The sequence below is a fragment of the Erythrolamprus reginae genome, chromosome 1 (genome assembly GCF_031021105.1).
Source record: "Erythrolamprus reginae isolate rEryReg1 chromosome 1, rEryReg1.hap1, whole genome shotgun sequence".
Classification (NCBI taxonomy): Eukaryota; Metazoa; Chordata; class Lepidosauria; order Squamata; family Dipsadidae; genus Erythrolamprus; species Erythrolamprus reginae.
The window spans coordinates 110,535,394-110,679,572 of record NC_091950.1 but is presented as its reverse complement, the minus strand read 5'-3'; the positions used below and the strand labels follow the sequence as shown (position 1 = coordinate 110,679,572).

The 144,179-nt window shown below is 39.3% G+C and overlaps 1 protein-coding gene across 1 annotated transcript; it reads right to left on the bottom strand.

Moving 5' to 3' along the window:
* Positions 1-75,813: 75,813 nt before the first annotated feature.
* On the bottom strand, positions 75,814-143,658 carry SLC17A6 (solute carrier family 17 member 6). The gene is made up of 12 exons (XM_070735214.1): positions 143,564-143,658; positions 140,243-140,495; positions 137,831-137,949; positions 97,050-97,164; positions 92,683-92,770; positions 91,407-91,493; positions 88,705-88,847; positions 87,794-87,943; positions 82,936-83,068; positions 78,584-78,694; positions 76,613-76,740; positions 75,814-76,149 (listed from the first exon to the last, which is right to left on the bottom strand). The coding sequence occupies exons 1-12, from the start codon at positions 143,647-143,649 to the stop codon at positions 75,814-75,816; spliced, it is 1,749 nt and encodes a 582-aa protein (XP_070591315.1). The 5' UTR covers positions 143,650-143,658.
* Positions 143,659-144,179: the final 521 nt, after the last annotated feature.

Sequence of the window (144,179 nt, the reverse complement as noted above, 5' to 3'; positions counted from 1 at the left end):
AAAACTTTGCAGTGCACTGTGACTGATTTGTTGAACATTTGCCAATAAAAACCATTTACATCTGCTTTAGTTTGAATTCCACATTTAAAACAGTTTCCCTGTTCTCTCTCTTTTGCTCCTGTCTTCGCCCATGACTGGAGAGGCAGGTAAATAATAAATGACACAGGAGAGAGTCATTGAGTGATCGTGGAACTTGGCATCAGAATTTCTGCAGGAGTTCAGATCTGGTCTTTATAGAAGCTGAGTGATGCTATCCTTGGATGAGAACATGTCTTTCTTGGAAGGGGCCAGGTTGTATGTCTGTTCATGTCTGCTTCCAGGGGTGAAATCCAACAGGTTCTGGAGAACCTGTAGTGGAAATTTTAAATAGTTCAGAGAACTGGCAAATGCCACCTCTTACTGGCCCCGGAGTGGGGTGGGAATGGAGATTTTGCAATATCCTACACTGGATTGGGGTAGGAATTGAGACTTTGCAATATATTTCTCATTCCACGTCCACCAAGCTACAACCACTAAGCCATAACCACCAAGCCACATCCCACTACACTGCATTCACCAAGCCATGACCACAGAACCAGTAGTAAAAATATTTGGATTTCACCAATGTCTACTTCCATTTTTTTTTTACAGGGTGTTCTGTCGGGCTCTCTGGTACACTCCTCCCAAAAATTCACAGGTACAAATTTCAGACACACACACACGTTTGAAAATTCAAAACAATGTTTTTTATAATGAAAATTCACTTAAACTAAGCCCTCTTTTGGTATAGCAAAGAGTACTTGTCTCCAAACAAACTGGTAATTTGTACAAGTCCCTTATCAGTTCTGTGATATTTAGCTTGCAGCTGTGAGGCAATTCACAGTCCTTCTTCTTTCACAAAGTGAACAACACTTTGCTCTGGTTTAGTTTCAAAGCGGGGGAAAATAAGCACACAAAAGGTCAAAGTCAGTAAAGCAGTCATGAAACACAACGATCAGATAATCCTCCACAATGGCCAAACCCACAGGCTGCTATTTATAGCAGCCTCACTAATTACCACAGCCCCACCCAACCACAGGTGGCCTCATTTTCTTTGATAATAATCTCTCAGTTGTTGTTGTCTATGCATCGCTCTCCGCATGCATTAACTCTTGTTCTGAATCCAAGGAGGAGCTAGATAATTGATCTCCTTCTGAGCTGTCTGCTACATTCTCCTCCTCCGTCACTCATGTCTTCTTGGTCAGAGGAGCCTTCATCAGCAGATTCCACTGGGAGGGGGCAAAGCAGGCCTGCAGCATGTGGATGTCTCCCCCACATCCACAGTCCTTGGGGCAGGAGCTGGGCCAGAGCTAACCACAACACAGGGGGACAGAGAAAAAATATTCTGTCCTTAAGCTTATTTAGCAATCTTATTAAGTTACTCTCCAGAACCAAGCAGAAGCTAAGGTTTACCAGCGGGGACCAGTTTCACATTAACCTACAGAATAATAAAAGTTTACTAATTTAGAAGAACTTTGTGAGAAATCTAAACACCTAGAGCAGGGGTGTCAAACTGGTAGTCTGCGGGTTGAATGTGTCACTTGAAGGCCATGCCCACCACAGATCCGCAAAGGGAAAAACTCTTACGATACATCACATGATGACAATGTGATATCCCAAGTTTTACACACGTGACCTAGAGAAACAATTGGACTGTGGAAAGAAGAGTTTGGCACTTCAGAAGTTTTGGACTACAATTCCCATCTGTCCTAGCCAGTAGTAGAAAGAATTTGTTTGCCTATTTCTGGTTTTGGTGATTCTGAAATCAAATTAGTCTTCGGAGAGGGGCGGTATACAAGTCCAACTAATAAATAAAATAAATAAATAAATAAATTAGAGCAATGACTGGGGTGGGGGGCAAGGAAGAATGATGGTGTTTCAGGATCTTGAACAGTGTGGATTTTAAACATGTAACAATAAACTAACATTTCTGCCTCTCTGACCTAAGCATGTCTTAATTGTTTTTATAGAATTTAGTGTGCCAGCCAAGAATACATATGAATTATTTTCTCAAAGCAATTATGTCACTCTAATGGGTTAAATTAAACAGGCAGCATAAATGTAAGATGAACATATGGTCCAGCTCCTTGGAGGATTTTATAAAGCAAATGGCTGGTGAAACATTAATTCATGGAGTGTTTTGTCAATGTGCAAAAACACCCTTCTTCTACATCTATTTCCCCCCTTTAAAACATACACACATCACAAAGAAAAAGATCAGGTTATCCCAATTATTTCACTTCTCTGCAATATCACAATGACATGGAGGAGAGAAAAAATTGTTTACAGGAAAAATGCAATAAGTGGCTAACCCTCCTGGGTTACTGGCATAAAACTGGAGAATATGAGAAAACTGATATAGTTTTCTAATGCAAATGGAAATGAGAATATGAGAAACAAAGCCCCATAGGTTTTTCAAAAATGCAATTTCTGTGAATTTGCTCCTTTCTCTTTCTCTCTCTGCCCATCTCCCTTTCTCCCTCTCTCCCTCCATTCTGTCTGAATATGGAGCTTTAGTTATACTAGTACAGTGTTCCCTCACTTTTCGCGGGGGATGCGTTCCGAGGCCGCCCGCGAAAGTCGAATTTCCGCGAAGTAGAAATGCGGAAGTAAATACACTATTTTTGGCTATAAACAGTATCACAAGCGTTCCCTTAACACTTTAAGCCCCTAAATTGTGATTTCCCATTCCCTTAGCAACCACTTAGATTATTACTCACCATGTTTATCTATTAAAGTTTATTTTAAAAAATTATTAAAGGCGGACGAATGTTTGGCAGTGACATATGACGTCATCAGGCGGGAAAAACCGTGGAATAGGGGGGGAAACCGCGAACTATTTTTTAATTAATATTTTTGAAAAACTGTGGTATAGACGTTTCGCGAAGTTCGAACCCGCGAAAATCGAGGGAACACTGTACATATTTAATAATAAAGTCCATATAGTAAACATAACAAATTTGATGGTCCATCATTGCAGGCCTTCCATCAGTTGTTTGCTGTTTTAAGTTCAGAACTAATCTCATCATTTAGGAACCATTTAAGATAAGGCCACAATTAAAGCAAGAAGAATAAAATGTTCCTCTTCTTCCAGAAGAACTCCTTCAAAGAAGTCAGGTTCATTATAGGAGGTGGGTTCCTCATGGTTCAGACCGGTTATATAGAACCAGTAGTAACTTGGAAGCCTGGGTCTCTGGAACTAGCAGTGACCCAGGCCTGCCATGCCCCCAAGCTGTTTTTCTTGGTAATATCATAGGTGCTGCCATCTTCTTTTTTACTTCTGCACATGCCAAAAAACTTTTCTTTTTAGTATAGTTCTGTCACAATGCGAACCAGAAGGGAAGGGAAGTAGAACCCACCCCTATTCAGTAGCCATGGGTGAAAAGCAAGGCTTTGTGTTTTGCAAAATGGTGTGTGTTTTTCACATGAAGGTTTATCGAGAAATCTTAAATAGAGAGCTGTAGCAGCAAATAAAAGAACCTACCCCCATCAACAGATGGTGTCAAGTAAAGAAATATTACCTTGCAGCTCAGTTTATTTAAAGCTTTGGATTCAAGGGATGGCAAACCAGTTTAGGAGTCATTTCTTTACCTTTTCCACGCCTTGTTCTTGAGAAAGCAACCCAGCTACTAGGAGCCTATAAATCTTTTATTTTCTCACCCCTAAACTTAATCCTGACATTTTAGAACTGATTTAAATGCTGACAGGAGAGAAATGTCCTCTACTAGATTGTCAATCTTAGTAATGGAACTGTTTCATTTAAAAATGCATTCAGACATGATATGTCAGTGAAGGTTCTCAGTCATCCAAGTACAAAATAGTTTGGAAGTTGAGTCATGGCAACTGAACTTATTTTGTTGTTGGTTTGAGACTATGTGTGTATGCACGTGTATGTGTGTGTGTTTGTGTGCGTGTGTGAAAACCTCTGGGCCTGTGATCACTCAGATTGAATCCTGAAACAAGTTGGTTAGAGGAATCTGAGAAGGCAGAGAGCCATTGAAATGTGCCAGTTTCTAAAATTCTTATGGATATTCAGAGGTAATGCCTATGGGATGTCTCATGTACACTCCCAAGTCCCAGCACCCCTTAAATCCAAACCAGTGATTTTGAAATAGACTGACAAAACACAAAAGCAATTAACACAATTAGCATTCCATTCAGTGCAATGAAAGCCTTTCATTCTTCACTGCATACATCAGTTACTAGAATATACTCATAAAAGTACACCACGGAATTTTGGAGTTTTAAGTGCGTACAAACAGATAAAGATCTTACCCTCTTCAACATGGCTAAATCATGCACACACATATACCTTTATCCTTTCTTTCTTTCTGTGGGAATCAGAGCTGGAAACATCTGGAAAAGAGAGAAGTAATCTAATGTAAGCCAAATAATGCTTTAAAATACTACAAACTGTTTGGTTGCATCCAACCCTTCATGCTGGACAAAACTGATAATCTTGAATAAGGGGGTTTCATTCTCTTAATTTCAGTGACTGAACCTTAAAAGACATTAGCACCAATCAGGACCAAACTTCTGCTTTTGCGTGTTTTAGAGTAGCAGTGACAATCCATTTATAAAACAGTGTATTATGGTTAGCCTATTGCATCAGGTTTTGGATGCTGCTAAATTTCCCTGAGAGAGAAATAATAGTAAAATAAATTCTCTCCCAGAAATGGGGATGGGAATATAGTTATATATTACAATAAAAAGAATCATGGCCTAATAAGCAACATTTGAAGGAGCTTTACAGTTTTATCAGACTATGGATCTACATGAGAAGTATTTTTAATACCCAAAAGAGATATTGGGACCAATCCAGCAGCTCAGAATTTTGGGGGTCGCTGGCTCTGGGTTTATTTATCTGATTGTTTCCATTTGTTAAAACTTGTAAAAGAAAGAAAGACATTTCATCCCTGAGCTTTCTCCCTTAGGGCATGAAAAATCAGTGAATTAGAAATGTGAGTGGGACCATAGTACAAGTAGTCCTCAACTTACAACCATTCATTTAGTGACTGACACTGAAAAAAGGGACTTATAACTGGTCCTCCAACTGCCTGACATTCTCCCACAACATAAATAACAGCTAAATGCTTCCTTGGCTTTTACACAGACACATTCTATTCAGACTCAAAGCAACAATAAATGGGAAAGTTAAGTATATAGAATGTGACACAGAATTTATTAGTGAAAGAGAAGAAGTGGAATCTGTAACTAATGGTTCCTTATTGCCCATATTGGAGACAAGCAAACTCTCCAGTTCTTGCACACATATTTTGATGTAGGGAATGTTAATAACTGATCATTAGAAATGAGATAAATGTTATTTTCAGAGTCCAGTGAAGCCTGTAAATTATTTTCTTGCAAGTATGCCAAGTAGTTTATAATTTCTCAGTTAAAACCATGGCATGCTGCTTAAATTGCATATGAACATTCAGGTGATGTATCACATCCTCCTTTAACAAGATTTTCTATTATGCTCTGATTTGCTGGTGTTTGCAAAACCCTTTTTTAAAAAACATGACTGGTTACTTCCCTTCTCAGCATTTCTACACCTTGATTGGCTCTTTGCCAGTAGCCAAGCAATCAAGCTGAAAGAGTATGGAACCAATGGTAGACTGTACAAAGGGGCCTGTGAAGAAAGAGGCTCTGGGATCAATTAAAATGCCATGCTTTTCCAGGCCAGTTTCCAGAGCATCTGTACATGATTCCACATAAATTTAGGGAATTAACGATCAGACAAAGGTAAACAGTTCTGTGCTTTGGTTAACATGGAATTTAAATGAAGGGCTGAAATATGACAAGGCTATTCAGCTTGAGGCTAGGGTTACAACATTTGTTTTAATTTTTAATTTTCACCTGGTTTCTTTATTATTTTAAATACAGTCATAGGTTGCTGTTGTTGTTGTTTTCTGAAAGAAGTCTTTGCTGACCAGGAATAGATTGAATCTGACTTATGTTGAAGCCATTTCTCCAGTATATTATACCTAGGCACTGTAAAAATGTATTGTTTGTGAATACGTATGAGAAAGAATTTAAGATATGGTAATTTTCTTCTTTTATAAAACAAAAATATTTATTTCTTGGGTATATAGGACCACCAGGATAGAGTTCTGGTGGTACAGTGGTTAGAATGCAGTACTGCAGGCTACTGCTGCTGCCTGCTGGCTGCCTGTAATTTGGCAGTTCAAATCTCACCAGGCTCAAGCCTTCCATCTTTCCAAAGTTGGTAAAATGAGAACCCAGATCATTGAGGGAAATACAGTGATTCTTTAAACTGCTTAGAGAGGGCTATAAAGCACTATGAAGCACTATATAGCGTTGTTGCTATATAGTCCAGATTTCTTCCAATAATTCCATATATGTAAATCTTCATTTTCATCCCACAACAGAAAAATCAGCAAGTAAAGCAATAAGCTGAAGAAGAGAAGATGATAGGAAAGAACTTTGAGAGATTTAAAAATAGAATTAGATAACTATGAAGATACTTTTGAAAGGAAAATAGGGACCTGGGTGGATACTCTGGAGACTGGGCAGCATAGGAGGATAAAGATGAGAGAAATGTTTGGACTGAATAGTGAAGACAGGTGTAGATAGAGATAAGGATCCAAGAGGGGAGTATGAGAGGCAAGTTAAAAACCAAATAAGAACTGAAGTATTAAAATGGAAAAGAGATGATCAATAGAAAGGAAATATTTTTTCATTCTTCCTTTTTTTTTAGTATAATGATGGCCTGATTAAAAACTAGAATAGAGGTAAAAATAAGAATACATACTCTTATGCATAATAATAGCTGGATGAAAAGAATAGAGGTTGAAAGATGATATTAATAAGTGTTTAAATAATATGATGATTGGCAATAAGCTGGTATACTGAAACATTGAATACTTAAATAATAAAGGACTATATCTTAATGTAAACATATATATCAACACTAGCTTAAGCAATGATAGCCTGACCAGAAGCCTGAATAGAGATAGAAATAAGAAATAGGGGAAATATTACTGGGAAATAAAGATCTAATTGTTAGCCTGTTCTCTACATATGCTTTTAATTCAACATTTAATTCAAAATTTATAAATAGATTGTTTAGAAAAATCCCTAAAGTATCAAAAAGGGCAGTTTTCATCAGGAATGCAACACTCAAATAATTCTTTCTTCAGTTGTGATAGCAACAAACACCCTTGAAATTGAAAACCATCATAATCAACAACATCAACATGGCACTAAGAACAATCTAGTGTTCATACTGATTCCAGCATAGCTCCTATACTGAGCAGAATGTTCATCTTTTCTTGACAGTGCCAAATTCAGGTTTTATACTGGTGATTTTCTGAGCATTTACCTCAGGCGCTTGCTAATTTCTGGTAATTTGTATAATGCAATTGGAAAAAGAGCACAAGTGCTCTTCGAAAAATTGCAAGCACTTTCAGACTGTTAAGACTTTCAGACAAAATCAAACACATTCTTCTGCTGGGGGTATCTGCATTTTTATTTCAAAAGTCCATGAACTACAGGTATAATGTTTTCTATGCTATAATATAGCATAAGGATTTTGTTGTACCTTTATCAGATTGAATTAAGCCTCAAATCAATCTGTTTAATTCAAGACTCTTCTATTAGAGAGTATAACTGTTATATGTAAAGAATGAGAAATAGACCTTTAGCTCCTCCTTATTTTCTTTCTTCATCTTTCATGAATATGAGGGAGTGAATTCAGTTAGAGAGCATATGTTCTCTGTCTTGAGTTATATATAAAAATAATAAAGGTGGGATATAGTTGAATACATAACATAAATAAATAAACATTGCCAATACATCTACAGCATTCAGTCCTAAGAATTTTAATCCAAGGATGGAATAGCAATGGTGGATGGAAAAGTTCTATACTACGTACCTTCCATGCAGAAAAAAGGAGGAATATGATGAGGTACAACATTGCCATGTGGTTCTCCTAGTTTCCCTCTTTATATTTTGAGACTACCCATTTTAACCAGAGTTAAAAATAATTCAATGCAATAAAAACTCTGAGATGTAATGTACTATCTGAAAACCAGAGTGGCATAGAGATTAAGGCACCAGGCCAGAAGACTGGGAGTTCTAGTCCAGCCTAAGGTACAAAGCCAGATGGATGACCTTGGGCTTCTCTTCTATTGCCCCTCTGTCTCAGCCTTAGGGAGAAAGAGACAGTGGCAAACCACTTCTGAAATCTTACCAAGAAAATTATAGGGAGTTGCTTTGTATCAGACACCAAGACCGATTTAAAGGCACAAATTAGGGGGGAAAGAAAAAGAATGCTACCATAATTCCTAGAGATTCTATGAACCTACCAGATCCATTATCACATTGCAGGGTCTTGAAACTTAGCAAAATACTCCAAGTAGCTGAGCTTTAATGGGATAACACATTTAAAGAGGAAAAAGGGATCCATATAAAAAATTTAAAAAGGAAAAAGGGAGAGGGAAAGAGGGAGAAAGGGAGAGAAAAAAGAAAAGAGAGGAGAGGAGGTGAGGGAATGGAGGAGGGAATGGAATGGAATGGAAGAGACGAGACGAGACGAGACGAGATGAGACCAGAAGAGAAGAGAAGAGGCATTAATTTGCTGAAACACATGCACAATAAGTAATTTGACTAAGAAATCTACCATTCACAAGTGTAAATTTCCAATCCTCCCTTCATTATTTCCATAATTTATTCTGTGCTTCATGCCCAGCTTGTCTCTCACAATACAGCCCAATTAAAACTGGTATTAACCATAATATTTAATTGTGGTTCAGTGTTACATGAACAAACCTTGAACTTCTGCACTCCATTTTTTAAAAAAACTGTCTCCCATTATAGCTTCAGAAAGAAGAAAGGAAGCATTCATGTCAACTTCCTTTCAGCTAATTGCATGTCGTGCTTCTATTTTCTTCTGTTCTGGACTCTAGTTAGTTTTAACTATGCTTAAAATTCATCCAAGCAAAACAAAATCAGGACCCATATTTTGACCTTGGTTTCTTTATAAAGCAAAATTAAAACCCATGGATTGAACAATTGCTTCTTTACACATGCCATAATTTAGACCAAAGATGGTCATGTCATTAGTGAACAGATCTTAAGCAATTTATAGGTAGAGACAGAGCCAATAGTAAGTCAACCCATTCTCTCTTTTACAAAACAATTAAACGAAAACTATATGAATAGTTGGTGTGGAATGAAGAGAAAGACCTTGAGAAATAACAAAATAGATCTGCAAATAGAAGCAGAATGACTGTGGAAAAAGAAAGTAAAGATAGTTCCAATGGTAATAGGTACCTTCCGAAAACAACTGGAGCACCACTTGAACATCATTGACATTGACAACATTACCATTAATCAATTTCAAATAGAAGCTTTACTTGGAACAGTTCATATCTTGCAACTATACCTATAATACTATCAAGCAACATCTGCCTATCCCAGGTTCTTCTGAAGGACACAATAAAATGCCAAATCCAATCTAAACATCTGGTTGACTGTGCAATGAAACATAATTTATTACTTTCACATGCTGTCTACTCTCAGTGAATCTGGGAAGTTTATTTTGTTTTTTGTTTTCCTCTTCTGTCACTTCTTCTTTCTTTCTAAAACTTAATATTCCTCCCATCTTTTTTTTTTTGCAACAGAATAGACTAATTTGCTTATAAACACTTTTTGTAATTGGGATGGAAGTCACATTAAATTAGACTGGTTGTCCATCTTTGCTTTAAACTAGGAATAACAAATCTGGACAACCACTCTTTTTCCACAATAGCTACAAATGAGTCGAAATCTTACTGCCATCATTTTTTCAGTAGTAGAAATATAATTTCCCTGTCAGATTCTGCATGAAAAAAAAATCACAAATACAGTGGTACCTCTACTTAAGAACGCCTCTACTTAAGAACTTTTTTAGATAAGAACCGGGTGTTCAAGATTTTTTGCCTCTACATTAAGAACCATTTTCTACTTAAGAACCTGGGCCCAAAAACATTTTCCAGGAAATTTGAGAGCAGCATGAAGGCTAGTCCAGTTTCCTGCCATCCCCCCTTTAATCCTGGCCATCTGGGCTACCAGAGGAACCTTTTGGTAGCACTTAAGGACGCTTTGGCAGTCCAGACTGAACAGAGCATTTTCCTTTCTCTGGGCGCTTGGACAGGGAATAAACCTCTGCCAGCACCCAGAAAAAAGAAACGCTCCCTTTGCTCTGGGCAACCAAGGAGTCACCAGAGCAAAGGAAAGGCACCAGCTACAAAGCGAGTGAGCGAGAGGAGAGGGGAGCCCTTCAGCATGGGAAGGAAGAGGCAGCAGGTAGCAGCAGCAGCAACCAGTGTATGGGAGGCAGTGTATGGGAGGCAGCCTCGCGCCGGGTGTATTGAAGGCACGTGCTTCTCCTCGCTGCCTCTTTTTTTTTAAGCCTTAAACTTTTGAATTTTTTTGGATTCCCCTCACCTCACCTTCTTCCTTCAGCAGCGACTGTCCTCCTCCTCTTCTTCCTCCTCCTCCTCCCACCCAAATTCTGAGCTTTTATTTCTTTCATAATGGGTTTGCAGCATTATTTGCTTTTACATTGATTCCTATGGGAAAAATTATAATATAATAATGATAATGATAATGATAATGATAATGATAATGATAATGATTTATTAGATTTGTATACCGCCCCTCTCCTTCTACTTAAGAACGTTTCTACTTAAGAACCTGGTCATGGAACAAATTAAGTTCTTAAGTAGAGGTACCACTGTATGTGCTTTTCCATATTCCTATACAAATAATCCACAACTTATAGTCACAATTGGAAATGAAATTTTTGTTGTTAAGCAAGACGATGGATAAGTGAATTTCATCCCTATTTTTACAAGCTTTTTGCCATTTTTTTTACTTCAGTTGTTCAATGAATCATACAATTGTCCAGCTTTCCTCGGTGACTGCTTTTTGGAAGCTGGCCAATGAAAACCAGGTGATTTCAGGACACCACAACTATTATAAATAATGCCAAGTGCCTGAATTTTGATCATGTGACCATGAGGATGCTGCGACAGTTGTAAGTGTGACAACCGGTTGTAAGTCACTTTTCCAGTGCCATTGTAACCTCAAACAGTTGCTAAACAAATGGTTTTTAAATTGAGGATGATCTGTGCTGGTTAGGAACTGAAGTGCAACCATTTTGTTGGCTCAATGGCTAAGACACTGAGCTTGTCGATCAGAAGGTTCAAATTCCTAGTGCCATGTAATGGAGTGAGCTCCTGTTAATTATACAAGCTTCTGCCAACCTAGCAGTTCGAAAGCACAAAAATGCAAGTAGAAAAATAGGGATCACTTTGGTGGGAAGGTAACAGCCCTCCATGTGCCTTTGGCATTTAGTCATGCCAGCCATATGACCATGGAGATGTCTTCGGACGGTGCTGGCTCTTTGGCTTAGAAATGGAGATGGGCACAGCCCTTAGAGCCGGAAACGACTAGGACATATGTGTGAGGGGAACCTTTACCTTTACATTTTAGTTTCTCAAAGATGAAATAGTCATAAGATGCTTCTTCATAAGCATTTTAAATTCTTCTAGTATGAATATTTAAGGATATTTAATTATATATTATGTACAATTGTACCATAATTTATATTGCAGTCCTAAAGCCAGCTAGTGGCTCAGCTATCCAAATCTTCAAACAATAGTCTAAGAGACGTGTTTGTCTCGTAAATTTATTATTTGTACCATACTTCAAAAATTTGAACGCTTCAATAAAATAATAATTAGCACACAACAAACACAACAATTTATGGAATATGAAGAAGAAATGAAGCAATTATCATGGTAATGCAATTGTTCTTTCCCCTGTCAAATAATGATTTCATTTTTAAAAATACAATATAGTGCTTTGGGCTATAGTCAGCCAGCCAATTTTTCTTTTCTTTTTTTCTTTTAATGGTTTAATAAGAGAACTCTGACCTTGAGTATGGATTTAATTATACAGAGAGAATCACCACTTCCTCCACTGTAAGAATCTCTATAACAGGACTCTCAAATGCCAGGAGACTTGGAAACAATAAGTACTCTCTAAGAACGAGGTCATAGAAGACTACAAAGAAGCTGTCTGAGGAACAATTGGGATCTGAAATAAATGTCACTTAAATGCCATATAAACATGTAAAAGAAGACATTTAATAACTGTGACAGTGCTAAGGAATATTCTTTAAAGATTTGGAATTCTAGGTTAGAAAAATTGACATTAGTCTGTTCTCTATAAAGCATACTTACAGGGTATGTAAACTATAGTAGTCAGTATAATGTAATTACTTAGTAACAAAATATTATTAAGATTTAAGCCACTTTATTGAACTTCATGAGGAGAAATATCTTGACAATCAATTTTCCTTTATTGATGTATCAAGGTGCTCCACTCTGTTTTAGGATTCCATAACGAAATTGCATTTTGTTGCAGGTTTGTTTGATCCAAATTCCAAATATCTCTTTAAATGATTTGAACTTCAACTCAAAATGGAATTTGAATAGGAAGAATATGTTTAAAATGCAAACAACTCATCAAGAGCAGGTTGCTTTGATATTTGTTAAAAGATAACATACTTTCAACTATCCGTTGGCTAACAAAACAAGTTTCCTACCTGTTTATTGAGTGGAGCTATTCCAGAAAGAAATTTTTATAAATGCTGATTTTTTTTAAAGAAACCCAAAAGGAAAGAGAACTAAATTCCCAGAGGGAAGGTAGGTAGTGACAGCCATTTTGAATATTCTTACATAGAAAACATTTTTTTCTGAGGTGATTTACGGCAGTACATAATGGATTAGGTTGGCACCTAGCAGAGGTGTGTTGTTTTAGGTTCAGACTGCTTCTATAGAACCAGTAGTGGGAATTTCCCCTAGTTCGCCGAACCAGGAGTGATCTTTGGGAAGCCACACCCCCAAACAGGTTCCCTCAGTGGCAGAATAGGCACTGACATCTTGGGTTTTAATTCTGGGCATGTGCAGAAGCTGTTTTTTGCTTCTGCGCATGTGCAAAAGCTGGGTCTTTGCACTGGGCATGCATGCCTACATGCATTTGTGAGTGCAGCTGTACACAACACATGCATGGCCACGCAGCATGGGCAAAATTGAACCAGTGGCTGGGTAAGTTAGAACTCACCCCTGGAAGCTACTAAGGTATGAGTTCATTTTGTAACTCTTATGAAAACTTCTCATGATCTAAGCACATGAAAACCAGTACACTTATTTCTGACTTTTTCAGAGAGATGGTTGCAATTAAGCAGATTTTTAAATCCATTCATGGAAGATTCAAACTGTAATAGTGTTCCTTATAAATTCTAGTTTTGAGATGAAAGTAAGCAAGGATTTAACATGTTATATTGTAAACTTGTTGTGGCAGAGATGGGGCCGGGCTATTTGAAAAAGAACCACAAATGCTAAAAATACAAAAGTCAGGTTTCTTGCTATATAATATATATCAGTAATACAAGACTTTTTGAAGAAAATGTAGGCAGAAACTAGGTCATCCAACAATGGGAAGTGAATCTAGAGCCAAAGAAAAGCCAGCCTCAAAACTAAATCAAAGTTTCATTTACAGAATAAGGAATTTCATTTTATTTTAATTAGTGCATGGCATTGTTACATTATTCAGGGGACTACAACAGCAATAGCAATAGCACTTTGATTTGTATACCACTTCACAGTGCTTTACAGCCCTCTCTAAGGGGTTTATAGAGTCAGCATATTGCCTCCAACAATCTTGGTTCTTATTTTACCAATCTCAGATGGATGGTAGACTGAGTCAACATTGAGCTGGTGAGGCACGAACTGTCAAATTGATGGAAGCTGGCAATCAGCAGAAGTAGCCTGCAATATTCTATTCTAACCACTGTACAACTATGGCTCAGTGATGGCCTCTGGCCTCCTGGTTCTCTCTCTCTCTGTATGCATATGTGTGTGTGTGTGTGTGTGTGTGTGTGTGTGTGTGTGTGTGTGTAAGTATAGGTATAGGTATGAGTGTGAGTGTGTATGTATAGGTATAGGTATAGGTATAGGTGTGGGTGTATCTATCACTGTGAATCAGTATATGTTATGTCCAGAGGACAGTTAGGCATTGTACCCGCCCCATATTCCTTGGGCGGGAAAATACTATAATGTGATTGGTTGGCAGCCCGGCATATATATAGCTGCCGGGCACGGCCTTGTTGTCTTTTTGCTGAGTTCTGTAACTGTTACTTGTTATTAATAAAGAGCCGTTACTCACCCCACGAGTGCAGTCCTTCATTCCGCTAAGGACATAACATTTGGCGACGAGGATAGTGCACGACTGATAAGGTAACCAGGGATTTCCCTAAGTGCTATATAGCTAACATTAAGAGACTGCTCCTTAAGTTCCTGATGTTTTTATGGGGACATACAATATAGGTAAAGATGATATTCAGGTTTCAGCAATATAGGTAATAAAAATAAATTATTCAGAGAAAGCAGCAGAATGTTAAGAATTAAGAACACTTGTATATGAGCCATAATTTTCTACCTACTCTGTTGATATCAGAGGTGGGTTTCAGCAGGTTCTGACCAATTCTGGACAACTGGTACTGGAAAATTTGAGTGGTTCAGACAACCTGTAAATCTGACTAGCCCTGCCTCCATCTACTCTCTGTCTTCCAAGTCCCAGCTGATTGGGAGGAAATGGGGATTTTGCAGTAATCTTCTTCTGGACTGAGGAGGGAATGGAGATTTTACAGTATTCTTACTCTACCATGCCCCCAAATAAACCACGCCCCCAACAAGTCATGCCCACCAATCCATGGTAGTAAAAAAAAATGAATCCTACCACTGGTTGATATCTATGTCAACTCAAAGCTGTGAAAACTGCTAGGGCAAATTTTCAACATCTGATTGACTAGCACCTTAAATATATGAAGAAAGAGGAAAATAGATTTAAACAATCATAGAAACCTTCTCTTATTCCTTCCCATAAAGCTTTGCTAGTAAGTGCCCTGTGGAAGAGAGTCCCTAAGAAAAGGAAAAAGGAGGGTGATAACCATTATAGAAGATGGTTTAACTGAAGTTCTGTGTTTATTCCAGCCAACTGCTCTTTGAAGATCCTGGATATCTGTTAATTTTTTTTCAACCATACATAATGCATTGATATAGACCATTGTTTCTAGTGTTTATAGTCTATTTTAGGATAATTGTTATGCAGAAAGCCTAGGTAAAAATAACTGTAACAAATACTGAGATGAGTAAATAGTCTGTTATGATGGAGGCTTCACTTTTATTTTATTTTTTCTTTTTAATTGTGGATTTCATTAAAAATCAATGTGCAAAAAGATACAGTTAATAATTTCACATAGTAAGAAAAGAGAGGGGATTAGGATTTTTTTTCCCATTTGATTTTACTATGCACAAAGAGAAATGAAGATTTGATTCTTATATCTGCTCCTTTGAGTCTTGCTGACTTGTGTACTGTACTTAGGCAGACATCTGATGGTAGTGCTAGACCATCTGTTTCCATGTTTGGAAAGATGAGGGTTAGTCATTTTCACACCTCCAAATAATATTCCATAAGTAAGGCAGAAAAATGCTAAGAAGCTGAATAATCTCTTCAGTTGCAATGATGTTTGTACATGCAGTATCTGATCTAGCGAAGGAAAGAATTAGATCTTCTTTCAGATCACAGGCAGCTAATTAATCCTGTAGGGATTTTAGTAACACAGGATGAACGCTGTGAATATTTTTTTTTTTAACTCCTTTGATAATCAAATCACAGGGGAATTTTGAGTCTATGTATAGGAAAAGAAAATCTATCGACTCTAGCAGAAGTCATAAGGGGGTTGATTGTGTGATTCATTGGTCTTGCAAAATATCTTCTGTAAAATGGAAGTGGGAAATGGTGAACTGCTGAGAAATAATCTTCCCCTTCAACCTTTTTCATACCCAATTCTTCTGCCAAGATTAATTCTCAGGGCTGTTCTCCATAGAGATGAGAGGGAGGGAAGGGAGAGAGAGGTGGGGGGAAGGTTTGTCAATATTATAGTAAATGATGTATCAATGAAGCCACCAGCAGAATTTGAGACAAGATATATGATTTGAAAAATTCCCCTCACTTATAAGTAATGGTTCAACTCAGCGATGGGCTACCAAAATTTTCACGACCACTCTGTGGGCATGGCTTATGCATTTTGTTTCAACATCTTTCAGTGCAAATTGGGTGCTCTGGGCTGGAGCTCCATTTTTGCTACCCCACTGCGTTTCCCCTATCCGGGCAGTAGCCCACTCCTGATTATCTACTATATAAAATGTATGTACACGCACAGCTCTTCTAAAATTATATACATTCAACCTCATTTACTGTGATAGGAAAAGCATACCCAGAGCCCAGAAGGGGGAAAAAAACCACCAAAATTTTACTACTGGTACTGTGTACCTGACCAAACATTTGCTACTGGTACTACGTACCAGACCGTACCCGTAGGAGCCCACCACTGGTTCAACTTCATCTGCACCACTCTGATCTAAACTCTGGAAGATTTACTATTAATTGATCACAACTATCAAGTAAGAATATCTTGCAATCAATATTTTTAAACTGCATTTTATAAAACCAATATTGGTTAACTGTTAAATCTTCTTTCTAAGTTTGGATTTATAAGGTTGGATTTCATTATACGGTTTCCTGGGCCCCTTCCAAATACTTTCAATAATGACAAGCTTTAGTGAGAAAAAGAAATATCCAATCTACATTGCTACTTCATTTTCTGACTTCTTTTGTGCCATTCTGTTGCAAACAACTTGTACAACTTGAAGTACAAGTTGTACAAGTTGAAACTTTGTTATTATCACATTTCATTTGCTTGAGTCATTAGAAAGATACCTATTTCATCCCAACTTTTCAAAATACATGTCAAAATTGTCATTTACCACATCTCTTGTGGCCAACAAAAGTCAAAGAAAGTATCCTCAAGTCTTTAAAAAATTGTCGCCTCGGAAGAAGATGGTGCCAGTTCTGAAAAAGAGTCCCAGAGCTGTACAGCTTCTCTACAGTAATGCTAATTACAGCCATCAATGTGTAGGAAAGAATTATAGGCATAATAATTTTATCTTCATAACTATCAACAGCTTTCTCCATAATTTCAGAAGCACAAAAAAGAGGTCAATCTGCTAGTTCTCTTTAGGTTGGGAAAATTATGTTGCTATTCTCTGACCCAGAAGCTTCCATTCAAAAATCTTGCCAAACTAGACCCCCATCTATCAGCATCAATACTACTGAAGAAGTGGGACCCTTTCATTTGAAGAAACTTCTTTTGCTGAAACAAGGTAGCAAAAGGTTGGAATGCATTTTTTTTTAAAGAGCCAGCTCATGAATTTCAAATGGAGATTCCCCAGAGAGCTGTCCATGGTGCTGTCTCCATCCTCTATTCCAGGTTTTGCCTCTAAGACCTTTATTTGTCAAATGCAGTTCCATTATAATATACATCTGTTCAATTTTACCAATAACCAGCCTGATGTGTTAGAAAGAAAATTCATTAATTACTGCAGGTTGGAAAGAAGGTAATGTCAGACTAAATCAAAATGGAATTGTAGGACATCAATGCAAGCAATATCACCAATAAAATGTAGTGTATCTCTAAGGCAAAAATAGAAGTATTAGTCATAAATTCCTGTTATTGCTGAAAGTGGAAAGACATTTTGTTGGAGTCATATTTGCCAAAACAATGTGAGATAATTTCTGAGCTGGCTGTAGCCTCAGTAAAACTAAATTCTAACAAGAAGAAATATGACAGCTTTGGTAACATAAAACTGGGACTAGATACTAATTGTATTCTCATCTCCAATCACTCTCAGTGACCAGGGTTGCTGTCTTCATCTAAAAGAAATCAAAACTTCCCAAACAACCCTCAAACTCTTTTATAGTTTTAAAAATAAAACTCATGGTGTTACACAAGGCTCTAGCTATCAGCCCTGCTTAACCAATTTTAGATGTTCTTTTGAAAATTAAATCATTGAAGGATCTGCTAGGATTTCAAATGGTATTTTTTATAAGACAATAAAACTGGCACCATGAATTATCTTACTGTTCAAGGGCAGAGCAATTTTTGGCATCACTAATAGCAAAATATTTGGTAAGAAAACAGGATGTTGGAATCTGACAAAAACTTTTATAACTTGCAAGGATTCCTTAATACCATTCCCCTAAAAACACCAGTCATTTGGTCAGTGGAGGAGATTGTTACACCCAGTAGGTAAACCAGACCAGGAAACCATCTCCACAGGAAGATTAGAACTACCTTTTTTAAGTTTAGATGTAATCTTGCAAGTATAACTGTGCTATATCTCTCAGACATCCTCCGTGAATCAGGGAGGTGTAAGCCTCTTTTGCCTGGGTAATGGTCCTTGCATCTTTCAATCAAGGTCATCCATTATGGTCTATAGTACTTTTCATTCCAGCTAAGTGGTGTCTTATATAATGAGCAGAGAGATGAAAGATGAAGTTAAAATGTTTTCATATAACAGTGTTTCTCTGTACAAAATATAGCCATATATTTGTCTTAATCAACAGTACTGCTCATTGGAAATGATTATGCTTAATCTGAGATAATTAAATATAAAATGACCATCTTTATTGATCAACCACTTGTTCAGTGACCATTGAAAGTTACAATGGCACTGAATGAGTAATGGTTACAACCAGTCCTCCAAGTTCTGAGCCTCCTAGCACGTCCAGATCAGAACAGAACATAGTAACAGGTCTTCTAAACCCAGAACATTGGAGGTCTTCTAGTCCAAACCCCCTGCCTAGGCAGAAAGGCCTCCACCACTTCAGACAAACAGTTATCCAAAATCTTCTTTACAATTTCCAGTATTGGAGTATTCGCAACTTCTGGAAACATGTTTTTCCACTGATTAATTGTGCTAACTGTCAGGAATTTTCTCTTTAGTTCTAAGTTGCTTCTCTCCTTGATTATTTTCCACCCATTGCTCCTTGTCCTGTCCCTAGGTGCTTTGGAAATAGCTTGACTCCCTCTTCTTTGTGGCAGCCCCTGAAAATGGCCTCACATTTGCAGCCTCCAAACACTCTGATGAAACTGCATACGGACTGGAGGTTGGAGAACTAGCCTTGTGGTGTGACCAGAACAATCTAGAACTAAACACTCTCAAAACCATAGAAATGGTGATAGACTTTAGGAGAAATCCTCCCATCCAATATTAGACTAGATAGTATCAACAGAAGAGACCTTCAAATTTCTAGGTTCTATCAAATCTCAAGACTTAAAATGGTCACCTACCATCAAAAATGTCAACAAAAAAGCCAAACAAAGAATGTTCTTTCTGCACCAACTCAGGAAGCTCAAACTGCCCAAGGATCTGCTAATTCAGTTCTACAGAGGAATCATTGAGTCTGTCATCTGCATCTCTATAACTGTCTGGTTTGGTTCTGCAACCCAACAAGACTGACACGGGCTTCAGAGGATAATCAGAACTGCAGACAAAGCAATTACTGCCAACCTGCCTTCCATTGAGGACCTGTATACTGCACAAGTCAAAAAGAGGGCAGTGAAAATATTTACTGACCCCTCGCATCCTGTTTCAACTCCTACCCTCAAAACATCACTACAGAGCACTGCACACTAAGACAACTAGACACAAGAACAGTTTTACCCGAATGTCATCACTTTGCTAAATAAATAATTCCCTCAACACTGCCAAACTATTTACCAAGTCTGCACTACTATTACTACTATTTTTCCCATCATTCCTATCATCCATTTCCTCCCATTTATGACTGTATGACTGTAACTTCTTGCTTGTATCCTTAAGATTTTTATTAATATTGATTGTTTCCTCATTGCTTATTTGACCCTATGACAATCATTAAGTATTGTACCTTATGATTCTTGACAAATGTATTTTTTTCTTTTATGCACACTGCACCAAAGACAAATTCCTTGTGTGTGCAATCACACTTGGCCAATAAAGAATTCTCTTGAGCTCTGTTTTCGCCGCCAATTGCTACCTGAAATGTGACATGACAGAGGCCAAAAACAGGTGTGAGTGTGGAGGCCTAAATGCGAGGCCAAAAACAAGATGCACAGAGGTGGTGTGAGCTGTGCTTCCCTTCAAAGCCCAGGAAAGTAAAACTCGGATTCCATTTGAAATAGAAAGAGTACTTTTACTAGAAAGAAATGAATGCAACAAAAGGAAAGCAAGATCTGAAGGGAAAGGTGTGCAGATTGTGTATATAAAGATCCCCAAATGCTCCCAAGTGCCCCCCTTGGGCCATCCATCCAATCTCCACATCTTAAGGTGTCAGGTGGGTGCAGCAGTCATTAGGTTTTTCACATCTGGTGTCCTGCAGCTGTTGACCTTGAGCAGGCTATAAACATGTCCATGATGCCTAGCTATGCCAGGGAGAGAATGGTGTTACTAACCCTCCCTTAACAATATTTGAAACTTCAAAGAGAGTAACCTCCAGCACATTTCTCCCCCTCCCTAAGCTCCATTTATTTCCTCCCCCTTTCCACCATTGCTATGGAAGCTGAGGCAAGCAGGACAAGAAGAAATGAGAGGCTGACAGGCGGTGATCAGCAGTGATGTGTTTTGGTGATCCCCATAGCCTTGAACAGTTCTCAGATGGAGTATTGGGAGGCTGAAAATGTGAGGCATGGAGCCCCAAAACGCTATTGTCTGTGGCAGTTTCTGCATCCAGGAAGTTGATGCACGGAGGCCAAAGGGTGGGCACCAGTGAGTGGGCAGGGATACATTTGGAGTATAAGATGTGCCCAAATTTCCAGCATCTTTTTTTGGGTAGGTGTGTAGTAAGTGCATCTTATACGCAAAAAATATGCTATGTATTGTTGTGGTTCAGCCTGAGGCTGCACAGGGACCGGCTGCGTCTCTGCTGGCTCCATGCCCAGAGGAGGATGACAGCGCAGAGGAGGGGGCTGAACAGTGGGACGGGGGAGAGGAGAGTCAGGAATGGGATGAAGGAGAACAGCATGAGAGCCCCGGGGGGGGGGGGCTCTCCCCAGCCAGTAGCTTGGAGTCATTAGGTGATGATGCACAAGCTGTCATTGACATGAGACAGAGACATTCAGAGCAACGAAAGGAGCAGTTAAAGAAATATTATCACCATTGAATTAGAAACAGCTGGGTTTGGGTGTGGTCCTCATCAGCAGGGTTTAAAAGGCAGGCAAGCCCTTGAAGCCATGTGGAGTGTTATCAATTGGAGTTGCGGTGCCCTGCTTTGATTCTCGGTGTCTCTGATCTTGGCTTGTGGCCTAGCAGTCTGGAAGACTCGTGGGAGGCATATGTTTGCTATCTACAGCTTCGTCTTGGCAGCAAGAATCCTGTATATCTTTGAAGTTCCAGCGTTTCCCTGTTTGTAAGGACATTTTCTGTTACCTGTGTTTTCTTTGAATTCTATAAACTGCCTTTGCCTTTTATCGGTGTGTCTGGCTTATCCTTTTTGGGTTGGTTTTAGCTTCCGGAGTGACCCAGACAGAACATGTATAAGGAGGGAGTTAGTCTAGCAGGAAATTTTCCTCTCTGATCAGAACATTTGGGCACTTTCTAGAATTACTGCAGAATGGAACTTGCATGAATCTTATAAAAACAATGTAATGTATGTATATATATGTTATGCCGGGCTTCATGTTACGAACCCCAATTAAGTCAGAAATGTAAATTCAAACACGCATGCTGTTATAAAGTAAACAGAAACGCAGTTTATCCAAAATAAAGTTGTGCACACGCACTTTAAACTGAGCAAATTAGCTCACACACTGATAACAGTCCTTGAAAGCTGTGAGAAACAAAAACAAACATATCAGATAAGAGTAGCTGTGATAGCATCACAGCCAAACCTCTTCAAGTGAGTCCACAGAAGTTACTTAGCTGTGAAATCCCAAAAAGTCTGTGAAAGTCCAGGAACAAAGCAAACACCATATTTCCTTCTCCAAACAGATAAACTCCCACATGCGCTCTCTCCAAAGCTGGTAATTTATCAGCAACCCCATTAGCCTAATTGCCTCAGCCACAAGTTTTCTCCCTTATCTCCAACAATACCTGTGTAGTTGGTCCCTTCTAGCCATGAGCGCATTCTGGCATCTATCCACCGATCCTCCTCCTCTGAGTCCTATGACCCACTAATGGGGTCATTAACTAATGGGGTGGCTGCATCCATCTCTCTATCTGATTCTTCTTCTTCCCCAGCATCTGACCTTGGCAAGGAATCCTCACTGTCCAAAGCTGATGGCAGTAAGACAAGACTCTGGGAACCTGAGGACTCTCCTAAGCCAACATCCAAATTCCCCGTTGCAGGAGCTGGCCCAGAGCCAACCACAACAATATATATATATATATAAACATTTAACATATATATATATATATATATATATATATATATATATATATATATATATATATATATATATATATTTTCTTAAGTCGGATCACCCTGGTATATTTGCTGAAAACATTTTAACACATTTTAACACATTTAACATTTTAACACAGCTGAAAACATTTTAACACACACACATATATATATATATATATATATATGTAGATTGTTCTGAGTTCGGGTTTTGCCCTGTGTAATGTTTTGCATGTCTATGCGACGTTTCGGCGAAATCACATTCACCATCATCAGGCTGGAGTTCCAATCTTTGTGTTTTTGCAAATGAATATTAGCAACTGACATTTCTTCTTAGCATGTAGTGTGGGGGTGGAGATTTGCTTTGAATGTAGCAAATAGATTGGGTGACTATGCTTCCGTGATCTGATTGGTTGGTGTAATCATGGTTATAGAAGGAATGGCATGAAGATTATGAAGTGTTTTGTTTAAGTCTGATTTCCAAATATAAAATTCTAAAATCATAATAATTAAAGGATATATATATATATATGACGGTCTTGGTATATTCAGGTTTCTTCCCGTGTAGGATTTGGAAATTTCTGGCGACGTTTCGACAAGGTCTCACTCGTCATCTTCAAGCTGGTGTTTCTGTCCTTGTTCTCAGGCGAACACTGCGAGAACTGAGCTGCATTCCTTCTATAAATACTGGTGGCTGGGTGTGGTTTGATGGCTCAGCAATTGCCTGCTGTGTAGAAACTTCCTGGTGAGTCAGTGGGGTAAGAATTGGGGTCGTTGATGTAGCTGAGGTATGCTGATTAGTTAATGGTTGTAGATTAGGCATGATATCCTGAGTAGTTGGAACTTGCAGGCTACTTGATTGTTTTACAATGTGTGTTCTGAGTCTGGTTTCTATGGCTGGGATACGTTTGAGGGCTGGTTTCCAGATGTCTGGTAAGCGAGAGGTATCATCCCGCTTGTTCATATTTTGGGGATGTTTTTCTATCTCGATGGCTTCCAAGAATAATCATTTTACTAATTTTGTCTGTGGTGCACTTGATGTAAGGGAGGAGGGTGGTACCATCAAGATCAAGAACAGGACAATGGTACCACCCTCCTCCCTTACATCAAGGGCACCATAGACAAAATTAGTAAAATTCTGCACAAACATAACATCAAAACTTCATTTTTCACTAACCAAAAAATATCAAATATCCTAAGGAACCCAAAAGATAAAATCCAATTAGAACACCAAGGAATCTATGAAATCCCGTGCAAAACGTGCAGCCACATACATTGGACAAACCAATCGAAGAGTAAGTGCACGCATTGCAGAACATAAGAATGCAGTTAAAAAAGAAGAAAAGACTTCCTCCCTTGTCCAGCACATTAAAAAAACAGGGCACGAAATTGACTTTGAAAAAACCAAATTACTTTCCAAAACAGAAAATTTATATAGAAGAATTACTTTAGAAGCTATAGAGATTGAGAAACACCCCCTCTGCATGAATAAAAGGGACGATACGTCCCGCCTACCAGAGATTTGGAAACCAGCCTTAAACAAAAAAAAACACTTCATAATAATCACCATGTCAATCATTCTAGTAATTATGATTCCACCAACCAATCAGATCACTAAAACATAGTCACCCAATCTATTTGCTACATTCAAACCAAATCTCCACCCCTAACACTATATACAAGAAAGAAATGGCAGTTGCAAACATTCCATATTTACAACAGTACAAAGCTTGAAACTTCAGCCTGATGATGGTGAATGTGATTTCACCGAAACGTCGCATAGACACTCAAAATATTACACGGGGCAAAACCCGAACTCAGAACAATCTACATACATATACCCGTGAAAATCTACGAAAACAAATATCTTACCTCTACGGGGAGGACACTTTCCTACTGACTAGGACCTATGAAAAACTTGAAGTCAGAAAAGCCTCCATCTTATGTGATCTCACATTCCTACGCAACTGCAGAGACAAAAGAATAATTCCCAAATACTTCCAACTAAAATTCCACCCAAAAACCCCAGCCATTGAGAGGATCCTAAAATGAACTGAATTAGCCCTAATTAGAAATGAACTCCACAAAAAAAGATTCATACTTGATGAAATCAACAAAAGTCTACTCTCTCTTCACCTTAAACTCAGCAACCAAATGCACCCTATACTCTGGGATAAATTCAAACAAATATCAATCTGGAGAGCTGAAACAGAAACCCAATACAAGACAGACACACATAATAAAAAACTCCACAAACTAGAAATACAGCAGAAACCCAGCCCTCCACAACAACTTATGACAAAAACAGTACATAACATATCAGACAGGATACTCACCACTACAGAAACCAATATTCTTTCAAAAGGATTCAATTTTGCAATAACCCCCAAACGCATTCCAACTGAAAACATCATATGTGGAATTGAAACTACTCTAAATAAAATCAACCCAGATGAAGCCAACAAAATCAGACTTAAAGTCACTAATATTCTCTGCTCTAGCAAACCTCCTAGAAGCAACATACAAAAGGAGGAACGAGATGCACTTATCAATTTGAAGAAAGACAATAATATAATCATACTTCCAGCCGATAAAGGAAACTCCACAATAGTGATGAACACATCAGACTACAAAGAAAAAATGTCCATCCTATTACAAAACCCTGCCTACAAACTTCTAAGCACAGATCCTACCACCTACCTAGAAAAAACCACCAAATCCAAAATTAAGGCCTCTCCCATCAGTGAAGAAATCCAGCGAAAAATCATCCCCAGAGAAAAATCTTCCATGTGTCCAAAACTCTATGGCCTTCCAAAAATACACAAAGAAGGAATACCTCTCAGGCCAATAGTCAGTTCTATAGGCTCCCCTCTACAAAACCTTGCCAAATTTTTAGCCAAATATCTTCAACCATATACAGAAACTATCACCTCATATGTACAAAATTCATTCCACTTTATACAAATAATTAAAAAACAAAACCTACAACCTGGTGACCTACTTGTGAGTTTTGACGTCGTATCCCTTTTCACACAAATACCTATTAAAGAAGCCTTAACAGCTATCCAGGACAAACACAAGCCCCCCAAATATATCCTAGATCTAACCAACCACTGCCTGACTAATACATATTTCATCTATAACGAACAAAGATATAAACAGATAGAGGGAGCCCCCATGGGATCACCCCTCTCACCTGTCATCGCCAACCTCTATATGGAATATTTTGAAAATAATGCATTAGAGCAATCCAAACACAAACCTAAACTTTGGCTGAGATATGTTGATGATACTTTTGTAATTTGGCCACATGGAAGGGAAAAACTAGACAATTTCCTCACACATCTCAATAACCTACACCCCAAAATAAAATTTACTATGGAAACAGAAATCAATGATCAACTTCCCTTTCTAGATGTACTGGTCTATAAAAAACCCAATGGCACCCTAGGACACACTATCTACCAAAAGAAAACCCATACCAACCGTTATCTAAATGCACACTCCCACCACCACCCCGCAAAGATCACCTCAGTGGCCAAAACTCTCATCACCAGAACCAAACGCCTAGCTGACCATGAGCACTTAAAAACTGAATTGAACAAACTCAAAGATGTATTAATTTCTAATGGATTCGAAAGGAAAACAATCACAAACCTAATCAAAAAAGAGACATCCCCCAAAAATCAAGATCAAGAACAGGACAATGGTACCACCCTCCTCCCTTACATCAAGGGCACCACAGACAAAATTAGTAAAATTCTGCACAAACATAACATCAAAACTTCATTTTTCACTAACCAAAAAATATCAAATATCCAAAGGAACCCAAAAGATAAAATCCAATTAGAACATCAAGGAATCTATGAAATCCCTTGCAAAACATGTGCAGCCACATACATTGGACAAACCAATCGAAGAGTAAGTGCACGCATTGCAGAACATAAGAATGCAGTTAAAAAAGAAGAAAAGACTTCCTCCCTTGTCCAGCACATTAAAAAAACAGGGCACAAAATTGACTTTGAAAAAACCAAATTACTTTCCAAAACAGAAAATTTATATAGAAGAATTACTTTAGAAGCTATAGAGATTGAGAAACACCCCATCTGCATGAATAAAAGGGACGATATGTCCCACCTACCAGAGATTTGGAAACCAGCCTTAAACAAAAAAAACACTTCATAATAATCACCATGTCAATCATTCTAGTAATTATGATTCTACCAACCAATCAGATCACTAAAACATAGTCACCCAATCTATTTGCTACATTCAAACCAAATCTCCACCCCTAACACTATATACAAGAAAGAAATGGCAGTTGCAAACATTCCATATTTACAACAGCACGAAGCTTGAAACTTCAGCCTGATGATGGTGAATGTGATTTCACCGAAACGTCGCATAGACACTCAAAATATTACACGGGGCAAAACCCGAACGGTGTTTCTGTCATTGTTCTAGGGCGAACACCGAATATACCAAGACCGTCATACCTGTACCCGGGAAAATCTATGAAAACATATATATATGTCATCTGGAAACATCTGGAAACCAGCCCTCAAACATAACCCAGCCATAAAAACTGAAACTAGACTCAGAACACATATGTCAAAACAATCAAGTAGCCTGCAAGCTTCAACTACTCAGGATATCACGCCTAATCAACAACCATTAACTAATCAGCATACTTCAGCTACATCAACGACCCCAGGTGTTACCCCACTGACTCACCAGGAAGTTTCTACACAGCAGGCAATTGCTGAGCCATCAAACCACACCCAGCCACCAGTATTTATAGAAGGAAGGCAGCTCAGGTCTCGCAGTGTTCGCCTTAGAACAAGGACCAGCCTGAAGATGACGAGTGGGACCTCGTCGAAATGTCACCAGAAATTTCCACATCCTACATGGGAAGAAACCCGAATATACCAAGATCATCATATATATGTGTGTGTGTGTGTGTGTGTGTAGGAAATGTAGCAAAATAATAATTGATAAGAGCAATTGGTAATCTAGTAAGAGACCTGTATAAAAAGATGTCCCCCACTTGGGAGTCTTCCTGTATGCACCGTTTCTCCTTGATGAAAATAGCAACAAGCATATAATTAGCCCTAAGATTAGAAGTAAGGAATATAAGCTTAATTTTATATAATAAAACAGATATTGTAGGAAAAACAAATGCAGTTTTTGTGTCTGATCGTAATTGAAACCACAAATCTTTTTATAAGGTATGATCCCAGAAAACACAAATTAAAGGTATCATAATTTATTAAGACATATTGTGACAGTGGCAATAATCAATCTGGCCCAACATTGGAATAAGAGAAATCTTGCTGTCAAACAGTATTCGGGGACTAAAATTAAAGGATACAAAGCAACAGAAATACTGCTTGTACACATTCACAATATAAGTCAGACACAGTTGCTTGTTTACAACATATCACACAGCAAAGCAAGCCAAGAGATTTAAATTATTCTTTTAAAAAAACAATCTGTCTTAATAAAAACAAAAATTAAATTTTGCTTGATTTTTTAAATGTTTGTTTTGCATTTTTAAAACTTTTTAAAGATTCTTTAATAACAATAACAATAATAATCTTTATTGTCATTGTACATATATTCAACAAAATTAATTTAGCTTCTACTGGTGCAATTCATAACAAAATAAAAAACAATGTGAATAATATAGAAAATGATCCTTCTACAAGTAATTAGGGAGAAACCAATCATACGTTTCCTTGTATACATGGGATAATTGTACCTATATTTAGGAGTCTGAGAGCCCATGGATAAAAACTATTTTTCAACCTGTTTGTCCACCTGGATATATTCTGCATATTGCTATCATGTCACTGCTGGTCCTTCTCTTCACCAGACTGGCATAGCTCAGTTTCTGCAACCGCTCTTCATATGTTTTATTTTCCAGACCCTTTATCTTTATTTATTTATCATCCTGGCTGCTCTCTTATGCACTTTCTCTAGAATTTCAATGTCTTTTTTGTAGTGTAGTGACCAAAACTGGATGCAGTACTCTGTGTGTGGTCTGAGCAATGCTCTATAGAGTGGTACTAGCACCTCTCTGGTCCTTGATTGTATCCCTCTATTTATGCAGCTCAGGATTGTGTTGACCTTTTTGGCTGATGCTACACACTGCTGGCTCATATTTAGTTGACTGTCTACCAAGACTCCAAGATCCCTCTCACAATTGCAGCTATTGAGTAGTTTTGTCCAGTTTGTATGTGTATTTTTTAATCTTCTTACCTAGGTGTAGGATTTTTCTTTTGTTTGTGTTGAATTTCATTTTATTGGTTTGGGCCCAGTGTTCAAGTCTGTCAAGGTTCCTCTGGATTCTGAGTCTGTCCTTTGAATGTTCACTACTCCTGCCATCTTGGTATCATCTGCAAACTTGGTTAGTTTTCCTGCTATTCCCTCATTTAGGTCATCTATGAAGGTATTAAAGAGTACTGGGCCTACGATGGAACCTTGTGGTACCCACTGCTTATTTCTCTGTATATTGATTTAGAGTCATTGAGGACTACTCACTGGATATGGTTGGTTAGCCAGTTGTTAATCCATGTACTTCTGCAATGACATCTGCTAGCTCTTTTAGGACTCTGAGGTGTAATCGGTCTGGTCCTGGTGCTTTGTATTCGTTAAGTTCAGACAGGTGATCCCTTACTGTATTTTTGCTTAAATTGAGTCTTGTTTCAAGTCTGCTTTTTATATTTGTGTATTTGACTAATAAGCACTCCCAATAATTTAAAAAGAGCAAACCCTCTCCACACCATGGCCTCTCTGTGCTTCTGGAAATCCAGCATTGTCTCCTTTATTTTGTTAGTGTTTAAATGTAGGTTGTTCTTTGAACACCATGTGAATAGCTTCTGGACTTCTTCTCTGTATGCTGATCTGTCCCCTCCAGTTATAAAACACAGGATCATTGTATTGTCTGCAAATTTTATTATGATATTGCATGGATTAGAGGATATGCAGTCATGTGTATACAGCAAGTACTGGTAGGGGCTGAGCACACAACCCTGAGGGGAGCCTGTGCTAAGCTTTAGGGTGGAAGATATAAAGGACCAACCCTTACTATTTGAGGATGATCCATCAGGAACCTTTTGACCCAATCACGTGAGGGGAGGGAAATTCAGGTCAGTCAGTTTTTCAATGAGGGTGCCTGCTAAGATGGTATTAAAGACTGAGCTATAGTCTATAAAAAGCATTCTGACATGATTCCCAGATTTTTCAAGGTGTCTCAATACAGTATGTAGAGTAGTGGCAAGAGCATCCTGTGTCGGCCTGTTGCTTCTATAAGCAAACTGATGTTGATCGACAATCAATGGAAGACAGGACATGAGGTTTGTAGGACCAGTCTCTCAAAACACTTCATCACTATAGACATCAGTGCGATGGGTCTATAGCCAGTCAGGCTGCTTATGGCTACTTTCTTAAGATGATTGTAACTGCTTGCAAGGGTGATAGAACTCTAGCCAATTGCAGGGAGATTGATTGGTTTGTTTTTTGTTTGTTTGTTTGTTTGTTTGTTTGGTTTGTTTGTTTGTTTGTTTATTTGTTTGTTTGTTTGTTTGTTTGCTTATAAATCCAATTAATTTATTTAGATGTTAAAGATTCTTGTCAGGATTTATTTATTTATTAGATTTGTATGCCGCCCCTCTCCGTAGATTCGGGGTGGCTCACAGCAATAATAAACAATATATAACAAATCTAATAATTTTTTTTAAAAAAAAGCACTAAAAACCCCATTATTAAAAGCAAACATACATACAAGCATACCATAAATAACTGTATAGGCCTGGGGGAGATGTTTCAGTTCCCCCATGCCTGATGGCAAAAGTGGGTTTTAAGGAGTTTACAAAAGGCGAGGAGGGTGGGGGAATTTCTAATCTCTGGAGGGAGCCGGTTCCAGAGGGTCGGGGCCGCCACAGAGAAGGCTCTTCCCCTGGGTCCCGCCAAACGGCATTGTTTAGTTGACGGGACCCAGAGAAGGCCAACTCTGTGGGACCTAATCGGTCACTGGGATTCGTGCGGCAGAAGGCGGTCCCGGAGATCCCTGTTAATTGGTCCCGGCGATCCCTGTTAATTGGTCAGGGCAGGTTTTTATCACTTTCCCCTGCAACTTTGTTGGGATTCGTGGCCTACAATACAGCTCTCACTTGATGTTCATGAGTGGCTGGAGATTTAACTATATATTTTAGTTCTGTTTTTTGTATATGTGTCTCTCTGTGTGTGAACATATGTTTTACTTAATCATAAATAAAGAAGTTTTTTAAAAAGAAAATCCACTCAATTGAAACATAGAAACATAGAAGTCTGACGGCAGAAAAAGACCCCATGGTCCATCTAGTCTGCCCTTAATTGTTTTATTAAATTACATCCTTTTCAATTTGGTTTGATGTGTTATGATTTTATTGTTTTTGCCCACGCTGCCTATGGATTTGAATGTTTTTAACTGTTTTTATTGTTTTGTATTTGTACTTGTCGGTTGCCCAGAGTCTCCTGAGGGGGAAAAAATATGAAATTTGTTTCTCAATTCATGCTGCAATAAAGGATTGAAATGTAGCTACACTAAAGGACAATGTTTAAAATGGGATCTAGAATAAAGGGAAAATATAGGCCAGCCAATTTAGTGTCTTTAGGCAAATGGATAGAAACATAATAACAGAAAATGATAATTAGAAATTTAGAACAGCATTATTGAAAGACTATTGACATGGATTATGCAAAAGTAAATCCCAACTCACAAACATTTTAAAGATTTTTTTGAAAATATTAAAGGCATGTGGATAAAAGAGACTCTGCTGATATGTCTATTTATAGTTTGTCAGAATTCCTCTGTAGAGGTTTTTGAGTAAATTTATGAAATAAGAAGCTCTGTCCCTTTGTGACTTGCTAACTGATTAAAATCAGAAAGCAAACAGTAGGAATAAAAAGGTATACTGTATCTCTCAATAGTATGAACGAATAAGTAGAGTTCTTCAAGAATATGTACAAGGGATGGTGCATTTTCATTCATTCATAATTTATTGGGTATTTGATGTAAATAATGACCTGGCCAAATTGGCAGATAAGATTAAAATATTCAGACATAAAAACCAATAATGGTTTGGAAGAGCTCCGGAAGAGTTGCTGTAATTTAGATGAATTATCAACCAAATCACAGATTTGATAAGGATAACTGGAATGCTACTTTAGGAATCAAATAATATTAGCATTTGTTGCAAAAATCAATTTCCCGAAGCACACACAGATGACTGATTCAGCTGGATTCTTTCTTTCTTTCTTTCTTTCTTTCTTTCTTTCTTTCTTTCTTTCTTTCTTTCTTTCTTTCTTTCTTCCTTCCTTCCTTCCTTCATTCATTCATTCATTCATTTATTTTACTTCTATGCTGCCTAATCCCAATGGGACTTATGCTGGCTTACAGCAATATAAAAATACAGTACAATATAAAAGGAAGTCAAATATTAAATATTAAAACAATAAAACCCCATTATAAAAACCTACAAGGCAACATCCAATCAACATGCATGCATGCCACTCATACACAATTTGGCCATGACAAATGTAATATTCATGGCCCCCAGGCCTGCCAGCAAAGCCAGGTCTTCACAGCCTTTCAGAAGGGTGAGAGCAGTATGGACATCAGGGGGAGTTGGCTCCATAGAGCCAGGGCAGCCACAGAGAAGGCCCTCCTTTGCAGTCCCACCAACTTGCATTGCTTAGCCAACAGGACCCAGAGAAGGTCAAATTCATTAACTTCTTTATATCCAAGAATATAAATGAAGTAAATTTTATAATGCCAATATAGATCCTTCTTTAAGCAGTCACAAGTAGCAGAGAACAGTTAGTTTCATTTCAGCATCAGACAAACACAGAGTGGACAAGGGAGCAGAGTGGGCTGAGCCACACCCAGCCTTAATTAAGCTTAAGTATTCAGTTTCAATTCTGCCCAGACTCAGAAGTGGTTAACTCCTATTGGCTGATTCAGTTGCTATGCCTATTCATTGGCTAACCTTGTTAACAAGGTTATGAATATTCTAAAAAATAATTTCAAAAGAAATTCCTAATCATCATAGAAAAGGGATAACCAAACTCCAGGTCCATGGAATGGCACCAGTCTGTGGGCTGCCAGGAACTGGTCTGCGTAAGCAAGCAAAACCTCATCCGCACATGTGTGAGATCCAGAGATCCAGACAGTGTGCAAATCCATCCACATCCACATCCTCTGACTGCAGAAAAACCATCCTCCATAGAACCAGTTCCTGGCATGCAAAAGGTTGGTGGCCACTGTTATAGAGGCTATCATTTCAGGTTGTTAATACCAAGCCTAAAGTATAAATCCAAAGTATAAATATTTCTTTGGGCTCCTTTATTAAAACTAGACTTTATTAGATGTCCAAGGAAGAAATGGCAAAATGAAAATGGTTATGGTAAAAGTGGAGTTAATACCCAGAGCAGAATGAAGTGATAGCAAATAGAATTCATACTTCCTCTTTGGACAAGGAAAGGACTTGATGTTGTTGACAAGTGCTCCATTTCTGTATTTTTTTTACTATATTCTTATTTTTTCTCTTCTGATTTTCCTCCTATATTTTTTGTACTTTCTGTTTTTCTTTTATTCTTTTTAGTATCTATTGTCTCTCACTGTTTTTAGTTTGTATTACTTTTTCTCTTTGTAATTGTAATTTTTAATTGTAATTACTATTAATTGTTGCCTTTCTTCGTAGTGATATGATAGGCATGACTTGAAGTACTTAGCTTTGGTCTGCTAACTCATTGTAGGTCTAATGAAAAATATTGTTGGTAAGACAAGATAAGAACTGTCTTATACAATTGAGGCCCATCCAGTGATTTTAGAGTAATATGCGGATGTTTGTGTTTTTGATCCTTTCGGTTAGCTGAGATTGCTAAAGAATGTGCTGTTCTTAAAGAAATATGTTTTCAGCTATGTTTTGATGATTTTTTTGCAACTCTCTTCTCATATTTGCTGTTGGGTATTTGAATACTCTCACTTTGGACTTGGTCAGAAAGCAAGAAGCTCTATTTAAGTGATAACAATGCCTTTATTCAAGTGGACTCTGGCAAGAATCCATAGAAGAAAAAGCATTCCTTCATTGAAATGTACTGTATTGATGGAATATATGAATCAAAAGATAAGGTGTGAGAGATTATTTTCCAGGGGGGAAAGAATGCATGCATGTTTGTGTATTCTTTCTGCTTTCTCACTGCTGTGTAGAAGAGAGCTTGCAGTCACTCAGCCCAACGGGAAGTTTATTAAAAAGCTGCCCTTCTCTATCCAAAGTTTATTCTGATGTTAGAGTGTATGGAAGTAGGTTTAAGATGGAAAAGCCCCAGTCTAGAGCAAAATGCACTGCCTGTTATTATCTACAAATAAACCTTAGTAAATGGTAGTTTTCTTTAGATCTGTTGGCTGAGTGCTGATAATAAATTCTCGGTGGAATTGACTTCAACCTATTAAGCAAACTGGCTCCTGCCAACCTAGTTGTTAATTTGACAGGACTGTGTCACATTAAGTAGAACAAACATGTTTTCGCCCACTCAGCCATCCAGAACGGACATGGCTGTTACTCTAACAACTGGATATTGATTGGAATCACTCGCCCTTCCTGACCCAGGGCTGGTGTATGAAAGCCGAATCAAGGCTGATTAAGAAATGAGCATGTGTTTTCTGCACACATGGATCACATGGATGAGGCCTATCAATCTCCAGCTAGTTGACTACCTGCCGTTATAATGCTCTAAGCACTGGATCTGTCACTCACCTTCCAAGAGGAAGAGAAGCCTCATTTATTCTGAATTATTTATGTATGGCAAATACCCTGGCACCCATCTGGCCAGACAATGCAGTTCAAGATTGGCTGCCCTACAGATCCAATAAGCAGCTTACATTCAGCAGCTGTAATAAAATTTCGGTCTGCTGGCTTAGCCCCAATAGGAATCTTTAATGAACTTATTAGAATGTATGAGAGACATATTTTGTTCATTAATCCAAGAGGAGTGGGTGGAATGAAGGCGCACAAGAATTTGAGCAAAAAAGCTGGAACAGAAATAGAGGGTATTATTGGAAAAAGTAAAAGTCTGCACTGCTGCGAAATAAATCTAATAAATAGATGTCATAGATTCAATTAAAATCAATATTCTGAATTATTTTCCCCCACCCCTAAAAAGTGATCACTGCAGAATCTGACGGTCATCATATACTGTACTTGGGGTTTAGGTCACACTCCCCAGATATTCTATAAATAACTGTTCAAATTAATTCTGGCTCTCTTACTATGTTTTTTGTGTGATAAAAATTTTGCAAACATACCTATACCTATCATTACCTATCCGAGGAGTTATCTGTAAATAGTTGCATGCCTCTATTGCAACTGTCCCTAACCTGAGGCAGGTTAGAGACAACATAAAGCAGTGAGACTTTTCAGATGCCTGGATTAGAGTTCCCAGCATTCTCAACCCAGACTATGTTAGTGGCAAAACAGCGGGATTTAAAATCCAGAGATATGAAAGTTTCTATGTTGGGGAAAACTGTTTTGTAACATCCCCTTCTCTGATTTTCTTTTTGATTTCAAATGTAGTAGATTTGAAGAGGAATTGGAATAGAATACAGGTAATCCTCAGTTTACAACAGTTCGTGTAATGACCATTCAAAATTACAACGGCATTGAAAAAAAGTGACTTATGACCATTTTCACACTTATGACCATTGGTCACATGATCAACATTTAGGTGATTGGCAACTAACTGGAATTTATGATAATTGCAATGTCCTGGGGTCTTGTTGCGACAAACAAAGTCAACAGAGAAGCCAAATTCACTATACAACCATATTATTAACTTAACAAGTGATTCACTTAACAACTGTGGCCGTAAAATGGGGCAGAACTCATTTATCAAAGGTTTCAGTTAGCAACATAATTATTGGGCTCAATTGTGGTTACAACTCCAGGACTATTTGTATGGGAGAACATGAGTAGGATACATTAAACTATAGGAACTGCTCACATTCTATGGTAAAATGCTATGTTTCCATAATTGTCAAATTACTGCAGTGTGAATGCTTGATTAGCAAGATAATTGGTCTGAGCCAATCAGGCAGTTTTTATATATAGAGAGAACAGATAATCCTCCATAGAGTGTTTCAAGAAGGTTTTCCTAAGCAATCTGAAAATTGTTATGTTTGGGAAATGGAAAAAGAAGGGCAGGTTGAGCATTTCTATTCCTATCAGATAGTATACGAGTCTAAGGTTAGCTTGCATCCATTTTAGTAATGGAATGCAATTAGTAGGAGAGGCTATAGCAATAGACTTATATATATATATAAGGAGCTGTGACGTTCTTCAATATACCAGGGTAATCAAACTGAAAAAAAAACCATATAGCCCCTCCCTGGTACAAAGCTGAAGGGATCAGATCTGGTGGCCTAGAGATTAATTCTATGCCTTACAAGGCAGAGGCCCCAGGATCAAGTCCCAGTAAGGGTATGGCTAGCTGATGAGGCCAGAGCAAGGCCGAAATAGCACTATCCTAGTCTCCCTTAATTTTCAAAATTCAGCAAAAACATGTGATATATATATATTTGTGAAGCATGTATAAGATAAAAGATATAAATATAAACATGTTTATGAATATATGAAATGGATACAAATAAGTGGGGACATTAGGACAGTGATAGTAGGCATGATGGTGCACTTATGCACACCCCTTACAGACCTCTTAGTAATGGGGTGGGGTCTACAGTACATAGTCTAAGGTTAAAGTTGAGGGAGTTTGGGGAAGAAACCACAGAGTCGGGTAGTGCATTCCAAGAATTGACCATTCTGTTGCTCTATGGAGCAGTTGTATACTGCTCCATAATGCTGTACAGCACTCTCTGAGCAATGTAGCAATATTTCAGCGTATTGTGTCCAACAATCTGAGTCCTTATTTTACTGACCTTGGGGAATTGGAAGGCAAAGTAATTAATTAATAATGAATAATTAATTAAAGTCAATTTTGAACCAGTAAAGATTGAACTCCTGGCTGTGGGCAGATGTAGCTTTCAATACTGCATTCTAACCACCACAGTTTTTGTGGAGCTCAACTGGAGCTAAAGTTTTTTATTCCTTTACAAAAATTGCAATATGCTGATGCAAGTATGCCTTCCATAAAATGATCTTGTTCTCCAATAATTGGAACAGATATATGTACCATAATCAGCAAAGAGATCACTACCAATGGCTTCAAAATATCAAGCTAGGCTTCAAAGGCCAATTGAGGGCAGTGGAAGAATGTAGAAACATAGAAACATAGAAGATTGATGGCAGAAAAAGTGTGGTCCATCTAGTTTGCCCTTATACTATTTCCTGTATTTTATCTTAGGATGGATATATGTTTATCCCAGACATGTTTAAATTCAGTTACTGTGGATTTACCAACCACGTCTGCTGGAAGTTTGTTCCAAGCATCTGCTATGCTTTCAGTAAAATAATATTTTCTCACGTTGCTTCTGATCTTTCCACCAACTAACCTCAGATTGTGTCCCCTTGTTCTTGTGTTCACTTTCCTATTAAAAACACTTCCCTCCTGAACCTTATTTAACCCTTTAACATATTTAAATGTTTCGATCATGTCCCTCCTTTCCCTTCTGTCCTCCAGACTATACAAATTGAGGATTGGAAATGTATTGGAAAAAGGTAGTTCATTGGACTGAAGACGTCTGTATTATATTGCTTTCTATAAGTTAATAAAATGCAGAGATTGCTTGTTTGTTTGTTAATTCAATTTTTAAAGCCACCCATCTCAATCCAATTCAATTCAAAATTATGTTCAGTCTCAAATACTTAATACTGCATTTTGGGTAGACAGGTCATAAGAAGAAGTGAACAGCAGAACTTACACATCTATATGGAACTTCAGAGGAGGTAAAATACAAATCTAGGAAATAAAATAACTTGAATAATTGAAAACCTATTGTTGCATGAAAAATCAATTTAAAATTGGAAAATTATTTTTAATCGGTGTCTTCTTTGTTTGTCAGTTATAATGTTCAAGGGCTTATTATTTAATGCTAGAGAATTCCACTTTCTTCAACTGCTTTCAATTGATTTTGGAAGCATCACGATATTTTGCAATGGGGAATCTCTCAGGATTTATGTGTGGCTGTTCTAATGAAAACTGACTTTGGCATCACAGAGCTACAATGAAATTAAGGATTCATGAGAACTCAGCAGAGTGCGAGAGGGAGGAACCTGATCAAATGTGGAATTAGTCACATGGGAAACACAGGCTATGCTTTGAATTTAAAATAAGTAAGATCTTGCTTGCTGAATTTTCCAGCTCTAAATATAAATATATAAAAAGGTAAAAGTATCAGAGCAAAAAGGCAGTCATACTCTATAGACCAATATTCTGTTCTGAAACAAAAGCACCCTTTAGCTATTTAGCCCAGCCATTTCATGTACAGATTTTATTTCATTTGCTGTAATTCCAGTTGGTGGTAACCTAACAATGGTGCTCTGTGTTGGGGTTTTTTTTTTTTTTTTGTTTTAAACATTTATACAGCTGCTCATTTGTAGGCTTTAATATTTTGCTTGGAAGAAAGTCTCCAAATAGTCATTACCATTTTTCACCTTAATAACTTTTTGCATTAACATGTTTAATGCAAAAAGCATGGCCTCAGAGGAATGGAGGCCAGGGTGGGGATAAAAGCTTTGTTTTATACATGCACATACATAAATATACATATTAATGTACAACCAGCATTCATATATATGTGAGTTTAGGTCTTGGCATATTTTGGTCTTTTCCTGCGTAAGATTGATTGTATCTTGGTGATGTGTCGATGAGGTCCCACTCCTCATCTTCAAGCTGGTGTTTTCGGCTTCGTGCTAGGGTGAACAAAGTGTGGTCAGAGCTGCCATCTCTCTCTCCCTCTCCCTCTCCCTCTCTCTCTGTATATATGTATGTGTGTGTATATACATATACGTATACATACACATATACATATAATCTGTTGAACCTGGCAATGAACAATCACCAAGAAAGATGGATAGCCTGATTGGCATAACTGAAATAATATCATGTTACTACTTAGGACTCTTTTTAGTATTATATCTATAGGCAACGGTAACTATATTAAACACTAGCATACCTGAACAAACATAACTCATTCATGACAAGCTTGTTATAAGAAATAGCCCGATCTGTCAGGGACAAAGGAAAATTGTGTATAGTTTCCCTTAATTCCTTTAAAAGTCAAACAATTGTCCATGGGAATGCCTAAATGTCTAGCTTTTTATGAACTATATCACACAACGCCTTTAACAAGAAATACATTTCCCAGTCAGCAATCGCCTAGGAATTTTTCATTGTCTGACAGAAAGTCTATTTTCACTTGGTTTGGCACTTTCTCTAGTGTCCATCATTCACAGTCACTCAACCATCGTACATTGGAAATGAAGCATTAGCTAGATCCTATTACACCTAACAAAAGTAGTTATTTTATTAACTTATTACACATGATACCTAGCAGGGCAAAATAGTAATGAAACTGCCATCCAAGAATTATCCTGCCCTTATAGAAATCATATTATTATAATAAAATTATTGAGATTAAGAACTCAAAATTATTGAGACTAGATACATTTAATAGATCAGTAAGTGATATGCGTAACTGCACGAGCATACCTACCGTCCCTGTTCTAGTTTTTCTCTTATTAGTACCAATATCATGTTTATAAGCAATGTTATTTCTTTGTATACTATCAATACGTTCTTGACAAAATAAATACATAAAATAAATAAAACAAAAATATAGCCATCAACACAATTTTTCTGTTTGCTTTCTAATCAGATTAGTGCTACCAATTATTATGTTCATACTAACTATCAGAAAGTGAAAAACTACAATATGAATATTGCTAACATACAATTTCCAAAAATCAGTTGTGTTCTGGGTTTTATCTCTATTTTACAAATGCCTCTTTGGTAACATTTATATCTTTATAAGTAATAATTACAGACTTACATCATTATAACTCGGATGGATGGATGGATGGATGGACAGATGGACAGATGGAGGGACAGACGGAGGGACAGACAGACGGAGGGACAGACAGACAGATGGACAGACAGATTCAAACTTAATGTAAACCATTCCAGACTTGACTGCAAGAAGTACGACTTTAGTAATCGAGTGGTTGAAGTATGGAACACACTACCAGACTCTGTAGTGTCATCTCCTAACCTCAAAATGTTTACCCTTAGACTGTTCACTGTTGACCTTTCCAGATTCAGAGGTCAGTAAGGGGCATGCATAAGTGCACCAGTGTGTCTTCCGTCCCCTGTCCTAATGTCTCTTTATGTTTTACTAGCATCATGTATATGAATATGATTATTTCCAATGTTTTTCTAATCTATTCATGTATATTAATATTATTACATCTTCACAAACCTACATTATGTACTAGACAAAACAAACAAACAAATAAATAAAACGTCTTCACAACGGTGCGGCTCAAATTGTGAAAAATTATCCCATGGTTATTCAATGCTACTTTTTAAAGCATTGGCTAAAATCTTTTGACTTAACCAGGCTTCTGGGGATATTGCTCTTATTATTTTCAGATGTAACATGTGCTGCCATAATATTGTTTGCATTTAAATTTTAATGGTTTTTATTCTCTTTTGAGATTCCTATTTTAAATAATATTGAAAGCTGCTATGTCAACCTGTCATTAACTGAAATATGGTCTATGCATCATTAAAATAAAATATAATAAATCATATATAGGGTGCACTGCAAGGCAAGAGAATGGCAAATATTTTGAATAGTTGAAATAAATGAACCAAGGCATGTCATAGAAGAGAGCAAATGGAATTGAAATGGAACCAGGCTGCTGATGTATAACATCAAAAAGGTGCAAAAGTTTTGAATTGAGAGGACAGGTGCCAAACAACCTCTGGTTCAGAATGGCACACACATTTCAGACGATACTTTAAGGGCACATATTGGAAGTGGTTTAACAGTGAACAAAACATCAGAAGATGAATAGAAAATCAGAATGCTGGCAAAATAGAGATAAATTGGGATATAGTCATTTCTGGATGCATATAGAAAGAACAGGAAATGTCACATTTGGGGAATTGTTATTTTTTATATAAAGCAGAATATTAAAAAATGTAACACCAGATTCTTGCATAGAGTTGTAATGAGGGAAAGAACATCTGACCACAGTACATTTAGCAAATTGATAATCTTATATCAATTGTTCTATATTTATCTTGAGTTGATAAAAAAAATCAGGGAACATCAGTTGGAGTAGATTGACCAAAGCAGAAATCTACTCCCCAGGAAGAATAAGATTATTTGAACTCCCTTTTCCCAGTTAAGAATTCCTGCATATTTCCATCTGTTATTTTCCTTACTTTGTACAGAAAGACATAAAATGAGTTTGTTGTAATGATAAGGGTTTTCAAATACCTTCACCTAAGGTTTATTCTTACTGAAGTGTAGAAATTTATTCTGAAGTGTAGAAATGGATAATATGATTCTCTGCTAATCAAAGTGGCTTTTGAACATGTTTTTATTTAACTTCAGAATGTACTTCTACTCTATACATGTTTATTATGAATGTCATTTGTTTATATGGGCTAAAGCAGAAGTGTCTAACCCAGTGTTCCCAACCTTGGCAACTTGAAGATATCTGGACTTCAACTCCCAGAATTCCCTAGCCAGCATTCGCTGGCTGGGAAATTCTGGGAATTGAAGTCCAAATATCTTCAAGTTGCCAAGGTTGGGAAATACTGGTCTAACCCACTTGGTCATGCCCCACTTAAGCATCTCTAAATTCCTGATGCTGTCCTCTCATGACATATAATTCTTACTTTTCAAAAAGTGAACTCCCACTCACTTGAAGGAAACCTAAAAGGCCATTAACCTGGTTTAAACAAGGTTCCAATTGCCCCCATTAAAAATCAAATTATCCCCCTGTTGGACATGGATACCATGTTGAGGACCACTGTTCTAACCTTATAGCTTTGGCTATATTGAATGAAGAGAAATTGTCTTATGTCTTAGACTGCATATAAAATATATAGTAGAGTTAATGTATATAAATAATCTTGTTTGTTTGTTTGTTTATATTTTTATCTGGGATTGCATTACTAGCTATATATATGGCTTGTGGGCCATGTGTTGGATATGCCTGGGCTAGAACAGCTAGAACAGCTTAGTTGGTTACAAGCTAAGCTAAGCTAAATTGATTACAAAATAAGCTCAATGGTTTATTGTCTATTTTGTAGAGGAAGAGCTACATCTTCAGTTAAGTCAATGTTACAATTATTTATTAGTGTTTAATTCTCAACTTTATTATTCTATGAATAATACATACACACACAATGCTCCTACTTCCTCCTATATTCTTTTCAACAACAAATCTATGAAGTAGGTTGGGCTCATGTTTAAGGTGGAACTAGAACTTTAATTCTCCTGATTTCCAGCACCTTAACCAGTAGACAAAATTACATTTTTGGTTAATTACCTTTTAGACTTCACTTTACCTGGACTGTTGTTAATAGCCCATGCACTATTTGACTGTGGACTCAAAAGTCAAATGATGCCTGTTCAAAACCCAAGGATCTTTTAAGATTATTATTTCCCTCTCTCTCTCCGTGCTCTCTCTCTCTACTCCTCTCTTCCTCCCTCTCTTCCTCCCTTCCGTTTCTTGCTGTCCACCAAATTTACAGTTAATTGAGACAGAAGATTGGATTTAATCCTTAGCTTCCTGTGAAAAGCATACAGTAATCACTGTACATACCTTAATATGAAAGTTAGGAAATTGCAGCACCGGACTTACCCGGCAGCAGGCTTTGCTGGAGGGACCGGGAGACACTGGACTCTCATGGCAGCAGCCATCTTGAATCCCGAGCGAAGTCTCGTGAGATGAGACTTCGCTCCGGAGTTCGGGCCTGTCTGGCCCGGCTGCTGATTGGTCCGGGCGGGGCCTGCTTGCCCTATATAAGGGCGAGCAGGCCCGGGGCTCTTCCTTTTCGCCCGGACAGCAAGCCACGAGCAGACACTTGTCAGTTCTGCTTGCGGCAGCCATTTTGGAGGAGCCTCATGCAGCAGCCACCATTTTGTGCAGCCTGTGGTGGGCGAGAAGGCCTCCTTTTGCCTTCAGGCGAAGAGGATTCATTGCGGAGCCAGCAGCAGCTGTGCTCCGCCCTGGTTTGCCCCCCAGTTTCCTGGGTTCGGGGTGTGGGGGTGCTCTCCTCCGGTGGCCTCCTGGGGTGTACAGGGTCCCTGGGGGGGGTGAGGCCTTTGGAATAAAGGCCCCTATAAAGTGGTGCAGCGAGGCCTTGCTGCAACCACTGGGGAGGGTGGAGGTTTTCCCCTCCAGGGGGTGCATTGGGAGGCCTGCAGCATAAGCAGGCCTTGCCTCGTGGGTGCAGCCTCCTTGGGGGTAGTTCTCTCCCACCCCCTTCTTTATTCTGTTTAACATAAAAATAGTTTGAGGCAGGCCCATGGCCCCTAAAAAGAGGCAAGCCCAGGCCCTTCCGGCCCAACCTGTGGTTCGGCCTAGGAGGGCGGCGAGGCCTTCTGCTCGGGCTCGTGCCAGTGCGGAAGGGCCCCCGGGGGTGGTCCCGGCGGCAGGGGGGGTGGGATTCATGCCCACGGTCCCTCAAACCGAGGTTTCTCCTTCTCTCTCTTGGGCCAGGGTCCTGGAGCGGCTCGATGAACTGGAGCGGTGGCGGTCGGGTGCTGGCCCGGAGGGGCTTCCCATGACTGCCGCCGCAGCCTGGGGCGCCGACCCCGAAGAGGAGCCGGCCCAGGAGGGGCAGGTTGCCCACACCACGCAGCTGGCACACACTGTGCGGACGGCCCCGGCGGGGCAGATGGCCCAGTCGGGGCAGTGGTCATCGTTGCAGGGACCAACAAGGATGGGTCCCAAGTGGATGGCTTCTACCCCTTACGGGGCAGGTGAGGTCGCACCACACGTAGGCACTTCACCGCTCCTTCCCGTGCAGGGTCCCGGGTTCATCCCGCCCGCATTGGGGAGTGGCACCAGCTTCATGGGGGCTGCTGCGGGCACCTGTGGACAGGTCTGGTCCCCGCCGGCCCCACCAGTAGGGGCCCCAGGGGTATCTTTCCCACCTGGGGCGGGGGTGGGGGGTTGGATCCCTCCTCAGTCGGCCATTATGCCACCGCCCCCTTTTGTGTATCCACCGGGGCTTGGTGTGCTGGGATCGGGGGCCACCACGGTGTGGGACCCGTTCGCCAGCATCAAGCCTGGGGCCATCCCTTGTGGGTTGCCCGCGACGCCTTTAGGTTACCATCTTCACCCGTCGGTGAAGGAGGCAATATGGCGGGGGGAGTATGTCGACCTTTTCTCCATTTTAAACAGGGAGGTCCCTAAACAGGACAAGGAGGTGGTACCTTGGGAGAAGGTTAAGAAAACAAAGGTCACAAAGTGTTTCAGCTCTTGGCTGTACGCTTTTCTGACCTTTGCGTCGGTTGTAATTCAGAGGCAGCCGGGTAGGGCCGCTGCCTTGCTGAAATATATCGACCTCATTGCGAGGGCCCATTTTGAATATGAGGGAACAATATGGAGGCATTACGATAAGGGGTTTAGGATGCGTATTGCCCATGACCCCTACTTGCCCTGGGATATGGTGGTTCCGGACCTTTGGTTCCAGGCCATGCATATGTCGGGGAAGGAGGGCTGCGATAGGACCAACAGCAGTCACTTTATGGAAGAGGAGCCCGTGACGCCCGCGCCGGCCAAGGCCGTGGCGGGCGTCGTCGGGAAAGGGGCTTCTTTGGTGTGCCACGAGTTCGCTGCGAAGGGGGCGTGTTTTCGTCCCATTTGCAGGTTTCGTCACGCCTGCGGGAGTTGTGGGGGGAACCATTCCGCAGCCGTGTGCCCCCGCCCCAAGAAGGGGGGCTGAAAAGAAGGACGGGGGTCCCCCAAAGCCTCCCCCACCTGTTGGGGGAAAAGGGGCCCAGCCCAATTAATTTGCGAGTGCTTGAGGGTTGGTTGGGTGACTACCACCCTCGCCCGAGAGCGGACGCTCTCTGGCTAGGCTTCTCAGAAGGGTTTCGGATCCCTTACATGGGTGTTAGGAGGGCCTTCATGTCTGACAACCTTAGGTCGGTTGTTGGTCATGAAGACATTGTTAGGGAGAAGATTCGGAAGGAGGTGGCCGAGGGCAGGGTCCTCGGGCCCTTCCCGGAACCGCCCTTCCCGAATCTTTGTGTGTCTCCCTTAGGTGTGGTCCCCAAAAAGGCGAGTGGTGAATTTAGGTTGATTCACCATTTGTCTTTTCCAAAAGGGGAGTCAGTGAATGATTTCATTCCTGACGAGCTGTGTTCAGTCCGGTATGCATCCTTTGATGCAGCCGTGACTATGGTTGGGAAGTGTGGGGTGGGAGCCCTTATGGGTAAATGTGACATTAAGTCGGCATTCCGGCTCCTCCCCATACACCCAGACGACTTTGAGCTGTTGGGCTTCCATTTCGAGGGGGGTTATTACGTGGACAGAGCCTTGCCCATGGGTTGCTCTGTCTCGTGCTCTCTTTTCGAGAGTTTTAGCACCTTTTTGGAGTGGGCGCTCAGGAGGCAAAGTGGTCTGGGTACTGTCGTTCACTACCTTGATGATTTCCTGTTGGCGGGGCCTGCGCATTCGGAGCAATGTTTTGCTCTGATGCGGGACTTCGAAGCCCTTTCTGCTCAATTGGGGGTGCCTTTAGCCTCTGAGAAGACCGAAGGCCCCGCTACCAGGATTACCTTTCTGGGTATTGAATTGGACTCAGAGGAGCAATCTTCCAGATTGCCCCTGGAGAAGTTGGTCAAGATTAAAAGGAAGCTTGATGAGGTGCTGGGCTGCCGGAAGGTGACCCTACGGCAGCTTCAGGAATTGGCAGGCATTCTTAATTTTGCCTGTCTGGTAGTTGTTCCTGGTAGGGCTTTTTCCAGGAGGTTGTATGACGCGATGAAGGGGCTCCGTTTGCCCCATCATCGTACCCGCCTCTGCGCTGGGGTCAGGGCTGACCTCGGCGTGTGGCGGGATTTCTTGGTCAGGTTTAATGGTTTGTCTTTCTGGAGGCACGAGCTTCTTTTGGAAGCTGAGTTGCAGCTCTGCTCTGATGCCGCGGGGACTTGTGGTTTCGGGGTGGTGTTAGGTGACCAGTGGTGCTGGTCGGCATGGCCTCCGGAATGGAGTGCCTCTTCGTTGGTTAAGGACCTTACGTTCTTAGAGCTCTTCCCCTTAATAGTGGCCTTAGAGCTTTGGGGGGAGCAGTTTAGGGACAAGTCTGTGCACTTTTGGTGTGACAACCTAGCGGTTGTCCATGTGGTGAATGCCCTGTCCTCGAAGAGCGACAGGGTCATGCGGCTTGTCCACCATTTTGTGCACAGGTCCTTGTCTCTAAACGCATTGTTTTTGGCTAAGCATGTCCCCGGGTTGGATAACGGGGTCGCTGATGCCTTGTCCCGTGGTCAGTTGTCCAGGTTTCGGACCCTGGCCCCGTGGGCCCGAGAGGTGCCAGAGGAGTTCCCCGGCCACCTCTGGAGTCTGGGAGGGATCCAGAGTGGTGGAGAGACGAGGCATCCCGGGCAATCCCCTTGTCTGTAGCGCCCGGCACCCTTAGGGCATACCAGCGTGCGGGTTAGGAGTTTGGGGATTTCAGGCAGGGCAGGGGTTACCAGCTTACCTGGCCTGTCCCTGTAGAGCACCTGGCCGAGTTCTGCGTCCAGCTCAGGCAACGTGGCCTGTCAGTTAGGACGATCCGGACCAGGTTGGCCGGCCTCGCCTTTCTGTCCAAGGCGGGGGGTTTTGCAGATTTTTCGGGTGCCTTTCGCATCCGGAAGGTGCTGGAAGGCTGGATGTGGGAGCAAGCGGGGGCCCCTGGTGACACTCGTCGGGCTCTGACGGTGGAGCAGCTGTCTTTAATCAACGTGGTTTTTGGCAGTCTGTGTTCCTCATTGTACGAGGCCCGTCTTTTTTGGGCAGCGACTTGTGTCATGTTTTTTGGGGCCCTTAGGGTCAGCGAGGCCTGGCCTCATCTCAGGCTGACAATTCGCTCCATGCATTCCAGTACGCTGATCTGGCCTTTAGACAAGGGGGGGTGTCCCTTGTGGAAAGGCGGTCTAAGACAGATCAGCTACGCAGAGGGGTTACCATCTAACTTAGTGCGGCCGCCGACCAATCGGTGCGTACGGTGGCCGCCCTACAGCTTTATTGTGGTCTGCGGGGGTCAGGTCCGGGGTACCTGTCTAGGCATTGGGACGGTACCCCTCTGACCCGTTTACAATTTTGGGCGTTAGTATCCAGGGCAATGGCCCTGGTGGGCATGGATCCCGCCGGTTATGGAACGCATTCGTTCCGTATCGGCGCCGCCACTAGCACGGCACTTTCTGGTTTCCCGGCCCAGTGGATTCAGGAGATCGGCCGCTGGCGGTCAGCGGCATATTTGGGTTATGTTAGGCCCGCTGAGGATCCTAGGCAGGGCTTAGGCTAGGTAACCTCTCTGTGTGTGTCCCCTCTTGCAGGTCCCCAGGCTAACATGATACCGACGGCGCTGCTGTGTGGCCACAGTATGATTTTCTGGGCCGGCCGCTTGGCCAGGAGCGCCGTCGGGATCCAGCTGTCCCTGGGGCAGTGGGTCAAGGTTGCCTGGATGGGCCGGAGAGGTATGCGGTGGGAGGGTCTCCTACTGGCGTTGCTGGGCGGTCAGCATTCTGTGGCTGCGCCCGGCAGTATGGGGGGCGGCTCCTGGAGTCGTGCCCAGGTGGGTTTGGGTGGGCAGCGTCTTGTGGCCGCACCCAGGTGGCTGGTATTGCACTTAGGTGGCAATGACCTGCGCATGCTGGGAGGCCTGGCGCTGATCATCCAGGCACGCGAAGACCTGCAAAGGCTTCGTGAGGTGTGGCCCACCACGCAAGTGGTGTGGTCAGAGATCCTACCTAGGATCGTGTGGAGGGACGCCTCTTCCCTTAGGGCCATTCACCGGGCGAGACGTAGGGTGAATAGGGCTCTGGGTAGAACAGTTAGGGAACTAGGTGGGGTTGTAGTGGCCCATCCCCTTATCACAATAGACCGGCCATGGCTTTACCGGGCCGACGGCGTTCACCTGTCAGAACAGGGGAACGCCATTTTCTTACAGGACCTGCAGCTGTCTCTGCGTGAGCTGGCGCAGCTAGAGGGGGGAGTCGGGGGGCCAAGATAGAGATCTGACCCCCACTCCGTGGCAGGTTAGGGGCGGAAAACTGGGGTGGTTTAGCAACTGCGCGTTCTCCCTTGGGCATCTTTGGGGATGATTGACAGGTTCTCCGCAAGCTCATGGAGGGAGTGCCTGCCTGAGCAGCTGGGGGGAACCTGTCTTTGGGTCCTGCACCTTTAATTCCCGGATTCGGGGTAGCCGGTGGGACCCCCCTCATGCAAAGCATGGCAGGGTCGCAGGTGATGGACTGGTCCCTCACCTGGACTTGCATCGAGATACGCCCATGAGTTGCCCAGGAAGTTTTTTGTCATAACGTCATTTCCGCCCCGGAAGTATTTGTTTGACCCTGCAGGTCCATTTCCGGGTCATAGTTGATTATGCTAATTTATGCAAATTTAATGAATAAATTATGCAAATTTATGTTAATAAAAATGACCCAGTTTAAATCCAGCTCTTGTGTCCGTGTCGTTACTCCGTCTCTCCAGCAATGCAACTACCTGGATATGAAGAAGGTTTGAAAAATAAAAATAAAGCAATAGTACTGTGATAGATTTAATTTTGAACCATTGAATTAAGACAAAGTTACTTGATATTGTCTATTTCTGTTTGACACTTGAAGCTAAGTTGGTAACAATTGATTGAACACCACAATTAAGCTCAGTCATGAAGTCTACAAGGGAGGAATATAAACTATAAACTGGGCAAAATTATTGAACAAATTAATCAATAGGAACCCTCTCAGCAAAACAAAATGTTTTGTGTTCAAATAACTTTAATTTATCTGGTTGCAGTAAAACCATTTGCAGACCATATATGATACATGGTAATTAACTGAGTTGTTATAATATTTTTTATAAGACAGAGACATGTCCTTCATCAAAGAAAAACAACAACATGATAACTTTGAAATGTTTAGAGTATTTATTCATCCAGTTGTCTATTTATCCAGCTAGATCAGGGGCCTTTCCTTTTTCCTTACATCTCTGCTCAAGAGGACATCTGATATTCTTAGTTAATATCTGTTTAAGTAAAAAAAAATACATTCCCTAATGATGTCTTTTTTGTAGGCTGACATATACAGTTGAATATATCCCACATCTATTAGTCTATGTTATTATTTGCTTTAATATACGTTTAGACAGAAACACCCCGATAAAGCATTTATTTGTGTAAATCCTATTATATTCTTGTGTAGTTGTCTAAATGGAATTGAGATTACCAATATCCCTCCTTCTGTTAAAAAATAAAATACGATTGATGAACTGTAATTAAGGTATAAATTATTTAAAGCCCATCTGCTGGTGTAAAACCTGGCAGGCAATTCAATTCTGGACAGACTCTAGGGAGACTTGGCAGAGAACAGAGAAAGCAAGAATTATATAAAAAACTGAAAACAAGCTGGAGGGCTAAGATGCTGGCAGTGTCTGGGTGAAAAGAGGACATTCTCAGATGAATCATCTTTGCAGAAAGTCATGTTGCACTGCTGTGAATTTTTCTTATGATTGTGTGCCATCAAATCATTTTTGAGTTATAGTGGCTGCAAAAATTTTATCTGCAATGATCTATTAATCTGTTCTTTCAAAATTCCCCAATAGTGCACTCATCATAACTGTAACTGAGTTTATTTACCTTGCTGTTAGTAATTCTCCTCTTTTTCTATCCACCTCTCTCAGCATTAGAGTTTTTTCCAGAATCTTCACATAAAACTTTTGAGGTAGGATCACATTAGCATAGCCATGTGTGCCTTGAGTGAGAAATCTGAGTTGATTTCTTTAATAATTTGTGAGATTGTTTTCATGGCTGTCTATGGTGTTTTCAGGAGTCCACTCCAACATCAAAGTTTGAAGAGTTGATCCTCTTCCTACTGCTTTTCTAAAGTCTAATTTTCATTTTCAGTGTCACAGAGAATATCATGCCTTACACTAGTCTCATCTTTGTAAAGAAAGATACAGATAAAAATAGAGTTCATTCATTTCAGTAATGCAATGTCATCATCTCAGAAAATTAGAATATTGCATGTAATCAATAAAACAAGGATTGTACATAGAACAGTATTGGACTTCTAAAACGTATAAGCCTGTATATGTACTAAGCACTTGGTTTGGGGCCCCTTTGCAGCAATTACTGCCTCAATGTGGCATGGCATGGAAGCTATCAGCCTGTGTGGTACTGCTGAGGTATTATGGAAGATCAAGGTGCTTCAATAGTGGCCTTCAGTTCTTCTGCATCATTCAGTCTCATGTCTCAACAATGCAGATATGAGACTGCATCTTGGCAATGCTCCATAGATTCTCTGTGGGGTTCAGGTCAGGCAAGTTTGGTGGCCAATCAAGCATAGTAATCAGAAGTCAGCATCCCCATAAAGCTTGTCTGTGGAAGGAAGCATGAAGTGCTCCAAAATCTCCTGGTAGACAGCTGTATTGACCCTGGACTTAATGAAGCACAGTGGACCAACGCTAACAGATGACATGGCTCCCCAAATCAACACAGACCGTGGAAAAGTCACACTGGACTTCAAGTATCTTGCAGTGTGAGCCTCTCAATTCTTCCTCCATAATCCGGGTCCTTGGTTTCCAAATGATATGCAAAAGTTTCCAGTCTGTGTTAACAGACAGACAGACAGACAGATTATGTTAAGTACCAAGAAATGAACCTGGAGAAAGTATTCTGTAGACTTTAATGTTGTCTCTGAGGAAAAATTCTTTCCAGTTGCTACTTAAAGCAATTCAGACAACACAGACAAAAAAACCCTGCATTAGACAAATTGATACAACTAAATGATCTACGAAGAGCATGATTTACTGAAAATGTAGAGTGAAAATAATACCCTGTTTTCCTCATACTACTTCTATGCTTAGCAAATGTCTAAATTACATTTGAAGGATAAAAAAAATCAAGCATTACAGTTGATAATTATTTTAGTTCTTTGGGGAATGAGTATATTGTAGTTAAAGTTATTTCTGTTTTTAATGGGTATCCTTGGATAAGTGATATCATTAATAGGGTTGCAAATCCTACAAGTAGGGCTGCACATGTTACCCAATACAATCTGTTCATCTGAACCATAACAATTTTTCAGTTAATTATATTTTAAATTCTAATTTAAAACCCATGTTAAAAATAATTTATGAAGCATTTGATAATGTAGATTGGAATTTTATGAAAATACAGCTAAATAAGATGGAGGTCGGAACAAAGTTTTTTAATATAATAGATGCTATATATTCTGAACAATCAGCCAAAATCATAATAAACAGTGAACAGACTGAAAAAGTAGCAATACAGTGAGGAGCAGTGTTTCCTCTAATTTTTTGGGGGGGTGAGCGGAAAAGTATAGTGTCTGAGCGGCAATCCCTTTGGGACTGGGCGGCATATAAGTATAAATAGATAGATAGATAGATAGATAGATAGATAGATAGATAGATAGATAGATAGATAGATAAATAAGTGAGGAGTAAGGCAAAGTTGTCCAATATCACCATTATTATTTATTTTAACACTGAAAAAAATAAATAAGAGCAGATAAGGAAATAAAAGGACTGAAGATTAAAAAAGAAATTTACAAAACACAAGCATTCGCCGACGACGTCTTTATTTTAGAAGACCCAACAGAATCTATCTTAAAGCTAATAGATTTAATTGAAGAATATGGGAACTTCGCAGGATTGAAAATAAATAAAGAAAAGACACAGATATTAACAAAAAATATGACAGAGACACAGAGAAAATATTTAGAAGATTTATCAAATATGAAAATTACAAAAAAAGGTGAAATATTTAGGGATATGGATGACTTCCAAAGCCATATCCTTAAAAAATGATAATTATTTAAAATTATTAGGTCAGATTAAAAAAGATTTAGAAGTATGGAGCAATTTGCAATTATCATTGGTAGGAAGAATTTCTACAATTAAAATGAATATTCTCCCCCAAATTTTGTTCCTTTTCCAAATTATTCCAATAAACCCAGGATCAAAATTCTTTGCAGAATTAAATAAGATAATTAAAAAGTTTATATGGTGTTCTGCCTGACTGGGCTCAGGCAATTAGTACCGTGTTTCCCCGATAGTAAGACCCCCCCGATTGTAAGACATATGGGGGGTTTCAGGGGGGTCGGCTAATATAAGCCATACCCCGAAAGTAAGACATATGTCTTACTTTCGGGGAAACACGGTACTACGTAAAAGCGAGGGAGCTGTGCGCGGTGGTGCGCTGCGCCCAGAGCTTGGGCCACCCGGCGGGCGAGGCCGCGGCCCTGGCTGAAGCGGCGCGGCTCTGGCTGCGGCACGAGCGGGAGCTCCGACTGCGCTTCCTGTGTAAGCCCAACGTCCAAAGGCGGACGCTTGAAGCTCAGCGACATCGGCGCTGAGGACAAGTCCAGCTTCAAGCCTCCTCGGCTGGCGGAGGAAGCGCGGGTGGCGGCGGCGGCAGGTTCCGGAGGGAGCTCGGGTGGTGGCCGCTCCGCCGCTTCGGCCAGGGCCGCCGCCTCGCCCGCCGGGTGGCCCAAGCTTGCGCCACCGCCAGCTTGGGCCACCCGGCGGGCGAGGCGGCGGTCCTGGCCGAAGCGGCGGAGCGGCCACCGCCCGAGCTCCCTCCGGAGCCTGCTGCCGCCGCCACACTTCCCCCGCCGGCCGAGGAGGCTTGAAGCTGGACTTGTCCTCGGCGGGCGAGGCGGCGGCCCTGGCCGAAACAGCGCGGCTCTGCCTGCGGCATGAGCGGGAGCTCCGACTGCGCTTCCTGCGCAAGCCCAACGCCGACAGAGACGTCCAAAGGCGGACGCTTGCAGCTCAGCGACATCGGCGCCGAGGACAAGTCCAGCTTCAAGCCTCCTCGGCCGGCGGAGGAAGCGCGGTGGCGGCGGCAGGCTCCGGAGGGAGAAGACGCCTCGCTCGGGCCGAAGCCGCCTTTGCTCTCCCCGCCGCGCCTGGGGCTGCCTGCCTGCCTGCTGCCTAACGCCGAGGATGCCCCGCGCCCAGCCCGGCTACGGCAGCAGGCAGGCAGGCAGCCCCAGGCGCGGCGGGGAGACCAAAGGCGGCTTCGGCCCGGCCCGGCGGGGAGAGCAGGCAGCCCCAGGCGCGGCGGGGAGAGCAAAGGCGGCTTCGGCCCGGGCGAGGCGTCTTCTCCTCCGGGCAGCCGCGCCTGCCGCGCAACGCCGCCTAACACCGCCTGCCCGGAGGAGAAGAGGCCTCACCCGGGCCGAAGCCGCCTTTGCTCTCCCCGCCGCGCCTGGGGCTGCCTGCCTGCCTGCTGCCGTAGCCGGGCTGGGCGCGGGGCATCCTCGGCGTTGGGCAGCAGCGGGAAGAGCCGCAGCCTCCGGAGCCGGCCAGCCGGGTGCCCCCAGGACGCGCATCGCGGACCGGCCCCGCCACGGTGCAGGAGGGATGGAGGCCGCCCGCCCGGAGCCGGCCAGCCGGGTGCCCCCAGGACGCGCATCGCGGACCGGCCCCGCCACGGCGCAGGAGGAATGGAGGCCGCCCGCCCGGAGGAGAAGAGGCCTCGCCCGGGCCGAAGCCCGAAGACGAGCCGGCCCCGGTGCCTGGGACAATATAACACATACCCCCAAAGTAAGACACAGTGGGGCTTTTGGGGGTAAAAAGATAGTAAGACACTGCCTTACTATCGGGGAAACACGGTAACAGTCCAAGGAAAAGAAATCAAACACACACGTGCTGTTCCAATCAGCAAACTTGTATTAAACAAACAAAAAAGGGTTAACCAAAACAGTCCTTGTTCTTAGGAATAAACTATAGTGCAAGGCGTAAATCAGCCCAAATACAAAACACAGGAAAAAGCAAGCAAAGACAACCTGCATGGAGCAGAAACGTTTCAGGAGTCCTTTGAATCTTGGAGACTCAAGAGCAAACAGCAAGCCCCAGAGGTTTCACCTCTCAGGCTGGGTTGAAATCCAAAGGCACGGAACAGAAACTTTAGAGCAGGAACCATAAAGTCACACAGATAAACAGCCACAGTTTGCCTTTTGCCTCTGTTCCCTTTTATACCTTTAGCCCTCATTAAGAGAACCACACCCAGCCCTCAGTATAAGTACCACACCCAGCCCAGGTGCTACTCTGATCACCAGTAATAATCCTTCAATTGAGCCCTCCTCTGCATGGCTCTTCGGCTACGCATGTCTATGAGCTGGTCTGCAGAAGAATCCAAGGAAGACAGACTGTCTGAGAGACTGCCTGCCAAATCCCCTGGGCTGTCTGCTGGGTCCTGCGTGCTGTCTGCCAACTCCTCTGAACCAGTGGCCTCATCCTCATGGCTGTCTGCCACTTCTTCCTGGCTGTCAGCCAGGCTTTCACACTCACTTTGTGCTGCATCTCTCCCATCTGTGGGAGCAACTGCTGGCCCAAGCCCAAACACAACATATGGCAAGGTAAAAAACCAAGAATAAAACAAAATTCATTAGAAGATCGTAAAGAAAGAGGAGGCCTTGGCCTCCCAAACTGGAAACTATATTATCACGCCACCGCCCTAACAGGGATAAAAAAATTGATGTAAAAACTTACATTTTTAGAAAAGAAAATAATGTATTAAGTAAATTATTACTCCAAAATCAAGTAAAGTTAATTGGAAAAGTATACAAATATTTAATAAATCATAGAACGATAGGTTGGATATTGAAAGACAATATGATCAGTTGGTGCAAAAATTTTGGCAAAGAGATAAATTTAGAAACATGGGAAAAGATATGGGTGTATAACTGGAAAATAACAAAATCAATTTTCTTTTAAAGAAAATCAAATTAAGATGTTTTATAGATGGCACCTCCCACCATATAGAATTTCCAAAATGTTTCCGTCAGTGTCACCTGTTTGTTGGAAATGTAAAAAAGAAACTGGCACATATTACCATACATGGTGGACATGTCCTGAGGCTAAAATTTTTTGGAACAAAGTAGAGAAATGGATAAATGAAATAACAAAGGAGAAGATTAAAAAATCTCCTGAATTCTTCCTATTGGGCATTTCAAATACAAATTACAAAAAAGAAATTTATTATTTAATAATACATATATTGGTTGCAGCACAAATTACATTTGCGCAGAAATGGAAAGAAAAGACAATACCAAAAGATGTAGAAGTATTTTAAAAAATTATAGAATGTGCAGAATTAGATATGATGACAAAACATTTGAATAATCAAACTGAAACAGAATTTTATAAAATATGGGATAAAGTATATGATGGGTGGAATTTTAAAAATAGTATTAAAAATTAAATAAGTAAGAATGTATAACTATTTGAAGATTTATAAGATAGAGTGAAATAGTTTATAGTATGATAAAGTTAGAAGTGTTATCTTTTCCTACATTTTTTATATTTTATCTTTTTGAATAAGTATATGATATTTTATAGAGAAAGAAATTTAATTACGGTAACATGATTAATATAAAAAATATAGAGTTAAATTTAATAAAAATGTAATGTACACATGTGACATTTCTGTATTGATCTGACAACAGTTAGGGTTTTATATTTTTGTATTAGTTAGACTTCTATGACAAGCGGAGCAATGGTAGCTCCTTAAATGTTTGACGTTGTTTGTCTTTGTTTATCTTTTTTGAAAAATAATATATATATATATATATATATATATATATATATATATATATATATATATATAATAATTTATGAACAAAATACATGAAGGAGATTTATATTTTCAGGTGTGTGCATATATATATTTGGAAAAATAGGTCATAATATTAGTCAAAAGGTATATATCCATGTGTGAAGTCATCCTCTTCTTAGAATTAATACCTATTAACGTCTTACACCATTTCCCAAAAAATAAGACATCCCCTGATAACATGATATACAGTATATAAAACAGCGTGTGCAAATATTGCATAGTCTACTTTAAAAAATAAAAAAATTCTTTGTAGTCATGATTATTTCTTTAAAAAATATGTTGACTGGAATATACTTTTGGATATGCATGTGGGAACTTGAAGGTCAAAGTAAAAGGAATTGTATGTTTTAAAAAATAAACCTAGTGATTAATCATATCCCAAAATTAACTTCTTGATTTTGCTCTCAGTAACCCAAGTGACTTGTAGGTGTAATGAATGATTTAAAAGGCGGAAAGATATTTTGATAGACAGGCTAAAGATAGGTGAAGTTTAAGTTACCTAGGAAAGATGAGATGTTAACCACTGCTCTGATAACCACTACAGGCAATCATTCATTTCCTTTAAGGAATCTGTAGCTCTTTGGGTATTGAGCTGTGATTCCCATTGCTCTAGGTACTTGTGTTGTTTTATTTGTAATATACCCATCCCAAAACTATTTAATGATGCAAAGAGGACCATCTTTCAAAAGCATTTTCAAACTGTACTGTGAGGTTGGCTGGGTTGAAAGACAGGAACTGTTCTAAGCCATCCAATGAGGTTTATAACCAAGTGGAAATTAGAACCATGATCACAGCTTTAATCAAGGAATCTAGTCACTGTAGTTCATTAGTTTTATTCATCCCTATTGGATCTATTAGTTATATATCTTAGATCAGTGATGGCGAACCTATGGTACAGATGCCACAGGTGGCCCAAATGGCACGTCGACCATATTTGCTGGCATGCGAGCCATTGCCCTAGCTCAGCTCCAACATGCATGTGTGTGCTGGCCAGCTGATTTTTGACTTCCACAGAGGCTCTGGGAGGGCATTTTTGGCTTCCAGTGAGCCTCTGGGGGCATGGGAAGGGCGTTTTTACACTCCCCCAACTCCAGGGAAGCCTTTGGAACTTGGAGAGGGAGAAACACGAGCCTACTGGGCCCACCAGAAGTTGGGAAACAGGCCATTTACAGCCTCCAGAGGGCCTCCACGGGGTGAGAGGATCTGTTTTCGCCCTTCCCAGGCATTGAATTATGAGTGTGGGCATTTACACATGCGCAATAACATGCTCTTTTGGCACCCGAGGGGAAAAAAGGTTGCCATCTCTGTGTTAGATAATTTAAAGTTCAGCAGCATTTAAAGGGCCACTTGTGCTATTGTTAAGTAATAGCAAGGTGGATACTGCATACTATCAAGAAAGAGATGCAAAGTCATTCCCCATCACTGCAGGGAAGAAGTACAAGAAAAATTCACTTTGCCGTATTTTGGACTAGGAAGCAAATGCTTATTAGTCCTAGACATCAAGGCTCCTATCTAAGGAATTCTGGAAATTTAAATTCATATGTTTTAAAGATGCTAAGGTGGAGAAACACTGTTTTAAGATACATAAATGATAATGCAATGTGAATTTGGAAACAGTGGTATTTTTAATTCAGTATAATGGAGAACTCTAAAGGTTGTGGTGAACCTCATTTTTTTAAAAAAACATTTTATCACTCAAATTGATACAGACTTGCTTAGGAAACATATTGTATCGAGAAAACAGGCATAGCTTGCTATACTATTTTGCTCTTTCTGCAGTTTATTTATTTATTTATTCATTCATTCATTCATTTATTTGTCAAACAATTATAAGGTGATAATTTGTACATATTAAACATTAGATAAGTAATGATAAAAAGTAGACAATAGGACAGGGACGGTAGGCACAATGGTGCGCTTATGCACGCCCCTTACAGACCTCTTAGGAATGGGGGAGAGATCAATTGTAGATAGTCTAAGGTTAAAGGTTTTGGGATTAGGAGTAGAAACCACAGAATCAGGTAGTGCATTCCAGGCATTGATTACTCTGTTGCTGTAGTCGTATTTTTTGCAGTCACGTTTGGAGCGGTTGACATTTAGTTTAAAACGATTTCGTGCTCGTGTGTTGTTGCGGTTGAAGGTGAAGTAGTCGTTAACAGGTAGGACATTTTGGCATATGATTTTATGTAGGATTGGATATGCAATATGTGACCACCACAGCAGTTGTTAACAGTTGAGAGAGAAATGAAAAATCATTGTGTTCTTCTAATGCATAGAAAATACACAAAGCTAGGGAATTATCAGAAGGTAACCAAATGCCATTAGTTGTCTTTTAAGAGGGAAATATTCAGAAGTTGGATGATTCTAACAAATTGAGTAATGATTTCTAGGCAAAGAGTCTGATTGTCTCTCCCTTTATTCCTTTCCTGGTTTATTAAACTTTGGATGCAATATTTAAAAAAATCTTATTCCAATTAAATTAAATTATTTATTAAGTTTATATGTGTTCCTTGCAGCACTTAAAAAGTGGTTTTGCTAGCTGATCTGAGGATCTTGTTATAGAGTGGAGCTTACTAGTGGCTTACATCATGATTACTGATAGTCCTCAACTTACAACCATAATGGGCTGCCTGTTATGATCCTAAATCATAAAGCAGTATATTAAGTGCTCAATCCAATTTTGCTACCCTTTTTGTGGTGGTTCGTAAGGAAACGTTGCTGTTGTTAAGCAAGCCCATCCTTTGCTATGGGGTTGAAAACTGGAAATTAATATGCTGTGAAAACTGGAGGTAAAAGCTGGTTTCAGGGGGAAAAAATGCTACAAATCACAGTCACAAAACTGTGGGACTTTGAAAATGGCCATAAGTGTGGACCGTAAATGTGAGTGCCCAATATATACACCACAAATGTGAATGCTCAAAATATAATCACATGACTGCAGGGAAGTGGCAACCGCTGGAAATTTGGAACCTGATCATAAAAGTCACAGAGCAAACTGTCATAAATCGAGGACTGCCTGTAATTGGAAAGCATTCTTTGTATTTTTCCCCCCCACCTTATTGTTTTTATATTTTTTAATTTATTCTGGTTGCATTTGTAATTGTTTTAATGTATTTGGATCATTTTATTATGTACACCATCCCGAGTTACTATGTGTTATGGGTGGCTGTGTAAATGCAATATATAAATATCCTATTTGTTATATAAATATTGCTTGTGATATTTATATGATATTATAAATCTACCCAGAAATGTGATGTATAAATATATCAATATGATGAATAAATGTAATATGTCACCCAACCTTCTGGCTTACAAATTGTTAAAAACATTCAAAAGCAAAGAACCATACAAAAAGATAAAAACAATGCAAAACAAAAGAACAAAGATTGCTGCTTAAACTCTATAATTCAAATTTTCCCAACCATTGTTTCCATGTGTCTTAAGGGACGATAAGAAATCATGAATATATTTGTTCTTCATAATTAACATTGCTTACATTGCTTACAAGCATGTTATAATTAGGTACGTGCACCAGAGTAAAAATCATTACAGAATGTTTTCTGTCAGATAAAAAATGGTCATTATGTAAATAACATTGAATGCCCACTGCTAAGTATTATCCATAGGAAATTGGGCCAATATTGAATTTAGCCAGGTGACAGTGGCCGATCAAGATTATTTGACGAAGAGTTCAGAGATGACTGATCTTCAGAAACCAAAATGAAGAATTCTGAGGAAAGAAATTCATTTCAACATGAAACAGAATCCTTCTAGGCATTAGATATTATTGCAAAGTGAGACATGCTGATATCTGCCCTCTTGAATGCTTGATATGGCGCCTTGAGTAAAAAGCAATATTTTTACTTGGCTGAAACAAAGCCCAAGGCCAAATGAGTCCTGTAATGTTAAGGCTGACCTGAACATGTTAGGACTCACCAAGGCTGAATCTGTCACATAATCATGAAAAATAAGGTTAATTTTTTTATATTATTTATTTATTTTGTCAAACATGTATTAAATAGCACATATAAGTATAAACATGATTTGAATACATGAAATAAATACGAATAAAAATAGAAAGGTACATTAGGACAGGCATGGTAGCCATGCTGGTGTGCTTATGCATGCCCCAGACAGGAAGACAGGAAGCTAAATATCTTATTTATCTCTTAATCTTTAGAATGGACTCTTCTTTGAATTATTATTTGGAGTCTGATTTCCTGATTTAAAAAAAAAAACATAAAATGCATCTTTTTGGCATGATTTTTATGAAATTTTCTTTTCAGAGGCAGTATTCAGTTCCAATTTAAATTGTGATAGCATTGGAATTAGAAAATGATTTAAATTGACTATTCCACTATTATATTGTTAGTATTGATTTATATTGTATTGTGAACTGGATTGTTTCTTTGTATTACAAAACAAATAAAATATACTATTAATACTGCTGCTTACCTAAATGTATGCACACATTTATAATTAAGCCAAATTTACATATAATCATCTACAATGTACATTCAATATAGAAAGACATATATTCAAAATATTGTACAGCTGATGGAGCCTGAAATCAAGGAATAAATAGATTGAATAAAAAGTACTGACTGTGTTTCTTGGGCAATAGATCAAGGTTTAGTCCACAATAAGCTACTAACTAGGAGCTAGAATGACTTGGTTTTAGAAGCTTTCCAGCTAGGGTTACAGAAAAAATGTTCCTTCCCTCATAATCCAGGATGGATGGATGGATGGATGGATGGATGGATGGATGGATGGATGGATGGATGGATGGATAGATAGATAGATGAATCAGTCAGTGACTGAGTGGATGGTCAGAATGGTGAATAATAGGTAGATAATAAACTTACCTGATTCAATATCGAAGTAAGAATTCTCAAGGAGTTTTCAAGGAGTTTTGTTTCATTGATTTTATTTTACAAGCTACTTTTTCATTTTCTATTATATGAAGACCTGTATTATCAATTTGCAAAGCCATAAAGCTATCTTGTTATCTTCATAGATACACTCTGGTAGAAATATAATAATAATTTATTATAAGACTATATAAAATAGTCTTCAAATATGTGAAGAGCAAATGTCATCTAGAAGAGTGAGTAGACTTATTTTCTATTGACCCAGTAGTCTAAATGAGAATGGATGGGTTAAAACTATAAGGCAGAAAATTCAGCCCAAGTATAATGAGGAATTTCTTATAGGTATGAGTTGTCATCTAATAAAACAGGTGGCCATCTGAAGTTGGGTGATGTGGTGGCTCAGTGGTTAAGATGCTGAACTTTTTAGCTGGAAAGCTGGCAGCTCAGGTTTGACACCCAAGCACTACATGATGGGTTAAATTCCCATTCTTTCTCCAGCTCCTTCCAACCTAGCAGTTCAAAAGTATGCAAATGCAAATAGAAAAATAGCTATCAATTCATTAGGAAGGTAACAGTGCTCTGTGATGTTATGGTGACCATATGATTTCAGAAATGTTTTCAGGCAGCACTGGCTCAATGTCCTTGAAATGGAGATGAGCATTGCACTCTATAATCAGCAACAATTAGCAGAATAAAATCTGCAGAGATTCCTTTATCTTTCTTTTAAACAAATTCTCCACTGGATTTTTTTAAAAAAACACGGGACTGGATGATCTTTTGCATTGAGAAGGGTCTTGGCCCAGATTACTGATAAAATCTCTTCCCACTATATGCTTTTTTGATTAGTGACAACATCAAATTAGTGGAACATCAATATTGTCTGTATGAATTTTATTAATGAACTAATTCTATTAATAAAGGTTTGCCCCAACTATGCATATAAATTCAAATATTTATTCTGTAACATTACTTTTTCTTGCCTGGTACAATTAACTGAACTGGAAATGGAAACAAATATGCAAACATATACATATTTTGTTCTCTAATATATTCGAAATTGTTAAATAAATGAACATTTCATATATGCATTTATATAAATATATGAACATTTCATATATACATTTCATAGCACCAAAGACAAATCCCTTGTCTGTCCCGTCATACTTGGCCAATAAAGAATTCTATTCTATTCCATTTCAAACACTGAATTAGGACCCAAATTGATAATAAAGAATTCTGTGTAATTATTTGTCCTTTGCTGTATAGTATATAATGCTAATTGTGTTGGAAGACCTATATGTTGATCACATCGATGTGTTGCCATGGAATCTCTGTTAACAGGAAAATGAAGTTAATAGAGAACCAGTAAAATGCAATGCAACATAAAGAGGAGAATCTGCAAAGTAATTTGCCTTTTGAAGTAGCCTATTATATAAACTTTTGCCTTAAAATATCCTTAAGATATATCTATATTCCAGAAGAAAATGTTTTTCTCGTGTTTTCCAGCAGAGGGTGTACATACATTCATTGCTTATATGCCTATGCACACTTATTAAGATTATGAATATTAAATTGTTTTGTGATATTTATCGGATCTTCTGATCAAAATATATTTTTTCAGAGTGAGAGAGTGAAGCATTTAATGTGAATGTTCCTTGCTAGTCTCATAATATTCCACTTATTTCTCCCTCTTCCTCCTAAAATGGAGCTGTGTGTCTATTTGTGCCCATGCTTGCATTGCTTTTAGATATACTATCACAGTTGTTGATTATTACTAAGATATTAGACTCTTATCTGAAAGCTTTAGTCTTACATGTAAACCAAAATAAAAACACTATATTAACCAGGGAATGCCTATTCTATTTTTTTCACTATGCTGGTCCTCTATGATCTCTACAGTCCTGTTGTGTTTCTACTTAAGTTGGAAATGTGAGATAAAGGAAAAATTTCAGGGTCATTTCCCCCTCCCTAAGTAGTTTTTTTAACATGAATCTCTTCAGGTTAGGTATACATTACCTGTCCTTTCTAGGAATAATTGTAAGAGAACAGTTAGTCAATCGAATGGTCCAACCTCTTGGAGGAAAAAGAATGACATACCTATGGACACAGAATCAATAGCCTTTGATATTTATCATGCTCTTTTTTTCTCTAACATCTCTTAATATTTCTATTAAGTCAAAAAAGCTTAAAAACGCATAGCATTTTTTTAAAAAAAAAATAAGCGTAATTAACATTATAGTGTATTGATTGGCTATTGATTTATTTAAATCCTAATACTGATAGAATATGAAAGACTGAGAGACAATAGTGAGATAATATTTGAAGTGGAGGCATGGGTAGTGAAATGTCTTGTTGAATGAGTTAATTTTAAAAGGAAACTGTTTGTCTCTCAAGCAACAAGATGAGTGAAAAGGCACAGTCCACCTTCCTTTAGGAGTAGCTAACAATAGCAGAGATTTCAGCATCCAACTGAGTATTGCAGCTATGTTTCTCTACTCCAGGGACAACAGCTCAAGGGTATTGTGTGTGTGTTTGTGTGCGTGAGTGCATACATGTATATGTGAAAGCTCAAGGGTATTGTGTGTGTGTTTGTGTGCGTGAGTGCATACATGTATATGTGAAAAGATGTACTCTAATTACAATCAGCCTATTGAATTAAGAGACTTGTAAGCTTTATGCAATGCATCACCACAAGATGTCTCATTTCCATTATTATAAGAATACAGATTCAAGTCCAGATTCAGTTTCAACTTCTGCCGCATATGATGGCTTTTTCGATTATTTCTATTTCCTCCTCTTTTTTTTTTTTTACTCCCTGGTATATGGGTTCAGTATCAGGAAACAGAAGTAGGGGTTTTGTAAACTCATTTACAAATACATTGTTATGTACACTATGCTACTTTTTACAAACCTCCCCAAAAACCTGGCAGATGAAAGAAAATATGAATGAAATTGTTTTTAATGAAATCATTTGCCGCGAAATGATCATCACAAATCCTACCCTGTGGATTGTGTAGCCTGATGGCAACGGAAACAACAGATCCTTGGGCTATGTTCCATTATAATGTTATTGCCTGGGAGTGGCTGTTGCTTTTTTATTTTAGGGCAAGAAGACAGAGGGTTGTGGTTGTTGTTTTAAAGATGAGCTGCAAATGTATTCCAAATCAGTGTCCCAAGTGTAAATCAATAATTCATCCATCTGCATCTTCTCGCACTTTGCAGGCAATCCCTGCTAAATTAATGGTTGCACATAACAGAATGACTTCACCACATGTCTCCCGGGAGACTGGCTACATTGCTCTACAAATGACATATGGTCTCAGGCATCGGGTGGCAGAAAAGCATTGCAAACTAATATTCAGCAGAGTCAGTACTGCCAAATGAATGGAATATTAAAATCTTAAAATCTTCCAGATAAGAAGCTCCCTTCAGCTATACTATGTCAATAGCTCAATGGCATCCCAGGGCATAACATGTCCTGGGCATCAGGTGGGGAGCATTTCCAGCCATATCTACAGATCCTACAGCTCCAGAGGATTTCAGCTAAAGTCAAGAGTTAGGTTCCTCCATTTTACCAGAATTCTAGAATAAAGCAGCAACAGGCCAACATCCAGTTTATGTTACTCAATGCCATTTGGGTTCTGCCACCGTCCATCCCAACAATGAAGAATTTGGTGTTGTTCTGCCGGCGTGTTTCAACCGCACGTAATTACAGGGTAAGACACACACCATGCAATAAAAGGAAAACCCAAAGGTTTTTATAAACATAAAAACAGAAACAGCTCCCTTTTTAAATGTCAAAGGGATTTTCTGGTACACACAAGGATCAGGTTAAATGCAATCCAATTGCTCACCCAATAACTGGGAAATTGAGTCCAATTCTAAAGTCCAGTGAGTCCACACACAATCTTGAACAGCACAAAAACCACAATCTTGACAAAACAATGAATCAAATAAACTGCCACAAGGCTAAACCAGCATGCTGTTCTTTTTATCTGTAGCACTAATTACATCAGCCCCACCCAACCACAGCTGGCCTCATTTTCTCTTGTAATAATCCTTCAGTTGTTGTCTCCTATGCATCACTCTAACCATGCGTGGATGTGTCATTAATTCTTGTTCAGAATCCAAGGATGATACAGATGATTGATCTCCTCCTGAGCTGTCTGCCAAACTCCCTTCTTCCCTGTCACTCACGCTTCCTTGGTCAAAGGAGGAGGCTTCATTGGAAGATTCCATCGGGAGCAGATGGGCCAGAGCTAACCACAACAGGTGTGAAGATCTGAACTTGGTAGCCCTATATATTTGCTTGACAACACAACTGTGCATTCTGTGCCTCCTGTGGCATCCTCTCTAAGTGAAAAATGGCTATCTATTTTTAATGCAGGTAATCCTTGACTTACAAGAAGCAATGGGTGAAAACTAAACAAGGAGAGAAGCAACTTAGAACTAAGGAAAATTTCTTGACAGTTAGAACAATTAATCAGTGGAACAACTTGCTTCTAGAAGTTATGAATGTTCCACAACTGTAAGTGTTTAAGAAGATGTTGGATAATCATTTATCTAAAGTGGTATAGGGTCTCCTGCCTAAGGAGAGGGTTGGACTAGAAGACCTCCAAGGTCCCTTCCAACTATGTTGTTGTTGTTGTTGCTGCTGCTGTTGTTATTATTATTATTCTTATTATTCTTATTATTATTACCATTCCTTTATTGACGGTTTGAAGTTACAATGGCATTGAAAAAGGGAGCTCTGGTTTGCACACTTATAATTGTTGTGGCAACCCCATGGGCATGCAATCAAAATTCAGGTGCTGGACAACTAATATTCCTAACAGTTGCACTGTGCCAGGGTGATGTGACCATCATTTGTCACCTACAAGCAGTGATCGGCTACCAAAATTTTTACTACCACATTGTGGGTGTGGCTTATGCATTTTGTTTCAACATCTTTCAGTGCAAATTGGGAGCTCTGGGGTGGAGCTCCAAATTTTGCTAACGGAACTGCGTTCCTGACCATTCCCGCAGGAGCCCATCACTGCCTACAAGCTTCCTACAAGCAAAATCATTGGGGGAAGTCAGATTTGCTTAACAACTGCATGATTCATTTAACAATTGCAGTTATTCGCTTAACAACTGTGGCAAAAAAATGACCTAAAATGAGGTGCAATTCCTCTAACAATTGTCTTGCATAGCAATGAAAATGTTGAGCTCCACTGCAGTCATAAATCAATGACTACTTGTATAGAATAAGAATTAGTATTCTTATTGCAATCCTAAATTGCATTAACAGAGGGATACAATCTAGGACTAGGGAGGTACTAATACCACTCTATAAAGCCTTATTTAGCCCACACCTAGGGTACTGCATCCAGTTTTGGTCACTACACTGCAAAAAGGACTGCATTACAAGAAATGGCAGAAGAGAGTAACCAGGATGATTAGGGAACTGGAAACTAAAACATACAAACAACGGTTGCAGGAACTGAGTATGGAAGATGCAAAATCCAACTAGAAGAACTCTATTTTTAACATTTATATGGATTAATTCATTGTTTAAATTTACAGTTTTTAAACCCATTTCTTTGGCTTCATTTTAAAAAAAATCTGAAAAAATATTAGTGAAAGAGAAAAGAGTTGCATTATTACAAGTATTGATTGAAAAGAAACAGTTCTTTATACATTTTAATTTTTAACTCTGTGGGGTATAATCAATCTCTGAAAATAATTACTGGATGTGACACCTAAAGTTATTGATTTAATAAAAAGGTTAGATTTAGAGCTTATTAGTGTGGTTTGAAGTTATAAACAGGAAGAGTCTCCAATTTTTTTAAGACGCCAATTTTACTTTAAGGCCATCTTTATTTCTCCTTGGAAAAAAGGCAAATTAAAAATAAGCTGTACCCCCAGAGCCACAGTACTTACTATCAGCCACTGATATGTCTATATATTAGCCTGAGTACTGTGAACAATGTGAATTTTAATTTAATTGTAGCTCTCTATAATTAGATTTAGTAATATATAACTTATGGTTTGGACCATGTAATCTTGCAGGTTTATTGGAAAATGTCTAGCCTACCACTGAAGTACAACTTTTGAAATTTCAATATGATTCAAATTCTCCTGATTATAAAAAGAAAAAAAATTAACTGAAGCTAATACCCCTCCCAAAAGAAGAGGGAAGAAAAACAGTGTAAGAAATAGAAAGAATGGAATGAAAGAAATCAAAATAAAATTAAAAGCAAACACAACAGCAAGATAGCTAAGCTATAATTAATATTTTACTACTTTTCTTCAATATTGAAATAGCAATAGTGATAGCACTTACTTGCTTCACGGTGCTTTTATAGCCCTTCTATGCGGTTTACAGAGTCAGCATATTGTCCCCAACAATTTGGGTCCTCATTTTACCCATCTTGAAAGGATGGAAGACTGGTGAACACTATCAGGAGAGGGACTGATGAGTTTCCACAGACACAAAGACATTGGCAAGGGAGGAGCTGTGTCCTGTTCTCTCAAAGGGTAAAAGGGGGGCTTTTGAAGATCCCTAGAATGTAGGTGCACCTAAGGTGTTATGACGATAGTGGAAATCATTTTACCCAGGAGAGTGGATAACAAATAGATTGGGACTCTGTGCTGGAACTGTCCCTGAGTGGAGAGATCCCTAAGGCTATTCTGCCTCTTCTGGGATAAGGAGACCACACATTCTAGGATATCTATAAGAGCTCCCAGATGAACAAGGGAGGTGGAAGGATCGAGGCAGCTCTTATCGAAACTGATAGAAAACCCGCGGTGCTGCAGTGTTTGAATGGTGCCTATTGTTTTGACTGAGCCAGAATTAGGAGATCATCCAGATAATGTTGGACATCATTATCATCATCAACATCATCATCATCATCATCATCATTATTATTATTATTATTATTTGGATTTATATGCCACCCCTCTCCAAATGATGAGGAAGGCCCTGGGATGGGCCACCACCACTGCCAGCAGCTTTGTAAATACCCAGAATGCAAAGGAGAAGAGGAGAGCTCACTATTGATAGTGCCTACCTGCATAGCAGAAATGGAAGTACTACTGATGGAGAGAATGGATAGGTATGTGCAGATGGGATTTAGTAAGGTCTAAGGAGGTGAGGAAGTCGCACCCCCGGCATACACCCATAAGGATAGATTGAAGGAGTGCATCTTGAGCTACTGGTATTCAATGTGGCGGTTCAGACATTTTAAATCTAAAATCACCCCCATGAGGCTTTGGGGACAAGAAAGAGAATTGATTAAAGTCCCTGCCTGATCTGGTCTTGGGCAGTATCAGGTTCCTACTGATACAGATAGTTGCTCACAGCTTTGGGTCTCTGGGGTGTGCATGTGTGTCTAAGTGAGATTTTGCTTGTGCACATGTGCATGAAGCAAAATATCATAAGGGAATGTGCACACGCATGAGATTTTGGTGAATTTTTGCTTCTAAGCTGAAATCTCATGTGCATGTGTGCTGCTCAAATAAGGAAGAAGCGGTTGAAGAATGGGGCAATGGCAGATACCCAAATGGGTCAGGGAGCTGCCTGGTGGACCTTCTAGAGGGACAGTTCAAAGCAGATTAAAGAGCTTCTCCAAGTGTCCCGCAGGGTATTGGGTGAATAAAGTGCTACAACAGGACTCCAACAGTTGGAACCTGCAAGATGTACACCAGGTATGATGCTACATTAAAATAATGATGATCAGAGGAAAAGACAGAGCCTCTGAATCCAGTGAAGCCCATTGCTGTTGGACCGTATTACTGAAAAGAGAAGGTAATGGAACCAACTTATCAGATTATGGGTGATCAATCACAGCTCGCGTGAGCTGCAATAAATCTAATCTGGAGGTGACGAATAAAAGTTACAGAAAAGCTTCAAAAACAAAGTTACTTTTATTAATAGAAAAACAATAAATCAGCTATGCCTGATCACAGGCTCTTAATGCACATCTACATAGCTAGAGAGTTAGAAGCAAGATGGAGATTTTTTCCTTCTTCACCAACAAGAGATGAAGTGATGCTGGCTATCTAGACAGGATTTACATCACAATGGGCAGAGCTAAATTAACATACACAGAGTTAACTATTTTATTACTGAATGTCTCTGAATGTCTCTGGGACTGGCAATACACAGTGTGACACAACTGTGTCTCCAGCATTGGTTCAGCAAATAGAGGATCGTTCAGCCCACAGCCAGCTTGACCTTATAGAATAGAGAGCTGAATAGGTCAAGTTGAACAGCGTGGAAAAGGAGGGTGGATCCACAGTGAATCCTTTGTTTTCTGACAGTTCCAAGTCCAGGTCGTCCTCAACATCAGACCCATGGGAAAGCTTCTCCTCCAATGAGTCCCATGAGTAGAAAAGGGGACTGGCACCCCTAGCAGTTGCAGTCAAAGGACCCACAATACGGGGTTGTTCAGAAATCACAGAAGGAGGTCATTGAAATTGACCAAGGCCAGCAGTGATGCCCTGCTGAATGGCTTCTGACATGAAGATGGTGGGATCCATGGGAACCACAGTCATGGCCGATGTGTGTATAGTAGCATCTATTGGGGCAGACAGCTCATCAGTAGATGACTGCAGTGGAGAAGGAGATGGAAGGACCACAGTCTGTTGCGGCATGCCCCCAAATTTGGAGGTACATATATCAATTTGGGTGCGGTCAAAGGAATGACAGTTCCCCACTGAAACTGTAGTCAAACACTCTTCAACATGTCTGGAAAGTTGCAGGGCAGTATCAGAGGCACAAAAGATCATGGACTGGGTGCATATTTTGGGGATAGCCTTGTCCCTGTGGCACTCATCACTCTCTGTGGCCTTAGACACTTGGAGTGGTCTGACCTCTCCTCATGCTGTGAAGAGACCCCCTTGAAGGTGCTTGACTGGCATTCATCTCATGGTAGAGAGCCCAACTTGCACTTGCATTTATAAGATTTTGAGAAGGATTTACCAGGCATGATACAGAAAGGAATCATGAGGAGTAACTGGAGTGGATTCCCCGTGGCCTCCAACTAGCAGTGATCAGGTAGTTTGGCCATAAGGCCACTCAATTATGCTGTTCTGAATAGAGGGGACATGATCCACAAAATGGCCAGTGGGCCAAAGGTAATAAAATGGCTGCTGGAGCTCATTGTGACATTTCAGGAAGCTAAAATTGCCACTGGGCTTTTTTAATGCTAATTCTGACTGCTAAAATGGCTGCTAGAGCTTTCACTTAGAAAAGGCCAGCAAGGTTGCAGGAAGGAGGTGAACGGTGCTAGGGACGTCAGATCCCTGATGTGGCCAGACCAGTAAGTGATTGGTCAAAAGGAAATTTCCCACCAGGGTAGTTAGCAGCAGTCCTGGAACCTCTCCCTTTCTCCTTGGCGGTGGTTGGAGCAAGTGGTGAAGGCACCTTCCCCTGACAGGTAGCAGCTGGCAGTGAAAATATAAAGTGGTTAGGTCACACTGGTGGTCAACATCTGCAATCACACTGGGCAAGCCGTTTAGGAAAGATTTGAAGGCTGCCTCTTCTCAGCACTTGTAGCTTCTCTGACAGCTCGTTGGTAGCAGGAGGGAGGAGCACCAAATCTCCTCAGATCACTGTGTGCCCAATTAATGGAGCCAGAACCCCTATATCTATGTGTCATGGCAGTTGCTGCACTGAAAGGAGCCGAGGCTCAGTCCACGATGCACCCAACTGTCAGCCGTCAAATTTGGAAACCAGGGAAACAGCAACTCATGGTTGAAGAAATCCAATTAGGTAGATATGAAAGTCAGAATCCAGAATGAGATGACCAAGTCTGTCCAGACTGAGTACTGAGTCATAACTGGGCATTCTAGGCAAGACGGAGTTCCAAAATTCAAAATTAACAGATTCAGTCCTTAGGTGATTGGATGTGGTCAACACATTCTGGATGATGAGTTCACCCACTATGGAGAATTTGTTTTTTAGTATGAAATTTTTGGGAGTGGATTAGCTACTTAGCTTCTAATGAAGCATACAATAGGCGCAGTTTTGTTATGGAGTTTTAACATTTTGGTATATCTTGATATAAAATATAATAAAGCTGCTATCAAGGTGTTAATTTAGTACTTGGATTGGAATGTGTGTTTGATTTTCACATTGCTTCAGAGCTAACACTCCCCTGACTTTCTCTAAAAAGAAAAAAAGAGAACAAAACATTTTTTATCTCTCTATGACAGGACATGAAATGATGATTTGATCTTTCAAAAAAAAAAGAAGCTTTCCTCTATGGCATTTCCTCTGCTTCCAGTATTTGTTTTCACTCCTTAGATCCCAGAAGAGAATTTCATTTTGATGTATAGATACTCTTCTGTCAGTTTTATTCAGCTGAACAGAGATTGGGTGGGGGTTTTTTAGTTTACCCATTGACATTTATTGTATTTTCACAATTCATGAGCCAGAAGGGTGGATATTTATTTATTTATTTTTCAAAATGGCAAAATCTATGCTGAAGGTGCATTTGTATGCTGGAAGATATGATTTTGCATTAAAGATGAACAATGTCATATGAAAAAAATATTGTCAGATCATTCATTGTATGAGATGCTTTTTAGACAGCACTAATGTTCCAAAACTATAAGCAAATAGGCACATACTGAATTCTGACACTCACACACACACACACAAGCTACTTAAAGCTTAGCCAATTAAGATCTACCTTTTGATCTATTTTGGAAAAAAAATAAGACTAATGTAGATCTAAATATCAGAAAAGAAAATACTGTAGTCTGATACAGGGGTGTCAAAGCCGCATCATAACGGTGTCGTCACGTGATGTATCACAATACTTTTTTCCCTTCACTAAACTGGAAGTGGCCAGTCCATGACACATCCATCCTGCAGGACATGAGTTTGATAGGCCTGGTGTCAGGAGTGGGTTTCTCCCAGTTCAGAATAGATTACCATTAGCGAACCACCGTTGTTGTAATTTTGGCATCACGAATCCAGTTCTCTCTGTGCCAGTCCTTGTGTGCTGCCATCTTTTTAAAATCTTTCAGCAATTTTTTCATTGTTTAGATGGTTTCTTCTTGTCTGCTATGAAAAATTGTTCTGTCCCAGCATCCAGCTCCTCAAAATAAGATGTACACCACCAGATTTAATGCTAAAAGTTTACTACAAATAAAAGTCTTAGCAGTTTTGAGTATCTTCTAAAATAAAGTAAAATCTAATAAAGTCTTCACCACACTACTAATAATGTCTTAGCAGCTGGCCAGAGTCCCAGGAATAGGCAAACACAACAGTAATTACTAGATTGTAGCGGAGTTCCTTATCATAGACTTATAGAGGTTGGCTGGAAGCCCAGAGCTAATGAATGCAGACAAGAATGTGGTTCTTTTAAAATCACAAGCCAAAGACAAGAGATGAAACAAGAGTCTGGAACGAAAGTGTTGTACTCTGCAATGAAGCATTGTGTGATGCAGCTTTAAATAGCCTGAGGGCATGGCCCTGTAGCCAGCAGTGCTACTCACGAGGAAGACTCCTCCTGAGTAGCCACTCTTGCCTCCTATAGGCTCTGCAAGTCTTAGCATCAAGAAGAGGCTCCTCCTCTTCTCCTGAGTCACTCATCTCATGAGGTGCAGAAGGCCCTGGTTGCTCCTCAGCCTCTGACACCACATCCTCTTCGCTCTCAGGCCCAGGTACCAAGAATACAGGCCACTTGTACCATGCCACCACTGCCTCTGGGTCCTCTGGACCATTGCTAGTTGTGCAGGATGTGAATGGGCCACAACACTATCCCTCACCACAGAGCCCTTTCCCAGGTCTGTTGGTTGGGATGCAGTTTGGACAGGAAATGCTCATGGAATTCCAGGGCCAGATCAGGAGCATGAAAAGAGGTTGCATCCTCCCACGTGAACTCATGTGGCTCATGCCCCTTCCATTCTACAAGGTATTGGAACTGGCCCTTCAGCCATTGGGAGTCTCAAATGTCAGTGGCTTTAGACTCTGGTGGAACATCCCAGACACTGGGCACTGATGGAAGTCAAGCAGAAGAACAGAGTGGGCAGGCAAGACAGGCTGCGACAAGAAGGGAGAAATGGAACACAGGATAAATCTGGAGCCTGTGGGGCAAGGTTAGTCAATAGGCCATTGGATTAATGCTGCTTCCACCAGGAATGACCCCAAGAACTGACTGTATATTCAAAATGGCCATACTGCATACCAAATGCTGTCTTGCATTTACGTATCTGCACCAAATTGTAGGTGCCCCGCAGATCTAACTTGGTCGCCAACCAAAGCCTCTCCATCAGTTCTGGGATGAGTGGCAAAGGGTATCTGTTGTGCACCATTATGGCATTGAGTTTTTTCAATTCTCCCGTTTTTTCCTTAACAAAAAGCACCAGGGCAGATAAGGATGACTGGGAGGGCCAGATAAATGGTCGGGACAAATTCTTGTTGACAAGTTTCTGACATGGAGTAGATGCCCCCAACAGGAAGCAGCACATTTGGAAGCAAATCAATCAAGCAGTCATAGGGCCATTGCAGGGGCAGCTGATCCACCTCTGTGTCACTGAATACATCAGCAAAGTCCCAGATGCACGTACTTCATCAAGAGGTCCTGTCACCACACCTGCACAGATTTGGTGCATATGGTCCACACACTGCAGGCTGGGGAACAAAATAAATTTCTGAGATCACACGGTACAAGGGTCATGAGCCTGCAACCATGCTGACGTTATGCTGTCAGCTGACCTATTGGACTTCACCCATGTATTCAGTGAGACACAGGTGACTTCTGAGTCATCACATTTCTCCATAAGGCATAGCAATGGATCCTGGCAAGGCTGAGTCTCTGAGAAAGTGGCAACCCACTTGCAGAGTCAAAGACATCCAGCATGTCCCAGGATTTGTAAATTATTATTGGGTGTTTATCCCAACATTTGCCACCCTGACTGCGCCCCTTACCCAGCTACTTCAGAAAAAAAGTCATGTTCCAGTGGGGTAATCCAGAACAGCCGATGTTCCGAGCCTTAAAGGAGACCTTCAAGCAGGAGCTCATGCTCAAACATTCAGATCTCAACCAACCATTTTTGGTGGAGGCGGATGCTTCAGATTTCACCATCGGAGCTGTACTGCTTCAGACTCAAGAGGATGGTGGTCTGTAGTTCCCATGTACATACTATTCTCCCAAACTCAACCGGTCCAAACGAAATTACACCATTTGGGAAAAGTGTTCGGGTTTCATTTATCATAGTTCAATGCCTTAATATTCCACTGAAACTTGACACACAATGAATAGTTCATCAGTGTATAGAACAACATGAGAGACATTCCTAAAAATAAAACTTGAAACAAATGATCCAGGGTAGTTTATACTGTACGTGGCAATTCAGTTTTGCAGAATAGTTAAGAAGAATAGAATAGAATAGAATAGAATAGAACAAATCAACAGAGTTGGAAAGGACCTTGTAGATCTTCTAGTCCAACCCCCTGCTTAGGCAGGAAACCCTACACCACTTCAGACAAATGCTTATTCATCATTTTAAAAACGTCCAGTGTTGCAACATTCACAACTTATGGAGGCAATCATGCTGAAGAAAACCCCACACAAATAGTTTTTCTTTATATATAAAAGGATAAATAGAGCATTTATTAACACTTTTTTAGCAGCAACGAAAGTGACAACAGTCCACATCTTTTCACAGCAAAAGCTATGGCCACATTTTACATCACTTTGAGGCACAAAGCAAAATATATAAATGACTTTTCCCCCTCTCCAGATAAAAGTAGGGGTAAGTTTAGTACAAGAAGAGAAGGAGGGGAAGGGGTGGGAAGGAGGGGAAAGGGGGGGAGAGAAGATCCTTGAGTTGTATATTGCAGTAGCAGGGCCTTTAAAATACTAGCACAATACAAGGAGCAGATCAAAAAGCCTGAAAAGGCTTTTTAACATACAACACTAATAATTTCATTGGAGCTGGGAAATGGATATCTTTTTTTAGAGCATTAAGTGGTCTAGTAGCAGAATGAAATTTTATTGTTGATTAGTCTTGTCTGTTTTGCTTTTGTAAAATGTATCAACCCAGACTGTCTCAAGGATCTACTACAAGCTCAGTAGTGACAGTAACAAAGATTAAAAGATCATGCACTTAACAGTACATGGCACTTATTGCTTGGTACACTAACATTACAATTCTTGCTTGAAGAACTTTCTAAGAATTACAAGGCCTTGATCGGGAGCTCCACATCCATGGAGCTCTTTTTCTTGGGCTTCCCTAGTCACTTCAATGGGAACGGCAGGTCCACGCACACACATAGCAGACGCACATATTCTGACTTGCTCCTCAACTGTAGCAAATGCAAGCCTGCACATGCAAAAGCTTGGTGGGCCTCCTAGAGATCTTCCAGGGTCTCGGGTTTCTGGACAAGACACAAAACTGCAATCCATACCCCACTGCAGCCAGTGTGCAACCTCCCATGGATTTTGAGAAATTAGAATTGCACTGTAAAAGTTACCCTCTTTTTCAACCCAGCCCCTGTGGTTTGCCACTTTGGGCTCACTATGGAAATGGCTGTTCCTACTCTGTGGTCCATTATAGTTCTATTGATTTGCAAGACAAATACATTTTATTTTAAAATTCAGAAATCTTTAAAATAGCACTATTTTCTATAATTATACAGCATCTTCAATAAACTATGACTTTATTTATAGAATTGTGGCACAACCTCTGAAAATATGAAAAACTATCCAGAATTAAACAAATAATTGTTTTATTTTATTTTACCTTTCTTGCATTTACTTTAAAAGGCTTTGAAAGAAATACTTGTTTGTTCTAGGGCTTTGTGTCTGCAGTATATTTTTCTTTGGATTTGTCTGGGTGAACACAAGGTCAGTAATTTTTAAATTATACAAAGACCAACTATAAGAAATACTCTTTTATCTTGCTTATTTATTCTACATGGAAGGTCAGACTAAATAAATCTATCTATCTCTATAAATATATGTTTTACTGTTTGATAGCTATCAGGAAGAACCTGACACAAACATCTGGTGTATTAGACTGCAAATAACAAAAATGAAAAGTTTGTGCCTAAATGTTCAATAAAAGCAATTAAGAAAAATAAAATAGCCTGACGGTATATAATCACAATAAAGAAATATTATATTTTAGATTGCTCTGCAAAGTCCCAATTAAACTCTCTTTAAAGGACTTGAACTGGGGCTAAAATAGAAGTCTTACTCGATAAGAAATTCTTGTTTTTGACCAACCATACATTTCTTACATTGTTCCAAGTAAACCTCCACACAATCAATGTTTTATTCTCTTTCAATACAACATGTAAGTGCATTTTTAAATGATCAAAAAGTTTTGGCTTTCTAAACTGAACATTTGATGTTCCAACTTGGATGGTAGTTGTGCTTTTCCTTAGTTTTGAGTTTTCCACTCATTTTATACTGCAAATACCTAGTTTCCTGTGTTGTTTTGACCAGACAACCCTTAAAACTCTATAAAATGGAGACACCCAAATGGAAGTGATGAAATGTCACAAACTCATACAGATTGCACTTGAATGGTAGTATTTCTTGGTTTTTATAGTAAGACCTTCTTGATATGTGTTTACATGTTTATGTCACATTTGTGTCCGTGGGTGTGGTGCACGCGTGCGTAAACAATCACAATGAATAAATCACAAACACTACAAAATATACCCAACATAGGCCTGTTATGAATAATCCTCTCCTTCCTTGTAACTATATGAGTCTTGTGCTCCTTCTTGTACAAATTCTTCTCTCTTCTCCCAGCCATCTGGCCAGCCACCATTAATCTGGGTCGTAGCACCATAAGATTTAGTGGTACCATAATTTACATAATTCTGAGTAATGTCCCCTGTTTCTTCGTCAAGTTCATCTTCGTGAATGAAGCCACATTTTTCTTCACTCGTCTGCTCAGGGTCTGCCCACGGTTGCTTTTCTCCCGAAGCAAATATCCCATAGAATATGACTCCACCATAATGGACCAAAGCAGCAATAAGAAAGACATACTGCCATTCTTCGCGTGTCTAGGACAAAAAAAGCAGGGACATCAGAATAGCATAGAAAATAGTTGTGAAGGATTCTTTTGGCTTATAATGAGTTTTAAAGGAAGTATGGAACTGTATCTATTGTACAAAAGAAGAAGAAAATGCTATTTAAGGAGTAAGAGGTAACAGCAAAAGCTAGTTTGAAAAACTTGAAAAATCTTAAGGTAAAATAAGGATAAAATTGTAGCTGTATTTTAAAATAGAATACACAATGAATGTTATCCTTATTTCTCATCTTATTCATCAGATGGACTTTAATTAACATCATAAGGTGAAAAAGCTACTAAGAATTTGCTTTTATTGTAGAATATAACATGTGAATTTACACCATTTAAACTTGTGACCTATGATAATGAATTTAATCAAATTGCACATGAATACTGTTTTCAGGGCTAATATTAACTAAAACTAATTTTGGAAACTGTAATGTAGAAAAACTTACTTTGTTTTTTGTCATTGCTCCAACAATTATAGGGCATACCATCCCAGACAATGTTCCAACTCCATTTGAAATCCCCATCAAGATACTGGCATATCTCGGAGCAATATCTAAATGATTGACATTGAATCCTGTAATATAAAATCATTTTTGTTAAGAGTGTGATAGAAAAATAATACATCACTAAATATTTGTTTTTCTTGTTATGGCTAGAACAGTATTCATAGTAAACCTTGAGATATTACATTCATTTAGATCCATATTCTTACGAGGGTCGCCCAGAAAGTAATGCACCACATTCTTTTTCTCAGCCTACAGTAATGTTACGAATGAAAAACTTTATATATACATTATTTGAATTGTAAGGAGTGTGTGTGTACATTTTGCATTTCTTGAGACAGCGTAGCTGCAGCAGTGTTTCTAAATGGCATCTGTAAGTGATGTACGTTACAAGCAGTGTGTCGTCATTGAATTTCTCACTGCAGAGAAACTGTTGGGAATATTCACAAATAATTGTGTACAGTTTATGGAGAATCTGCAGTCAACAGAAGTATGGTTAGTTGCTGGGCAAAGATGGTGAGACCATTAGAAGACTACACATTAGAAGTTGCACAGTGCAGAAATGGCTTTGTGACCAGAACAAGGAGTGGTACTGTCAGGACATACACACTTTTGTGTCTCGCTGGAGGAAAGCCATAGAATGGGATGTGTAGAAGAAAATTTGGAGTGTAGAAGAAACATCATTCTCTCTAGTGTGTAAGTTTCATTGAGTTTAATCAATAATTGTTGAGGAAAAAAATGTGGTGCATTACATTCTAGGTGACCCTCGTATATTATATTCTTTCCAACTCTGTGAAATGTTGGAAATAAATTATATGAATGAACTCAGGATCCATCTGTCTATCAGTAAGATAACTGCAGAAATGGAAAGAACAGGATCAAAGCTGGCATAGTGGGAGAAGCTGTCAAAAGAAATAGATAAGGATGGATCTGGCGGGCACTGCAGAAAGCATCTCAGATACATGTAAATGAAAGATGCAGTCAGATAGTGACTAGAAATGCCATTCCTCCATAAGATCCATTATAAAGCCATTTCTCCATAAGATCCCGGGTGGAGTATACACAGCTCACTCTATGCTTGCTGATACAAAATATATCCAGATGCAACATGAGGGTAAAACAGAAACGCACACAATACAATGGGTTATTAATAAAGAAGTGAAATAAAGAAATACAGATTTCTTCCATGGTTAGTAATCCATAGTGTTACACGAGTTTTTCCTAATTTGCTCTTTTTCTTTTTTTTCCAAACCTTACAGAATTCTGGAAAGTAATATGTAAAGAGATTGGGGTGTAGCAGAAGAATTACTCTCTGCAGTTGAACTAATGGTTTCATATGTGGAAGAAGTTGGGCAAAGAAAGTTTTGTCTGACAGATGGTCCAGGGATAGCAGAGAGACTGTGACTTGAGAATTTGATGACTGCCCTATTCATTACCACTTTATTCCTCCTTGTCAACCACATGCACCAGAATGAAGTATGTGCAACCCAGCACATGCTTTCTGGCAGACATAGGCAGTAAGAGACACAGTGATGCATATGACCTAGCTGCTGTGGCCTAGAGATGGAGCTCTTGCCTCACAATCAGAAGGTTATGAGTTCAATCCCAGGTAGAGGCAGATGTACGGTCTTCTGCTTGCACAGGGGGTTGGACTAGATAACCTGCAAGGTCACTTCCCACTGTGTTAATTTGTTAAACAGGCCAATCTGTCTTTTAATATCACATCCAATTACAACATGTTATATCATCTAGTTACAACATAATTTCCTCATGCAGAGAAAAGTTCAGGTATCTCCTATGGCCATTACTAGTATAAGGGTTGGAAGAATTCCAGAAACTGAGCTCTTATATATTTCCCACTTTATTTTGCTTATTATAATGGAATATATTACACTGATAAAGAAATAAACTTACCAGATATAGCAAATCCACTGAACCCCACAGCAAGAACAAGGAAGGAAATGGCCACACCTCTAGTATGAGAATATCCAACTACCAAGAGAAGGGTTGCTTCCATTCCAAAGCCTTGGGGGGAGAATTAAAAAAAAAAACCTTGATAGTATTTATTGTTCTCTCCGAGCATTTAGTACAACTAGGTAACAGCACCTAGCCAGTCTCAGCTCATTTCAAAAAGCTAAGCAGAGTAAATTTAGTTAGCACATAGAGGAGAGACTTCAGTAAATAACAGAGTTGTAGAATAGATTGGAAAGTCAAAAGGTCTTAGAACAAGATGATGATAAGCTGTTTCCATATTGTTGCCAGGAAAAGTATATATACAATATATACCTGATGAAATCATCAAAGTTTCCAGAATACAGAAACAATGACGGCTCAGTGGCACCACGATTCTGTAGGATTGCTTGCAAAAATGAATCAAGCAAACACAAATTCATTTATACTATAAACTCCATAGCCAGATCCTACCCCTAAGCCCACTGTAACAACATTGCCAAAAAGGCATTAAGAATTGTTAACCTAATCTTGCATACCTTCTTCTCTGGTAATAATGTACTGCTAACTAGAGTACGCAAAACATTTGCTAGACCAGTTCTTGAATACAGCTCATCTGTCTGGAACCTACACTGCATATCCGACATTAATACAATTGAACATGTCCAGAGAGATTTCACAAGAAAAGCCCTACACTCCTCTGCTCACAACAGAATACCTTATACCACCACTTGAAATTCTGGGCTTAGACAATTCAGAACTACACCGCCTTCAGTATGACCTAAGTGTAGTTCATAAAATTATCCACTACAATCCACTACATGGCAAAGACAGCTTCAGCTTCACCTACAACAATACACCAGCACACAATTGATACAAACTTAAAGTGAACCGCTCCAAACTTGATTGCAGAAAATACAACTTTGGCAACAGAGTAGCCAATGCCTGGAATACACTATCCGACTTTGTGGTTTCATCCCCAAACCCCCAAAATTTTAACCTTAGACTGTCTACTGTTGACCTCACCCCATTCCTTAGAGGTCTGGTAGTTGGTAAATCCACAGTAACTGAATTTAAACATGCCTGGGACAAACATATATCCATCCTAAGATAAAATACAGGAAATAGTATAAGGGCAGACTAAATGCACCATGAGGTCTTTTTCTGTCATCATTCTTCTATTTTTCTATGTCTATAAGAGGTATGTATCAGTGCACATATGTGCCTACAGTCCCTTTCCTAATGCTCCCTTTCATTTTTATTCATTTCATGTATTCAAATTCTGTATATACTTTTATGTACAGTGTTCCCTCGATTTTCGCGGGGGTTACGTTCCAAGACCTCCCGCGAAAGTCAATTTTCCGCGAAGTAGTGGTGCGGAAGTAAAAACACCATTTTTGGCTATGGACAGCCAAAAACTACCCCCACGCACCCTTTTTCAAGGCAGCGCAAGGAGCCGGGCTTGAAATTAGGGCAGGGAGCGATGAAAGTGCGGAGGCCGGCAAAGATTGCTTTGAATGTCGGCTGCCCCCGTCCCCCCAGCGCCTCTGGATCCCTCGCCGCTACCGCCCGCCCGATCCACCCCTCTCACCAGCTTTCTTGGGACACGGGTCCTCCTGCAGCAGCGCTGGCGGCTACAGCTTCTCATCCTCCTCATTCGGCCGGTAGCCGCTCTGAGCGCTTTGAGAATGCCCGCCCCTCTCACAATCCCTTAGCTGAGGGCGCTTTTGTCCCAGCTATCAGCGAGGGGGCTGCAGGAGAGGTGGGGGCAGGCATTCTCACAGAGAGGGAGAGAGAGAGGGAGAAAGAGAGAGAGAGAGCAAGAGGGGGGAGAGTGGAAGGTAGAGAGAGAGAAAAAAATTATAGAAAAAGGGAGAAAAAAAGAGAAATGAGAAAATGATTGAAGCAGAGAATGACAGGAAAGAAAGAGAAAGAGAGAGAGAAGTGACTCTTGGTGATGACATATGACATCATCGGGTGAGAAAAACCGTGGTATAGAAAAAAAACCGGAGAGTATTTTTTAATTAATATTTTTTGAAAAACCATGGTATAGCCGTTTCGCGAAGTTTGAACCCGCGAAAATCGAGGGATCACTGTATTATCTAATACAAGATTGACAAAATAAATACATAAATAAAATATACAACCTCTAAAATGAATTTAAACAGAATAAATAAAGTAGCAGCCAAATAATCATAAAAACCCTACATCCTCATCAAAATTGCAAGAGAAGGTTATCGTATATTATCAACAGTAAACACCACAGTTATACAAACTGATGATATTATCTAGCTTGGTAATTAGATGTATGCAAGCAATTAGCCAAACTCTGAGAACTCCAAAGGTTCCCAAGTTCAATCTTGAGTTACATATATTGTCTTTTGTTTGTTTGTTTGTTTGTTTGTTTGTTTGTTCATTTATTCGTTTATTCATTTATTCGTTTATTCGTTTATTCATTTATTCGTTTATTCGTTATTTTTAAAATTCGACTTCTATGCCACCCAATCACAAAGGACTCAGGGCGGCTCACAATAATATAATTGTAATTGTTAATTGGTGAACATCCATCTGTCAGATACTTTACTGAATACTACACTGAGCTAGGTTGGATTAAATTGTCTTTTTGATATCTTCTAATTCTATGATTCTGTGTCCATGAATTCACCGCAAGTGGAGTTTAACTGGAAAGGAACTTTATTTACCTTACTCTAACCCTATCCCTAACTCTTCCTCCAGGATATTAGTGATAGCAGTGATGATTGATTACCATGACCCAAGTATTAATTAAGGATTTTTGAAACAGCTTTTCTTATTGAGTTGCTAGATCACATCCAACTCTTTTCAACCCCATGGACCACAGCACGCCAATTCCCTCCTTCCATCCTCCACTGTCTCCCAGAGTTTACCCAAATTCATGTTCAGTGTTTGGTTATTTTGGTTATGCTGGTACTTCTTTTTTACAACAGTTAGAGGCAAATCAATTTTGTAGTCTATCAGCATTTGTTTGTTTGTTTGTTTGACTTCTATGCCGCCCTTCTCGAAGCAACTCAGGGCAGCGTGTACTGTATATAGCATGTGTGTCAAACTCAGCGCAGATGTATTGCAATGTTTTGTCCCTTCAGAGAGCTGGGGTGGGCATGGGCATGGCCTGTGTGTGATGCATCCAGTCTGTGGGCTGCCAGTTTCCCACCCCTGGCTTATATGAACCTGTAGTGAATTTGAGTTATATGAGAAGGATGGCAGGCCAAGTAGAAATCGTATAGAATGGTGGTTAGGTAAGGGAAGGTGGCTACAAGTAAATGCAATATGTAAATATCTTAATGAAAGGGAGAATAAAGAAGTACTATGGAGGGAGGAGACAGGGTTAGAGAAAATAATAAGAGAAAAAAGTGAGGGGATAAAGGCGCAAGCAACCAATATATATAAATTGCTAGTGCAGTCAGAAGGGGATATGATTGATAGATTGACTAAATGGTGGCAAAATGAGATACAGGTAGAGGTACAAGAGATGGAAAATATAGTAGAAAATATAAGGAAAATTAAAAATACAAGAATCAGGGAAATGAGAAGGAAAATATTACATAAGTGGTATTTTACTCCCGTTCAATTCGCACATTTTCAGCAGAATGTCAGGGGGAATTGTTGGCATGGGTGTCAAGATAAAGGAGTGTTTATGCATATGTTTTGGGAATGCCCGATAGTGCAGGAATTTTGGCAAAAAGTGAAAGAGGATATCAATAGAATGCTAAATATACAATGGACAATCACTAAGGAAATGGCAGTATTAGTTAAAAGCAATGTGATGGGAGAATTTAGAGAAATAAAAAAGCAGCAATAGAAAGCGCTCAGGCAGTAATAGTTTTGGGTTGGAAGGATGCGACAAAATGGACAGTGCAAAATTGGAATAGGTACATGGTGGACCATATTCAATTTGAAATTATGGATAAAAGGATAAATTCGGATAATGAAACTGAGTTGGGACAACTGATGGGACGGTGGGGCAAGGTAAGACGATATATGATGAGCAGAATCCGAGACCAAGCTACAAGAAATAAATTGGAATCACTCTATAATATGTAAACAGATATATTGCTCTTGGGTCAAGTGGACTATACAAGAAACACCCCCGATTTGGTGGTGGGGAATGTGTGTTTGTCTAGGTGGTGGGCACAATTCACTATACACTGTTTTATGCTGTGTGATATAAAATTTGTTAAAAATTAATTTTAAAAAATTAAAAAACAAACCTGTAGTGAATTTGTTACAGTGTTTGTAGGTTGTTCCAACAAGCCTTTAAATAACAACAATAAACTTACCTCCACAGTTCATTATCTTCCTGACAGTTGTGGTTGAAAGAATTTGCCTGCTTCTTAGAAAGTCTGCAATTTGTCCCCCGATAGGCACAATAATGGTCATCACTAAGTGTGGCAGTGCAGACAACATTCCTACCTAAAATCAGAAATTGTAATAAATGAGTTGTTACAGAATAAATTGATGGTTTGGGGGGTGGGTTGAGCAGGTGAATGAGCTCACAACAGTTTGTTTAGTGACTCCTCAATGTTATAATAGCCCTGAGAAATGTGACTTATGACTGTTTTATGCACATATGACTGTTACAGCATTCCCCATGATCAAAATTCAAACGCTTGGTAAATTATTCATATTTATGACTGTTGCAATGTCCTGGGGTAATGCAATCAACATTTGCAACCTTCTGACAAACAAAATCAATGCGGAAGCCAGATTCCACTGGGTTACCTACTGTGTTTTTCAGAGTATAAGATGCCCTCATCACCTCGAGGCTCGACTACTGTAATGCTCTCTACATGGGGCTACCTTTGAAAAGTATTCGGAAACTTCAGATCGTGCAGAATGCAGCTGCAAGAGCAATCATGGGCTTCCCAAAGCATGCTCATGTTACACCAACACTCCGTAGTCTGCATTGGTTGCCGATCAGTTTCCGGTCACAATTCAAAGTGTTGGTTATGACCTATAAAGCCCTTCATGGCACCGGACCAGAATATCTCCGGGACCGCCTTCTGCCGCACGAATCCCAGCGACCGGTTAGGTCCCACAGAGTTGGCCTTCTCCGGGTCCCATCAACTAAACAATGTCATTTGGCGGGACCCAGGAGAAGAGTCTTCTCTGTGGCGGCCCCGACCCTCTGGAACCAGCTCCCCCCAGATATCAGAGTTGCCCCCACCCTCCTTGCCTTTCGCAAGCTCCTAAAAACCCACTTCTGTCGTCAGGCATGGAGGAACTGAAATTTTTTTTCTCCCTTCCCCCTAGGCTTATGGAATTTATACATGGTATGCTTGTTGGTATGATTGGTCTCTTAAATTTGGTTTTTTTAAGATTACTTTTTAATATTAGATTTGTTACATTGTTTTTTATTGTTGTTAGCCGCCCCGAGTCTTCGGAGAGGGGCGGCATACAAATCTAAATAAACTAAACTAAATAAACTAAACTAAACTCTTATACTCTGGGGCATCTTATACTCCAAAAAAATATGGTACTTAACAACTGCAGTGATTCATTTAAAAACTGTTATCAAGAAAGATTGTAAAAAGGGTCAAAACATCACTTTACCATTTGTCTCACTTAGCAACAGAAATTCTGGACTCAGTTGTGGTCGTAAATTGAGGACTACCTATACTGCTAATTTTCAAATTATTTGGACTATATAGATCAGTGATGGTGAACCTTTTTTCCCTTGGGTGCCAAAACAGCGAGCATGCACGCTATCGTGATTGCACAAGTGCCCACACCCATAATCTAATACCTGGGAAGGGAAAAAACAGCTCCTCACACCCCAAGGAGGCCCTTTGGAGACTGGAAACAGCCAGTTTCCCAATTTCTGGTGGGCCCAGTGGACTCGTGTTTCACCCTTCCCAGGCTCCAAAGGCTCCCTGGAACCGGGGGAGTGTAAAAATGCCCTCTCCCATCCCCTGGAGGCTCTCTGGAAACCAAAAATGTCCTCCCAAAGCCTCTGTGTGAGCCAAAAATCAGCTGGCCGGCACACACATGAGCTAGGGCAATGGCTCGTGTGCCAGCAGATATGGCTTTGTGTGCCACCTGTGGCACCCGTGCCATAGGTTTGCCATCACTAATATAAATCATAATTACCAATCTGTATGGACCCTGGCACCAGTTTGAGGAAGGCTGGCTTTATAAACTCAAGCAAACTTAAGGTATATTATCTTGATCATTTCTAATAAAATAAATGTTACCAGTGTGGATATAAATTAGCCTTTTTGTTTCTAGTGAGTGTAGACAAAATAATATTTATAGCAACTTTCCCAGCTACACACATTTTCTTAATAATAAATAAGCAGCACATAATAATGTCCTAGACCAAATATAAATTAGAACCCTTTCAGAATATTTAAACTCAGCATTTCAATGTTGATAAGATTGCAAATTGTTATTTAGGCCTTATCTCCCTAAAGATCAATTTAGCAAAATATTTAATATCTACTTCTATCATTGCTATTCCCCAGTATGTCCAAAAGATGAATTTGGTGTTGATGGAACTAAAAAATGGATTCATAGTAGGCAAAAAACTGAGGAAAAATATTTATGCAGAGGAATTGGAGCTGCCTTTGTTCTGCCTCTTAGCAGTATTTAAAGGCTGCAAATGCAGCATCCTAAGTAGCATTACACACCTGGATCTAGGGAGTTGACCGTTGAGAAATAATGAGGGAAATAAAATATTCTGCAGAGGTTGAAAATTGAGGTAGGAGCAACTTCCAACTGGAATCTTGCAATTGACAAAGGATCCCAGGTGATTATTTAAGGATATGATTAAAAGACCTAAAGTTCAGGAGATTGCAATAATACTTAGACTTATATACTGACCCATGGTGCTTCACATTCCTCTTTAAGTAGTTTATAGAGTCAGCATATTGCCCCCAATAATTTGGGTCCTCATTTTACTGACCTCAGAAAGATGGAAAGCTGACTCAACCTTGAGCTGGTCAGAATTAAACTGCTGGAAGTTGGCAGAATTAGCTTGCAATACTGCATTTTACTGGTAAGCACTGCACCATCATGGCTTGGGGGATTATTATTATTATTATTATTATTATTATTATTATTATTATTATTTAGATTTGTATGCCGCCCCTTTCCGTAGTGGTATCAGCAGAATCCAGTAATTTGATCAAAACAATTAAAACAGCATAATGCCATTCTTTATTGCAAGCTCTATCCCTTTCACAAGGAATAGAATAACAGAATAACAGAATTGGAAGGGGCCTTGGAATCTTCTACAGTCCAAGCCCTGCTCAAGCAGGAAACCCTTTACCATTTCAATTGTCCATTTTTTCCCCTTAAAACCTGCAGTTTTAGATCACTGACAAGTTCTGGAGCACCCACAACCTCTATAGATCATGGGACATATGATGAGAGATGGAGCTTGAGACAACATGACTTTTATGATTTGATCACCCAACAGGACCACCAAGATATACTTTCCTGAGTGGGCCATAAACCGAGTGGGCAAAATTACATTGCTTCATACTGATGGGTGAATACATTGCAGGCCAATGCAAAACATGGTGCACTGTGGTTTAATACTTAAAATGTATTCTAGACTTGAAAAAATATCTTAATTAAATTTCACCAGACATAAAAGCTGGTTAAAAATGTAAACGTCTGCTGTAAGACGATCTAATTTTAGATGCTATTTCTGATTTAGTAGGTTATGTGAGAAATACCAAGCTGTTTTCTGTAAAGTGAGACCTGTCAGAGTAAGCTAAGCTAGAAGACAAAATATGTTGAAGAACACCCTGTAATTAATGGGCTATAATTATGAACCAGCTCAGTCTAATACAACAGAAAAACAGGAACTAGTCTTTCTAGATAACTGCTAGGGGTGTGTAAATTCAAAATTTTGAACATAACTGTATATCACAGATCATCATTGCAAAGGATGTCATCTGGACAACAGCGATGTCACCAGCTAATCCTTTCAACCTCAGTGCTTTTGACATTACTTCCATCATTGCAAAACAACAACAACAATGGGATGGGTGGGAGAAAAAACCCCAAAGTCCTTTTATGTAGTTTAAAAGTAGTTGTTCAAGGATTAATCCAAGAGCTGTTAACCTATGAACACAACACAACTGAAATCTAGTGTTCCGTTTATCAATTAAATGCATGTTTTTCCTTCTTTACAGATGATATTCTTCAACTTGGAAGACTAATGCTTCCAAACATTAAAGCATCATAAAAAGAGGCCACATGGTCCATGAACTTTCTAATCGGTATGCAGTATCTGGAGAGGAGATGAAATAGGTCACCAGCCACCTTTGTACATTTATCTCTATAAAGTTACAAAGTTCTAAATTTCTATTTTAATCACTATGGTTGGATAATGCATGCTCATACCCACTCCTCTCTCTGAGGAAAGCAAAATACACACAGAGAGAGAGCGCACTACACTATAGTTACCCACTTTTTATTTTCTAAGATTTTCACTGGTTTCTATGAGAATCAGAAACAATTTTGAAAATACAGATTATGCTTCAAAGAAATAAACGACTTGCTTGTAAAAGATTATAAGAATCTCTTTTTTTGTATGATGGGATAGGAAGCCTGGTGAGTATTAAGGAAGATCCATTTATTTTATGTTGAGAGTCCAAGAACCTTTACAATTCACAATTCAAAGTGCTGGTAATGACCTTTAAAGCCCTGCCTGGCATTGGGCCAGAATACATCCGGAACCGCCTTCTACTGCACGAATCCCAGCGGCCGATAAGGTCCCACAGAGTTGGCCTTCTCCAGGTCCCGTCGACCAAACAATGTCATTTGGTGGGCCCCAGGAGAAGAGCCTTCTCTGTGGCGGCCCCAGCCCTCTGGAATCAACTCCCTCCAGAGATTAGAACGGCCCCCACCCTCCTTGTCTTTCGCAAATTACTCAAGACCCACCTTTGTCGCCAGGCATGGGGGAGTTAAGATATTCCTTCCCCTAGGCCATTAAAAGTTATGCATGGTATGTTTGTGTGTATGTTTGGTTTTTTACAATAAGGGTTTTTAGTTGTTTTATTAAATTGGATTGTTACATGTTGTTTTACCATTGTTGTTAGCCGCCCCGAGTCTGCGGAGAAGGGTGGCATACAAATCCAATAAATAAATAAATATCCCAGTTTCTTTTAAAATAACATAAATTACCTTACTTATTTCAAATCCAAACACCTCTTCAAAGTAAGCAGGTTGACTAATAAGGAGCAGATAAAAAGTCCAACTTCGACAGAAGTTTGCAACAATGATTGCATAGACAGGCATAGAAGTAAAAAATTTTCTCCACGGAGTCTTGAATTTCTGTAAATGAAAACAGCAGGTGGTTATTTCTTGGACATATTAGAGACTTCAAATAAGATTGCACGCTTATTCTGTGTTCTTATTCTGCATGCTTCTGCCTTTCTTCTTTCTCACTAGCACGTGTGAAAAACAAACCAAAACTGAAAATTTCAAGAGAACAGTGATTACAGCACCATGAACTACAAGCTACAAGCTATATATCTTGAAAAATTATGTTCCAATTACCTGCCACTCTTCTCATGGTTTATTGGCTGTATTTTTGTCATTATTAATTATCAGCACAATCCCATATGTATGTGCACGCAACAAACAATCTGTCATTTTATAAAAATAATTTTTATTTTTGTTTATGTATTAAATATGTGAAGAGAAACACAATGAAAAACAAAAGAAAATCAGAGAAAGAAATAGAATATATATTCTATTGACTTATTTTGCTTGCCTTTGATTATAATAAAGATTTAAATTGATGTATATAAGCACATACATAGCAACAAAAAACCCCAACTTGTCTGTGTTATTATTGTTCTTTGTGTTACATAATCTTTACCTGTAGTGAGGACTGGAGTGAGAATCCAAAAGATAAGATTTAATATAGCAATTGATTTTTTTAAAAGAAAAATACTATAACAAGATTAAGTGCTACATACTGTAGCTCAGATGACACCAACTTCATTTATAGTACAGTCTCTGACTTAACTGGCAGCTTATTGTTTTTCTTGAGGTCTGTACAGAAACACACACAGTAGTGAAATCCTTACTTCCATTGCTCCTAGAAGATTAGCACTCTCTCCAATACTTTCTTCTATGTATCTGCGCTCCTCATCTGTAATTGTAGGATGCGTTGCAGGGCTCTCATATGACACCAAAAACCAAAACATATACCAGACAATGCCAAAACTTCCTGTTGGATATAATATGATGACAAATTGAAATGGAATTGAAATTGAAACCTCCTACACAAGAAGCAAACATTGATTTTTTTAAAGAAAAATCATCTGCTTGAAGGTGTTTTTTATCTAAACAGACACTTCTATCTATATTTTAATTCTATTTCAAATGTATCCCCAAGAAAGCATGCAATCTCCAATGATTCTACTACTCTACAAGAGTCATTTATGGGGTACAGTTCAGTGATGGGTTCTAAATCTCATCACTAATAGTTCATGTCCATGCTTTTGTGCGTGTGTGATGCTTCTATGCATGCGCAGAAGCATCCAGGGTGGGTGGGCGGAACTTTCCCCCCTGCCACTACTGGTTCGTAGAACACACCACTGGTACATTTCCAAAGTCTGATGTAACCTTATAAAAACAGGGATGTAAATTCTTCTTGATCACAGCTTTAAAAAAAATAATCAAAAATCCACCCGTCTTCTAAGCAAACTTAATATGTTCATTTCTTCACCATCACTTTCCAACATAAATTGAATAGTTTTAGGCCTTTTCAGAAGATTCCATGAAATTCAATGGGTACAAGCCACAGTAGTCCAGATGAAAAAGACCACCTTAAAAAGCTGAATAAAAATTCCTATCTAATTTGATGGATTCCTTGCACAAAATGAAAGAGAATGCATAAAATAAGGGACAATGGGGTGAACGCTATCTTTCAGGTCTTATCTATTTTGGCCTGACACTTGAATCTTATAGTAGAGATGGAGAAGAATGAGAACTGTGGCCAAACTATGGGAGAAAAAGGAAAGAGTAGGTAAAAATAAATCTGATCCTTGGCATATCATCCACATATGGAGAGAATTAGTTGTGGATAATTTTTTCATCTCTAGTTTCATTCTGTAAATCCACATGGTTCATATAATTGCCCCTCTTAAAACAATGTTAATTTTTAAAAGGTCAAAACTTTGCAAATCGTAACATCTCTGAAAATACTTGGAAAATTACTGGACTCTCGAGAACTTTGGAAATATTGCATAAATGAAATTTGAGACATTTGGGAGGGAATGTTCAATGATCATATAATATTTTATGCCTTCCAAAGGTGGATTATTCTTAATCTGGAGTTATCTCAAATTTGTAATAGTTACTGCCTATACAAGAATGTCCCACCTACCATGCTATCACAATGTTTCAGTTAAAAAGCCATTTGACAGAAAACAGAAAAAGGATATTGCAGAAAGGGTCCTTTGTGCTCCCTTACAGTTTGTTACTGAGAATTTTCTATGCCTTTTACAATAATTAACTTCATTTCCATAAAAATTATTCTAACTGAAGATCAGGTTCGTAGCTGGCAATTCAACCTGCCCTCCTTTACACTGAATTAAGTGCAACATGATTGAGTCACTGTCCTCATTTAGGCCAAATTTGACATTCTGAACAATTCCACTGTGTGGGGAATTGTATTTCTAGGCAATCTAATTTGTCCATTTTGAATGTTCTTTCTGTCTAAATTCCCCCAGAGTTTTCTCTTCATGATTCTACTGTTCAGTGATACCTCGTCTTATGAACTTAATTGGTTCCAGGATGAAGTTCGTAAGGTGAAAAGTTCGTAAAATGAAGCAATGTTTCCCATAGGAATCAATGGAAAAGCGATTAATGCGTGCAAGCCCAAAATTCACCCCTTTTGCCAGCCGAAGTGCCCGGTTTCATGCTGGTGAGATTCCCCTGAGGTTCCCCTCCATGGGAAACCCCACGTCCAGATTTTGCGATGCTCCAGGGGAATCCCACCAGAGGAATCCCACCAGCGTGAAAACGGGCGCTTTGGCTGGCAATGGAAGTCCGGAGGCGGTGGCAGGTTCATAAGGTGAAAATAGTTTGGAAGAAGAGGCAAAAATTTTTTAAACCCCGGGTTCGTATCTCGAAGAGTTCATGTGATGAGGGGTTTGTAAGACGAGGTATCACTGTATTTATATATAGTATTAGAACACAGCCATATCAGGGGTGGGTTCTGGATTCTCCCACTGCCATTTTGTTCAGTGATGTGATGTGATGCACATGCCATGTGTGAGCTTTGCTCAGGCAGACATACATGTGCAGCACTTTTAAAAAAGCTTGTGCACATGCACAAAAGCAAAACCCCAAGATGATGGTGCCTACAGTGTTTCCGGGAGAACTGGCTTGGAGGGCATGGCAGGTCTGGGTCACTGCTAGTTCTAGAAATCCAGGCCCCCAAGTTACTACCGGTTGTATAGAATCGGCCCAAACTGGGAGGAACTGAGCCATATTCTGAGTCAAAATCTGGGTTTCCAAAACTGGCTTTGAGCTGTCAAGCTCAAAGCCCAGGAAAACATCAAAACAGCATTAAGGATGATGGACCCATAAACAAAGGGATTGCCAAAAATCATCTTTCCTTGTTTCCCTGAATTTCAGAACATTGTTGAGTAGAGTGACATTGTTGGGTATGATCCTGAATGGGTGCTTTATCCTTCCTCTAAAACTTTTGGATTATATTTATGGTTGCTAACTTTCCCACATTATTTTTCTAAAGCAAGATGAGAAGAGAAGATCATACCATACACGTAGAACACAGAAGACCATCCTGTATATTGCACTAATATCCCAGCCAATGGCATTGCAATGACTGCACCTGCATAGGATCCTAGAGAATAATAATAATTTTTAAAAATCATGAGTAAATTATAAACATCTGTTGAAATGGCATCAAGTCTGAAATTTAATTCCCTTTGGCATCTTGGGTATCAGCAGGGGCACTGGCTTTTCCTATCTCGTGATATCATTATGCAAAGCTATGAATTATGCCATGGAAACCTCTTTATGACTCCTATTGAGTGCGTTTGGAAGACATTTTTGTAATTTCTAAGAAAACTGTTCACTAATAGCTTCTGGTTAAAGTGACCATGTGAATTATTTCAGTCATTCTTTCCTAATCAATTTCCTTTCAGGTATACATGAAGTTGAAAATTATTATTATTATTATTATTATTATTATTATTATTATTATTATTATTATTATTATTATTATTATTATTATTTAGATTTGTATGCCGCCCCTCTCCATAGAGGAAAATAGATGAAATAACCTCTACAAATTTCACAATCTTATCTTAATGTTGCCAGATAATTAGTTCATATAACCATCCTATAAATCCACATAAAAATGTATCCAATAAACAGTAACCTTGAATACTTAAGAGATTCTTTTGGATCCATTTGACTTTATTTGTCAAGCTGGAAAGTTGGTGTAATATTTTTATTATTATTGTTGTTCTCAACCTGAATCTCATCCATTGCTGAATGAAGGTATCTTCATTGAAGCTTATAGACCATAAACTATCATGGTTGCCCAGTGTAAATTTCCCAGTCCTGGGCTGGGAAAGATGATCTCAAAACACTCGGTTGTTGGAAGAATATAACCTTTATCTTTCTTCATCTTAGCCACGTATCACACCATCTTCAATATATTAATATTGTGATCTATGTGCTTATGCTTAGATCCTTTCATTTAATGTCACAGCTACAATGGCTTAATTTAATGTCATTTCCAGAACTGTAAGTTAATGCACAAAACCCGGGAAAACACATTATTCTTCCACAAATAATAATTCAGACTGATAAATCCAAATGTTCTCACCTGAATAAGAAATCTAACATTCAAGAATAGGTTCTCAACTTCTTAACAAACCTTAACAAACAGAATGAGTCTAAATTGTTCTCTGTGGAAACAAAATTTAACTCCAAAGTATCTGAATATTGATGATGCGTTTATTTCATTGTATGTTAGAAACAGGAGAATACAAAACAAGTGAAATAATGCAGATGTCACTTACCACAGAAAGATGTAGTTGCTAGTCTACTTCTCTCTAAGGGAGGAGCCCACTTGCTCCAAATTCCATGGCAAGCTGGATAAGTTACACCCTGTGAAGAAGGTTACTTGGTTTACAGATGCTACAACTGACATACAAGAAAAAGGATAAAACAAAAGTGGGAAATGTATTTATTACATTTATTACAACATCCTTCCCCTAAAATAGGGTGGGAATGGAGATTTTACAGTATCATTTCCCACACAATGTGCAGCAAGTCATGCCTACGGAACCAGTAGTAAAAAAAATTGAATCCCACAACTGGCACTAATGTGCAAAATGTGTCTTTTCTCTCTTCATTTCTTCACACTGGGAAGAAAGAAAAGGAGAGCAAAAACAAGGAAGTGGCCAATCAGCAATGGTAGCTGGGAGAACCAATGGGGTTTCTGACATCTCCACTTTCATTGCAGAGGGCTACTGCATCTTTTTTGCAGAGGGGACAAGTGGTCAGCAATAAGCATTCATCTTGCTTCTGTACTGCTCTTCTTCTGCTAGAGCTTTTCTTGAGACCCATGCCTTGGCTATCATATTTTGATGGCAAAATCCAGATGTCCCCTAGACATGGCAGCAAATTGCTACGAAATATTTCAACTCATTGCTGCTGTCTAGGGATGATACAGATTTTTGCAGCCCAGATATGTGACCACAGAATTAAAGAGTAGGAATAGCAATAGCACTTAGATTTATATACCACCTCACAATGCTTTACAGCCCTCTGGAATCCATTTACAGAGTCATAATATTGCCGCCAACAATCTGGGTCTTCATGGACCTAAAAAGTCATATAATCCAGTCTGAATACCCCAACCCCCAACATTTTTCCCTTAGACTTTCCAAGGTTGTCTTCTCCAGATTCCTTAGAGGTCAGTAAGGGGCGAGCATGTGCCTTCCGTCCCCTGTCCAATTGTCTCTCCTATATTTTATATATCTTTTCTCCCATCCATATATCCTTCCTCTACTCTTCATTGATGTATTCTATTCTCATATCTCTTCTTCTATCCCTTCCTTGATATCTACTACTACACGTTTTTATTCTCCTTAACTTTCTATTTGTATTGGACAAAATAAATAAATAAATAAATAAATAAATAAATAAATAAATAAATAAATAAATAAATAAATAAATAAATAAATAAATAAATAAATAAATAAATAAATAAATAAATAAATAAATAAATAAATAAATAAATAAATAAATAAATAAATAAATAAACAAACAAACAAACAAACAAACAAACAAACATTGGCATCTTAACTGCCAGTTCTCAATTTATGGATACCTTAATCACTGACTTTTCTCATTTTCTCCTGCCTCCAGATTTTAAACAAATAAAAAGATTTAAAAGAGATTCTGTATTTGCACCACCCCATTTATGCATCAAATACCTCACCATTTAAATCCGGTAAAAGCTTTCTATAACTTATGGGATATTTTAACTTTGGAAAAGTACATTTGGGATTATTTTCCAATTTGGCTTGTGCTTGTTTAGGTAGATCATCACATCCCACAGAAGCAGCCTACACAGAGAGGCATCATGCTCCCCAAAAATGCCACTATTTTGGACAGTTAATTTGAAACGGCCCCTTTAAGATACTTGAAGATGCCAAGCTGAATAGGAAAGGTAGTGTGCTAAAGTTCAGAAATTCTGGAAGGAAGTGCAGAATGAAATAAATAAGATGTTAAACATTAAGTGGATAATTACAAAAGAAATAGCGGTATTAGTTAAACAAAGAGAACTGAGAGATTTTAAAGAAATAAAAACTGCAGCAGTGGAAAGTGCTCAAGCAGTAGTGGTATTGGGTTGGAAAGAGGTTAAAAAATGGACATTACAGAATTGGTACTGGTACATGGTGGATCACATTCACTTTGAAATTATGGAAATAAGATTAAACAACTTTAATGAAAACAAACTGGAGAAACTGATGGAACGATGGGACAAGGTGAAAGATTATATGTTAAGTAAAATTTGCGATGAAAAGGTGAAAGATAAACTCCAATCACTCTTTGAATTGTAAATAAATGCAAATCAGAGCTGAGGAAATAACAGAATATATACTTGTAAATATTTGAACACCCCCCCCCCCAATTGGTGGTGGAGAATGTATGTTTAGTCGGGTGATGGGAACACATGCACAGAGCACTGTTGTATGTTGTTTGTATTGTATTATGTATGTACAAAAACCAATAATATATATATATATATATATACGAAAACCAATATATATATATATATATATATATATATATATATATATATATATATATATATATGTAGATTGTTTTGAGTTCGGGTTTTGCCCTGTGTAATATTTTGCATGTTTATGCGACGTTTCGGTGAAATCACATCCACCATCATCAGGCTGAAGTTTCCAAGCTTCGTGCTGTTGTAAAATGGAATGTCTGCAACTGTCATTTCTTCCTAGTGTATAGTGTGGGGGTGGAGATTTGATTTGAATGTAGCAAATAGATTGGGTGATTATGTTTCAGTGATCTGATTGGTTGGTGTAATCATAATTATTAGAAGGATTGACATGGTGATTTTATGAAGTATTTTTTTTTAAGGCTGGTTTCCAAATTTCAAAAGTCCAAAATCATAATTATTAGAAGGATTGAATGGTGATTTTTATGAAGTGTTTTTTTTGTTTAAGGCTGGTTTCCAAATTTCTGGTAGGCGGGACGTGTCATCTCTTTTATTCATGCAAAGGGGGCTCCTTTCAATTTCTATGGCTTCTAGGGCAATTCTTCTATATAAATTCTCTGTTTTGTGAAGTAATGTGCTGGACAAGGGAGGAAGTCTTATCTTCTTTTTTAACTGCATTCACATGTTCTGCAAGGCGTGCACTTACTCTTCGGTTGGTTTGTCCAATGTATGTGGCTGCACATGTTTTGCAAGGGATTTCATAGATTCCTTGGTATTCCAATTGGATTTTATCTTTGGGGCTCCTTAGGATATTAGATATTTTTTGGTTGGTGCAAAATGAAGTTTTGATGTTATGTTTGTGCAGGATTTTACTAATTTTGTCTGTGGTGCCCTTGATGTAAGGGAGGATGGTGGTACCATTGTCCTGTTCTTGATCTTGTTTTTTGGGGGGTGTCTCTTTTTTGATTAGATTTGTGATTGTTTTCTCTTCGAATCCATTAGAAATTAATACATCTTTGAGTTTGTTCAATTCAGTTTTTAAGTGCTCATGGTCAGCTAAGCGTTTGGTTCTGGTGATGAGAGTTTTGGCCACTGAGGTGATTTGTGCGGGGTGGTGGTGTGAGTGTGCATTTAGATAATGGTTGGTATGGGTTTTCTTTTGGTAGATAGTGTGTCCTAGGCTGGATTCATTTTGCACCAACCAAAAAATATCTAATATCCTAAGGAGCCCCAAAGATAAAATCCAATTGGAATACCAAGGAATCTATGAAATCCCTTGCAAAACATGTGCAGCCACATACATTGGACAAACCAACCGAAGAGTAAGTGCACGCCTTGCAGAACATGTGAATGCAGTTAAAAAAGAAGATAAGACTTCCTCCCTTGTCCAGCACATTAAAAAAACAGGGCACAAAATTGACTTTGAAAAAACTAAATTACTTCACAAAACAGAGAATTTATATAGAAGAATTGCCCTAGAAGCCATAGAAATTGAAAGGAGCCCCCTTTGCATGAATAAAAGAGATGACACGTCCCGCCTACCAGAAATTTGGAAACCAGCCTTAAACAAAAAAAACACTTCATAAAAATCACCATTCAATCCTTCTAATAATTATGATTTTGGACTTTTGAAATTTGGAAACCAGCCTTAAAAAAAAACACTTCATAAAATCACCATGTCAATCCTTCTAATAATTATGATTACACCAACCAATCAGATCACTGAAACATAATCACCCAATCTATTTGCTACATTCAAACCAAATCTCCACCCCCACACTATACACTAGGAAGAAATGACAGTTGCAGACATTCCATTTTACAACAGCACGAAGCTTGGAAACTTCAGCCTGATGATGGTGGATGTGATTTCACTGAAACGTCGCATAAACATGCAAAATATTACACAGGGCAAAACCCGAACTCAGAACAATCTACATACATATACCCGTGAAAATTATATTAAAAGGAAAGGTAGATAGAAGACAGGAGATGAAGGTAGTAGTGAGTTGGAGGCATCCCCCCAGGACTGGTTGCCCAGAGCAATGGGCCTCCCTTTTCCTCTGAAGTGACTATCCCCCCCCCCTTCAATAGGCAAGATGCTGAAACAATATGTCACACTGAGGGGCATACCAAAGAGAACCAGCAAATCAAGCTGTCCATAGAAGAGTTTGCACTTCAGTTCCATACCTCAACCAAACCTTGCAAGATTCTAACAAAGATGACAAATCCAAAATGCACCCGGGCAGCAGATGGTATTAGCATGTTGAGGGTAGATGTCAGTAGTATCGCTGCACCAAAGACCCTGAAAGAAATTAATGGAATTATTGAGAACTATGTCTGAATGCTAGTAATCATGTTTACCTATAGATCTAATACAGGCAGTCCTTATTCCGACTTATGACCACAATTGAGCCTAACATTTCTGTTGCTAAGTTGAGAGAGTTGTTAAGTAAAGTTTTATCCATTTTATGACTTTCCTTGCCACAGTTGTTAAATGAATCTATGCAGTTGTTAAGTAGATTAGGCTTCCCCATTTGTTTGTCAGAAGGTCGTAAAAGGTGATCCTTGACTCCAGGATACTGCAACTATCATAAATATGAGTCAATTCCCAAGAAACTGAATTTTGATCCAATGACTGTAAGGATGCTGCAATTGTCTTAAGCTTGAAAAATGATCTTAATTCACATTTTCCAGTGCTGTTAGAAATTTGAATGCTCACTAAGCAAACTGTTGCAAGTCAAGGCCTACCTGTAGTTGATTTATATTTGTGTTCTCTGTAACATATAAATGTTGGAACTGATCCAGGTTCAGTTGCAGATTTATTGCTGGAGCCTGGATGGGTTTCTCAGACCAAAATATGTCACAACTTATTTGTGGATAAAATTAAAAATGTGTGCTTTTTCTTTTCCAGGAGGAAAAAAAACCTAGGATTTAAATTGGGAAAAAATACCATGTCCAAATTCATTTTATTTACATAATAATTTGATATTAAATATTTCATATTTTCTGATGCTTCCAAATCCATCCTTATATGAAACAAGAATCCTTATGATATAAAACTCGCATTGCAATAAGATTTTGAGTGGTAAGATCAATTACAGTACTATTGAGGAGTTTGATTTCCTCTCAGTGAGGACATATAGATTACTTTCAATAATATCTTTGTAAAGTTTTCTCGATTTACAATATATTCATATACACAACTGCTACAGAAATCCCATTATATTCAGTTGGATTTCCTGACCCCTAGAAACAAATCAGCACACTTATGTACAAAGAAGTTTCTCTTCCTCCAATTTATAACTCCTTCTGAAAATTATACACACCAAATATATCTTCAGAGAGACTGAAAGACCTTCAAAGCATTCCTTTTAGACATCAGCCTCTGCAGGTAGATTAGTCTGTCCACAGAGAAAAATACCTACTAATCGTTACCTTGATCAAATATCCTGAAGTGTTTTAAAGCCATCAGTTATACAAAGGATGATAATTCATAATAATATTTTGGGAGCATGCATTCAATCATTCATCATATCATTGTTCACTTGAGATTTATAACTGAACATATCAAATTAAGATATATTGTATTTATGTCATCTGATAGAAAAATGTTGTCTATTGGTGCTCGATCTCTAACACTGGCTTTGTATGTGGATGTCATCACCTCATCTTATTAGGCAGTGAAAATCTGAATGTGAAAATACCTTTAAAATGTGATTAGAAAAAAACATAACCTTAAAGGGGCCCTGTGGACATTTTGATTTGGAACAGGAAGCCATTTATTTCAAATCTGTTTTCCAGTGGAAAAACAAAAAAAGCATTGCTACATAACCTTGAATGATTCACCTATTTTGCCCAGCTGCTGTAATAATAATAATAATAATAATAATAATAATAATAATAATAATAATAATATATTATTATTAATTTGATTTGTATGCCGCCCCTCTCCGAAGACTCGGAGCAGCTCACTACAGAATAATAAAAACATATAAACAAATAAAATTATGAAAACGTTTTTCCTTCAGTAGGAAACACTAATCAGAGGATGCTGGCCAGCAGTACAGACATTGCTGTTTTGAGACAAAAATGTTTGTTTGTTTAAATGATTAAGATCAAGGCAGGAAATAAGAACACATCACTAAGCATAGAGCACACCCTTCAGCTCATGGCTTCCCTGCATCTGTTATATATGTGACAGGAGAGAGAACTGATATTGTTTGAAAAAGACAAATAATTCAAGGCAGCTGTGTGGGAAAAGGTCAGTTGGCCTATGGAGGATGCTCCACTCCAGTGAAACTCCATTTTACTCCTTTATTATTAATGCATCCCAGCAAACCTCTTTCTATATAAACAATATCTCTCACTCTCTTGAAAAAAAGGAAAGGGAAAACACACACAAAGGAACGTGTGACAGGCTGCATATACCTATGTTTAACAATTCCTCCTCAAGTGTTTCCTGCATTTTTTTTCTTAGCCTGTCCTGAATACAATGTTTACTTTAATATATAGATCATATTTCCTGGACAATAAACTCTCTCCCAAATATATGAGTGGCTGGTTTCCAAGAATTCAATTTTTAATACATTAATTCAATATTCTTAAGTATCCAAGAAACTGTCTTTGGGGGGGAAAAAACCCTGTCAAGATCACAATAAGGGCTGAATATTAACGTACACAGGCATGCAGATATACAAACACACCGCTTATTTTAATAAACAATTGTATAATCATAAACAGAACATCAAAGTACAGTCAACGTTACTTAAAATATCAATTTTTATTTTCCTGTTCTACGTTGTGGAACATGTTTGCTTGTTGCTTGCTTTTCCTGTCATTATTTAGTCTTTTTTAAAAAAAACCAAAAAACCCCCCACTTTCATTTCATTTTCTTTCACTTTTCTATTTTACAGGTTTTTCACCTAAGAATCTGCCCATACTGCAAGCTTTAGTTCAGATTTCAATGATTTAGTGATTTAGAAAAACAGCCTGATCAAACTTGTTTTGGATCCACCCACCCCCATTTCATTTTAATCAAGAGCAAATCCAAAACTTCTGATATGCATATTGATTTCTGTAATTATTTAAAAGATTTGCCATATTTTTTGAAATATGAAGCACACTTTCCCAACAGTGGGTGGAAATGTCTGTGCGTTCGGCCTCCATGGATCCCATTTTTGGCGTCCATGCGCCACATTTTTGGCCTCCATGCATCCTGCTTTTGGCTCATTCCAGGTGGTAGGGATTGCCAGCAATGGTTGCCACCATTTGGCAATGATAGGCAGCAGCAATCCCTGCTGCCTAGAACAGCTGATGGTTGGTATTCTGGGAGACCGATCGAACTGCCAATCAGCTGCTTCTGTGAAATCAGGCTCTGCTGAAACTGACCAGGCTGTTTGCTGTTTGCTGCAAGGAGGGAAATTGCTGTGAGGTAGAGGCAGATTTTTTTTTCTCCCCAAAAGCCAGATACATCTAGTCCAAAAGGTGCAGTAGCATGCCCTTTCCCATTTAAAACAACCTTGAGCAGTTTACAACAGTGATAAAATCCAAGAACTAAGAAAAAACTGTGCCTTAATTTTTTCTCCAGGAAATTTCTAATCAATTCCAAAGAATGGAAATACAATCTCTGTAAAATATTATTCCATAAAACAAAACTACCCACTACTGACCTTTATGTGCTGAAAATGGATAATGTAAAGTTTATATGAACTCCAAAAGTAAAAAAAGTTTTAAAAATATTTTAATTATTATTTTAAAATTGAATTTGATTTTTTTTCTTTTTTCATTAACTTTCTTAGAAGTTTTTTGCTTGTTTGTTTGGGGACTTCTTTAACAAATAACAAACATTTTTATTGCTAGAAATATTTTCACACAGAGGAAAAAATTAATTCACTCCAAATTATAACCTTCACACCAACCACTTAGTAGTGTCTCCGCAAACATTTTCATTTTTCCCAAAATCACACAAGAATTTCAACAAGACAATACTACTAATGTTAAAGCAAAATTAAACCTCATTGAGTCATTTTTGGCTTATTCTTATCAGTATGGCTGCAACCAATGCAATTGTGGGACAGAATAGAAAAAAGAACATCTGTAGCATTTAAAAAGCATCAGAAAAATTTAACATCTTAGGAACATTTAAAGAGCCTTGCATAAATTATTGGTCAGCAGATGGAGCACTTGTTTAACTAAATTCTACTTTAAGAATATTTCCCTATAATTGCTAACTAAAGGATTTACTTATCCTATGCAAAGTAACACTTTTAATTTAACTATTAAATGGAATTTCCAATTTCCAACAGAAAATGTTTTTTTCCTATTATGAAAGAATAATCAAGATTAATTGAGAAATTAATCATTGAATAAAGGTAGTTCTTGATTTATAACCAGAATAAAGCCCAAAATCTGTTGCTAAGCAAGACATTTGTTTTGTGAGTTTTCCCCATTTAACAGCCTTCCTTCCCACAGTTGTTAAGTGAATCACTGCAGTTGCTAAGTTTGTAAGTTAAGTGAATCTGGCTTCCCCATTGACTTTGCTTGTCAGAAGGTCGGTTAAAGGTAATCACATGACCCAAGACACAGCTACTGTCATTAACATGAGTCAATTGTCAAACATCTGAATTTTGATCACATGACCAGGGGGATACCACAATGATTGTAAGTATGAAAAATGGTCATATCTAGCTTTTTTCAGTGCAGTTGTAACTTTGAACACTCAATAAGTGAATTGTTGTAAGTCGTGGACTAACTAAACAGTGAGAAATGGAAACCTCGGTGTGGGAGGACAAACTTTGAGTCACTATTGATTCTTGGTGGCTGCTTGGAGAAGTCCCTGCAGTGTTATTGGGATGATTTCAGAAATGATTTGCCATTGTCTCCTTGTTAGAGCTGAGAGGGAATGACTGGCCAAGCTAACTTTGTGCCTAAGAACCCGTTATCTCCTGATAGCAAGCCTGATGCCTTACTTCACCAAACCGACTCTTAAAACCTCAACCGCTCTAACAAAATGCAGAAGATGGGTGGAAATAAGATATTAGATTAAGTCTAAATCATGCTTATAGTGTCCATCTCTGTGTGTGTGTGTGTGTGTTATGTCAACTCAACCTTTTTCACGTGCCAGAGTTACCTACTAAGTCTTTTTGGTGAGATAACTTATTTGGAAGCAATATCTTTGAAAGGTTTTTGTGAAATTAAAAAGACAGTCTAAAGTCCATTGTTGTTTCCTTATTCTGGCATGACAGATCTCCCTTATACAGAAAACCATCATGGAATGGAGTTTTGAAAATATTGAGTATTGATCTCAGAGGCTTTACTTTTAAGTAAATGTACAGGCTATAACATCCAGTATTTCATGTTAGCCTGCTCAAGGTTGCCTTCGCCTTGCCCAGCCACCCATACCCCAACTTATAGAAGTGGAGCAACAGAACAACAGAACAAAATAAGGTGTACTTATTGCTGAAGTCTTATTTTCATGTGTGATCAGCAAGTTCCATTTTTTTTTATTTATAGTTTCATCAAATTGGAAACAATTGTTATCAATCTGACAAGAATATTAAGTGAATGAACAACAAAAAAGACTAAAATTTTTATATTATAGAATGGTGACTTCTGCATTATTATTATTATTATTATTATTATTATTATTATTATTATTATTATTATTAACAAAAATGTGAAATCCCAGCCAATTCTTCAGCTGGTGTTGGCCTTTATAAGCACTGCATTCTTTCCAAGAACCTAGGACAGTGATGGCGAACCTTTTTTTCCTTGAGTGCCAAAAACGCATGCGCATTGCTATTGTGCATGCACAAGTTCCCACACCCAAAATTTAATGCCTGTGGAGGGTAAAAATGGCCTCCCCTGTTCCCCTGGAAGCCCTCTGGAGGCCAGAAATAGCCTATTTCCCAACTTCTGGTGGGCCCGGTAGGCCAATTTTTCACCCTGCCCAGGCTCCAGAAGTTTTCGTGGAGCTTGGGGAGGGTAAAAACGCCCTCCCCATCCCCCCAGAGGGCCCCCAGAAGCTAAAAACGCCCTCCCAGAGCCTCCATGTGAGCCGAAAATTAGTTGTGCATACATGTACTGTGCATTGTAACTAAGTTAGGGCAATAGATTGCATACCAGCAGATATGACTCTGTGTACTGCCTGTGGCACACGTGCCATAGGTTTGCCTTCACTGACCCAGGTTATTTGTTTGTTTGTTTGTTTGTTTGTTTGTTTGTTTGTTTGTTTGTTTGTTTGCTTGCTTGCTTGCTTGCTTGCTTGCTTGCTTGCTTATTCATTCATTCATTCATTCATTCATTCATTTATTTATTTATTAGATTTGTGTGCCGCCCCTCTCCGAACACTCAGAGCAGCTCATAACAATAAAGCATAATACGAATCCAATTATTAAAACAGTTTAAAACCCCTAATGTAAAAACAATCAATCATCCCAAACGTACCATGCATAAAATGTACTGGCCCAGAGGAATCAATTTCCCCATGCCTGACGGCAGAAGTGGGTTTTAAGAAGTTTGTGAAAGGCAAGGAGGGTGGGGGCAGTCCTAATCTGTGGGGGGAGTTGATTCCAGAGGGTTGGGGCCACCACAGAGAAGGCTCTTCATCTGAACCCCACCAGACGACATTGTTTCATCGACGGGACCCGGAGAAGGCCAACTCTGTGGGACCTAACCTATTATAATAGCAGAGTATAAGTATGCATCCAATCAGTGTGGCCTTTTGTAACTGACAGATAGAAAATTTAAAAATATTTATTTATTGAACCTTCTCATTATTACTACTCCTACTTATATTCCTTAAAACACTGTACACTCTTCCTTCACTGAGGTCAGACCCCACCACCCCCATTTTTATCAGAATTCATATGCCTTGATTTGGAGGGACTACAAGTCCATAATTAAAGTTTCAGATGATGCTGTAACAGTAAGAACAGCTACAGTATCAGGGGTCCCAAAAACTAGGGAAGAAGCAGCTATGATTCTAAAATGGAATAGATCAGTGATGTTCAAACCTGGTAATTTTAAGACTTGCAGACTTCAACTGGAGAATTCTGGAAGTTGAAGTCCACAAGTCTTAAAGGTGCCAAGTTTCGTGACCCCGGGAATAGACCCTGCCATAAGTGAGTATATCAACATTCCATCCAGTAGTATTTGTTATATTCATGTTGCTTTCTGAGCTTGGTTGTTTCCTTGAAGATGTTTCATTACCCAACTAGATAATATTATTAGTGCCATAAATGTGATTAAGAAACTACCAAGAAGGGAAGCACACACACACCCAACATTGGCCGGGCAAACTACTGTTTATAATCAGGCATCAAATCCCACATTCACTCACATTAATAATGTTGGGTTATGAAAAATTTGCAATCAAGCTCAGAGATCAGCAAGGACTCCATAGTTCAATCCTGAACTACATTTACCTCCTTCTGTTAGAACAGTAATATAGGAAACAATCTACAATTTTAAAAAAATCCCTCAGTACTTCATCTGGTAAATAAGATCCCTATGCTGATCTAATAATTTTAGAACCTGCTCACAAATACCCATCATTTTTCTAAATGCATTAAAGGGAAAGGGCAGCCAAAAGGTTTTAGAAGTGGGCGTTTTGGGACTGATCCCATTAATTTCATATATGGATAGATTCTTTCCCCAATTTTATAGGTACAAAATCTAGCACCTGTCTGTATATTTATCCTACCTATCTAATCTATTTTGTCTGTCTTCCTGCCTACCTGCCTGCCTATATCTATCTATCTATCTATCTATCTATCTATCTATCTATCTATCTATCTATCTATCTATCTATCTACCTACCTACCTACCTACCTACCTACCTACTATCATCTATCTGTTTGTCTATCATCTATCAGTAGGCATTCTATCTGTCTGTCTATATATCTCTGTATCTGTCTGTCTGTCATCTATCTATATCTATCATTTATTTATCATCCTTCTATCTTTCTTTCTATTTTTATCTAATTTACAGTAGGTATTCTATCTATTTGTCTATCTATCTGTGTATCTATCATCTAGCTTATCCATTTATCTAGTAGTCTGTGGCTATAACTCAGAGATAAATCCTTGCAGATGAATAGAGAAGATCTCTCTCTCCCTCCTTCCCTCCCTCTCCCCCCCTCTCCATTACACATTTTTATGAAGAAGAAAACCACTTTCTACATGCCACCAGGGAGGGATGGAGGCATCTGGGTACCCGTTCCTCTGATTAAAGCTTCTTTTAAACCATTTTCAAAGGATTAATACAGATAAGCTGATTCCCCAGCTCCTGCCTTTAATCTAATAAAGGCTTGAATACATTATTAATTTTTGCAACACATCTGAGGCCTGCTTTTGTCAAACAAATCCACCTCCCTCCTAATCCCTTAGTGCATCATTAAGCTGTGAAAATGACTTCATCACCCATGACAGAAAATTGAAGCCGCCCCCCAACAAGCCATATGGCAAGTGAAAGTTCAGGCCTCTCTGCCAGGAACCTGAGGCACTGCTGGACCCAGGGACATTCTTTAGGCTTCACTTCTACAGCATTAGCCAAGGGCTGTGAGAAACCAAGCAACATATTTTGAAATCCCCTCCCAAGCCAAGTCCGCTAACACCAGCCAAGCTAGGGCTTCACAAGTTAATTTCCATTTCCATGTACCATCAGCACCCTATCAGGTGATATGGGCATCTCAAATGTGAACTGATCTAGTAGAGCCAAGGAAGTGATGGACAGGTTTTTCTAACCACTTTGTCATCAAGTGTGTTCTAATTTACAATTACAGCCCACACAAATGGATCGAATGCCTAGGGAAGAAAGTATGGGTGATTTCTGTACAAGCCAGTAGGCACTAGATTCTCAGTCTAATCTCTCTGGTCTAATTTCGAAACCCTACAGACAATTCTGGAACAGTCTAAAACTCTAAAGTCTAAATTTTTTAAATTCTGTTTATTTTTGACAAAAATTCTATTTAGCCATGGTGGAGCAGCAGTTAGAATGCAGTATTTCAATCTAACTCTGCTGACTGCCAGGAGTTTGAACCTGACCTGCTCAAGGTTGACTCAACCTTCCATCTTTCCATGGTTGGTAAAATGAGGACCCTTGTCAATCAAGTGTAGGATAGTAGTTTATATAAACATAACATAAAGTAATGTTAAAAGAAGACAATAGGGCAATAGGACAGGGATGGTAGGCACAATGGTATGCCTATTATTATTATTATTATTATTATTATTATTATTATTATTATTATTAATTAGATTTGTATGCCACCCCTCTCCGCAGACTCGGGGCGGCTCACAGCAACAATAAAACAATGTACACAAATCTAATAGTTTAAAAGTTACTAAAACCCCTTATTAAAAAGCAAAAACATACACACAAACATACCATGCAAAAACTGTATAGGCCCGGGAGAGATGTCTCAATTCCCCCATGCCTGATGGCAGAGGTGGGTTTTAAGGAGTTTACAAAAAGCAAGGAGGGTGGAGGCAATTCTAATCTCCGGAGGGAGCTGGTTCCAGAGGTTTGGGGCCGCCACAGAGAAGGCTCTTCCCCGGGGTCCCATGAAACGACATCGTTTAGTCGATGGGATCTGGAGAAGGCGAACTCTGTGGGAGCTAACCAGTCAATGGGATTCATGCGGTCCCGGAGATATTCTGGTCTGATGCCATGAAGGGCTTTATAGGTCATAACCAACACTTTGAATTGTGACCAGAAACTGATCGGCAACCAATGCAGACTGCAGAGTGTCGGTGTAACATGGGTATACCTAGGGAAGCCCATGATTGCTCTCGCAGCTGCATTCTGCATGATCTGAAGTTTCCAAACACTCTTCAAAGGTAACCCCATGTAGAGAGCATTACAATAATCGAACCTCGAGGTGATGAGGGCATGAGTGACTGTGAGCAGTGAGTCCCGGTCCAAATAGGGCCGCAACTGGTGCACCAGGTGAACCTGGGCACAGCTGAAAGATGGTTCTCTAATGTAAGCTGTGGATCGAGGAGGACGCCCAAGTTGCGGACCCTCTGCTTATGCACACCTCTTAATTTTATTTAATTGTTGGGGGCAATATGCTGACTCTGCTTAGAGAGGGCTGTAAAGCTCTGTGAAGTGGTATATAAGCTATTGCTAATGCTAAACAAAAGCTTAATCTTCAAAACTTTATGTGGTCCAATATTCTTGTAGAGATCATCTCAGCTAGAGCAAATATTGCTGCATTGTTATGCTAGGATAGCAGCACAGAATCAATGGAAACCATGGCAGATATAAAGGTTAATTTTGCAATCCCAGCTTCAGCAATGCAGCTCCAACCATCACTCAGTCCTTGCCCTTTTATGATACTTTGCCATTACCCACACAAAGGAGGCACTAGTCAATACACTGGGACAACAAAAGAAACATATAATGTCACTCAGAACAAGGCACGCTTCACTCTATTTACAGCCAGACAATAACAAAGAACCCAAATGCATATACGTGTTCATAACACAAAGGGTGCCAAGCCAGCACAGAGGCTAACTACTGCTGTGGCTTGAATATCACATCTTTGTGTATTATTTATATAACTTTGTTTCTATACTAAATGGTACCAAGAAGTCAGCACATAACAATTTACAATACTAGTGTAGGATATAAGAAAATTAAAAAATAAATCAGTATATAGAAATTTATATAAATGTAGGAGCTCTATACTAAATGGTACCAAGAAGTCAGTACATAGCAATTTACAATACTAGTGTAGGATATAAGAAAATTCAAAAATAAAATAGTATATAGAAATTTATATAAATGTAGGCAATTTGATTCTGCTTGGACAGGGGGTTGGATTGGATGACCAGCAGGGTTCTTTCCAGCTTGAACTTGTTAAACATTAATTGCTTTAAGATGGTTGGAGAAAATATATGCTGACAGATATTCTGTTGTTAATTAGAAAGGGGCTCAACTAAAGGGACATTGCTTAATGCTAAGGCAAAAGAAATAAGAAAATGCTGTCCCTGCAAAATATTGTTGATAGACATGTTAGGGATGCTGTTGTCTCTGAGGTGTCATGGAATAGATGTGATTTGTGACTCTATCCAATAGGAGGGGCATAGGGGATGGCGAGATAGAAACTATAAAATGTAATGCTTTTGAAATCTTAAGTGTGGCTTTTGGCTCAAACCTCAATTTAAAGTCAGGCTGAATGACCCACCGCACTTTGCAAACTATTATTATTATTATTATTATTATTATTATTATTATTATTATTATTATTGTTATTATCATTCCAATTGTATCACAGAGGCCAGTTGTTGCACCGGATTTGGCACTGATGACTTGTCGAGCCTCACCCAGGAGGCCTAGAATGTCATAATGTACTTTTAGAAACATAGAAACTTATAAGATTGACAGCAGAAAAAGACCTCATGGTCCATCTAGTCTGCCCTTATACTATTTCCTGTATTTTATCTTAGGATGGATATATGTTTATGCCAGGAATGTTTAAATTCAGTTACTGTGGATCTACCAACCACGTATGCTGGAGGTTTGTTCCAAGCATCTACTACTCTTTCAGTAAAATAATATTTTCTTTCTAATCTTTCCCCCAACTAACCTCAGATTGTGCCCCCTTGTTCTTGTGTTCACTTTCCTATTAAAAACACTTCCCTCCTGAATCTTATTTAACCCTTTAACATATTTAAATGTTTCAATCATGTCCCCCCTTTCCCTTCTGTCCTTCAGACTATAAAGATTGAGTTCATTAAGTCTTTCCTGATATGTTTTATGCTTAAGACCCTCCACCATTTTTGTAGCCCGTCATTGGACCCGTTCAATTTTACCAATATCTTTTTGTAGGTGAGGTCTCCAAAACTGAACACAGTATTCCAAATGTGGTCTCACCAGCACTCTATACAGCGGGCTGTATCCTTTTGAAGTATACGTGCAGAACCAAGCAGTAAAGTTTTCTGCATTTGACTGATGATGATTTTGTCGATTTTGAGCTGTTTTAAATGTAATTCCAGTGCTTTTGGGACAGCACTCAGTGTTCCAATTACCACTGAAATTACCACTACTGGTTTGTGCCATAATCGTTGAATTTTGATTTTTTTAGTCCTGGTATTTTGCAATTTTTTTGTGTTTCTTTTCATCGACCTTGCTATCACCTGGTATTGCGATGTCAATGATAGTCACCTTGTTTTTTCTCAACCAGAGTGCCTGGTGCATTATGTGCCAGTACCTTGTCTGTTTATATATGAAAATCCCATAAGATCTTGATCATCTGATTTTCAATTACTTTTTCAGGCTTGTGTTCCCACCAGTTTGTAGCAGTATGGATGTTATTGTTTTTGCATAAATTCCAGTGGATCATTTGTGCAACAGAGTTGTGCTGTAATTGTAATCAGTCTATGTGATTTTCTTGCAGGAGCTGAGGACATGGTTTCATCAGCTTCCTTGCACAATCTGCATTTAGCATCATTTGATGCTATGTTGTTGTTGTTGTTGTTGTTGTTGTTTTTATTTCTTTGCAATAAATTATTTTTTAATTGATCCAAATTTCTTTTGTTATTTCTAACACTAGTAACAATCAAATCATTATCATCATCAATATATCTTGGTAACACTATTCACCCTTAATAAGCGTGCAAACAAGAATGCAAAACAACATATGAAAGTGTGGTATCAATACTGATGGATAAAAACAGCTGATTAGAAAAGGACTTTGGGTGGGAAAAGTTAAGTTTAAGTTTAATTGGACATGTATGCCACCCCTCTCGGAGAAATATAGGAAGTTAAAATATAGGAAAAATATAGGAAAAAATAGAAGCAATATTTATAGAGGAAGGTGATAGAACATCTGGGAAAGAAAAAAATTGTTGCATCAAGAGTTCTTCAATTTGGAAATGTTCTCACTCTTTGTGGCTTAGAGTTAGAATATTAAAACTATTACACATTGTGCCCTGGGGATATGGTTACAATTCCCACTATGACTCCACAAAGCCAACTCCATCATCTTTGAATTCCTAAATATAGTATCATTGCTTTACTGGGTGAGGGAGGGGGGGAATGACCCAAAAAATGGCAGGGGTCATGCTCTAGAAACATCATGAATATTGCTAAAACCCACTGTTGTCCAAATTTGGGGATTGGAAAGCCTCTTTGCTTCCTTCCAGCCTCCCATTGAGAAGGGCAGCATACAAATCTTAATAATAATAATAATAATAATAATAATAATAATAATAATAATAATAATAATAATAATATCCAAAACCACTTCCTGGCTGAACATTGCAAATTTCTTTGCATAAATTGGTTTGTTTATAAGATATAAATTAATGTCATCCTCTCAAAGTGGACCAGAGTAGGAAACCAATGTTATATGGGTCAGAGGTATTTTCACTGTAAATCTATAGTGACAGAATCTTGCAAGGCTGCATATGTCCTTTCCTACCTCCCAACATGTGAAATAGGGAGGTACCTTCAGCTCCTTTAATCTGACCAACACCTTCATACTTGCCTCCTCACAAGCCTTGAATAAGCTGTTCTTCAAGGCTGTTCCCTCTGTCCTTTATACTAAAATCAGTATCAATAGAATTAAATTATCAACTCAAAACCAAGCATTACATTAACAGTTAAAAGCTTTGTGGAAAAATGTCTTTACTAACTTGCTAATTATTGGAAGAATAGGAAACAAGGGATGAGGGCCAAGCTCAGAGATGAGAAAGCAAGATTCAACTGAGATCAATGTTTTATTACAGTGATGGAGAAACTATGGCATGGGTGCCACAGGTGGCACGCAGAGCCATATTTGCTGGCACATAAGCTGTTGCTCTAGCTCAGCTCCAATGTGCATGTGTCTGCTAGTCAGCATATTTTTGGTTCACACAGACACTCTGGGAGGGCATTTTTGGCTTCCAGAGAGCCTCTGGAGGGATGGGGGGGGGCGTTTTTACCTTCCCTCAGCTCCAGGTTTGCCATCACTGCTTTATTAGCTGACAGCAGTAATGGGTTCTAAAACCCTTTACTACCGGTTTTTTTAATGTGCAGAAGCATCCTGGGTGGGTGGAGCCTCCTACTGCCGGTGTTCCTGGTTCTTAAAACTGGGCCAAACTGGTAGCACCCACTTTTGGCTTACACCTAATGGAAAGAATATTGCCAAGCTAAAGATATAGCTTTCTAATCTATCTGATATATCTTGAGAGATTTGAGGGTAGTGATGGCAAACCTTTTTTTCTTGAGTGCCGAAAAAGCATGGGCGTTGGTAGAGTGAAACAGCTTCCTACACTCCCTGGAGGTCCTCTGGAGAACGGAAACGGCCTGTTTCCCAACTTCTGGTGGGCCCAGTAGGCTCCTGTTTCACCTTCCCCAGGCTCCAAAGGCTTCCCTGGAGCTGAGGGAAGCTAAAAACGCCCTCTACCATCCCCCCAGAGGCTCTCTGGAAGCCAAAAATGCCCTCTCAGAGTGTCTGTGTGAGCCAAAAATATGCTGACCAGCACATACATGCACATTGGAGCTGAGTTAGGGCAACAGCTCGTGTGCCAGCAAATATGGCTCTGCGTGCCACCTGTGGCACCCGTGCCATAGGTTCGCCATCACTGTTCTAGGGTATGATCACCCTAAACTTCTTATGCCTCTTCCCCCAGCTCCATCCAGCCCAGGATTGTGCAATCTCTTAATCTGGGCTTCTTTCTAGGAAAACTCAGGGTAGCCAAACTCTCTTCCACTACTCCTGCAGCTGCACACTCCATCAAACAAGAGCAGTTCTCTAGGGAAGAGCCTCTCACAGCATGGAAGCCACCTAGGAGAATACTGTTTTTCAGCTGTTAAGAAGCTTAGGCTCTTGAAGGCATATAGACCCACAGATGGTCCTCCCTTGTTCTCCTGAGTAACCAGAAAGAGTCATAGCTGGAAAAGCAGATGGTCGGGCTCTAGGCCATTTAGGCTTTTCAACGATAGCCACACACACATCACATTGCAATAGCCAAGGTTCAATATTACCAAATATATGTATAAATATTACTAAGTATAGCCTATGCAGCAAGGGTCAACTTGTACCCTGGCATTCCTTGCCAAATCCAGCTTTTGCAAATTCAATGACATCTGAGTTTTCCGGGATACTATGAACCTGCTCTTCGAGACACATCAAAAGTTACTCACCTAGATGTGGAACTATATTACACTATAGCTTCTGATTGCAAGGACAGGAACTATTTCAAAAGAATGTCCTCAAAGCCTAGTCCCATCAGATAGTCTAGAACAGGGGTGTCAAACTTGCGGCCCATGAGCTGGATGTGTCAGGTGCTGGCCATGCACACAATGGTTTAGCAAAGGGGGGAAAGTCACAATATGTCATATGATGATAATGTGATGCCATGAGTTTGATACCCCTATCAAGAAGAACACTATGCCAAGGATACTGAGAGACACAAAATGTTTCAAGAGAATTAGGAAGCCACGTTGCCTGTAACTAGCTTCCAGTTTACACCAGGCAGTTTCAGTACCAGAGCTCTGAGAAAACCCTGATCAAAATGGGTCCAGCGAAATCTGTTCCTTTCAGTCTGAGACTTGAGTTGAATTGAATTTGAATTTATTAGATTTGTATGCCGCCCCTCTCTGAAGACTAAACTATAATATATGGTAACTTGTGACAAAGTTGGAAGATGTTGGGATTCATTTTTTTTAAGTTGTACTAATTTTTAAAAACACATACAAAGTAATTACAATTTCAGTGGAAAGGGGAATTTAAAAAGACAATGAGCAGTTGAAGCATCACAACCTCTATACAAGAGTGGTTTCCCACTTCATGGTTTTTGAGAATCTGATTCAAAAGTATGATAAACTCTACCTTGATCCCAAAAGATTCTAGAAATATCAGCAACTGTAAAGCAGAGAAAGCCCATCCTTCAATGCCTATTGCTATAGGTATGAAGACCAGGGCATTTTGGCAGTAGAGCCAAGTCTGTCTTCTGCCCCCATGAAAATCATACCCCACCCCACCCACTCCAGTTAAATTCTATCCCAATTTCTGCAGGAAAAAAATGTCAATAGATGCATGATAAAACAGACTGATTAAAGATTCAAAGAATATGGGCTTTAAAGAAATATCATTATTCTTCTACGTTTTCTTAGTATTACCTGAGGAGGCTTTTCTTACAAAATTTAGTTAGTCACCTTATACAGGTAAACTGACCACTTCCATAGCAGAAATCTGAGATTTACCTTATGCAACAAAAGTGGATTTTGAAAAATCAAAGAATATCTGCTACTAATATATTTTATTAATAATACAAAAACACAAAAGATTATGCAATCATATATGACTACTTGAAATTTCTTATTCACTTCACATTTGTGTAATCTTAGAAAGAAAAAATCATTTTTATTGTTTGAACAGATAAAAAGATCTGTGCTGCTCATTATCAAAATCTGAGTGGAAGTGAGAACCATCACTAATTTTGATGCTGGTAGGCAGAGGCAGAATTCTTGTTTTCTTGTTTTCCTCTTTCCAAATTAGGGTGCATCTTATATTCCAGTGCATTTTATACTCCAAATCATACAGTATATGTTTTACGCAAATCAATAGATTCTATATTTTTGGAGAAAACATTGCATGAATGTTGAATGAGTTAATGAGCCGCTCCGAGTCCGGGGAGAGGGGCGGCATACAAATCTAATAAATAAATAAATAATTCACCAAGAGAACTTGAAAAAACTCTTGGTAAATTGGTATCAGGGTAATTTACTACAGAATACATGTCTGAACTAATATGGTAACAGTGCGGTTTTGTTCTCTTCTCCGTATTATTATTTGATTAAATACTAAATGTTATCCCTACTAATGATTATTGTGTGTGCACTCAATGTACTATGAGTGCACAGACAGTAAGAAAAATAGATATATTTGTTCTTGTTTGTTTGTTTGTATGTTTGTTTGTTTGTTTTTTGGATTTATATACCGTCCCTCTCCAAAAACTTGGAGTGGCTTACAACATATAAAAGGAAACAGTGAAATACAATAGATAAATCCAATTATGCTAACCCCCATAACATAAAAGGCACAGCTTAAAGAGACACCAAGATTTATTAAACAGCTACAGTTATAGAATAATCCAAGATCACAGTAAAATGTAATCATTTAATTTTTGTATCTTCTGGCTTTTAAAAGTTTCATAACAATCAAGAATGTAGTACTTCCTTGATAACTTATTTATTAACAATATGGTGCCCATTGGGACCATATGGTAACAAAGTAATACAAGAGGAGTAGTTCATTATCTTTGGGGTAGGCCTGATTCTGTAGATATCAGCTGTGATCTGTATGGCCCTGGATGATGAGAATGATCTTTTAATGATAGTTATTATAATAGTTAAAATACTATAAAATGGCTACTTGATTGCATATGGAAAGACAAGAAAAACTGGTATATAGAAGTTTTCAGCTGTAATAAAAGTTCATGCAACTGGGTGCTTATCTGAGAAAGTAAAAAAAAGCTATTTCTGGTTATTCTTTCTTTCTAGAGTTCTCATTCTTTCATTACTAGTCTATTTGGAGAGTCAATGTAGTTCAAACAGCTGGGTGCTCATTAGCGATCTTTGAGAAGGTCTCTAGGAGAGGGAATATAGTCAAACACTGTGGAGTTTTTTCTGGATCTTCTGTGAGTTGAGTCACAATGGTATTACTCTTTATTTTGAAACAGAAATAGGTCATGATTTTTAGCCAACAATGACAATTGTTATTGTTATGAGTTATGAGTTAAGTTAGATTCAAAAAAACCCTCATTGAAATGATAGGGACACTCATCATATTTTCTAATGCAGTATGTGACTAAGTACATTTCAGATCTATGAGCCTACAAGGTCTTTTCTTTAGACCAGGAGTGTCAAACTAGTGACAACACATTGTTATCATGTGATATATCACAACTTTTCTCCCCTTCACTGAAACTGGCATGGGCATGGCCAGGATGTGACTCATCTGGCCCCGCAGGCTGTGAGTTTGACACTCCTGGTCTAGACTATCCACTTACTCTATACCTTCAACTATGGAAATTTATCTGGCAATAAAACAGATGTTAAAGAGTTATTCTGACTCCAAGAACAAGAAAAGAACTTATGTGGTTTTCTCAGTATTGCCTGTTCAGCATCTCTACTTCTTTTGTGGGGCAGGTAGCTAACAGATGGAAGAGATGCAAGTTTTTTTGCTTTGCATAATAGTTTTCCCTCCCTAATGAGGAAAAACTGTGTAGAAAGCTTTGTTCATGCAATTATAGCTAGGGAATTTCTTGAAATATCAATGTCTGGAGGCCTAATGCAAGAATTCTAAGAAGATAAATGCTAATCTGTAGGTCATTTTTTTCCTGCCTTATTGACTGCTATACACATAAAGTTCATGTAAAATGACCCATCACTGATTCTTTTATCATCAAATCCCAGCTTGTCTTTTTTCCACATAGGTGAACCATATACTGTGGCTAAAGTTTATATATATATATCTGCAAATCACCATAAATTAACTGCAAAGTTAGTTTGCATTTTTTTTCTCTATTGAAGTACTAGAAGAGCCCTCCACTCCTCCACTCGCAGCTAGACTTACAATCCTAGGTTTAGAAAGCTTAGAACTAAGTTGCCTTTAACACAATCTAAGCATAGCCCACAAAATCTCTGTTACAATGTCCTTCCTGTCAATGACTGCTTCAGCTTCAAACACAAATACACAACAGATACAAACTTAAAGTAAACCGCTCCTGCAAGAAATGTGTCTTTAGTAACTGAGTAGTTAATACATGGAACTCACTACCTCACTCTGTAGTATCATCACCTAACCCCCAAAACTTTACCCTTAGACTATCCACTATTGACCTCTCCCAATTCCTAAGAGGTCAGTAAGGGGCATGCATAAGTGCACCAGCAAGCCTTCAGTCCCCTGTCCTAATGTCTCTCTCTTACTAGTATCATGTATATAAACATTGTTATATCTTTGTATACTACAGTACACATACTTGACAAAACAAACAAACAAACAAAATAAATAAATTCAGAAGAGACTGCAATATCTCACAGGATTGCTTTAAAATTTACCATTTCTTTTTGAATTCTGGCATATTATTTTGAATTCTGGCATATTGCCTCAGGAGACCATTCCTTTCCTCACCAGGACTGGCTGCATAACAAAATAATAATCTTAATAATTATCTGCATAATAATAATATTGTGTTTCATAGATTAGGACTTTTAGGTCTTTTTTTTAAAAAAAATTAAATAGAAACCTATACATACATAATTTTTATTTTTAATAGGGTTTATGCAGCCACAAAATTCACAAACTCTGAGTCTAAGCAGCTAATGTAGGATTAAAACCACGAACAAAGAGGTTGAAACAAAATACTCATACATATATTAAACTCATTAAAATAATTGGAAACCAAGCTGGAAAATGACCTTAGAAAAGTTATGCAGAGAACCTTGACAAAAGTCTGAGGACTTTTGTGATGGGGTGGCATTAAAGTTGCTCTGCTTTAGCTCTCTTTGGCGTCCGAAGGAGAGAAGGGAAAATGGTCTCAGGCTTTCAAAATTCATTTATGCTAATAAAGGTGAGTTCTAATAGTAAAATCATTTTACTGTGATTCTAGTAGAAAGAAGGTTCCCTGAGCATGGGATACAATACAATATTATCCTGAAACAGGCATATTTGCCTTTATTTGTGTCTGATTCCTGATTTGGCCTACCTTGAATGTAACAGTAAGTCACTGAAGGAAAAAATTCCTAGCTGACCTTAGTTGAGCTCAAAAATGTTAAACAGATCACCTGGTTGATACTCAGTTAAGAAGGCATTTCTAGAACTTTAAGGCATTTCTAGGACTATAAGCTGTAGGTATCCCACAACAGGAAAACAAGATATCAACATCTTTTTTCATAAAATCTATATGGATATATCACCACCTATACCAGTAATCAAATTCGGCCTGAGAAACTTTTTCCTTCAAGCTAGCTTTATCAAAATCTCATTTACATCTGAAAACCTACCTCTGAGATCCACACAAGAAAAAATAATAATTTGTAAAACTAAATTATAGAGAAATTAGACTCATATATAACCAAAGCCCAAAGAATTGAGTTGTTTTTAAAGATATGCTTTATGTGCGAGCAATATTATTAAAAACTAATATTACATTTTCCATTCCATTCCAACAGTATGAATGATTCATGACCAATCATTCATACCGTTGTTCATAAAACACAATTACATTTTCTGTAGTTGTGCTGATAATACAAAAGGAAAGGTATTTTGCCTGGCAGTAAGAGTTGTCCACCGCCACCCATCCCCCCCAAATAATTTATACTTAAAGGATGCTTAAACAATAGAGGTAGGTAATCTTTTCTAGGGAACAGATCATCTTAATAATCTTATTTTTAAAATATATGAGCAGTTCATTTTATGGAGTCCTCCCTTTGTCCTTTACCTACTACATATCTAACTGAATCTGTAAATTATACTATGAATTGTCATCATACTAGAGCCAAACTATCCATATCTTTAAATTTTGATATTGAATATTCCCTGGAAAGTCTGCAAATATTTAAATATTTACTAAATAGTCCATACCTGTATTTAATAGATACTATTACTAATTTTAAGATGGCTTTCAAAAACTGGGATTAGATAATTATCAAACATATATTTCTCATTTCAATGTCGTTTGGCGGGCCCCAGGGGAAGAGTCTTCTCTGTGGCGGCCCCGGACCTCTGGAACCAACTCCCCCCAGAGATTAGAACGGCCCCCACCCTCCTTGTCTTTCGCAAATTACCTTTGTCGCCAGGCATGGGGGGAGTTAAGTTATCCTTTCCCCCTAGGGCTATTACAAGTTATGCATGGTATGTTTGTGTGTATGTTTGGTTTTTTTATAATAAGGGTTTTTTAGTTGTTTTTATTAATTGGATTGTTCATGTTGTTTTACCACTGTTGTTAGCAGCCCCGAGTCTGTGGAGAGGGGCGGCATACAAATGCAATAAATAAATAGATAGATAGATAGATAGATAGATAGATAGATAGATAGATAGATAGATAGATGATAGATATAAATAAATAAATAAATAAATAAATAAATAAATGTAATTTTGGCATTTAGTGTTTGACTGTATGTGCAAATAATATGTTGCAACTGACATCCAATGGCTTACAATATAGTTTAATTTTCAAACACATCATAAACTCAAAGTTCTTAAGTACCATCCAAACAAAGTAAAAGATAAAATTTTAATTCCAAACTAATAGGATATAAGAAATGTTTGAATACACTTTTATATATGATTTAAGTTTTTCCAACTCTAAGAAGGGACATCAAATATTATATTTCCCTTCTCAGCAACATTATTTTTAAGTTTTGTAGTTCAAGGTTGCAGAACTGTTTTCTGCCATTTATAAATGAAGGAAAATTATTTTCCTGGGGTTTGTTAAGTGCTACATTTCATCTTTCATTCAAAGAGCCCAAAGTGTCTTAATTAGTTCTCTCCCCACCCACCCACCCCTTTTTTTCCTTCTGAGACACATTTGGCTGAAAGAGGCCCAATGCCAACCATGTATGATTCTACTGCACACTACTGTGAGAAATATTTAGTAGGCTCCAGATCAGTGATAGCGAACCTTTCTTGGTTCGTGTGCCAAAAAGATGTGTGTGTGTTTGTGTGCGTGTGCTAGCATGTGTTGGTTATGACCTATAAAGCCCTTCATGGTACCGGACCAGATTATCTCAGGGACCACCTTCTGCTGCACGAATCCCAGCGACCAGTTAGATCCCACAGAGTGGGTCTTCTCCAGGTCCCGTCAACTAAACAATGTTGCTTGGCAGGACCCAGGGGAAGAGCCTTCTCTGTGGCGGTCCTGGCCCTCTGGAACCAACTCCCCCCAGAGTTTAGAATTGTCCCCCACCCTCCTTGCATTTTGTAAGCTGCTTAAAACCCACCTCTGCCGCCAGGAATGGGGGAACTAAGATACACTTTCCCCCTAGGCCTTTACAATTTTATGCATGGTATGTCTGTATGTATGATTGGTTTTATAATAAAGGTTTTAAACTGTTTTAGTATTGGATTATTATTATATGCTGTTTTATTGCTTTTGTTAGCCGCGAGTCTGCGGAGAGGGGCGGCATACAAATCCAATAAATAAAATAAATAAATAATAAATAAATAAATAAATAAATGTGTGTATGTGCGCACACTCCTTCCCTCTTCCCCCGCATGTGCAACACACCCAGCACTGGCCCCCACAGGCCTTACTAAAGCCGGGTACATGAAAAAAAAAAAGCCCAAATGGGCAAACTGGAAGTTCAGGAAAACACACTTCCAGTTTGTTGTTGTGCTGTTTTTTGCACTCTGGGAGGGTTCAAGGAAGCTTCCTGAAGCTCTGGAGTGCAAAAAACAGCACAATGGCAAACCTGGTGTGCATTTTTCTGAACTTCTGGTTTGTCTGTTGGGCAACTTTTTTTTCTGCCCTGGGCTTCAGGTTAACGTCCCTGAAGCGTCCAGAGGGCAAAACAGCCTTTCTCAAAGCTGAAAATCAGCTGGCCACCATGCACATACGTGCTGGAGCTGACATAGGGCAAAGTCTCATGTGCCTGGCTCCGAAACGGCTCTGCGTGCCAGCTGTGGCACATGTGCCATATGTTCGCCATCACGGCTCTAGATGTTGAGATCTCTTTAATTACAAATCTCAACAGAGAAATTGCAAAGAAGGATTAAGGCAACCTTGGGATTTGTTATACTATACAGATCGTTAATTTTGAGCTCAGTGACCTTTCTTTGTATTACAAGCATGTTTTCTGGACATATTGAATAAGATGCAAAGAGACGCAGACTAGACTATTACATGGTACACTTATACTTGCAGAGATCTTTCTGCCTAAGGTTTTAGATTGTATCTCTAAACGAACCTGACTAAATGGTATCACTCACAAACTGCTATGTGCAAGAACTAGGAATGCATATTTAGTTCCTTTTTCTAGTAAGAATGATAACCTATTGAAGACTCCTTTGCAGTAATGCAAAGCAATGCAATAAATAGCACCTGAAAATGGAAACTAGCATATGGAAGCACCCGACTGGCGATGAAATACGAAATCTAGTATAGTAATCTTGTTTGCTGTGTTATATTGTTGAAATAATAATAATAATAATAACAATAACAATAATAATAATAATAATAATAATAATAATAATAATAATAATAATAATAATAATATAAAAATACCCTGAAGTATATTTCTCAGAAGGTCCCATCCCTAAAGGAACTAATTTTACAATATACAGTGTTCCCTCAATTTTTGCGGGGGGGTGCGTTCTGAGACCACCCGCGGAAGTCGAATTTCCACGAACTAGAGATGCGGAAGTAAAAACACTATTTTTGGCTATGAAAGTATAACAAGCCTTCCCTTAACACTTTAAACCCCTAAATTACAATTTCTCATTCCCTTAGCAACCATTTAGATTATTACTCACCATGTTTATTTATTAAAGTTTATTAAAAAAAATATTTATTAAAGGCGGACGAAGGTTTGGCGATGACATATGACATCATTGAGCAGGAAAAACGTGGTATAGGGAAAAAACCCATGAAGTATTTTTTAATTAATATTTTTGAAAAACCGTGGTATAGACTTTTCACGAAGTTTGAACCCGCGAAAATCGAGGGAACACTGTATAGGAAATTGTCAGAGAATGGATAAATCAGAGAAAAATCACTTTCACAAACATGCTTCCAAGCATACAGATATTATGTGGTAGCATTTCCTATACATGACAACTGTAAATCAACAATATGGGTGATGATTTTTTATGTCAGTTAGAAGATGACTATGAAATATAATCTAATGAAAAGTTAAAAGCACTGTTACTTTATTTCCAAAAGCTGCTTGCCAGTCAATAACAAGCATTTAAACTGAATGCTCTCCACCTTATGGATTACAGTAAGGGAAGCCTTGATTAACAGGGACCTTGCTGATGTAATCTACTAGATCAGGAGTGTCAAATTCAATTCCACTGAGGGCCACATCAGAGTTGTGTTTGATCTCAGAGGTCTGGGAGGCATGGCCATGATGGGTGTAGACAGCTTGACATCACTAATTGAAGCTCCACTTTTGTCTGTGATGGCCCGTCCAGGCTCCATTTTTGGCAATGACAGCCTCCTGCAGTCCTGAAACAGTGAAGACGGAGCTTGGGGAGGCCCCATACAGCCCTCTCGGACCCCATTTTTGGTCATGATGGCCTCCTGTGTGCAGCCTCCCCAGGCTGCATTTTTGCTGGCAGAAGGCTTCAGGAGAAGATTGTGGTTGAAAACATAGCCCACATGCGGTCCTCCCGAGCTCCATTTTCACTGACAGAGGAACCTCAGGCCTGTCCTTCACTGTTTACAGGGCGGGCCTGCAAGCCAGATCTAAGTACCCCTTGGGCTGTATCTAGCCCGAGGGCCTTGAGTTTGACATCTCTGTACTAGATGCCGTCAGGCATGGGGGAACTGAAACATCTCCCCTTGCCTATGTAGTTTTATGTATGGAATGTTTGTGTATATGTTTTTATATAAGGTTTTTTTTAGGTTTTTAATGTAAAATTGTTATTTTAGACTTAATATTAGATTTGTCATTGTATAGTGTTTTATCACTGCTGTGAGGCGTCCCGAGTCTGCGGAGAGGGGCAGCATACAAATCTAATAAATAATATTATTATTATTATTATTATTATTATTATTATTATTATTATTATTATTATATATTTCAATAAAATATACTAACATTTTTTCAAACCTATTTTGAATGATGCTTAGTTTCAAAGGAAAGGCCTTAATTTCATCCTTGCATACAAATGCAATTCTTGGTGAATGAACAGGAATTCTTACATTTGCATAGATGTGAATCCCATCCTTATTTTAATGAGATGTTAATATAACAATAGTACTTGATATTAGACAGTAGTAGGTTCCTAAAATTTATACATTTCTAAAAATGTGTCATAATGAAATTATGTCATTTTTTTTGTAGCCCCAAAATACAATTATAGACAACTCACATAATAGTTCTCTTCTTTCAAGTGTACAATTATTCATGTGACAAAGCTTTTATAAATCTGGGGCTTTCACTACAGCAAGGGAGCTCTTCAGTTAATTGTAAATGAGGTGGATATTGTCAGGGCTCCTGCTTTGACAAAAGCCCCAAAGAGAAATATAAGATGAGGACAATTCGTCCCTACTAAACAGAATTAAATGGATGTCAAATGCAGAATAAAAGAGTTGGAAGGACCTTGTAGATCATCTACATCAGCGATGGCTCACCTTTTTTCCCCTCGGGTGCCGAAAGAGTGTGGGCATGCACTATTGTGCATGCGCGAGTGCCCACACCCATAATTCAATGCCTGGGGAGAGCAAAAACAGCTTCCCCGGAGGCCCTACGGAGGCTGGAAACAGCCTGTTTCCCAATTTCCTGTAGGCTCGTATTTTGCCCTCCCCAGACTCCAAAGGCTTTCCTGCAGCTGAGGGAGGGTAAAAATGCCCTCCCCCATCCCCACGGAGGCTCTCTGGAAGCCAAAAATGCCCTCCCAGAGCCTATGTGCAAGCCAAAAATCAGCTGACTGGCACACACATGCACACTGGAGCTGTGCTAGGGCAACAGCTTGTGTGTCAGCATATATGGCAGATTTGTATGCCGCCCCTCTCCACAGACTCGGGGTGGCTCACAACAATAATAAAACAGTATACAATAAAGAAATCTAATATTTAAAAAGGATCTAAAAACCCATTAATTTAAAAACCATTCAACGCAAGTATACCATACATAAAACTATATAAGCCTGGGGGAAATGTCTCAATTCCCCCAGGCCTGAAGGCAGAGGTGAGTTTTAAGAAGTTTGTGAAAGGCAAGGAGGGTGGGGGCAATCCTAATCCCCGGGGGGAGCTGGTTCAAGAGGGTCGGGGCTACCACAGAGAAGGCTCTTCCCCTGGGTCCCGCCAAACAACATTGTTTAGTCGATGGGACCCGGAGAAGGCCAACTCTGTTGGACCTAACCAGTCGCTGGGATTTGTGCAGCAGAAGGCGGTCTCTGAGATATTCTGGTCCGATGCCATGAAGGGCTTTATAGGTCATAACCAACACTTTGAATTTTGACCGGAAACTGATCGGCAACCAATGCAAACTGCGGAGTGCTGGTGTGACATAGCCATACCTGGGGAAGCCCATGATTGCTCTCGCAGCTGCATTTTGCACGATCTGAAGTTTCCAAACACTTTTCAAAGGTAGCCCCATGTAGAGAGCATTACAGTAGTCGAACCTCAAGGTGATAAGGGCATGAGTGACTGTGAGCAGTGACTCCCAATCCAGATAGGGCCACAATGGGTACACCAGGTGAACCTGGGCAAACGCCCCCCTCGCCACAGCTGAAAGATGGTTCTCTAATGCAAGCTGTGGATCGAGGAAGATGCCCAAGTTGCGGACCCTCTATGAGGGGGTTAATAATTTCCCCCCCCCCCAGGGTGATGGACGGACAGATGGGATTGTCCTTGGGAGGCAGAACCCATAGCCACTCTGTCTTATCAGGATTGAGTTTGAGTCTGTTGACACCCATCCAGACCCCAACAGCTTCCAGGCACCGGTACATCACTTCCACTGCTTTGTTAACTGGACATGGGGTGGAGATGTACAACTGGGTATCATCAACATACTGATGATACTTCACCCCATGCCCCTGGATGATCTCGCTCAGTGGTTTCATGTAGATATTAAATAGTAGGGGGGAGAGGACCGACCCCTGAGGCACCCCACAAGGGAGAAGCCTCGAGGTCGACCTCTGATCCCCCACTAACACCGACTGTGACTGATCGGAGAGGTAGGAACAGAACCACTGAAGAACAGTACCTCCCACTCCCAACTCCTCCAGCCGACGCAGAAGGATACTATGGTCGATGGTATCGAAAACCACTGAGAATGCTGTATGCTTAGAGATTTTGCTAAGAAAATTTGGTGGACCTCCACCTCTTCCTTGTTGTTACTCTATTTATCCCCATCACATGGATAAATGTATCTTACATACTAAATTACTTCCTATTCAGTATTCTTATATGATACAACCAGAGAGGATAGAAAGTCCATCAAAATTTATTGTATATAGGAAGTGACTGAAAAGAAAGCAACCTTACAATATTCCCAGAAAAAAATTATGTTTGAAAGAACATATGGTTTTAGGAGTCAAACTACTGACAAGTAAAACTACATAAATGAAATATCAAGATTGTTGTTTCATCAATGGAAGGTTGGTCTCCAGCTGTCATCTTTCAAAGATTTACTTGCTCAGAAAGCAGCAACTGAATTAAAATATCTTCTTGCAATTGCACCATGAAAAATCCTTCATCTGGCCTTGATGCATTTATATAGATGTCATAAAGGTTGTAGAGAAGGTGGTGTCGCTCCAGTTCCTTGGATGAAGCCAATTATTTAGGCTCTCAACAGTCTGGATTCAGGCCCGACTACAGCATGGAAACTGCTTTGGTCGCACTGATGGATGATCTCTGGTGGGCCGGGGATAGTGGTTTATCCTCTATCCTGGTACTCCTTGACCTCTCAGCGGTTTTCAATACCATCGACCATTATATCCTTCTGCACTGACTAGAGGGGTTGGGAGTGGGAGGCACTGTTTTATGGTGGTTTTCCTCCTACCTCTCTGGTTGGTCACAGTTGGTGTTAGTAGGGGATCAGAGGGTCCGAGGTCCCTCCATTGTGGGGTGGCTCACGGCTTGGTCCTTTCCCCTCTGCTGTTTAATATCTACATGAAACTACTGGGTGAGATCATCCAAGAGCACAGGGTGAGTTACCATCAGTATGCTGATGATACTCAGCTATACATATCCATCCTGTGTTCACTCAGTGAAGCAGTGGAAGTAATGTGCCAATGTCTGGAGATAGTTAGGATCTGGATAGGTGCTAACAGACTCAAACTCAACCCCAACATGACAGAATGGTTGTGGATTCTGCCTCTCAAGGACACTTCTATCCTTCTATCCATTACCCTGAGGGGAGGACTTTTGACCTACTCAGAGAGGGTCCGCAACTTGGGTGTCCTCTTTGATCCACAGCTGATCCTGGAACATCATTTGTCAGCTGTGGCAAAGGGGGCATTTGCCCAGGTTTCTCTGGTGCACCATTTGTGGCCCTACCTGGACAGGGAGTCTCTACTCACAGTCACTCATGCCCTTATCACCTCAAGGTTCAACTACCGCAATGCTCTCTACATGGGGCTACCTTTGAAAATTGTGCAGAATACAGCCACGCGAGCAGTCATAGGATTACCCAGACATGTCCACATCTCTCCAACACTCCACAGTCTTCCCTGGCTGCCAATTGGTTTCTGGACTCAATTCAAAGTGTTGGTTATGACCTACAAAGCCCTACATGTCATGGGACCAGATTACTTATGGGACCGCCTCCTGCCGCATGAATTCCAGCGACCAGTTATGTCCACAGAGTCGGCCTTCTACAGGTCCTGTCAACTAGACAATGTCACTGGGCAGGACCTAGGGGAAGAGCCTTCTCTGTGGGGGGCCTGGCCCTCTGGAATCAGCTCCCCCTGGAGATTCGTATTGCCCCCACCCTCCTCACTTCCTCATAAAAATCTAAAGAACCACCTATGCTGCCAAGCTTGGGGTCATTATATTCTGCCCCTTGGCCAATGAATGTACAGTGGGTTTGTTTGAATGGATATGTGTGTATTTAATAGGTTCTTTAGTTTTTAAATATATTTTTAATTTAAATTAATTGTATCTTGATGTATTCTATCTTTTGATATGTTGTAAGCCGCCCCGAGCCTTTGGAGAGGGGCAGCATAGAAATCTAATATACAACAATAGTAATAAATACACTCCTCTAATTATATGTGTTTTTTGCACCTTGTATTGTAAATGTTTCTAGACTACAAGGAAAGCCTTTTAAATGTCATGTCGGGAGACCCGTATCTCAATTAAAAGTTTTCTCACAAAGAGCATGTTGTGGTCATTTTATTCCTGGCTCTAGGATTTGGAGCATGATGATAAAATGTGTAAATGTACAGGACAAAAGAAAAACTCTGAAAAAAACTTTTGAGAATAATACTCTTGGAAGTTGAAATACTGATTGTCATAGATTATGCATCCTAAGGTACAATATATAAGAGAATATTATATCCTAAATTCATCCTTAAAAGAATGTATCATTATTATAAATAAATCTACTTTCCTGGAAAGAGTCTGGCAACACTGTGATATACTGTATTTTTATAATTGTTACTTTCAGACTCTGTTAGGCATTCAAAGAACTTTGATATTTAGCACCATATACATTGTTATTCCATTTTATAGCACATATATTTGAAATCAAGTTCCATTAATGCAGAAGCTGGACCTATTTCTCATAGTACACTCCTCCAGGGAAATATTTATTTTTGTTCATTTGAAAAGTGACAAGTACACTTTAATTAGTATAAACTTAAAACTGAAACTGCATATAAAGTAATTGCTGTCATGGAAGCCTTTTTTAGAAGGTATTATGAAATGTACATAATAATTGGGGGATTATAATTTTCTGTATAAAAGAGAATGTGATCATAAAATAAAGCAAATAAAATGTGAATTAAATATGTAAATACATTATTTAAAATTCATGGATTCCTGAGTATTTTTTTTCAAACTCTAAATAAATTTAATAAATAAATTAAAATAAATTAAAGATATTGCAATGGGCAGCTTTAATCATGTGAATCTCACTCTAGCTGTCAAATGCATTATTTATTGCATCCTGTACTAGTTGTCATTTTCTGCTTATTTGTGGAGCAGCTGTTCCATGCTTTTCATTGATCCCCCACAATCCCCAGTATTTCTACATTCACACCATGGATCAGCCCCTTCCTGTAATTTAACAACAGATTGCATATTTGGCATGCAAATTGATTCTCAATATCTTCACTAGAATTAAGAATGAACCTGGTTGGAAATCTCTAGCAACCAACAATGTGATCTGGCCAATGGCCTGATTTTACATATGGCAGCTATCAGCCTACTCTCAGAGTTCTCTGAGAGTACAGTGCAATCACAGAGATGGATCAATCCATGACACAAACGTCAATGTCTGGATACTCTTCCAAATAAGCATGTGATATGCAGTGAAAATTGTATTATCCTGAGGAAAAATGCTTAAAGAACACAAGAAAAAGCAGCACTAGGTATCAGACTTACCTTTTCAAGGCCAAGCAAACCAAGATATTTCATCTCTTTAGCACAGACTACAACTCAGCCATGACAAGACAGAAACGTAACAGGATTGTGAACTGTGCAGTATGTCTGGAAGCATAAACTCCCCATAGAACCCCTTTCTCTTTACCTCCAAATTCTTATTGAATACCATCATACAGGAAGTACAAAACATCCAATATAGTTTTCATATTGAGTTGCAAATATTTGCCAGACACGTTACTAGAATAGTTGTGTAAACTAGCAAATAGGAAGAGCCGAAAACCTTTCTAATAGAAACCCACATATCCAAAAAAATATTGCTATTTTCCCACATGAAAGCTGTTGTCTATGCTCAGAATCACCATGTTAAATGATCAAAGAGGCCTAAGGGAATTTCAGGTTTAAAAACCACCCTGTTGCATCGGAGCAATGCCTTATCAAATCCACTATTCTAGTCTCACCAAACTCTTCTTTATAAGCCTAGAAGCAGTACAATGGAGAAGAAATTCTGTTCTCCTGTTTATATGTTCCAACAACTACCCTAAGAGTATCTTGCTTCAAGGGCTGGGTATAATATATGTTTTCGAGTCATCTTATTATCCTGCATTGATTTGTCTCTTTCAAAGCTATCCACATTAGGATGCTCAAGTCATTCATGACTTATTCATTCTTTCAGACAAGCCCAATCAGTGCAAGAGACTCGGGGAGATTTGATTTCGCACTTCCCATCTTTGACCTTGGAATAAGAACAACAAATTTTTAAAAATTGCCATTGTGGCATGGAAAGAGTGTCATCCCCACACATTCCTTTGTGCCTTCTTTTCACATTACCCTTGTATGAAGAGAGATGGAATTTTATCTTTGTTGCAAATGTCAATTTAAGTACTTAACTATCTGATTATCTATGTTGGAGATAAATCTGTCTGGGCAATGTTATCACTTCCGTTGATACAAGATCCTTTTCCTGATGGGTGACTCTCGGCTCACACTCCATAAGCATATTATGATATGTGAGTATTTGCTGTTGATTTTCTAATACTTGAGAATACTTCATAGATCCAATACTTTCATTGAACTACATTTTCTATTTAACAATCATTGCCTTAATTTGGAAGTAGCTGTTTATATTTATAATGTCACTAAATAGCATGGAATCTTTGGATATTTATTGCACTACCTATCATAAGAATCTATTCTTATGAAGAAGCATAAAAGCCAACTGCAGATAATGATCCTGGACTGGGATGTGTTGTGTGTTTGTGGGGATTCTGTTGCTGACTTGTTTTCCTTTGCAGGATTTTTTTTATTATCTCCTTTTAAAAGCAAAAACAACAAACCAGGGATGGGTTCAGATTGGTTCGCCTGACTGATAGCAACTTGCTGGTGATGTCCCAGAACCAATTTGGTCCCTGCCAGTCCATGGATGCTGCCATCACTTTTATTGTGGGATTTTTGAATTTTTTTTGGATTTTTAAAAATGTTTTGGCATTGCACATATGCACGCATGTGGAGCACATGCATGTTCACGAGGCACAGCCATGTGGTATGGGAGGAAGTGAACCGGCACTAAGGTAAGTTAGAAACAAACAGTGAACACTTGTTGGATCAGAAATTGTGCATTCTGGCTGCACAAAGCTAACCTAGCAAAGATTAAAGTTGCAGGCGTGGAGCCCCACAATATGTCCATATTTTTTTGTAATAATAATATTTATGTAACTATTGCATTTCCTCTGCATCTGAATTACAAAATATGCATGGGAAGAATATACATCCAGTTTGAAGTTCTACAGTTTCTGTCCACATTATTCTCAATGAACAAATTTATAATCTAGATGCAATCATAGCTAAGTGTCACATTATTATGCAGTGATATGCTCTCTATAGCTTTCATGTCTTTATTCACCCATCAGCTATCTGAACAGAAATCCACAGAAATGTATTTGGGCATACCAACAACTCGTTTTTACATGCACAACATTAATATAAAAATACCAGGTTTTTATATTGACATGACTTATTTCTAATAATATATTTATGGAAGATAAGAATGGGATTTTTAAAATTAAAATTTAAAGATTGCTATGACTGTCCATAAGTAAATAAATAATTTATATTTACTACACATGCTGTAATGGCAGCTCTAGCATAAATACTCATATATGAATAACATTTAATTCCCGTCATGATCACCATATAACCCTTTTCATTAAAACTGAGTCACAAGGGCAATGACAACAGCTCATTAATGGTGTAATTGATTTCAAATAGAATAACTGATTTATTGATGCATCATAGATTAAATATTTGCATTTCTAATCAGGTTGAAATTGAAGCTGACCATTGTGATAAAGTATTTATTTATTTATTTATTTGTTGGTTTGTTGGTTTATCTGATTTATCTGATTTATCTATCTATCTATCTATCTATCTATCTATCTATCTATCTATCTATCTATCTATTTATTTGGATTTATATTTGTATTTGTATCCCATCCCTCTCTGAAGACTTGGGGTGGCTATTTAAGTAAGAGAAACTTGGGTACATAACTTACAGCTTTCTATAATGGATTTCTTTTCTTTTTTAAAAATTCAGTCAAACCTGTTACATAGTATTTTTTTAAAAAAAAATCTAGATGCTATTACCTTTTTTGGATATTGTTAATTTAATTTAATGTCTACCAACTGCTATATTATTTTAAAAAGTGTAAGTTTTGAAATTTATGAATTAGGATGTTGAGCCTGAAATCTTGGGATCTTGGTTAAATATTTTGCGATCTTTACAAATAAAAGGCTTATCCTCTTTTCCTGTTCAACGAGGGGGGGGGGGAAACCCATTCAAATTGTGTATGAATTTCATTTGAATGTGCATATTAAAGAAAACATACATAAGATATAAAACTGCTCTGATTCTCCCCAAGCCATTGTAAGAGCAGCAGTGGCCAACAATGAGAGGCTGTAGGTTCCTTGAACGACTCTGCTAGGATTTTATTGCCTCAAACACATAATTATCATTATTTTCCTATTAACCTGAAATTGAACAGGCTAATAAAAGAGAAGTCCTCAGACAGGTTCTGGAATGTATCTTGCCTCATTGTATAAGGTAAATAACATGGCATTATCCAAAAAGGCTGCAATTAGAGTAGAATTAAAAACCCTCTTACTGCGTTTTTTTCTAGCAATGTGAATGAGCTCTTTTGAAATCAGCCATAGGAAGAAAATAGCCACCACTGTCTGGCTTCATCTGAAACAGTGCTGCCAGCCGGCTCTCTCCCAAACAGATCGTTTCTCTGCTTCAGCCTCATTTACCTTGCCCAGTGAAGGCCTCTGGCATTTGACATTGCACACTACACATTGTAGTGCTAAGGTCTCACTGTGTTTCTTTGTTCATTGCACATCTACCTGAAATGTCCCTTAAGAAAAATGTCCCTGGGTGACTCCACTATTTTTGCTGTGTAGGTAGTCCTCAACTTAACCGAGCCTGAAATTTACGTAGCTAATTGGGACATTTGTTCAAGCGAATGTTGCCTCCTTTTATAACCTTTCTTGCCAGAGTTGTCATTACAATTGTTAAGTGAATAGAGTTGTGTTAAGGGAATAGTGAATAGTGTTGTGTTAAGTGAATAGTGTTAAGCAAATCTGGTTTCCCCATTCCCCAAGGGAAAAATGCAACTATTGGTCGTAAATGTGAAAAATGGTCAACAGTCACTTTTTCCCAGTGCCGTTGTAACTTTGGTCACTAAATGAACTGTTGTAAGTCAAGGACTACCTGTGTAAAGTTCCTACTATTTAAAAGGATGGTCAGCTCTACCAACTGAGTCCATACGGAGTTCAGCGGCTTATAAATTTATAAATAAATAAACAAACCAACTAACTATATAGTGGTCGCCCTTGATTTACAACAGTTTGCTTACTTCAAAGTGACAATGACACTGAAAAGGGTGACTGTTGACCATTTTTTCACATTTATTTATTTGTTTATTTGTTTGTTTGTCTTTTATGCTGTCCAATTAGGGCGGCTTACAACAACAATAATAAAATACAATGTGAAAAGTCAAATATAAATGGTAAAAGTAATTTTAAAAAACTGGTATACTAACAATTAATAAACAATTAATAAACCATAACAAATAATCCAATTTAACACACATACATATCCCATTATGACCATCGCAGCATCCCCATGGTCATGGGACATTCGGATGCTTGACAACTGTTTTACGACATTTGCATTGTCTTTGGAGTCATGTAATAATCCCCCTTTGCGACCTTCCAACAAGCAAAGTCAATGGGGCAAACCAATTTAACCACTGGAACCATTCAGTTAACAAAAGTGATGAGGAACGTTGTAAAATAGGATATCAGGTAACAGATCAACAGAGTTGGAAGGGGCCTTGTAGGTTATTTAGTCCAACCTCCTGCTCAAGCACGAGACCCTATACCATTTCTGACAAATGGCAGTCCAATCCCTTCCTGAAAGTCTCAAGTGATGAATCTCCCACCACTTCCTAAGGCAAGCTGTCCCATTAGTTGATTGTTCTCATTGTTAGAAAGTTCCTAGTTTCTAGGTTGAATTCCCCCCTTGATCAGTTTCCATCTCTTATTCCTTGTCTGTCCTTGGGGGTGGGGGGGAGGGCTTTGGAAAATAGTTTGGCTACCTCCTCTCTGGGGCAGCCCTCAAATATTGGAACACTGCTATCATGTCTCCCTTGGTCCTTCTCTTTGCTAGGCTATCCATGCCCAGTTCCCACAACTGGTCTTCATATGTTTTAGTCTACAGTCCCTTAATCATCCTGGTTGCTCGCCTCTGCACGTTTTCAACGGGGCAAAACAAATTTCCCATTTGGCAGCATCAATTTTGGGTACCATCCTGGTCATAAATTGAGTCTGCCTTTATCAACAGCCAAAGGGGCACAATGGTTAGAGTGCAGCACTGCAGGCTACTTTAGCTAACAGCTATCTATAGTTCAGCAATTCAAATCTCACCACCCAGCTCAAGGTTGACTCAACCTTCCATCCTTCTGAGATAAAATGAGGATCCAGATTGTTGGGAGCAACATGATAATTCTGTAAACCATTCAGAGAGGGCTGTAAAAGCACTATGAAGCAATATCTAAGTCTAAATGCTATTGCTATTGCTACTATCAGCTCACTCATCGCAGCCCCATTGGTCTCTGGCTTAGAGCTGCCTACTACAGTCTGCTGTTCTTACTACTGCTCTTCCATCCCCCCGTTGAAGCCTTAGGCGAAATAGGAGAATTATATATATATATAAAAAAAAACCACCGGAAAACAGGCCACCTGGGCTACCCACTTTAAGCTTTTTCTGAACCAGGCAAGAACGCGGTCGATTAAAAGCCCTTCCTAGAAACATATACTGCTTCGACTAGGAAGAACGTCGATATGGTATAATTCTCAGCTACACAGAGAGAGAGAGACAGACTGTGGGCAGCTGGGCAGCTCCTTTTCACCCGCCTCGCCTTGTCCATACTGCGCCACCAAAAGGCAGCCAAGGAAGCACTCCATCACTTATTGCGTGCCAATTACGCAGGCTTCGCCCCCAAAAAATTTTAGTTCCTCCTTGGAGGAGCGAAGGGACCACTCAACTGGACAACCCACCAATAGATCAAGCGTTTTCCCCGCCTAGCTGCCTCCCACTGAGAGCGGCAAATAAGACGTTTTTCTTAAGCAAACGGACGATGGGGGAAGGGTGGGCTCACTTCGACGGCAAAATAAACTGCAGCGCCGATTAACCAATAATGTTTTAACCTCCAGTGACAGGCGATGCTATTATGCCCGAAGTACAACTATATCTGGAAGGTGTTTTTTTTAAAAAAAAAATTATTATTATTATTATTATTATTATTATTATTATTATTATTATACAATAATTTTTTATTGTTGTTGTTTCTTTCTTTGTTTATTTATTTATTTATTTATTTATTTAGTTTGTCAAACATGTATAGGATAGCAGGTATTGGTATAAACATAAACATTAACAAAGTAGGTATAAGTAAATTTGGAGAATAGAATAGGGACGGTAGGCACAATGGTGCGCTTATGCACGCCCCTTACAGACCTCTTGGGAATGGGGTGAGGTCGACTGTAGACAGTCTAAGGGAAATCGCTCAGATATGGGAACCTAATTACACTATAAATAAGTTAACCAGATACACGTTCGTCTTTTGAATGCGGTATCTTTCTTAATATGGAAGGCACAGGCTGTTGAGTTATGGGTCTAGTAGGGGAAATTAATGGAGAAGTATTCTAAAATTCTCAAATCATAGAAAAGCTGGTCCAGCCACCGTGGTGTTTTTCCTGCCAAAAAGACATCAATGAGTTATTTTAGATTACATGTCTGTTTTCCACCATAGGAAATAGCAAGGTTTAAGTCCGTCTGTCTTGAAAATTCAGTCGGACCAAATGGGTCACGTTAGCAAAACAATTTTACATTGCAATTTCTGAACATCTTGAGCGAACAAATGGGCTTCTGCTATCAGCCTTTCAGGCAGATACTGTATATTGCAACCTTGGATGTTAGCACTGAAAAGCTGAAAAGTTTGTTTCCTTACCGTTACTTAGAAAGTCAAACTTATATCGGACCTCGGATACAAAGTACAGATTATTTGCTCTTGAAACGTGATCACTGTCTGGCTGCAGAGATTCTCAGTCATCCAGGGTGTCGTCCCCGTCCAAAAAAAGTCAATTGGACTTTCTTGACGTTTCTTTTGAAAACGTTCCGCTTCACATTCAAGAACTGAAGAAGCTTCCTGGATGAGAAGCGAAACGTTTTCAACATTTCGGTTAAAAATATATCGCCGCACTTGTCGCAGCGTATCCGTTTCTACCTCGTTACATAAGCCACCTCCTTCGCCGTGCCAAATCAACACGCCAATTAAAAAATTGCACCGCGATGGCCCGTGTTCTCACAACACGCTCAGCTCTAAGTTTGCTTGGTTAAGGGGTTTTGTTTCTTTCTTTCTCACCTATCCGGTTTTCTAGGCTGGGGCGATATACAGAAGGATGGAATTAATTCATCACAAGAGTTCAGTCTGGGAGTCAGGGCATCGTGATAATGCGTATGAGTTCAGTCTGGGCGTCAGGGCGGTTGTGTGAATGTGTGACCTTAGCAGACGACACCCACAAAAGGTGTGTGTGTGCTTGTGCAATTGCATATACATATACATATACATATACATATACATATACATATACATATACATATACAGAGAGATCTTGGAGTCTTAGTGGACAACAAACTAAACATGAGCCAACAATGTGCAGCGGGGGCTAAAAAAGCCAACACAATCTTAAACTGCATAAACAGAGGAATACACTCCAAGACAAGGTGGGTGCTAATACCACTCTATAATGCCCTAGTTAGACCACACCTAGACTATTGCATTCAGTTTTGATCACCACACCGCAAAAGAGAAAAAGTACAGAAGAGAGCAACCAGAATGATAAAGGGACTAGAAACTAAAACATAGGAGGAAAGGTTGCAGGAGGTCCAGGGGGGATACGATAGCAGTCTACAAATACTTGAGAGGCTGCCACAGGGAGGAGGGGAATACATTTTCCAAAGCACCAGAGAGCCAGACAAGAAGCAATGGTTGGAAGCTGTCCAAGGTGAGTTTCAACCTGGATCTAAGGAGGAACTTTCTGACTGTGAGAGGGATCAACCTTGCCCGCAGAGGTGGTGAACACTCCAACACTAGTGACTTTCAAGAAAAGACTGGACTTCTATTGGACTAGTGTGATGTAGAGTCTCCTGCACTAGCATGGGGTTGGACTAGATGCCCTGCAAGCTCCCTACCAACTCCAATAATAAATAAAGATACATATACACATATACATATACATTGCTCAAATAACACTCAAATAACACATCCTAGATCTGAATGAATGAAATATTCTCATTGAATACTTTGTTCTGTACAAAATTGAATGTGCACAACAGCATGAGAAATTGATTGTCAGTCAGTGTTGCTTCCTAAGTGGACAGTTTGATTTCACAGAAGTTTGATATACTGGAGTTATATTGTGTTGTTTAAGTGTTCTCTTTATTTTTTTGAGCCCTGTACATGTGCGTATATATATAAATTTTATGCACACACACACACATAGAGATATACATGCGCACACACACACGCGCGCGCGCGCGCATGCTATATATATAACAGCAGGCTTCGGCTTCGGCTTGGGTGCCAAGGAAACCGCGACTGGATCAGCTGACAATCGCGAGTTTGGCTTAGCAGTTGAAGTGGTTTCCTTGTTAATGAAGCTCCCGGGCCTCAAGAGAGCCGCCAGCCTGCGAGAGGAGAGGGGTTGGGTGGTTTTTTTTTCCCTTTAGGAAAAGCCCGGTCCCCCCATGGCAGAGCCTTTGAGAGACTCCCTCTTGTCCTCCTCAAGAGCCGCTCTCTTCTGCCGACCCAGGTTAGGCCGCCTAAAGAGCGGCGCTAGGACCTCTGACTTGCCTCCTTTTAATGAGACACGGGCAAGCGGGGCTCGGCAGCGGCTGAGCACGTTCCGAGCCCAGAATCCTCGCAGGATCTAATTAACAGGTAGCTTCGCTCCCTGGGTGCCTGAAACCTCTTGCCAGACACCATAGAAACGAAGCCTTAAGACCTCCGCGCCATCTGCGCGCTTTCCTTTCTTTCTGCAAAAATAATAATAATAATAATCCTCGGAAGTCACTTTCTCTTCCTCCTGGCTCGTAGAGAAAGAAGGCAGCTCATTCACTCTATTCGCTTGCGACATCAATAACACCGTGGCTGCTTTTTAATGGGAAAGAGACAGAGAGAGTCTCTTTTGTTCTTGTTTGGAAAGCTGAGATAATTAAGAAAAAAAAACAACACTCGAGCCAGCCTCAGTGATAGTCAGAAAGATCTACTAGGGTGAACAACCTGTAAAAATATACTAAAATAAAAAATAGAATCACCACTCCCTAAGCCAGGGATCACCAACCTTTCGGATCTCAGGGACCAGTAAATTCATCATTTTAAATCCCATATGGACCATTAATACGATTTAAAAAAAAAAAAGTTAAATAGTATTTAGTGCAATATAAAAATAGCAACAGCATCTAGACTTATATACCGCTTCATAGTGCTTTGACAGCCCCTCTCTAAAGCGGTTATCAGAATCAACATATTACCCCCAACAATCTGGGTCCTCATTTTACCCACCTCGGAAGGATGGAAGGTTGAGTCAACCTTGAGCCGGTGGTGAGATTTGAACAGCTGAACTACAGCTAAAAAATGCAAACAGTTTTTCTGCAGACCACCAAAATGTTTTCGCGGACCACCCGGTGGTCCATAGATCACCAGCTGGCGATCGCTGCTCTAAGCAACTTCCGATCAAGAGAAAATCCAGGTAGAGAGAGACAGGTGAAGTGGTCCAACAAGCAAAGTCGCGTTAAACGTAAAAGCCCTGTTCGATAAAATCAGCTGCAAAAGCAGCGATAATATGCTATTTACGAATGGGGGGGGGGGGGGAAGAGATTTTATATTTAGATTATACATCTCTATTCGAATAAATGTAATAGGAGCAACAGTTAAGAGGAGCAACAACCTAAGATTTTGAAAACAAGGCTTTGTTAACTAAAGCCAAGCCAGACCATTCTGGGCCAACTTCCAGAGACGGTCGATACCGCAGTATTTTAAGCCCCGCTTTCTTACTAAATTTAAAAAGAGAAAGAAAACTCCTTCAGCAGTATAGATCAGGGGCCTCCAAATTAGGTCACTTTAAGAGTTGTGGACTTCAACTCCCAGAAAAGCTGGCTCGGGAATTCTGGGAGTTGAAGTCCACAAGTCTTAAAGTGGCCGAGCTGAGCTTGGAGACCCCTGATATAGACCGTTGATGAGGAGCGGCTTAGAGCAGTGTTTCCCAACCTTGGCAACTTGAAGATATTTGGACTTCAACTCCCAGAATTCCCCAGCCAGCCTGGCTGGAGAATTCTGGGAGTTGAAGTCCAAATATCTTCAAGTTGCCAAGGTTGGGAAACACTGGCTTAGAGAACGTGGCATAGAGAACCCCTGCATTAAAATGCGGGGACCCGGTAAGGACGACCTTTCGAGGTCATAAAACTTAAGGCCGCCCGAGCCTCTTGAAGCAGAGCCAAACTAACTGCTTATAGCTTGGAACGATCCCATCAAATGAAATGGAACTTTAATAAAATAGCCACCATGGGCTATTAAAGACCAGAGGACGGGATTCCTGCACTTTGAATTGTTCAATATAATAATAATAATAATAATAATAATAATAATAATAATAATAATAATAATAATAATAATAATAATAATATTATTATCCTGCATTTCTTGCGTTTGTTGTGTTGTATTTATGATGATGATGATGACGATGATAATGATGATCATCACCATCACCATCATCGGGGGAGAAGTCCCGTCCTCGTTTTGAAACTGGTTTCCCGATTTCTCTTGGCAGCGAGAGAGAGAGACTTGAAGGCCCTTCAGAGAAAAATAGAGACTCAACCAAAATGGGAGATTCGACTTGTCTGCTTCTTTCTTCTCGTAAGGAACGCTGTGATTCTAAAGACAGACGTTTTGCTCCGCCCCGTGTGCGCAAAGCAGAATCGGCGAAGAAGCCCAAGTATCCACCCTGTGAGGTTGCGCGCCAGTCGTGGGGAGGGAGGCGGCCTATTAGCCCCCCCTCCCCTCCCCCCATTAAAAAAAACCCTTAACTTCCGCATCGCAGCCGGAGAAGAGCTAGATGTTGACTGTTGGGCTTACCTGTTAGCTGCCAGCCTGGATGAAATATAGCCCCCGGGGATCTGCGTGACTATATAGCCCCAGAAAAAGGAACCGTGGATCATGCCAACTGTTTCTGGATCCCAATTGAACTTCGCTTTCTTCCAAAGCGATAAAGGGGAGACAGGAGAGAAAAGAGAAAAAAGTGTGTTGGTGGAGTGGAAAACAACAACACCGGCCTAAATCAAAGCATTTCTAAAAAGAAGTTGGGGCGAGGAAGGAATCCACGGAATTACACTATCCGTGGCTGTCTGTGGTAACCACATGGGAGATGTTGTCCCTTTATTCTGCTATATCCTACAAGTATCCCAAGCGGTTTGTCTCTTTTTATTAATGGTCGGATTGCAGCAGAAATAGAGATGTTAGGATACAGTACCAAGAGGCTCCGTGATTGTAACCGTAATTGATTCCTGTCTGTTGATTTATTTATTTAGTAACCTGCCGGGGGGCGAAGAGACGGGTCTTTATGACACATCCAATTCTGACTAGGGCTGACCCATAAACAAGACCCCCCCCCCAAGAAAATCGCAACATCAAAGCTGCTGTGATCCTCCGCTGAAAGGAAAGATCACACAAGGTTATACCAGCTGAGCAACCGCTTGGTCTGAGCCAACTCGCTTGGTCTGAGCCAAAACCAAACGACAGAGAATTTTCTTGACATTTATTGACGCGGTTCTATTCTTGACGGATCGGGAGAGATTCTTTGGCGAACTCCGGCTATTAGTCACCACAATTATTCCTGCCTTTTCTCCCTGGAAGAAAGGTTTGCTTGCGTCAAGATTGTACCTTGATATTGTGCACCTCAATCCCCGGGCTTCTCCATCTACCACTGCAACGCCCTGAAGTTAGGGACCTCTTGCTGTAGGTTATCTGGATTTCCTCATATCTTAATGAAGGTCCCCCCCCCCAATTCGCCTTTTCAATGTATGTATACATGTACGTATCTTGAGAACTAAGAGGTTTTCCAACGTTTTTCCAGGCCTTTTCGATGTTTCGTTTTTTTAGGTGAATGGGTTTTCGTAATCATCATTTATTATCCACCTGAAAGAGTAGATGGCCAAGATAATAGCTACACCCTTCTCCCACATCGATTTTAGGGCGAAGCAGGTTCATAAGATATTCAGGTGTCAGGTTTAGCACTTGGGACGGACGTCTCTAATTCAAGCCAACACGGCGGGACGGGGAGGCGATTGCTAGTGGGACCGCCCTTTTTACAAAGGTGCGTATCTACAATCCATATACGGCGCAATCTTGCGAAATACCCCCTCCCCCCCCCCAATGAAAGTACTATTTTCATAATTGGACCTTCAATCAACACTCCTAAAAGGGGGAGAGGGATTTCATTTTAAGGGGAGCAGACTGAGGTCTCCTTTGGATCGCGTTCGACCCTTCAATGGCTTCATGGGCCCGGTCATGCAGGTTCCATTGCAGGTAGACGTGCGATTTGTTCATTTGCCTTCTTCCAGGTGGTTCGGTTGCCTTTTGTAATCTAGCCTACGGTTCTGGAATTGGCCGATCTTTCCCCCTTCCTCTCGCTAACCACATGCGCGTCCATTTCAGGTAGTTCTTTCAGATATCCTCCAAGGTTTGGAAAGTGGATCGAAGAAGGGAAAGGGCGAACCACCTTTGTATACTGTTGCCACAACACCGTGTCCACGAGGTCGTCAGAAGCTCGAAGGGGTTTCCACTTTTTCTTTTCCTTTTCCTTTTGGTCTTCTGCAGTAGAATTTGGAGCTTTAGTTGAATGTCAAAGAGCGAAGACAGGCGTCTCAACCATTACTTAAAAGATTGGGGTGAATTGAGCTGAAGTCCAAACAGTTGTCTGGGACAACCCTGGCCACTTTAAGACTTCCTGGACTGCAACTCCCAGAATTCTGGGAGTTGAAGTCCACTAGTCTTAAAAGTTACCAAGGCTGGGAGATCTTCCTCTTTGTGGAAACAATAGGGAAAGGGGAAAGCTCTTAGTTTGGTGCTTCTCGAGACATGAAAGAAGGGCGAGTTGATCAAAGGAGGGAGGTGTTTATTTAATTCGGACAGGGGACCAGGCTGTCATTAACAGGAAAATTAACGAAAGACAACTAATGTGAGAAGAACTCACCTGATGCTATGAAAAATGGGGGAGAGGGAGAGAGAGGAGGGAAGAAAAAGCAAGAAGAGGAAAATATCCCTGTCCCTCGCCACTCCGAAGGCACCCCTTGTTTGACCCCTACTCTGCAGTGCTTTGCATCTTGTTCTAAAGACCCGCCTCTTTTCCCTCCAACATGGGAATAATTCAAACCACAATCTAAGGGGCGGTAGATACGTAGAGTCTTGGCTTCCCAATATGGATGCCGGGAAAGGCATTCGGGAATCACCTGCGGCCAGAGAGGAGGGTTCTTCCTGGAACTCGCTCACCTCTTTGATGATTTTCCCTCCTCGGTGGATGGTGCTGTTGTTGACCATGTCCACAATGGCTACGCCAAGGTTGCAGCGGATTCCGAAGGAAATGCAGAAACCCAGTCCGCTCATGATGGCGATGATATATCGCCGAGGTAACCCGAAGCAGGTGCAGTCGCACAAGGGCGCTTTTTTCCCGGGCACGTCCAGGGGTTTCCCATCTTCCGTCAACTCGATGTTGTCCTCGGGCTTCTGCTTTTTCTCTAAGACTCTGCCAAATCAAAGAAGAGAGCTCGGTCAAGGGACCTACTTGCATTTACTGGGAGGAGGAGGTGCGCGGGGAGGGGGAGAGCTTGTAATAATCTCTTTGAATTGTATTCGGATGTGTTGAAAAGAGTGCTGTGGATTTAAAGCTTGACCCAAAACAAAATAGTCTCGGTAACTATTGGTAATTCTAGGTGGGTTTTTAAAAAGCACCCAAACATGTACAAATAGCATTTTCCTACTTGATGGATACGCAATCGGTCCCTACCTCCTAGAAATGTAATGAGGTGGGGTTAAAATAAACCCGATTTTCTGTAGTCCTTCTGGAAGGGCATGAGATGGTGGGATAAGAATGTGCTAATCCTGGCTAAGTTTTCCCTATTAATTGGTAGCGTTTCCGAAGGGGAGACATTAAGGGCTGTAGAGGAGCAGGACAGCCTCCTCCCCAGACTAACTGGATACCCATCAGATTAGGAAGTCCAGAATCATATCTATCTAACTGCATACACTTCAAAGAAAACCAGTCAATGGTCTTGTTAAAAATTAATTCTAATTTATTAGTTCACATTGCAGGGGAGGTGCCAAGATGCACCCCCTCCTTCCGCAACTACGGAGATGCTCTTTGTTACCAAGCTCCAACAAGACTTGATCTTGCAGCTTCAAACATTCTATAAATTGCATGGCAAACAGGAGAGGGGAGCACACTAAAATTAGGCAATGGTATTCCCGATAGGGATTCTTATTGTGAGGGAGCTATTCTGCACAATTGGCAGGTTTGTGGTTGCCTTTCGGATCTCAAAATGGCTGTCAGCCACTTTCCCATTGGAGAAAATCTTGCACCCCGGTATTTTCTGCAAAATTAGTCTGTCTGCTATTAGAATAAGATAGAAAGCTATCCTGTCGATCAATAAGGAAAGCTTCATCTCTTGAGTCAGTCTACTTGGCAATAAGCCCCTTTGAGTTGAGTGAGATTTTCTCCAGGTGAGGATGTATTGCAGCCTTAAGCAGGTTGGATCTTGTTTTCCCTCCGTATTAGTGCTGAAGTAAAAATAAATTGATGCTTTTAATTTTTTCTGGCTTTGACACACAAAGTTTATTGCACTGTATACATGGCAGTGATCCAAATACACAGGTGACACCCTTTCAAGTTGCGTGCCTTTAATTTTTTTGTTATCTTCCTAACAAAGGCAAATAATACCCTTTCAAAAAGAGGAGAACCATGGATATTTGATGAAAGCATTTCTCCCGACCCCTCTTTCGTTTTGTGCAACTGACCATCTATGGCTGACATCAGTGTCTTTTAATAATTCAGAATAAGAGAGTAACAATAATTCCTGGGAGGATTAGAACACTGAAGATGGAGTTACTGTAGACAGAGCAGAAGTTGTGAGTTTTTCTTTACAGCTTTTGTCTCGGCTAAGATTCACGGTCTAATAGTTAGCATAAGACTTCCCCACCCCCACCCCCACCCCCATCCTGAATCTATGATGAAAATCGAATTTCACAAAGTGTTCTGCTCTGGATTATTGTAGAACACAATAATCAAATAAACCATTCTAATTTAACCTGCCAAACACAAACATTGAACATTATTCGATTTTTGCATTGTCTCCCCCAGCGACAAATAAAACCTTTCTCAGTTGAGTTCTTGTGGAAGAAAACAATGCAGAAATCTGTTCAAATAAACAGATAGCCTTATTAGAATTAAGGGAACAAAGATGAAAAATGTCTACTCCAAATATGAAATGAAATATCCCAGGATAGTTTCACATGATTGATTTCTGGATAAGTCATGGTTGTTTAGGTGTGCCATTTAAAAATGTATACACAGTTTATCCACGTTAAAGATAACAACAGACTATTACAATTGAATAATAATAGCATAAATACAACTTATTCTCTTTCTTATTTAAAGCAACTTAAATAATTGGTTACAGATAGGATAAATGTGTAATCTAGACCTTCCTTCCTTGCTGGACGATAGTAGATTCAACTCCCACACAGAAATTGTTACGTGCCTCCTGGGTATTTATACCGTTGAAACTCTGGATATATAATAATAATATTTTCAGTGTTGTAAGGAGGGTTTAATTGCTGCAATGGAAGCTTTGCTGATTAAATGCCTTTCCCTGCAGGTTTACCCCGCCATTTTGATCATCAAGAAGTTTTTTAAAATATATATATTTTGCTCTGGAAAGATTAAGATCGTAATAAAGTATATTCACACATAACTATAGGGCTTTACATTGAAATTACATAGATTTGTTTAATAGTCATAGATAGCATTAATTTTAAAAATTGGCCTCCTCTGCAGATAGATTTACATGTATGCATCACTATTTTTCGGGGGTGGGTGGGTGGATTTCTCAAAAAAGGATATGCAAATTTTTATGTGATCCCCCCCCCCATATCTCTTTTGAGCATGTTTAAGTTGACTAGAAAAAAGGCATTCATTTATCAATTATTTATGATCTCCATGTTTTTTCTCATATAAAAGTATCATGGAGGACCGAACAGTGCAGATTAAAACTCTTATTTATTCATTTTTGTATGGGGGAAGAAGAAAAGAAAATATGACGGAAAGGTTTTCCTATTAGTGCTCAATTGTTTTTGTTTTTTCAAATGAAACTGTTTTCCATTTCAAAGTATAAATTACCTCTCCCCCATATACATTAGTCTGAATATCATTCTGGCATCTCAGAATTGAATCACCCGATTTTTAAGATTGGAGTTCTTAAGGACACTTCTCTTACTGAAACCAAATTTCTCCTCTTACAGAAAGATATGTTTAGGAGAAGGTATCACATATCCAAAGTACACTTATTTCCTTCCTTCCTTCCTTCCTTCCTTCCTTCCTTCCTTCCTTCCTTCCTTCCTTCTTCTGAATTTAGAGTCCTCATTAACAATATCGAAGCATCACAATAAAAATAAACACATAGCTTTAGATAGAGATCATGAATACGATAATTACCCTCTATAATAAGAAGTGGAAATAAGAAGCTCATTATGGATGCACAACGTTAGTCTCTCTCTCTCTTTCTCTTTTTAAAGAAAACACACAAAAAAATTCCTTACCTATAGATCTGACCAAGCGATTTCCCAGCAAAATTTTTCAGTTTCTCCTTCCCAGGAGTCAGAATCCTTTGTTTTACCGACTCCATTCTTGTAAAGATTTCAACTGTCTTTTACCGGGTTAACAAGGATGCCCTTACAAGCCTCGAAAATGGATCATATCCGTTCCATATTAAACTTTTTTCCATAAAAGAATGTTGTGCATCCAGAGAAAAGGACGAGCCAAAGTCTTCGTGTGTATATGTGTGTGAATGTGTGTAAGAGAAAGTGTGTGTGTGTGTGTGAGAGAGAGGACAGAGACACTGTAGATGTATATCTGTGGGTGAGGCAGAAAGAAACAGAGCCAGGAAGCAAAAAAAAAAAAAAGGGGGAGAAGATTGAGTGTCTACCTGAAGCCCATAGGTTTCTTAAAAGAACAGAAGTTGTGAACTAAAAGGTCCTCTTTAAAGATGAAGAATCCATTAGCAAAACGGCAAGCAAAACCATTGGTACTTTGAAGGAGCTTTGAATGAAAGTCTAATGTAACTATAATCCTGATCGGATGTGGATTATTTTGCTGTGGTTGTGTATATAGAGGTAGAGAGTCGTCAAAGACAATAAATCCCATATGCATAGAATC

Bases quoted from the DNA above. Each gene is read 5' to 3' on its own strand.
- SLC17A6 (XM_070735214.1), bottom strand. From the start codon at position 143,649: ATGGAGTCGGTAAAACAAAGGATTCTGACTCCTGGGAAGGAGAAACTG. The intron at 97,165-137,830 runs GTAAGCCCAACA...AATTTCTTTCAG, and splicing joins TCCAGGCTGGCAGCTAACAG to GGTCTTTGGTGCAGCGATAC. The intron at 91,494-92,682 runs GTAAGTGACATC...ATTATTCTCTAG, and splicing joins AGCAACTACATCTTTCTGTG to GATCCTATGCAGGTGCAGTC.